At 36.4% G+C, this 144,179-nt stretch overlaps 1 protein-coding gene across 1 annotated transcript; it reads right to left on the reverse strand.

Annotated features, from left to right (window-relative positions):
* Positions 1-9,360: 9,360 nt before the first annotated feature.
* Positions 9,361-62,513, reverse strand: Stmn2 (stathmin 2). Its single transcript, XM_046468234.2, has 5 exons — positions 62,285-62,513; positions 35,225-35,320; positions 30,443-30,615; positions 17,797-17,988; positions 9,361-10,729 (listed from the first exon to the last, which is right to left on the reverse strand). Exons 1-5 carry the CDS (start codon positions 62,301-62,303, stop codon positions 10,670-10,672), a joined length of 540 nt encoding a protein of 179 aa, XP_046324190.1. The 5' UTR covers positions 62,304-62,513; the 3' UTR covers positions 9,361-10,669.
* Between the last annotated feature and the right edge of the window lie 81,666 nt (positions 62,514-144,179).

A 144,179-nucleotide genomic window follows, 5' to 3' on the forward strand; every position in this document is an offset into this window, starting at 1 on the left:
GATACTTAGCACCGCTTCTTGAGAAACCTGCCGAGAAAGCAGTGTCCTCAAGGAGACAGAGCTCTCCATTGGGAAAGATTTTATTTACAGAGGGAATTTAACCTTTAAAGGAGACAATACACAGGGTGCTTGCACAAAAGCACCAGGAATTTAATTGTTATCAAACTCTATGAACAGTACTGATGTACACTTTACCATTTCTCTCTTTTTTTTAAAAAAAATTAGTTCTAATCAGTTATATATGGCAGTAGAAAGCTCTTCGATTTATTGTACACAAGTGGAGCAGAATTTTTAACTTCTCTGGTTGTACATGAAGTTGGGTCACACCATTTGTGCAATCATATATGTACCTAGGGTAATGATGTCCATCTACTTTCACAGTCTTTCCTACACCCTTGCCCCCTCCCCTCTCCCCTTTGCCTCATCCAAAGTTCCTCCACACATTCCATGCCCCCACATTATGGATTAGCATCCATTTATCAGAGAAAACGTTTGGCCCTCCAAAACATTGTTTTTTGGGGATTGGCTTATTTCGCTTAGCCTGATATTCTCCAACTCCATCCATTTACCTGCAAATACCATAATTTTATTCTCTTTTAATGCTGAATAATATTCCATTGTGTATATGTACTATGGTTTCTTTCTCTGTTCATCTATTGAAGGGCATCTAGATTGGTTCCACAGTTCAGTTATTGTGAATGGTGCTGCTATAAACATTGAAGTGGCTGTGTCACTGTAGTATGCTGTTTTTAAGTCTTGTGGGTATAGACTAAGGAGTGGGATAGGTGGGTCAAATGGTGGTTCCATTCCAAGTTTTCTAAGGAATCTCCATACTGCTTTTAGATTGTTGCACCAATTTGCAGCCCTACCATCAATGTATGAGTGTGCCTTTTCCCCCACATCTTTGTCAACACTTATTGTGTTGTCTATATTCTTGATAGCTGCCATTCTGACTGGAGTGAGATGAAATTTGATTTACATTTCTCTAATAATTATAGATATTGAACATTTTTTCATATATTTGTTGATCAATTGTATATCTTCTTCAGAGAAGTATCTGTTCAGCTCCTTAGCCCATTTATTGATAGTTTTTTTTGTTGTTTTGTTTTTGTTGTTAAGTTTTTTGAGTTCTTTATGTATCCTGGAGGTTAGTGCTCTATCTGACTGTGTGTGGCCAAGATTTGCTCCCAAAATGTAGGCTCTCTGTTCACTTCATTGATTTTTTCTTTTGCTGGGCTCAAAGCCCTAGAAAAAAAAAGAACAAACCAACACCAAAAGTAGTAGAAGATAGGAAATAGTTAAAATCAAGGCTGAAATCAATAAAATTGAAACAAAAGAAACAATTCAAAAAATTACAAAACAAAAAGCTGATTCTTTGAAAAAATACTTTGCCATTTCTGAAGACAGTTTTGTCCAACTAGATTTCATGTCATCAGGACAGAAAGGGAGCTTCAGGCTTTGAAGATCTGGCGTCCTTGTTGCTTTAAGTGACTTGCAGCTAGAACTGGCAACCTCACGTGATGCCGTCTGGGGTCAGAATTGGTTTGATGATTTGACATCTCATTCTTAGTCAAAGTAGTTGCTCCAAGAGATTTGAATCTACTTTTGTCTATTATTAGGTGTTAGAAAGATTTCCTTTTTCATGGAAAAGACCTATTTTTCTGATCATCTAAACCTAGTCCTTTGTATGACATGAAGCTGAATTTCAAGCTCAAATAATGTAAAGGCAAGCAGACACTATCAGACTATGGAGGAAGGATAGGAGAATTAGTAATTAACTGTCTACATGGGCGAAGCATTGCTCTAAGTGTTTTTTTCTCATTTGGATTCATTAATTTGGTTTGTTTATTTAGTCACCTCCTCCATACTGTGAACTGAACACTTGCTAAGTACTAGGGATTCAACAACCAATTAGAGACTGTACTTCAGAGGAGCTTGTGGCTATATGAGAAAAACAGCTAAGCAAACGGAAACCATAATACAGTGTAGTGCATATTAATAATTAAAAATTGTTAAATACTTATTATGTACTAGGTGCTGTGCTAAGCCCTTTTACCTTAGTTCATTTAATCTTCTCAGCAATCTTTATAGGTCTTATATGAGTCATTTCATAATAATGCTGTAACAAACCGTTCCAAACCCCTGAGGCTTGTGAAAACAAATATTTGCTTTCCCGCATATTATATTTTCAGCCTGCTGGTCAGCTGGGCTTGGTTCCAGGCTTTTGGTGGGGTTCTAGTCTGCTCCACAGGTCTCCACAGTCTCTTTGTTCCAGCAGCTTCCCTAGGATATGTTCTCATGGTAGACCATAGGAGTGTAAGCTGCCAAACCTCTGTATATTTAAAGCCTCTACTCACTTCAAATCCATTATTATTCCATTGGCTAGAGTATGATGTATGAGCAAACCCAACATCAATGAGCTGGACACATACTCTGCTTCCTGCAGTGCAAGGATACAAGGACAAGTGAAGAATCAAGAACAATTTTATTTCATCAATCAGAGGCATTTGGTATGATATCATTCTTAACTTACAGGTAAAGAAATTTAAAAAAGATATGCAACTTGTCCAGGGTCAGAGAACTAGGAATGGTAGAGCCAAAACTTAAACCTGAATGCCCATGCACTGGACCACTAAATTATTTTGCACAGGATGCTTTGGGAGCACTTAGGTGAGGTGGCTTGCCAGCCTAGTGGGGTGTGAAGAGTTAAAGAGAGCTCTGGAAGGGCTGATCCTGAGTAGTATTTAGCTAGACTAAGAGTTTCTATTGGGTATAAAAACAAAGAGGTCATTAGCACTGGTGAGAGCAGTTTCCTTGGGGAGGTGAGAACAGAAGGCAGATGGTGGTAGATTAAAGGGTGAGTGGGAGGTGAAGGAAGAGCTTCCAGAAGCATTGCTGTTACGGGCAGGAAACATATGGCAATAGGATTGGAATAGGAGAGAGGATACCATTTTTTTTTCTTTAATAACCTGAGTGCTTAGTATAAATCTAAAAGTTAGTACAGAGATCCTGATGGATCTGGATTTGGCCTCTATAATGTCCTTCACATCCTTGTCCCCTGGTACAAGCTGGACTCCAGTAGATAGCTGGGGGAGAGTGAGAAGGAGGGATTTTGAAAATGCGTCAAAAAGAGGGAGAGGGGAATAATGTCAATGGCTGTGTTGAATATCTGTCACGGAGATTACAGAGTTGGGTTGATCTATTTATTTAATGATATTTAGGGTAACATATTTAACAAGCAAGCTTGAAAAGACTTTCTTGGAGTATCCATTGATTCAGATGGACTTGTCCACAGTATTCCACACTATTGATGTTAGGGAACAGACAGATGTGAGAGGCGGGAACAGGAGTTTAAGGGAATAATTCTATAAGATGAGCTCACTGTGCTGACCCCCATATGCTTGTTTTCTAAGAAGCAATTTACCTCCAGCCCTGCCTGACTTAAGTGGATAGGATATGTCACATTCTTCAACAAACTACGGATTACCTGCAGGAGAAATGCAGGCCCAATAAGAGGAACCCAAGTTACCCTGAAGGGGGGAAACTTTTGTGACCCCTTACACAGTCCCAGATCTGAAAATCAGGAAGATAAGGGTAATTATTCCTAATTACCATAAAATCTGTAAGAATTTATGGTTAAGAATCCAATTACTGGGCTGGGGATGTGGCTCAAGCGGTAGTGCGCTCGCCTGGCATGCGTGCGGCCCGGGTTCGATCCTCAGCACCACATACAAAGATGTTGTGTCCGCCGAAAACTAAAAAATAAATATTAAAATTCTCTCTCTCTCTCTCTTTAAAAAAAAAAAAAAAGAATCCAATTAGAATCAGTCAGCATGGGCCAGAGTGACCTAGAGTTGTCATGGCAATAGGGACTTAAAATTCTGATGTCATCTTGCTGTCAGTCACAAGTTAAGAGGTGAACCTGGGTAGAACTATCTGGAAACTTCTCTGCTATACCCAATAAAACTGGAGTGCAGGAAAGCCATGCTGTTCCTCTCCTCTCTGACAGGACCCACTCTCTCCCTTGAGAGTATCCCCTTTCCCTTTTCCTATCCCTTGAGTGAACTCAAGCTGGTTATTCTGAATGGTGTATTGAAATTTTTCTGACTTGATCACAAGAATTGGGGTTTAAAGGGGAATCTTTGTTCTGCCTCAGTTTCTCTGAAGGCCCTAACGCTGTAACAGTGGTAGGTTAGCAAATTGCATTTCACCATTTAACATACAATAGAATCCACTGAAGTGTCAGTCATTGGAATTGGATGTTAGGAAATTGACTGTCAGAGGTGGTGGACATGATTTTACATGTGAAGCTTATTGCATACTAGAATTCATATACAGTTTTCTTTTCCACTTTTTTCCCCTCTCTTGACCTTTAAAACAATGTAGGTGATTATTGCCAAAATAAACCAATGAAAAAAAATTCAACCTGCCTTTCAGACTCTGAGATTAATAGCTCAGTTGGCAGATCAGGCCTCCCTACAAATATCACAATTTTAATTAGCTTCTTGGCATTTAGGGCTCAAGTGAACAGAAGATATGTAAGCCACCGGAAAGCTGCTGAAAAACAGAGAAACAAGTGCACTCCCTTGAACCCTCAACCTGAGCTTTTGGATTGGAGATGGCGTGGCTGGCTACCAGGTGTGCAGGATGGTGAAAAGAGTTTCAGTCCAGTATTTATTAAGCAGTAACAACTCAAAAGTCCAGGAGCATGGAGCTTATTTCTCAGACATGCTCTGTGTCTCTTGTAGAGGACTCTGCTCCACTTCATCTTTTCATCTTTATTCCAGGTCATGCTTACAGAGGGAAAGAGGGCACAGGGAACCCTGAATTGGCTCTTAAACCTTCCTCCTGAAAGTGGCGCACGTTATTTCCTCTCACATTTCATGGGCCCAAACAAGTCACAAGCCATCCCCCACCCAAAATGTAGAGGAAGTGCAATCTCAGAAGGAGAGAAGCCAGGAATATTAGTCAGTGGCACTGATGACAACCAGGTGGGAGAGTATTATAGTTGTCATTAGTGCTGTTCACTGAGTCCACCATCTGGACTGCAGGAAATGTACTCTGCCTCTCCAGGTTCCCTTTGCCTTTCCTCATCCTGCTCAGCCTCATACAGCATTAACTGGACTTCCTTATCCTCTGATTTTTTGGGTTGGATTTGGCCAATGTGAGGTATTGGCTAGAGATGAAAGGGTGAAGGAAGAAAGATGTTTAGTTATGTGTTCCCCAGGTCCTTCCTCTCTAGACTGCCTTTGTTAGAGACTGAATTCCTCTCTGAAGGCCATGGCTGCAGGTCAGGCAGTGTGCTGTAGCTACTACTATCCCCTGGGTCATCAGGCCATGGCTGGAAATGGTCTCTCCATGTTTGCATTTCCTAGATGCTTCACTGTCCTCTGTTGGTTTTTCCTAAACTACTCACTCGCTCCCTTTTAAAGAATGGTCATTAGATTTTCTTCATTTCCTCCTTTGTGGTGTACCCTTGTTTCCTGCCAGGATCTAGACCAATATGACAATCAATGGAAAGGTAAAAATCCATGGGCCCCCAAGCTTGGTGTGCAGCAAGCAGGTTTTCAGCAAGAGGGGGGCATATTCCCCAACGCCCCTGTAAATGTGGCCAAGGAGAATAAAGAACTGAGAAGATCTGAAGAGAGGACAAAACTTTGAAGAAAAAAGGCCTGGGGAGCTTCTCCCTGGAGCAGAAAAGAGGCAGAGTCAAGGAGCACTCTCTATCCCAAGGGTAGAGGTCCTCACAAAATAAACCAATGTGGCAAGGGGACACCAGAATTTCTGTGATCATTGAATCCTGTGCATTTTCCATTCTTTCCCTCTAGAATGAGCATGATAATGGTGATTATTCTGTGGAGATTCACCATTAAATACATGGAGAAAGATGACCCGAATACATGGGGAGAGAGAAAGAGAACATGTAACACCCAGAGATCCTGGACACTGAGCTTGATGCCAGGACCAGATGGGACTTGGAGGTTTTGTATCTTGAGAACTGTGTGAATGTACTTGACATGCAGGGAGGAGAGTGAGCTGCAGATTTGGTGACCAACAGGGTGGTAGACCTTGGTATAGTGCACCAAGTATTTCTGACTTTCCTCCTCCTGGGTTTATGATTAGATTGTACCTTTCTGTCTATTTGGAGTCAAATGAGATCATATCACTTGCTTTGCTCAAATAAAATCTGATGTGTGCTACCTGGAAGCTTTAAGAGAGCCAGTGCATGACTTGCCGTGCTTGTTCTTTCCCTCTTCCACAGTGACCAGCGATGCCCCAGAGAGGCAGTTTATTGGTCTTTGCCCTTGGAGTTCACAGTGACACACATTGGACAAGTAGCAGGTGTATGAAACAAAACTTTGCAATTTTAATTCACTAATATATACCACAACCCAACCTAGCAGCCTCTCCTGACTTAAATTGTAGTGAAAATGCCTCTGTACAGAGATTATAGCACGTGCATGAAAGGCATGAAACGTCACATCATTGGCATGTCAGAGTGAATAATTTGTGTGCAAAGGGAGTAACATTCAGGAGAAAAGAGAGAGAGATGGTGAGACACCATCAGTGAGTGGATTATCCAGTGGGTAGCCTTTCAGAGGAGTGTGGATCTTATTCTTCAGGTAAGGGAGAAGTGCAGTGTAAAGTAGTGGACAGTCTGTTGGGAGGCCTGCAGGCTGGAGCAAAGGCATGTGAAGAGGCTGGAGTAAGAGTCTAATACGAGCCAAAGTAGGCAGTAGTTGTGGAACTAGAAACAACAATGAATGAGGGATACTGTGGAGGTCAAATTGATGCTACTTAATGGTCAGGTGGGGATGATTGATAAGGGACAATTAGAAATCCAAGATAACTGTGAGGTAATTGGGGAGCTCTTGCTCTGTGTTTGCTTTAGCAATTTTCAGCAAACGGCCTGCTTAGAAGTTAAGAATGATTGTGTTGTCCATGGCTGGGAACATGACAGGTGGTTGCTAAAGCCAAGGACACCATGTTTCCACCTTCTTGTTCTCTCTCTCAGTAGGAGCCCATGGATGGTGTGGATATGCCCTATCAGTAGATTTCTTACTTTGCTTTCTCTTCTTAAGTGATGTGGAGGCTGGTGAAGAACCAAGGCAGGTGCTATAATTTAGATCTGGAATGTCCCCCAAGGTTCACCAGCCTGTGGTGCTATCAGGAGGTGGTGGAATCTTTAAGAGGTGGGGCCTAGAGAGAGGTCTGTAGGTTATTGGGGGTGTACCCTTGAAGGGGATTGTGGGAGCTATTCCCTTCTTCTCTCTCTTTTGCTTTCTGGACATGAGTTGAGCAATGCTGCTTTATCTTGTGGTTTCTGCCATGGTGTGCTGTTTCTCCATAGGTCCTGAAATGTAAAGGGGCCAACTGACCCAGCTGACCATGGAAACTCGAAAACTGTGATCTGAAATAGACCTTTTTAAATAAATTGATGATCTCAGATATTTGTTATAGTAACAGCAGACTAACACAGCAGGGCTCTCACCATTTGTCAATATTCAATTGTTCCATACATTTTGGGAGGGTTGCAGAGATATGAGAGACAGATGAATAATCAATGTGATTTTGTGAATTTTCACAGAATATTTTAAAGACATTTAAAGAAGCTAAACATAGCACTGAGGAAACCAAGACTTAAAAACATCTTTAAGTGGGGTGGGCTACACACCGGATAACTCACTGACTGACATCACCCCTGCAAGATGCTTAGGTCATTGCTTAAAGGGTTGGGAGTATCTTAGGACTTTTTAAGCCCTGCTAACATAATGTGTTGTGTGAGAGGCACCAGACGGTTGTTCCCTGACCTCACATGCTTCTTAGCACTGCCCAGTCCCTAGCTGCATTATTTCTTTGTTTCAGTATCCTGCAAAGTTTAGTTCTTCATTTTCTTTCTTTTTAAGACTTCTTCTACTTCCACTTTTTGAGTAAGTTTGAATGAGTTTCTGTTTATGCACCATCTGGCATGGAACATGGTCTGACTGAACAAGGTGCCCTTGTTAAGATAGCCACTGCAAGTCACATGCTGGGTCAGTTTCTGTGTCCATAGCAGGTGAGTGTACTAGTATCATATTTTCAGGCTTTGGCACAGACCTCAGGAATTAGAAATCTAGAGTTAGAGGTTAGTAATCTGCTTTTAATAAGCCCTCCAGATGACCTTGAGACATGCTCAAGTTTGAGGAGGGCTGGTCTAGGGGAGCTTCATAGACATAATTCGTCCTTACCAGAGATGTGAGTCTTGGGAGTGGTCTGCTGATGAACTATTAGTGTGGAAAAAAATCATGAGAAGTGGTTGTTGCCTGGAACAAACTATTTAGCTCTCCATGTCTTTGTTTCTTCACTTAGAATTAGCTGGTGTAAAGTGGTGGGAAGACTGGAGATGAAGCAGTTTGGAGTGGTCAGTGATTGCAGTTCAGGGGCAGTCACAGTAGTACGAGAGGTCTGTCAATTATTTTTAATATTTTAGAAAGCTTCATGGCAGTGATCTGCTTTCCCTCATACGCTGCATGGACTGACCAATATGGCCCTGTTTTCTATTTTAGAGCCAAAATAAGCTACTAGACCATGAGCTGATGACCATTCATGTTCATGTTCCCAGGGATTTACACAGGGTCTAGCCCAAGGAAAATCATGTTTTGAGGACTGATTTGTATAAATTATTGTGAAAATAGATATTTCATGCTAAACTGAATATTCTAAAGCATTTGTCTCATTTGTTGCAGTGTTAGATTCTGACAAATATTAAAGGATATTTGACATAGAGACCAGGTGGCCTCAGTGCTACACTTGTTGTTAGTGGTCCTGGGGATAATAACCCAATTTGCTTATTCATAAATCTGAGTGGTTTCTATCCTTTACAACTTTCTGTTAAAACTGGATGTTGTTCCTTTGGTCCTGCAAGATCCATCTGGGCCAGTGACAGGACCCTGCTGTGTCCGTGTGTGCAATGTGCTTATTGGCAGTACAAAATTCAGCAGTATGGCAGAGAAATCAACAGATGGCCCAGGCAGGGGGAGGTGTCCTGTGGGTGACAGAAGAGGATTTGGGAAGGTGCCTGGAAACTTCCAGTACCCTGAGAGGGGCTTTCTTCCTTGGCCTTATCAATCTGAGCTTTTAGTTTATCCTTCAGCCTATATGTAGTTAAGGGAAAGAGGTTGAAGACCTGTGGGCCTGTCCCTGGGAGGGGCAAAGAGGAGTGGCCCATTGCTGCAGAAGGGAAGGGGTCAGCAGTGTCCTGGCTTCTCTCCAGCTTAGTACTGTCTCTTTGCTTCTGAGAGCATCCAATCCAATGGCCATCCTTTTAAAATTGGAACTCCAGGCTTAGAATGTGTTAGGGGCAAGTGAACAGACCAAACCTTTATTAGTTCACAGAACTCCAATTCTTTATTAATCACAGCTTGCTCACAATGACATACAGGAAAATAGCACTAATGAAGAGTATATATGCAGGCAGCAACCTTCAGGAGTTGGGAGGTGGGAGTTGGGGGAGAAACGACTTCAAAACTGCGATAGGTACTTATGGTGGGTATCTGGTGATTCTCTTAGTTGGCACAAATGCCCTGCCTAGCCCCCTATGACTGTATCAGCTTCACAGATGGAGTGATTTTTTTTTTTAATTTTTATTAATAGGCAGGATTGCCTCACACTGGGGAAGAAAGACCAGCTTGAGTGGAAGTCCGCAGTGTTTTTGATTTAGTTTATGTTTGAATGCAACAACCAGCTCACAGTTTCCAAGAGGAAAAATATTCAGTAGCATCATGTACTTGTACTATAGGTAAAAGCTTAAAATGAACATCATCAATCATGGCATCCACAAATAAGCCACCTGACACATTAATTAATTCATTCCATCAAAAGAACTTAAACTAGAGAAGTCAGCCCACTTTATGAAGAGCGATTTTGCGGCTGCTCGAACCAATTGGATGTGGATTTGTGTTCAGCACTTTTAAAAGTTTCAACTTTTTTGCTTCTACCCGGATTGATCTCAGATCTGTCTTCTCATCCATCCCTTTCTAAAGCCAAAGCACATTTGTAGCACATAATCCAGGAGAAGCAGAAGTAAATGCTATGACTGATGGTTTTTCTTAGCCTGGTTTATAGTTTATAGGCAGTAAGTAGATTATGAGCAAACAAATGTGGAGGTTCATGTGGAGTCAATACCTGTGGTCTAGGTATGGTCTTGGTCAAGCTCAGAGACTACAAAGCCACCTAGGTCATTAGGCAATGGTGGGTTTCTAGCACCATAGACTGTCTACTGACCTCATTTTTCTGTTAGAATGAAAAGGGCAGGGAATGGAGTTAAGACATGGGGAGCTTCAAAAAGAACAGACCTAGCAAATCCATTTGAGTGGAAAGACACAACATCAAAAGCCTGTTACAGGACATGTAAGATTATGAAATAACTTGCATAATGCAATACTTGTATTTTTTAACAAAAATGTAAGTATTTACAAAATAAGATCCAAGGTATTTTTTAAACATCAAGCAAAACATTCTGCAAAGAGACCGCATTGACTTTTTTTTATTTTTGATTCTGTTTTTTTGTTTTTTATAATGAGTTCTTTTTAAACCATGTCATACATTTCCCATACTGATATCGCATGATCCATTATAATATAGGCAGGGGGATTTACTATCGGTGGGGCGTGCCATACCCTCCATGTCTTCAGCCAGACAGTTCCACCTGGAGTTCCTTGTTCCTGCGCACCTCCGCGGCATGCCTCTCCTAGAAAACACAGAAGGGACAGAACGTCACAGAGCCGTGCCGTGTGGTCCACACAGAGCAGGATGGCCTGCTCCATCCTCTGCATAATGAGCACGTGGCTGGAAGTGACCGGGTTTGAGGTCTACCTGTGTAAATTTTCATTTCACAAGAAGGGAAAATGTGGGCACTGAGAAATGTTACATTAGAGGATTTTACAAGACTTACAGCACCTTTGAAACTGTTTCTTTTTTTCTTTTGGTTTAAACCATGACTTAAGAGAAATTTGAATATAATGAATTCTGTGTAAGTCAAGAGAATAGCAATAAAATATCAAATTGTTGGTTGTCTTAGAATTTTTTTGGGGAAATACCAGGGATTAAACTCAGGGGCGTTCAATCACTGAGTCATATCCCCAGCTCTATTTTGTATTTTAGAGAAAGGGTCTCAGAGTTACTTCGCGCCTCCCTATTGCTGAGACTGGCTTTGAACTCATGATCCTCCTGCCTCAGCCTCCTGAGCTCCTGGGATTATAGGCATGCGCCACCATGCCCGGCTTGCCTTATCTATCGTGTTTAATGGTGCATTTCCTTTTCCCTAATATTTAGGTCTTTGTCATTGCTTCTGGACACTTTGGAAAGATTTGATCCAGGAAGAAGAACTTTCACATTGTTTTCTAAACTCTTGACCTGTTCCCTTTATAACTTGTCTAATGACTTTTCCAGTCTTAGCTCCATTTTTTCCCCCCTACACCTACACGATGTTTCTGTTTAATGAAATTGTATTTTCATGCTTGAGATTCTTAGTCTTCCAGGGCCACTGGCCAGGATTGTGACCTTACTCTTTAAGCCCTGTGGCAGCTGTCCCTTTCACCATGAAGATTTTCATGACACCATAGGTTAAAGTAATCTTACCTTCTATGTGAACACCTGCATAAAGAAGTATTTCTTCTTTTCTGTGGCTTAAGTAAACTTGAGAGCATTCCTGTCCTTGTCTCATCTGTTATAGTTGACTACAGGTTCACTGAGGGTCTGTCCTTTGTTTTTCATTTCTGTTCCACTAGCAAGCCTGCTTTGCACATAACACAGGACTGGTGGATGTTTATTTTCACAAGGAATGGAGGCATTAGCCTTGAACTGAACTTCTGAGAAAACTGATGGAGGAAAAGTGGATCCAGTATTTTTTTAATACATGGTTCTATATTGGATGATTATAAGCATATTGTTTTCCATATAACACATGTCAAGTATGTATTAAACTGAACTTATAAAAATGTTAGTTATTAGTAGTGTTATTTATTATTTTATTTAGAATATTGTTTATACTGCTTTCCCACCTCCTCAAAGTTCCAGAAATTTCTTGAGGTTCTGCAGTTTCCTTTAGTTCAGGGACAATGACATTGAACAGATATAAAGGAAATCTTATCATTAAACTCTATTCACTTCAAGGATTATATGTTTATAATATTCTTTAAAATACTGAGCTTTTATTAGGCTCTTAATATGTACCAGGCCTATATCAACACAGACTTTACTTTTATCAATTTCCTTAATCCTCATGGCAATCCTATCATATAGACTCTATTATCATCCCCATTTTACAGGTGAAGAAACTACATTAGTTGTTACACTACTTGCCGAAGTTCACCTAACTAACAAGTAGTAAGCTGAGATCCAAACCCAGAGACTCCAGTTCTACAGTGCACTCTCTCTAACCACTGCTGTACAATCTCAGGGTTAGTGTGAAGAGACAGTTGCATAGGAGTGAAGGAAAATGAGTCTTTTCCACTGTAGATTCTAGAAGAAAAGTTCATAGACTCTACCCTTCCTTCAATGATACATAATTGGAGGAATGAGGACTTTGATGCTAGAGGGACAGTTTCAGAGCAGTTTTATCTAATTGGCTTAAATGAGCTTCAAAAACCATGAAGAAAAGGAAGAGGCATGTATAGAGAAATTAAGTCCTGTTTGGAAATGACTCTGGGGAAATTAGCATGGATGCAGCTGATTCTTGTTTTTGTTCTGCTATTATAAGGAAAAGATGCAGCAAAATTTTTTTCTCATGGAAAAAGAGACTAATTATTGAGTGCCGAGTTCTTAGGAAAATTGAGAAAAAGCCTAGACCATTACTATGCTAGAAAAACACAAAGCCTCAAGCTTAAAGATTCATATTAATGCAACTTCATAAAAGGAAGCATTATAATTAGTATTACTAATCTCCTCTAAGATGCATTTTTTATTACACTCAAAATTTGTTGCAAAGAAATGAATTTTGCCATAGGGAAAAACAAATATAATCTGTGAGCTTTAGATAACATGAGAAAAAGGAAATTTAGATACATCCTTCCAAGTTGCTAATCAGTCTATTACTTGAAAACTTTACATTCCAATTATTAAATATGTATTCATGAAATGTTAATTCGACTTTACATCAACATGTGGGATAACCAAAAGCAGAGATATGGGGGACATGCAATTGTTAGCATCATCTGCTTTTCTTATCAGTAAACTGTTATTATTAGAAAACCTGTAGTCCAGAGTTTCCTAAGGCAGTTGGGGGACTCTAAGAAGCTCATTCAGAATACTGTTCTTTGATAATACTCATTTAATTATTGGGCTCCTAAAATTGGCCAGGCACTGTCAGAACCTCTCAGCTAGGCAGACCCAAACATCTAAATTTACAAGGTTTCTTAATTAACCTTTTTTCTCCCTTTAGTAAGAGGGAAGTGTCACATATAGTATTTTTGCATTGTATGTAACTATTTTTTTGATATGAAAAAATGTCTTAAAGTCAGTTTAGGAAAAATTCTGGTCCTCCAGAAATGAAATTTAGTAGATTTCTCCACTGGAAGGTAAGAACTATGAGATCTCTTTTTTTTCTTTGTCTCTTAATGTCCATTTAATTTCATTAAGTATCAAATATAATCAAGGGGCTTGAACGAGATGACCAAGGGTTTTAGTCCTACCTGTGAAATTTGTTACTGAGTCTATTTAAGTGCAAAATGATGTTGATGTCATCAATAATCTTTCTTTAATATGAAAGAAAGAGAGGTCAAGGATGAGTCATGAGAGCCCAGAAAGCTCCCATTTCAAACATCAAGATGATGGTGGCCGTGGGGTCATGGGTAGCCACGGAGTGCAACTTCCAGTCCTTATACCGGGACTGCTTATGATGTAGTGTTTGATGTCTCAGTAAATAGTAGTAGCTTTAGCTTAGTATAAAAGTTTGGAGTCAAAGATACACAGTCTGGTCTAGACTCTGCAATCTACTCAGCTTTGTCACCTCAGCCAAACGGCTTAACCTTTATAAGGCTCCTTAGATGTGGAATGGCGATACTAACAGTATTTTCTTTCAGCATTGTTTGGCTTAAATGTGTCAGTAAATGCAAAAATGCCTGGCCTACAGTGAGCAATGGATAAAGGTTAATTTTAATTCTCCTTTCCCCTTTCATTATTCATTCATCACATGTTCAATGGCTATACCACCATTCACACGTGCACTTGTGAATCAGAATGACAAAAAAAAAAAAAAAATACCAGCCAGATGAGAAGAACGTAAGGTTACAACAGATACAAATTGAGAATGGTTGGAATCTATGCCTAGAGATTTCAATGTTATCAAAATCAGTCATAGGAAAAGAACCACAGCATTTAATTCCCTGAGAACAAGAATTTTTTTTTATCATTTTAAGCTATATTATATTATGTGATACTGTTTTCATCAGAACAATGGCTAGAAGGCTTTTGCTTGGCACTTGGTAGATTATTAGAAGTGAAATTACCAATTACCCTGAGACCACGTCTTTTATTTTCTAGGTACCATCCTTTGTGGTTGGATAGGGTGAGTTAGATGCCAAGCTTGTCTAGGTGATTTACCTTTCTTGCTCTGGAACACCCCAAAAGCTCTGTTGGTATTTATTATGACATTATAAGTTGGGTAGGCAGGTGGGACAGGAGAGAATTTCTGGCAGTATACAGTGAAGTGTTTCAAGGGAGGAAGGGTCATGTTAGGGAAAGAAGAAAGTATCTCTCTAATCATTCCTGCTGATAGAACAGCTGTTTTCCCTGGTATGGCAGCCTTGATGTGGATTCGCTTACACTGATATTCTTCAGCACCTAGGTCTTTACTGACTGGATTGGACCATATTACACGTTGTCATCTTCTTTAATTGTGGGTGCTATCTATGCTATTTAGTGATATATTTTATGTTATCTGCATCAGGAAAGAAATGGTAAATATCTTGATGTTACACTGCCTTTCAGGTTCCTAAACATATAGTAGGGATTTCATAAATACTCATTGGAGAATTAACTCATTAATAGGTGTCATTTCTGAAGTAATCATCATTTAATGTGGCAGATTTCAGAAGAGCTTATGCTATATGGTCAGTTTTACACATTTTCCAGCATTATTACTGATCTTTTAAATTTCTAATTTCATAAGATGATTTTGTTTAAACAAAAGGATAGATAGTGATCATAACAAAAAACTTAATAGTTTTTGTATATACAAAAAACTACTTAGTAGTTCTAATCTATACAGATACAATATGCAACAATTTTGCACCAAATCTACAATCTATTTAAAATATATCAAATGGAACTTATTTTCTTACTTTCTAAGAAATATCTCTACTTTATTGAAGAGATAAAGATGTTGGCTGATAGTGGTCAAAGATCCTATTATATTTAAAAAGTGTCTCTTTAGCTATGGAATACCAGAAAAAAAAAGAGGTTCTAGAAATGATGTTGGCTGCATTATTTGACCATGGGATAGAATATTGATAGCTGAGTTTTAAAATCAGAAAAGGCTACAAACCACAAATTCTCAAGCCTGGCTGCATACTGGAATCATTGTGGAGAGTTAAAAAAGAAATGTGTATATAAGTAAATTTATATATAAAATATATTTTATATAAAAATATGTTTACACATATTATATATGATATACACATATAATGTATACATATATATACATTTATATATTATATTACACATATTACACATATGTATTATGTGTAATTATATTACACATATGTAATATAATATTACACATATAATATATAAATGTGCATATATATATAAATTTCTTTTTAACTCTCCACAATGATTCCAGATAGCGAACACTTAAAAAATGGAGGAAAAAATTGTCTATTTAAATATAGTACTTCTGGAAATACTGGTTAAAATGTCAAATTTTATGAGCAATTTTATAGTTTACATCAGGAAGGGTATGCTTTAAGTTTGCAAATGTGTAATTAAAAAAAATAATGCTCCTGGACTGTGGGTGAAAATTTTACATTGGATACTAGAGGTGTAATTGAGAATGCTGGAATAAAATCAGCATATGCCATACCAAGCAACTACACTTGATTTTTATTTGGGCCTAGAATATGAAATGAAAGTGAGTCACTGGTATAGCACACAGAGCACACAGTGACTCTCTGCTGTCCATGGTACCAACATTGGCCAAGCAAGAATTTCCTCAGTTCTTTAGTAAAGTGTGAATTAAGGATAACTGGGGCAAGACTGACTGGTTCAAGGTCAGAGGAATATGTTTTAGCAAATAAACTTTTCTCATCTGTACATAGCATTTGTTTGACACTATACAGTAACCTACTGAGAGCCAAATTCTGTTGTTTCCTTCAAATCCTGACCTGACTCATTTGGGGAAAACATGATGATGTAGTTCTGAGAGTTTGGAAACACTGGCATATAAATAAAGATTTCCATCTCAAGTTTCAGGTTGTGGCTGAGTCATCTAGTGGCTATTCTGGCTCCTGCTCATGTCCCAATAGCCTCAATGTCTCGCCCTTTCCCTGGCAAAACTTACAAAAATTTCTTAAAAGCACAGATGCTCATGAAAACCTTGAAATTACAGTTTTTAAAGAGTTTTATGCCTAATGTCCTTTCTCTTAGTCAGAATTTGTAGTCAGAGAACAGGAGTGAAAGACTGCAGTACTTCCAAATAAGGCTGCCTGGACATTTAATGAGATGGGCCAACTCTGATAGAAGACATGAAGCTTCCTAAGAAATATTAAAAAAAAAACAGGAAGTGGATCTGTCTAAACTCTCAGCATGTGATGAGAGCACCGTCCTTTTTTTTTTTTTTCTGTATCATCAGAACTTCACATCTATTGTTATTCATATCTACTCAGAAAAGGATTGAGGCATATTTCTCAAAGTTCCTGTGTTTTGAGCTTAACCCAATGTTTGGAACTGGAGAAAGCTAAATTGCTCATAGTTGAGTTGTACATTTTTCAAAGGAAAGGTTTTTTGGAAAGTTAGGTGGGGGACAGATAGCATAGAGCCTATGAAATAGAAAGAGAAAACATTTCTCAGAGGGTTTCCAGCACCGCTCATGCTGATTAATTGGTATGAGTGTATGTGCAGACGGCTGAGGAGAAAGGCAGCAGGATGGCAGAACTTGATGAACCAAACATCCACTATTACCTCCCCTTTGCTGTGGTTCCATCCAATGTTATTACACGTCAGTTTTCTGTGTAGATTTCCCAAAATGTAGAGAATGGGCTTACCAGTGTACATAAATATCCTGGCCTTTCCTGACTTAATATTTCTATTAAATACATATTAACTAAATGAAATATACATCAGCATTATATATTAATATAACATTACTATATTAAATGTGTAATATTTCCAATGTAATATTTTCCCACTAGTTTATTTCTAATTTATTTATTTATTTTTTTATGTGGTTCTGAAGATGGAACTCAGTGCCTCACACATGCTAGGCAAGCGCTCTACCACTGAACTATAACCCCAGCGCTCAATAGTTTATTTCTTAAGGTTTGACAGACACACATTTGAAAAGCATGAATTTGCCTCACAGAACCCATTCATCACTGGACAATTTTTAAAAATTTCAGTGTTAATGTGGGTGTCCCACTTTCTCTACTATGTTTTAGTCCTTAGCTGAGCCAACACTACTCTGAGACCCTCCTCATGGGGTCAAGTTGTCCTAGTACATGCAGCAAATTTGGACTAAGTCTTTGTGCTCACACTTGTGGGGTTCATTCAATTGCATGGCACATGAAAGCACCTGTCTGCTCAGGCCTGTGTTGTGATTACCTTTTCCTGCAGACGTTCAATAATAGCAGCTAGATTAGCCTCACGGTTTTCCTTGATTTGTTCCATTTTCAGGATCAGCTTTTCCTCCGCCATCTTGCTGAAGTTGTTGTTCTCCTCCAAAGCCTTCTGAAGGACTTCCCGCTCATGCTCCCTCTTCTCTGCCAATTGTTTCAGCACCTGGGCCTCCTGAGACTGTGGAAGAAAAACACATCCATCTTATAATTACCTGAACACCAATGTGGCAGAGTAATAATGGCCCATGGATTCCAGGAAGTGCTCTTTTCAAATGAATAGCACTTCTAGCATTTTCTATAGAATGTGGTTATTCGGGAAATGTGCTTAGTTCAATTTTCCACTGTGGATATTTTGGACAGACCGTCTTAGAAGAAACAGTATTTAACCCTCATTGAGGAGTGTTTTTTTTTTTTTTTTAAATACGTTTCCGTTAAGCATTTGTGCAACAGGAAATGCCATAATTAATCACTGGATGGCAATGTTCCTTCAGTGCCTGAGAAAAATGGGTGAGGACTGGGGCTATTTTTTTTTTTCCTTTTTCCTGCCCTATTTTTTTTTTTTTTTTGATCAACTGTAGGCTGGGACCTACAATAAGATTTTTTCACCTTTCCTCAATGAAATCAACAAATTACTTTCTATTTTTATTATATGCCTGCCCACTCCCGTCTTTTTACCCATAAGCCAAGTTCCCTTTGGAGACCTGAAAACAGTACAAATTTAATGCTCACTTGGCCAAGAGACAGCAGAAGCTCCTTGTTATGACCCTTTCTTGAACATTCTGAGTATTCATTAAAATCCTGGGCTTGCTCAGTGATTTGAGCAGAAATGTCAGAGTCACATGTGCCTCTGACATCCCCCTTGTTACTTTGTACACTGTAATTCTCCTCCAGCTTCAGGGGTACTTGATAAAAATGCAGGTGCCTGGGCTCCCTCCAGAAATCCTGATTTCAAGGTTCTTTGGTGAGGTCCCAGATATCTACATTTTTGATAAGCAGATCTACTGCAAGGCAGGCCACAGTCTACTTTTTTGAAAAAACACAGTCATGGGCTTTAGAGTCAGGTCTGTGTTTAAGCCTTAGTTCTGTTGGCGACTCTAGATGTGTTATTTTCTCCTTTACACTATGTAACTGAGAGAAGTCTTACCCAATACTGAACTATCCAAGTTTAAGACCAAATTATCGTACACTCATGGTTCCTTGACAGTTACTTAGAACTGATGCTCTGAGGTGAGCCTTCACTGGAGTAACGATAAATGTGAGTATCTAAACAAATGTGGATTAAAAAATTTAAAAAATGGCCTGTTGAATACTGATTACAATCAAAAGTGTTACTAGGAAAAATCCTTAGTTGATGGTAGCGGTTGTGGGGATTTACTGGAGAGATCTTGATGCACAGGCAATATAGTGCCTGGAAAAGAAAAAAAATTCTCTTCAAGTAAAATGTTACAGCAATGGTAAAACCAGACAGCCATACAAGTCTTGGCTCCCATGTTTATTTGGAGGTTCATCAGGAATAGATCTGTGGTCACTGACGGTTAGACAAAATCCTGAGAACTAGTCTTACTTCTTGCTTTAACTTCATAAGGGTCTTACTAGACATTTACTGGACTCCTCACATTCTTTCTTTGATTTAGCTTTCAGAAAAGCTATTATAAAAAAATAATGAGAAAATGATAATACCAAATTACACATTTTCTAGATGATTTATCTTCTTGCCTCTAGAGGGTGGTGTTGTTAAAGCAGCCTATATAGATTATGCTCACTTTAAAAAATTTTTTTTTTGTTGTAGATGGACACAATACCATTTATTTATTTATTTATTTATTTATTTATTTATTTATTTATTTATATGCAGTGCTGAGAATAGAACCCAGTGCCTCACACATGCTAGGCAAGTGTTCTGCCACTGAGCTTCAACTCCAGCATTGCTCATTTACTCTTTTTTACTAGGACTATTGAACTGTGAATTGTTGGGTGTAAGGTGGTAGGGAGGAAGAGGGAGCTAGGGAGCTAGGGAGCGAGGGCAGGAGATAGAGATGGGGGGGGCGGCGAAGGAGAGGGTGAGAGATGTATTGTTATAGGATATCGGGGGGATGTGCTTTTAAAGTGTCTCTCTCTCTGAGAAAAGTCTTAATGAAATTAATTTTTTGGTATATGGATAAGGATAGTATCCATTTCCTAGGGTTATTCATCAGGATCAAATATAATGTTTTCCTTGCATCGCCTGTAGGTCAGTGTTTCTAATACTGCCCTGAGAGGATCCAGCTAGATTTTTCACGGAAAATTGGTTGAAGTGCTGCACAAACGGCAGTCATTACTATTGAAAATAAAACTCAAGTCACATATGATCAGGAGATGAGGGCATAGAAGCTATGAGTATAACTCAGAGCAGTTGTAAACTTTTGGTCATCTCATGTGAGCATGTTGTTCAGACGCCTCAGATTTTTGGATATTTAGTGGATTCAGGGGTCATGGTTAAGGACAGTTCAAGTTCTTCCCTAAAACTCCTTCCTCTCCACCATACTCACGGTCCATGGAATGAGACTGTATTGATAGGAAATCTCACAGTGAAGCGAGCACCACAAAGAGAATAAGAGGAAGCAACTTGGATCTTCCATTTCAGAAAGTTCAATCTAGGTAAACTCCAGGCCAGATAAGAAGGTTGGGTTACCACCAAACAAGGGTGAGCTGTGTCCAAGAACTAGGGACTAGGTCAGAGCTGTAGATTTCTCTTATAATGCACGGGGATGGGGGAGAACCCATGAAAGTTTCCTGGGAAACAAAACCAAACCAAATGAATCAAAATGAAACTCAATGGTCAAAACCCTCCAATGTGGTGCTCTTAAAATTGTTTTTCATCTGAACACACAGTTAGGGAATGTTCTGAGCAACACAATTGCTAAGGCAGGAAGATGGCCAGTTTTCTGCCTAGCAGTTCCCTCCCTGTCCCTCCTCCTCCTCTGGCAGGATCCAGCTGGATTTTTCATGGACATTTGTTCCTTTCTACAGGGGCTCCTGTAGCACACTAAAATTGGGTTCCAACCTGGTGTTCAGAAAACCTGTGCTTGTGTGCTGCTTTGTTGAGTGCGGGGCCCAACTCAGTGCTGTGGACATGGAGTCCCTGACAAGGCAAGGGACATGCACCTGCTGCTCCTCAGGCAGGGTCAGCTCATAGAGAAAGGCACCGCGGATGGACAGTTAGCAGGAGGCCACTGCAACGGCTAAATGTCTCATTTTCAGATGTTCAAATTAAATTGGCACTTAGCTCAGTTGTGTTTTAACTCAGCGTGTATGTTTACATTCTTAATTTCTTTGCAAAAGAGCCGGAATCAGGAGGAGGCAGCAGGGGAGGAAGATTGAGATGACTTTAAAGAGTAATATAGCAACACATACCTTTTTAAGTTTCTGGCCTTGGTGGGACATATTTAGTCTGCATGCACGCATCCTCCCACAGATTTCACTGTGAGTAATGGAGAATTCCCACCCTGGGTATTGTCTATTGCATTTACTGGAGTGCAACACTTGGCTCCCTTGGAAATGCCTGTTCATAGGGTCAGTACTTTTGCAGCTGTTGGGGCTAAACAAGATACACAGCATAAGTGTCAGGGGGCATTTTTCTAAGCACAATTAATAGGGTGAAACAGAAACAGAAAGCAATACAGAGTGTCATCACCTGAGTCTGAGGCTAGTTGACAAACATCTAGGACACAGGGCTGAAAACTTTTGGGGTGCCTTTCTTTATACATTCAAAGCGAATATACCATCTACCAAGGTCTCAACTAATGCCTTTGGAGGATCTATTTAAAATTCAATTCTGTGAAAAAATACAGGATGTGGAGTCCAATATGGTGGAAAGCATTGTTCATTGAGAAAGTACTTCTGGCTTCTTATTTTAGTCCCTACTCACAAGAACTCAATTCTTAGACAAATTCTTCTGTGGAGCTAGTAGCCATGGGGTCCTTTACCTCCGTTCCTAAGATCTCTGTTACTCCACTGATGCAGACAGTCACAACTGTTGCTCTTTCTTACAGCCTAGTTTCCAGCTATTTCTGCCTATAACTTCTCAGCTTTATTCCTGGGAAGAAATTGATTCCCACATGAATAAAGTTTAATGTTCCAATTATACCCTCAGGGAAGAAAATTGGTTCTGATTCCGGTATTGGTATCAATGAGTGAGTAAGAAGTTAGTTGAGAAAAACTGCCTTGAAATATGACATGAAATAAGTGTAAGGCTGGAGAATAAAAATGTGACATACAAAAGTGGTAGCATATCTTTTCATTTTCAGTAGAAGTCAAGTTTACATTACATGTTCAGATAGGTCTTCCTTCTTATTTTATACTTTGGATGGGCAGATTAGCAGAAAGGAATCCTGATCAGGTAGGCTGAGAGATTGGAGACGTGGCATTTGCTAAAAGTGATTAAAAATAAATGGTTCGTGCCAAAAGGCCTTTGTCCTTGGAGGAACATCTCTGAAGACCGTGTACCTAATTGTGAAAGGTTGCTGATATACTGAAATGGAAAATTAGGGCAAGTGGATGATCAGCTGATACAAAGCAAATGTCAAGGCAAAGTACAGAGCTGAGATGTTTGAGGTGGCATCCTGGGAGACTAGGAAAGCTTCTCCATGGGACTATTGTAGAAACGAATGCACATTATTGGTGAACACCTTTTCTAGGCATAAACCTCCTCACGTGGAACTCAGATCTCTGAATAATGACAGGAGAGGCTCATGAAGGGAAAGTAATGAGACAGCTAAGAAGAGTTATTGTACATTCAGGAACACTTTAACGTTTTTCCAAAGAGGTTAATTACCATTTCTTTTATTACCCAGTATAAGAGTTTAATTACTGCACAAATGAAATGGAAGATAAATTTGAGTTAACTGGTATATAAAACTCATTTTACTTTATGTACACATAAGAGATTTAAGGCTACAGTTTAGTTAGCTCTAGTTTTCCATTATTTCTAGAATAAACACATTTCTATCCTTTGTTTTATGGCATCTTTTCATTTGGAAGACTCATTACTTGCTATCCAGGACAATTGATCAGACACTAAACTCCTAGTAGCAAAGTGCCTCTATGCTGGTAGGTTAGATGATGCGTCTGTAGTTACTGGCATTATGGCTAACCAGGAAGAAACATTATTAACCCATTTTAAATCACAAACAATGTCTTGTTTAAATGACAATTGAGTATAATTATGTTCAACAAAAGGGGGCAATGTTCAGAGCTAGAAGCATATTAAGAAATTTGAAATGATTAAACCCCAAAGACCTTTGGAATGAGTCTTTTCCATTCTAACACCCGTGATGGTTTTCACTCCTAAGAAAAGAAATTTGGGGTGCTGTTCGCTGAGAGGACAGGCCCAGCAGGATTCTGCAGCTTGTGTGTCCAACTGGCTTCCTGAATGCTAAACAATGAATAATCCAGCCCTGGATTTCATAATCCAGTGCTGTAAAAACCACCCATCTTGGCAGGGCACAGGGATGCATGTCTGTAATCCCAGTGGCTTGGGAGGCTGAGGCAGGAGGATTGAGAGTTCAAAGCCAGCCTCAGCAAAAGCAAGGCTCAGCAAAAGCAAAAGCAACTCAGTGAGATCCTGTCTCTAGGTAAAATACAAAATAGGGCTGAGGATGTGGATCAGTGGTCTAGTGCCCCTGAGTTTAATCCCTGGTACTCCCTCCAAACAAAACAAACCACCCATCTTTCCCTGAATCCCATCTGAATTGCCATTTACCAAGAGAGATGCCAACAAATGGAAAGGGTGAGTCTACCAGGTTTGGTGAATAATGACCTCACTTTTATGCCATCTCATTAAGAGTAAGCAACACATGTTCTATTTAGGGCTTCAATGACTTTGGGGTTCATCATGCCAGTAATGTCAGTATGTCGATTAAAATCTCACTGCACTGGTTTCAGTAGGGCACATTTTAATTTAATCTGTTTCAGTGTGCAATTTTATCAACATCACTGAGATCCTGTTCATCATTTTTTCATATTAATTTTTTCAAGCCACATTAATTGGACTATTATCTATCAAGCTGCCTATACTTGTATGTGATTTGGTAAGAAATATTTTTTTATATTAAAAATATCTATAAAGTGGATCATATGGTAACGTTTCACTGTGTTAATTAAAACACTTTCCTTTATAAAATCATGAGTTTGTTAGACTGTTACCTCTGTGAGATCTGAAACTAGAAGCATCTTTACAAAATAATAGCTAACCCCTTCACAGTGCTTGTTAACATGTCTTCATGTACAGTAACCTTCTGATTCTCAGAATCACTTCATGAAATGGGACCTACTACAAGTCTCATTTCATACATGGGTAAGAGAAGACTGAGAGATTAGGTGACAAAGCTAATAAGTGGCAGGATAGAATATAACCACACCCATTTCCTTAATCATATATACTTAGCTACCATGGTTTTATTTAGTTAGGTACCGGGGATTGAACCCAGAGGTATTTTACCCAGCCCTTTAATTTTTTTTTTTTTTTAATTTTGAGATAGGGTTTCACTAAGTTGCTTAGGGCCTTGCTAAGTTGCAGAGGCTGGCCTTGAACTTGCAATCCTCCTGCCTCAGCCTCTTGAGTTGCTGGGGTTACAGGTGTATGCTACCATGCCCAGCAGCTACCATGGTTTTAAAAATGCTTTAAACATTGCACTTTGCTGCATCTCAATGATTGCCCAAATTAGAACACCGAAGAAAGGAAAGAGGAATCATAATAATGGTATTGAAAAGGTAGAAAGTTTTCCTAGGTCATTTGGTAGCCTAGCCCTGCTACGTCTTGTTAGATAAGTGTTTGTTGAATGCATAAATAAGTGAATGGGTAAATGGTTCAACATAATCGGTTGCAGTATAGAGACTTTGTTTTCAAGAAGTAGGCTTCAAGATGATTGCATGATATTAACACAGTCTCAGTGGGGGTGAATACTGACTCCCAAAGATAATTACAAAAGGGAGAAAAGCAGGAAAAAGATGTATTATTTTTATAATAAGCTTCTATTAGCCAATCAGTGGAACATTAATTCTGGTTCAAGGGAATCTGAGGGAGTATTGTCCACCTAGTAACCAGATGGTCCCTGCTGCAATAGTGTCCACAGATGGAATGAGGAGTTGGAGAAGCTGCCAAAACATTTAACACAAAGTAGACTTGATCCCACATGGAGACACCACTGTGGCAAGCCTTCTGGCTATGAATCCAGGAAGCCTCTGCCACACAGCTCAGGTCTCCAGTTCCCAGATAGGCTCCCTGAACTCCCAGAATCAGGCTTTATAGATATCAATGGGGATGGTGGTGTGTGTGGATCTCACAAGTGGCTTTGTGTTTAAAAAGTCCTAATGGAAATTATATTTCACATCTATATCCAAGTCTATCTTTTTATAATTACTTTGAGTTAGAACTACATCAATGTAGTGAGAAAATGCTTACTATCTTTGGATAATCAGAAATACGAATTGGCAGGTATAGGTGTCTTTGATTATAACCATGGCAAGAAAATTTACTAAGACTTATTTAAATGTTGTATGAGTTCTAGGAAGACTCTTTAAAAATTTCTAACTCATGGGAAACTTAATGAGTCCAGGGCAACGGGGCTATTGCTGACTACTGGATCCAGGTATGTGCATGTGTAGTTTGGAAAGCCTTTACTGACTCCTCGTGTCTTGTGTAATGCAGCTGAACCCTAACCTCGCATTCAAGGCCCTCCCCAGTCTCACCTCCCAGCTTTCTACTCCCTCCTCAAAGCAACTCATCCAAACTGGGTCACCTAGTGCCCTGAAAACACACTTTCTGCATTGTAAAACCTGCCCTTGATTCTCTTAGTCTAGAACATCTTTCTTTTTTCTCTGTATTTATTGAACACTATTTACTTTTCTAGTCACCGTCCTCTTAGGAACAGATACTTCTTTGAAACGATGCTGCGATTCACATCAAGTAGTGACATGATTTTATTTTCTCCCATGACCTTTATTCCATTTGAAGTCAAAGACCTTCAAATACTAGCTTCTGACCTCAGTTCCTGCTAGGTCTCCCCTTTCACTCGCTGCTTCAGCCTCACTGGTCTTTGTGTTGCTTCTTAAACCCACCCACTATACTCTCACCTCAGGGCCTTTGCACTTGCTACTCTCAAGTGTCCTGCCCCCAGAGAAGATCTGCATGTTTTACCTCCCTCACTGGCTTCATGTTTCTTTTCAAATAGTCTCTTACTAAAGAGACCTTTACTATCTGCACTATATAAATAGCTCCTTTCATTCCTACACTCTGGATTCCCTTTGCCTTGCTTTGTTTTGTACCATCTGACATATTTTATATTAATTTATTAGCTACTTCTCTCTAATCGGAATGTAAGGTTGGTGGGGGTCTTCCTAGCACCTAGAAAATTGTCTGCCAAACAGCAGGTGCTTGATGGATATGGCGATAGAGTGCCTTTCCCCAGATGAGGAATTTCTGGTATGTTTTAGAGTTCACTTAGTGCAATTTCAGATGTCATTTTTATTGACTGTAATTTTGTTTCAGGATGGGAGGATAGAATAGAAAAAAAAATCAAAATAAGTTACATGTTGCCATTTTAACATTTGGCCTAAGGGTTATAATTTATTTATTCACTAAAAGTATTTGTAGCACTGAGTGCCTGTCCTTTCTGCTACTCAGGAGACTGAGGCAGTAGAATTGCAAGTTCAAGGCCAGCTAGGCAACTTAGCAAGGTCCTAAAATTAAAAAGGGCTGGGGATGTAAGCACTTGTCTAGAATGCATGAGGCCCTGGATTCAATCCCTTCACCACAAAGTATTTGCAGTACTAACTATTGTTAGGCACTATTAAACAAAAGATATATATTTCTACCTTTAGGGAGTTTATATTCTAATAGGAGATAAGGGTTTAAATAAAAAATATGCAGATAAACATATTCTTACCAATTATGCTAAGTGCTACTAAGGAAAACCTGGGTAAAATGAAACAGAATAGAAGATGATGAGCCTGGGCTCAGAGAAGTCCCCTCTCCAGTCTAGAATCAACATGCACACAGAAACCATAGGGCCAAGGAAGAAAGTGTGAGATTCAGAGGGTCCTCAACTTCATAACTCAAATATTGAAACCAGAGTACAAAAATTTCCTTTTAACTTTCTGAATTTCTACATCAATGTAATTTTTAGAGAATCAATATTTTTAAAAAGTTAAATCTGAATAAGATTTGGGTAACAATTTGAAAGACTTAGGCTGAAGTTCCCCTATTGTTCACTAGAGGTTTTCTCGGCTAGTCACTGGCAACTGTGCTATCCAGTTCCATGGCTACTGGCCATGGATGGTTTGAAAGATCTTGAAATATGGTCAGTTTGAATTTAACTCCATTGTAAGTGTAAACTACACACTGGATTTCAGAGATTTACTATGAACAAAATAATGTGAAATAATCTCATTAATAATTCTGTATTGATAACATGTTGAAATAATGTTTTGGATATGTTGGGCTCAAATATATTATTAAGAGTAATTTCACACATTTCTTTTTATTCTTTTAAATGTAGCTGCTAGAAAATTTTTGATACATCTATGGCTCACATTATATTTTGAAAGGAATATGTGGTTCTTCATAGCCACATTGATTGATTTTTTTCCATTCCGTTTATATAAAAATAAGCACAATAGGGACTGTGGGGGGGGAATAGAATTACAAATTGTATAGTGTATTAGTGTCTAAGCTAAACAGTTATTCTAATTGTTTTAGTAACACTAAATATTTGCAGATTAAAAATGGAGCACATCAGTAATTTTGCATGCCTAAAATCCATTTTCTATTCTGATGAGAACACCTATTTTTTTTTTGGAGAACCACCCCTTTACCCCAGGGATCTTACCTAAGCTTCCCTGCAGGTCAGCGGTGGGCATGTGATCCAGGTTTGCTAATTAAACTACTGCAATGACTCCTTTAGGGTTGGGCATGCAATCCAAGTAAGGTCATTGAGAGTCAGTTCCAGGACTTTTGTTAGCACTTATTGGGGAAGAAAAACTTTCTTTCTGCTGGAGTTGCTGTTGTAAGAAAAGTAATTTGGCATTGGTATTGACTGAAACTAATTTTTTTTTCCAGTAATGCAACCAATTTGATGCAAGGAGAAATGACAGATATCAAACTGCTTGATTACCTGGATACAGCTGTTTCTGATGCTGTAGCCATTCCTTGACTTTTTAGTAATATATTCACTTTTTGTTTCAGCTAGTTGAATTGGATTTGGGTTATTTGCATATCCTCACTAAGATATTTGCAGAGATATATCTACTTACTGAAGACTCTTTAAAGAGAATTAACAGTACTTCAAATGAGTGCTAATTAAGTCAGTACAATCCAATAGAAGAAAATCAATTGATGAATCGTTAAGCTGGTTCTTTCTGTTAATTAGTTACACTTTCTTCTAATTAAAAGTCTGCCATTAGGACATAATCCACATAATGATTTTGGGATTGAAAGATTTTAACAAATAATATGAAAAATGTGATAGAATACTGCTTTTTAAAAGTGTTCCAAAGAACATATATATTTCTGGCATCATAATGCTGAATGGTTACATTTGTAAATGTTGTTAAGCTATGTGGTCACTTTCCAGTTGAGTTTAAATGTGCATTTAATTGTTTAAATGTGCAATTGTTGATAATTTATTGCTGTCAGGTAGCAGGAGTTTTACCAGAATCATTAATTAGTTACCAGAGGGAGTTTTATGTGACTTATAAATTAACACCCACTTAATTTTGATCATCTCTGTGTTTTTCTTTTTCCACCAATAATTTTCTCCACACCTTGCAGTACCATTGATGTTCTCAACCATGGTGCTGAATTCTGGTTTCTAATTTTAATTTCTGGTCAGTCAATAACTTTGTATTGTGATCTCTGCACATCAACTTATGGCCTGAACATACACCTATGCCCATCTCTATACCTACCACCTGCAGGATGCCAATGTTTGGGTGGGTACTTAAGCTGTCTGAGTGTTCCAGTTGGTTATATCTGTTGGTAGCAAAGTTTTAGTGAACTGTAATTGAATAATTTAGTAGCTTTACTATGAGAAAAAAGCTATGAAAAAAACAACAACAAAAAGATAATGATTTTTTAAAAATGGCAATCTCTGTAGATATCCTTGGGTTAATAGTTCAGTTTCTTCCTATTTAAATCTGTATTCGTATCAGCAGTAATTGATACAATTGCGTGCGTGTGTGTGGAATATTCTTCAGATATTTGGAGAACCTCACTCTTAAGTGAAAATTAGATTATTATGTTATGTATCATGGGAAGACTTTTTTAAGCACAAAGGTTAACATTTTCTCATTCAGAAAATTTACCCTGAGAGCTTCTAATCTTTGGGCCTTTTATTTGATGTCAAACATTTATGTATATATGTGTATATATACATACATATGTATGCACATATACTATACACACCTGTAAGCACACATACACACACATATGTTTGCTCTGTGTTCCTTGTTGGAGAATTTAGTCTAAAGACTAAAAGGATGCTATTTGTTCTCTTAGTAATTATTCAACACAGAAGTGTATAATGTGTTGGCTGACTTTTTGTAGAGAGTGTCTTCATAAAATAAGAAAAGTATTAAAAATGCAGTTTCCACTTTATGTGGAGCATATGTTTAGTGACTACATGAGCCTAAAAATATATTGTGAAAAAGTAACTGGGAAATACAATGTAGGAATGAATTACCTAAGATAATTCAATTTTTGTGTGATCAAGTGTACCTTGATGGGTGAACTACCAAAACCACCTGGCTGGAACAGAGGTATTCAGGCAACTTCTCTAGGCATAGAGCCTCCAGGATGTCTTGGTATCCTCCAATCTTAATATCCTTGATATCTTAATATCTTGGCATCTGAGTACAGAAAATTAAAGATTTGGCAAGAGAAAAGCTCTTTAATATTGTCAGGGACCAATGACAAAATGAGAAAGAAAATAATCCCATCAAGGCTTAGAGATGGGTAGAGGAAGATACCAGAGATCTCAGAGAAGATGTTGGAAGGACTGACTTCAAGGGCAGACAGGGAGACTCTGAGGAGGAAAGGGTCAAGCTCTGGCCCTTAGCCAGAGGTGGCAAACCACATCTGGGCTGGAAAGATCTCAGGGAGAAGAACTGGTAATTAATGGTTTCAAGGAAACCATGCAGGACACTGGGGGTGTGATACAGACCCTGATAGGGAACAATCACCACCTCTGGGCTCCACCCCTGGAGTCACCTAAGGCTGTGCTTTCTCTAGTGCGTTTGCGCTGCTGACTAGAGGAGGGAGGTTGCATAAGAGACATAAGAAAGGCAGCAGGACATTGAAGCTCTTTTAGCCTGCTCGAGATCTCCAGTTTTGGCTAGCCTCAACTCAGTGTTTGTTTAACTGAGGAAGTTATTACCCCAGAAAGCCCGACCCAGTGTCTACTGAAGACCTACACATGTGGAATGACAGGTTCAGGTGTCACTGTCCCCTGAAAACTTTACTTGAAGTGTATGTGTGTGTGTGTGTGTGTGTGTGTGTGTGAGAGAGAGAGAGAGAGAGAGAGAGAGAACTGGAGGAGGAGAAGGAGGGAGGAGAGGGAAGGAGAGAGAGAAGAACTTCAAAACCTATGGAAAATTACCTTTCTTCTTTCCTCTGCAGCCTCCAGTTTTTTCTGGATCTCCTCCAGGGACAGGTCTTTCTTCTTTGGAGAAGCTAAAGTTCGTGGAGCTTCTGAGATAGGAGATGGTGGCTTTAGGATCAGCTCAAAAGCCTGGCCAGAGGCACGTTTGTTGATTTGCTTCACTTCCATATCTAAGAAATGAAAATCAGAGAATATTAAGCAAGTGGAACTTGAAGCCGAGGCTTATTTTAATAATTTGGATTTCAACAATTAAAAGTAGTATATTTTTTTCTAGGAAAAAATAGAAATAAATTGCTGCAAATGATAATTTGCTCTACATTAGTTTGAACGTATAAGACCTCTCTTTAGTAGAACTGTGGGTATATTTTAACAGAATAAATATTTAGCTTTCAAGAACTCAACAATGTCTGCAAGAAGTTGAATAATGTTAGGCATACTTGCAAAAAATAGCCTGGATTTATTTTAGACTGAGGTCTATTTTCCTTTTGGATAAATATGAACTTTGCATGAAAATCAAGTAGCACAGATTGATTGATTGATTGATTTGGAATTACCATGACTGCAGGCACATTTTGGTTAGATGGAGGAGGAAAAGAACACAGTTATTAGATTCTCAGATATAATTATGTGTGTGTCTGTAGGACCCTGCCTGTGTGTGTGTGTGTGTGTGTGTGTGTGTGTGTGTGTGTGTGAGTGTATAAATTACATATTATTGCAGTATTATCATTCCTGTAGCAGGGATTCACAGGAACTTTGTTAGAACCAATATAGGCCCCTAAGCAGTTGGAGTATTTGACAAAGTCAATGCTAATGTGAAAAACATCCTGCTGGTTTCTGACTTGTCCATCTGTATGTTTGCTGCTCCCAGTGATTAAATGTGGGCATCCTTGTCTTCAAGATGATCATAATCTAATGGGGACAATGGACATGAGCCCACTGTAATATCTTCATTCCTATTTTGTTGCTATTTGGAATATCCTCCTTCAGCACAGCTCAGATGCAGTCAGGAGCCAGGGAGAGTCATTGTAGTTGTGGGGGTGAGGGGACAGCATCTCCTTACTAATATGTATACATACATGTGGAATAGCATTCAGACTTTAAAAAGAAGGAAATTCTGCCATTTGCACCAACATGGATGAACCCGGAGGACATTATACCAAGTGAAAAAAGCTTGGCACAGAAAGACAAATACCACACGATCTCACTTGTATGGAATCTGAAAAAAGTGGAACTCATAGAAATAGAGTAGAAATGGTGGTTACCAGAGCCTGAGGGGAGGGGGTGTGGAGATGGGGAGATGTTGGTTGAAGAGTAAGAGATTTCAGTTAGACAAGAAAAATACATTCATGAGGTCTATTGTACAAAATGGTGAAATGAATTGTGTTCTCAAAAATTGCTGAGACAGTAGATTCTAAGTGTTCTCACCAAAAATGATATATGATAAGTAAATGGTATAATAATGTTATTTAGTTTGATTTAGCCATTCTGCAATATATGTATATTTCAAAACATGTTGTACTTCACACTCATATATAATATTTTATTTGTCAATTATAAAAACCCCTGAAGAATGGCTAGCTAATTTTTTTTTTCACCAGTGGCTTATGTGGTAAAGACAAACAGATTATTAGGACTTCAGGTTTTACCCCCAAATAATGTGATTTATAATATAAAATAATATAATTTACAACAAAAAAGAGCAATAGCATGTGCCAGGACACTTACAACTACACAACTCATAACAGTGAAATATAAAGATCTTTTTTCTTTCTTTTAGAAAAACTTCAATGGTCTGTTCTCATTTTTAGCTGTCTTTGTGTTCAGTCCCAGCTGACATCCCTCTGATGTCAGCTTGTCTTTGTTTGCAGCCTGAACCTTTCCCAGATTAGGTGGTTCTCTGTTGTGCATCACCAATCTTCAGGTATAGTTGTCCCTTGGGACTTTTGGGTGATTATTCCAAGATCCCTTGAGGATACCCAAATCTGAGGATGCTCAAGCCCCAGTGTAGTGTTTGCACGTAACCCACTCACATCCTCCTGAACACTAACTGGTTGCAGATTACTTATACTATCAAATCCAAAATAAATGCTCTGCAAATAGTTATCATACTGTATTGCTCAGGGAATAATGGCAAGAAAAAAAGCTCATATGTGTTTAGTACAAACACAGTTTTTTTCTCAAGTATTTTTGATCTTGAGGTTGGTTGAATCTGCTGATTCAAAACCCTGGATATGGAAGGCCTTCAGGAAATTTAAAAATATTTGAGAATAGTTACAATGTCCACTTTCAAGTCTTTTCCCCAGGCTAAACACCCTCTGTGCCCTAGAGTAAAATTGCTCCCTAAACCTCTAATTTAATGATATCCCTTTTAAGTTGTAGCAAAGAGTTGGCCAGGTCTCCAGGCCAGCTCTCACTAGAGCAGAGCAGAGCAGAGAAGCAGCTTCACTTCTAATGTGAAGATGATGCTTCCACTGATATTCTTCTGGGCAGACACAGCGCACAGTGAGGCTGCAGTCAGGTAAACCCCAGGCTGACAGATCCCTAAATGCTAACACATAATCTAGTCATAGCTAGTTCGGCAAGTATATTGGAAATCATGTTTCTTTTTTTGGAATCAGGGATGGAACCCAGGGGCGCTTAACCACTGAGATATATTCCCAACCCTTTCTATTTTTATTTTGAGACAGGGTCTCACTAGATTGCTTATAGCTTTGCTAAATTGCTGAGGTTGGCCTCAAACCTCTGATCCTCCTGCTTCAGCCTCCTGAGGATTACAGGCATGAGCCACCACACCCAGCCACATTTTTTTTTAAAGGTAAAAGTATTTTTAAATTTCCTGAAAGCATTCATGATTATACTTATATTTTAAATGACTCAATAAAAACTATGTAAGCCTACGGAAAAGGGTTACAAGGGAGCATGGGAAAATAGCTTATTTAGTAAGCCGATGGAATTTTAAATAGTTTAGGTTAGACTTTGGAGTCAGAACTTCCTGTATTTGCATTAGTATAGTAAGTGTCTCTTGTAGCTATATGACATGGGAACATTAAGTCCTTTGAGTTTTCATTTCCTTATTAAAAGACAGAGAACAAAAGAGCACTTTTCTCATAAAATTGTTGTAAAGATCAAAAAATAAAAGACACTTAATATAAATCACAGGCCATGGCACTGCCTGTTTATAAAGGTAAACGGTAATAATAATTATTATTGTTAATTCCTGTTAGATTGTCAGATTATCATCAAGATAGAAATACAAGGAGGGTGAGTTAAAAACTTCAGAAATTTGAAATTCCCCACCTACTTTCTTTGCAAAGCAGTGCATGGGTGCTAATGGACTTGGGTCCTTAGTGCTAACTCAACATCTAAGAGCTGGTGATAGGGAAGTTTTGCTTTCTTCTACCCGTCTCCTCCGTCCCTAAGCTGGAAGAAACCACCATGGCCTCCTCTCTCCTATCCACTGTGTTCCACTTCCTGATCATTTGTATACTGGAAGACTCTTCTACTAAGCCCTGAGTCTCTTGAAGGTGGGGACCACTCCATATTAGTCTTCGGACCCTCAGTGACAATATGGAGTTATTAGATTCCCATAGGAAACACTGCTGGATTCCCAGCTGCAGCTACATCTGGCAGATAATAACGATCTGTGTAGTTTATTTGTTGACTGAATGAACGTGTTACAAAGTAGGCATTGGTTCTGCATTCCAGTGAAAATTATGGTTGGAACGCAAGAGCCCTTAATTAGCACTTGCAATGATGGCACCACAACAGAACAACTTGGAGGGAAAATATTTGCCTCTGAATCCTCAAATAGGCTTTAAGGGCATACAAGGGGTTACCGGCTACAAGGTCATTTTGTCTTGTCTTGAATGTCTTTCTTTACACGTGTGGAAAGGAAAAATAATTGTGAGCCTATCAGGTAGCAAACTATGCCTCAGCTATACCTGACATCAAACGTTTTGATGACTGAATTGGATGAAGATAATATTGTTGATAATAACAGTTACCATTGTCAAGTGCTTGAGGGGCCAGGCTTGGTACTGATGTTTGACTTGCATTCAGTCATTTAAACTTCATGGCATCCCTGGGAGGAGATGCTAGTGTTAAATGAAGCCCAGAGAATCTAAGTGTTGGCTTGCCCGAGGCCACGTGGAGAGTGGCAGAGTCAGAAAGGAAACCAAACTAAGCACAATCAATCAAGATAGATCAGACCTAGAAGGTTGTGCTTCAGTGAAGTTGTTATGCCAGCTCTTTGGATGTGGGGGGTTGTCCTTTTAATTCCTCTTTGCCTGGGGCCTCAGTCATAAGTCAGTTTTGTTTTTTTAATTTGCTTACTGTTAATGAACTTGTTGGTATACATATGCAAAATACAGGAACTTCATAAAGAAAAATAGTGATGGTTCTTAATTTTCTCTTGAGCATTCTAAGTATAAAGCATTTTGTTGCAAATTCTGATCTATTCTAATTGCAGCTTAATATATATTACATTATTTGCTAAGAGAAGCCTTAGACATATTGTGCATGTTGATCTACTGGATGTGGTTGCTAATAACAACCCAGTCATGCTTCCTAAGAGACATTAATGTGCTGTTGTTAGCACCAAATTCAAACTGTTTTGAGCAATAGGCAATCAATAAGACCTAATAGCCAGACACAGCAAGTCAATAGCGAGATCTACAAAAATATTGATTTAATTATACCAAGAGCTATGAGAAGGAAGCAAATATAAGCAAGCTTTTGCAAATGATCTTGCTGGCAGGGCATCTCCATTTAGGCACTCACCATCATAAGTGTAGATGTTGATGTTGCGAGGTTCCGGGTAGAAGCAAGAGCAGATCAGTGACAGCATGGACAGCTCCTTCATTTTTTCCTTGTAGGCTGAAAAGAAAGACTCAAGTTAGGATCTTTTGTTTTCTGAATTGCTTCTGAATGCTTGTCTAAACTTGGAGAATAATCGTAAGCCTCCTGCAGAATGAATACCGCCAGGTACACTGCTTTGCTTTCTTTCACAATGAATAAAAATGTCGACAAAGCTCTGAGAAACATATTCCTTATTACAGAGGACATGAATTGCATAGTATTGCAAGTTAGTTAAAAAAGTTAGATAGGATAGGAGGGAGAAATAGGAAAGATATAGAGGAAACAGGCACAATTAGCAGAGACATGCCTGTTCTAGAAAATGTAAGAGCAGGTCTATTGTATCCAAGGAAGATTCAGGAGGGTTCAGCCTGAACCACCACATACTCATTTGGGCACAGTCAGAGAACTCAGTTACTAAGTAGGTACATCCTCGAGGGACTTATTCTTGCTGCTTTCTTTTTATCCTCAAGTACATTTTCTTATCTTTCCCTCTTCTCACAACCACTGGGATTTGTCAAGCAGCTGCAGGACTTCAGGCTCTGCTGTTCCTCCTCCCCCTCTCTATTTCATTTTCTCCTTTCCTGTTGAAGAGGCCTCTTCCTGCCGAGGTAAACTTGGTGAGCATCTCATTACTATTGGTTTTAAACAGAAAGGGATAAGAAAGCAGGACCCTCACCTTTATTGATTATATAATTAATAAAATCAGTAAGTGAAGGAAAAGGAAGAAAAGAGGCATAAGAAAATAAGGCATACACAGAGGCTATGACCGAGCACATGGAACCTAACAGGTAACATTTGCATCTTGACAGGGTCATTTAATCATCACTGTAACCCAAGGGAAAGTGAAGACCTTAGAAAGGAAAGAAATCCTAGAAGATGAGTTTGGACGTTATTGACAGGTGCATCTTTTTTTGTCCACTAAGAAACGGATTCAATAATTAGATGCTTAGGAGCCACAAAATGTTAGAATGAGAAGTTTCTAAGAGAAAATAGGAAACTAAGCCCCAAAGAGGCCAAAGTCCATACATGGACAGTGATGAAGATGGGATCTCTGGATAAAATGCAGTAAATCAATCTATCTCAAGATTGCTGAGAGTTTTCTAGCTTACCTATAAGAGGAGACCCAATAGGCCACAGTTAGGGCTGAGAATGCTGGCATATTGTTGGACCACATACGGAGATCAAATATTTTCAGTTGTGTATAATAATTCAACCTGACACGTTGATAGGACCTACTAAAAGAATCTCTGCTGCTTATTACCTTAAAATAAACGACACAATTTACCATGTGCCATAGAAGTCCTGGCCATTTGCATTCCGAGAAACTTTATTAAATGCCTTTGCAATTTGAGAAGGCTGAGCCATACTTCTTTGTTTTATTTCTTTTTCTTTTTAAATATTTTTTTTTAGTTGTACATAGTACCTTTATTTTATTTATTTATATTTAATGTGGTGCTGAGGATCCAACCCAGTGCCTCGCACGTGCTAGGCAAGTGCTCTACCATTGAGCTCCAGCCCTAGCCCCTGTCTTATGTCTTTATTTGGTTAATATTTGGTTAATGAAATTCCATCCTTTATAAAGACCTAAGCAGATCTTTACTTGAATGTTCAGTGTGAATCACAATTTCTATCAGAAGTTAGCACATTTGGTAGTTTAATACATTTAATTCCATGAGCTGACTGAAAACAATAACATCCAGGCTTTTTTTGGATGGTGGTAACTGTTTTGTAGAAAAATGCAATATGGCATCCAAAAAATTTTTGCAAAATTAAATATACAGTTAGCCATCCGTATCAGTGGGTTTCACATTCATGGATTAAACCAAACATTGTTGGAAAATATTCAAAATAAAAACTGCTTTGGTGCAGGACACATAGACTTTTTTCAGTAATCTGGAGATGATTTAAAATATGTGACAGGACATGTGTAGATTATATGCCAATACGACGCCATTTTAAATAAGGCACATGAGCAACTGCAGATTTTGGTCCTGGAACCAATCTCCATGCATATTGAAGAATGAATATATATTATAGGCATCAACTTCATTAAGAAATAATTTATACATAAAAAGAGAAGATTTTCCAACTCATAAAGTAGTAATGGATTAAATTTGTAGAATTTCTGCTGAATTTAATGAATTTCTACTGAAGAGAATGTTCCTCAACATCTGTCCTTAGTTTCTTGGAAATTAAATTCGTAATGTTCAGTAAGACCATGACTCTAATTATGCTTGAGAAGCTAGGGAAGAAAGGGGAGTGTAAAGACTGTCAGGGACCAACACACACAGAGCCCCAGGCATGATGAATAATCTTGACTGTTTTGGACTGAATGTTTGTATCAATTCCCCCCCTCCATTCACATGTTGAAATTTAATCCCCAACATGATGGCATTTAGAAGCGAGGTCTTACAAAGTAATTAGGTCATCCAGGCAAAGCCCTCTGAAATGGCTCCCTTAAAAAAGGCCAGAGAGCTAGCTCAATCTCTTTCTGCCACGTGAGGATACAAGAAATGGGCACCTGCCTATAATGCCGTTCACTACTCAAAGTGTCCTGGCTCAGCCATTCTGATCATTTTAGCAATAGGAAGTGTCTGAACATGTTGAAAGGAGGAGAGCCCTCACAGGATCCTCTTTTTGGAAAGATTTTTTTCTGACCTTTTTATGCAGGATACACCAGGAGGCACATCAAGAAACAAATGAATATGAGTGGGCAGGGAATACAGTGTGGCTTAGGATGCAAAGGGGAAAGAAGGAAGATGCAGGAGACCTCATAAGAGAAGAGCAGGTAGGAAAGAATGACTGAATTTGGGGATAAGTTTCTGAAAGAGTGAGGAGGGAAGAGTGTGAAAGATCCCTGGAAGTTTTCCAGAGAAAGTGTCCCTAACCTGAGGCTAATTAGATGGTTTGATCTGAGGAAAACAGGATGAGGGCTCCGCAGTGAGATATAAATAATTTGGATATTTTAAAAAACTAGCTACAAAAGAATCTCTGGCAAATGCAAAGGACTATGAGAAATACGCTAATAAGGTTTCACCACTGATATTTCCATGCTTTGAACAATCATTTCTTTACGGGTATATAGAAAACAACACATATTGATCTTCTCACTACATTCCAATACCAAGCAATGTTGAATGTGTTTGCAAGAATGTGGGACGTGATGGGTAATTCCAAACACTTTTTTTAAATGGTTGGTTGCATTTGCTATTAACTATTAATGTTTGAGAGTTAAGTGCATTTCTCTGGTGAATTCGTTTAAAATTCATCCCACATGAAGTATAATGGTTCTGTAGCAATAGTCACTTAACCTAATGATGTGTAAACACTAATTGTACTATTCCGTTCTTCCAAATGGCTACAATGAACCATGAGTTATATAGTAACAGAGACTCTTTATTGAGCACAAACAATATACGAGGGCATTTGCATGCATCTCATTTAATCATCTCCACAATGCTATGAGAAAGGTACTATAATTAGTGTAAATTGACAGATGGGAAAAAAAAAAGACTCAAGAGAGTTTGTTCTATGTGTCTAAAGTCTGATGGATTTCCAAGTGTGATGTTTATTTTGAATGTAGGTCTGTCTGACTCTGACTTGTTTTAATACTCTTCACTTCCCCAATAATTTGCTCAGATGTTTTGCCATTGTCTTCACTGTCTACAATATTTCTAACAAGAATAACATTTTTTATTAATTTTTAAAGTGTCATATTGATTGTTAAGGTAAAGTGTCTTAAGGCTTTTTTCTCTTTCCAGTTTTATTTGGCATTTGCTCCTTAGTTAATTCCCACATATGAGTGGGGATTGACTACATGGCTATTGTACTTTAGTTCCTTGGTATCATGGCAGATTGGTTCTGGGACCACCCTCTCAATGCCAAAATCTGAGGATGCTGAAGTCCTTTATATACAATGGTGAATTAGTAAATGAAATTGATCAAATTATGTTATATGTATGTGCAAATATTCCACAATGAAACCAGCTATTCTGTGTAACTACAATGAACCAGTCTGAATTAAATAATAAAAAATAAAATGATATTGTATTTGACAATAACCTACACACATTTTCCTGAATGCTTTAAATGATCTCTAGATTGCGTATAATACCTAAGCAATACAAATGCAATAAAAATATTTGTTATACTGTATTTTTTAGGAATAATGATAAGGAAAAAGTCTTCAAGTTCAAATTCAGTACAGATGAATGTTTAAAAAATATTTTCAATTCACAGTTGAATCTATGATGCAAGACCCATGGATACAGAGGGCTGGATGTTACATGCTCTATAAAGTTTTTGATATAGGTCATACTGGGTAATATATATTGGTTACAGAGATGGTTAGAAACCTCAGAAATAGTTTTTCAAAATAATATACAGTTTCAATAATCAGCTTTGATTTTGGGACAGTAAAGAGATTTGCTTACTTGGTAAAATAAAAAATAGAAACACACACATGCATTTCCCTAATTCTTTTAAACATGTAAACTCTGAGCTGTTTGCTCACTTTCAAATACATCTCAATTTTATATAGATCTTGTTTTAAGAAGAAAATAATATATATATTAGTCATGACATTATGCTCCATTATTTTTAAAGGCCCAAACAATTAGAAGGAAGTGGCTTAAATTTTTTCAATTTTCCACTTCATTTGGCTGATGTGGGAAGAACCATTCATTTGAGTTCTCATACATATTGTTTTGTTGTTATTTAATTTGTAATTGGTGTACAATCAACATTTTTTCTTGTTATTCATTCTGTGCCACTGTTTGATTCCTTAGTTTTGCCTTATGTTGAGTGGGAAAAATGAGTTAACTGTTTTAGACTTCTTGCTGATAATACTTTGGAAATGTCATTGATACACTAGTTTTGGAGGAAATATCTGAACAGGGTTCTTTGTCCTGACACTTTGGCATTCTGGGAGACCATACGGATGCATTGGAAGACTGCATGGCTGCCCCATGACTTGTGTTTTAGGTGGATGCCACTGAAGAGTCCCTGGGGTCTGTCAGCACATCGCCTTTCCCTTTTCTTTTTACTTTTATTTTGTTCCTTGAGATCACATTAATTAGTCTAAGAGGGAGGTTTTCTTGGCAAGTCTCAAAGAGTCACTTTGGATTCAACTTAAATTTCTTTTGAAACGTCTCTGGGGAGATAGTAAAGGATACAGTCAAATGCTATAAAATGTAGGACGAAGATCTCTTGTGCTTGGTTTTACAGCAATTAGATTTGCACGGCTTCTTATAAAAGGACAAAAGCCCTTTGCTTGAAACTTACTAATTTATGTAAACAATCACAAACCATTTTTTTTTCAAGGAAGAATATTGTCACCCAGGCACTCTGGGGTGATAACTGTGGACCCTACTTCCCTGGCCATCCCCAGCTGGTGCCAAGGATTTCAAAGGTCAACAAACAACGGGAGAAACAACACTCTCTAATAATTGATTCTAAAAGAGCTAGCGCTCTATCCGCTACACTGCTTCTCTTCTTTTTCTGTCCTTTTTCTCTTTTCCCCACTACTTGATTCTTTAACATAGAGAGCAATTAGCTACCTATAGCTCTTTTAGGTATTTTTTTTTCTTTTTTCATTTCTTAAATTTAAGCTTCTGTCTGGTGCTTGTTTTAACTAGATTGTGACCACGCTGTGTCTGTGTTTGGTAGTTTGCCTGCTTTGGAGTCCTAGAACTGAAGGTCAGATGATGATGATGATGATGATGACGACGACGACTCAGGTATGTCATCTTATTTAGAAATATTTTTGGGACTTCCATCACTGTGATATTTTTCTTTAAAGATGAACGTGAATAACATAATTTTATTGAAAATACTACTTACATACTATAGTGGCTCAAATTGGAGCATAAAAATATTTTGGTTGATGAATATGTAACTGAAGATGTAACGTTTAGAAAGAAAAATAAATCACTCAGATTTTTAAAGGCTTATTTTAACATCCCAGAAAAAATCACTGATATGAGGTAATGCTCTAGATATTTCTGCTGTGGTGATGTAATGCTAATTGGTTTAACATAAAATTAGATTCAATCTGCATTCATTCAACACATCTCTCACTACAAGAATTATGGTCTCTTCAGATATCGAAGTTTTGAAAGATTCATATTTTGACCAACCAAAGCATCCCAGTTTTTCTGTAGACTATAGCTATCCAATCAAATAAAAGGACACTGAGCAAGGTTAAAACAGAACAACCCATCACTTGGGTGTTACAGAAACATATGAGGCTCTTAAATTTCAATTCAAAGGATTTTTGGCCTTAGTAAAATGGTGACAAGGCAAAGAAACTGGATGACATGAATCAGTTCCTGTGATCAACACTATAATAAAAGCAGTAAATTGTCCCAACCTGGATCTCACCTTACTCTTGATTCCTTAAAGCTCCTGCTGTGTTTAATGAGAGCTGCAATACATCATGCAGGGTCTTGTCTTTTTTTTTTTTCCTTCCCCTGATGAAAGAAATTCTTATAGTCCTTGATGGAGACTAAACTGTAGTCAGAACTATACTGTAATTTAAAGGAACATTAGTACTTAATCTGCTTCTGTGTCAAGATTTTATCGCCAAGCCTAATTCTGCGTACTGAGGGATTTCTCCCATTCCCAATCCCCTAAATCCTTCTACGTAGCAGTAACAAACCTTGAAGTAATAGCTAGGATGGTTGTGACTTATAATGAGGCAAAGCCAAGATATTAAAACCTGTCTGTTCATCTGGCTACAGAGAAATCGCTCTAAGGGTGACTTTGCTCTTCCTTCTGCAGTTTCCTGAGCCGGAAGGCTCTTGCTGAAGGCTGCTATTGCATTTTCTGGGTTGATCCTCCAAAATGGCTGAACATGGCTCACATTCATAATACAGCAAAACTTGACATTTCTTATGCAGAACAATTGTTGCATCTGTGGAGTCAATATCCAGAGTGGCAAATGTTTTGGTCACCAATAATAAGGACGTTAGTCTCTTGCTCACTTTGTTGTAATAGCTTTTCTCCAGAAAGTAAACCCTAGATTCTACTTCACATGAATTTTAGAATTTGGTGTGACTTCAAGGAAGGCTATATATATAGTAGATACCTATTATGTTCTCAGTGAAAGCAGGAACTTTCAGAGATGGAAAGTGCAAGACTTTTATTACAGTGAAAAAAAAAATCGTAAAATCCAGATGACTTTATCTCAGTTCATGGGCCAGGTGACTTTTTCATTTGAATTAACCAGTGGTTTGAATACTGAAGATACACTTAATGAGTTCAAAGGAACCCTATTTATCATCACAGGATGGGGTTGACTATCTTCAGATAATGGAATATGCTAATTTATAAAGAACACGGGGAAGAAACAGACTGAAATTGAATAGGGACCCTGCAGCAATTTCTGCGACAGGCCCTATCAGTTATATTTTGATTTAATTCCTCTATCAATCTGGAAATTGCTGAAAGTTCAAAGCACATTTGTTGAAGCATGTTTCTTGCATGTAAACTTTTCCTTGCATGTAAATTTCTATTTACTTAAACTGGCACAAGGGTTCACTGTATTAGAAGAGGTCCACATCACTGTTTTAGTTCTGAGTGTGTGGTAGAAAACCCATGCTATGTAGGATGGTTATTAATATAATCATGAATAAAATAAGTATTTTAACATAGTGTTATCACCAAACAGTATGTATCAGGTTTCCACAAAATAGAATTGTTATCTGGTACAAATTGTACTTATGGTAGTCTTCCTAAATGTTTTCCTAGGAAACGAATGGTATGTAAATAATTAATAGAAGATAAGTATTTCAGATAAAGGTCACGAAATTCTTGTGTAGGAGCTGGCATTTTCTTGTTTACCCAAACCTAAGGAGAATTCCAGGGTTTCCTTCAATGAAACTTCGTAAAATGCAAAATATGTAGCATTTACTCAATAGTGTCCTAAAAGATGGGTTTTCAAAATCACATTGATGGTAGTATTATCTATTCATTGAAAAATTGCTGGTGTACCTGGTGCAAAAGTGAATAGTTGGCTAAGATTTTCCACTGAATGATAAAAAGTCTTGTGAGTTTGCTAGTCCATAGCTAAGTCACATGTTCTGTGGAAAATTTTGTGTTTAATAAAATGAATACACATACACACAAACATATACACATGCTTTTTAAAAGTGGGAAATATAAATACTGTCAAGGTTTATAACTATCTATGTCAAAAAAGCAGAAGCAGTGATTTTGTTTTGAGCAACTCTGGCAGTATGCGAGAGTGACAGAGCCTGAGGTGAGCATCTTACTGTCGCTTCCACTATGCAATTATGTTCAGCATCCATTTTAGAGACAGCTGAATAGGGAGAAGGGCATTCTTCAGGTTAACCCAGATATGACACTGAACATAGCTTTTGCATTTTGGAATTCCAATGTGACTTCAGGATTTGTCATGTGAGGACTCATTCTCTGAAATAGTTCCCATCAAATAATACTCTAGAATTTTAGTATAATTTTCTGCCAGGAATATAAAGCAACATACAGAGCAAGTAAGCAATGCATCTGAGGACTTTGCATTACAGTTGGTTTGTGTCATCCCTTTTGTGTGACAAACAGGATGAAAATATAAAAGGCAACTTAGTCTAGGATAAACTTTCCAAATTTTATTGTTTTCCCCTGGATTATTATTATTATTATTATTATTATTTTATTTTTTTTTTTTTGTGGTACTAGGGATTGAACCTAGGTCCTTAAGCATAGTAGGCAAGCGCTATAGCTGAGATATACTTCCTGTGTCTTTTTATTTTGAGACAGGATCTCATTCAGTTTCCCAGGCTGGCCTCAAACTTGGTGATTCTCCTGCCTCAGCTTCCCGAGTAGCTGAGATTACAGGCATATGCCAAGGAACCTAGTTTGTCTGGATATTTGGAGATAAAAGCTTTAAGAAGTGACCATTTTCACATATTGTCAAAGGAAGACATACAAAAATCCAAAAGGTAAATGAGCAAAAATGTTCAACTGTCACTAAGCATCAGGGAAATGCGAATTAAAACCACATGAGATACCACCTCTCACCCATTAGTCTGGCTATTATAAAAAAAGACAAAAGATAACATGTGTTGGTAAGGATGTGGGAGAAAAGGCTCGCTTTTCTGTTGTACTAATTGCATTACACCAACAGTGTAACGCAATTAGTACAGCTATTACAGAAAACAGTACAGAGTTTCCTAAATTAAAAATAGTAGGATCCGGGAATCCTACTTCTGGTTATGTATTCAAAGAAAATAAAATCAGTATGTCGAGACATCTGCACTCCTAAGTTCATTGCAGCACTATTAACAAAAGTCAAGATATGGAATCAAATGTCCATAAAGTGATGAATGGATTAAAAAATATGTACACACACACTGGAACACTATTCAATCTTTAAAAAAAGGAAAATTCTGTCACCTCAGACAAATGGATGACATTTGGAAGATATATATTTATTAAAATAAACCAGGCACAGAAAGATGAAAACTGTATGATTTCACTAAAAAGGTTGAACACATAGAAGCAGACAGTAGAATGGTGGTTACCAGATCCTGGTATAGGGGTGGAGGAATAAGGGGATGTTTGTCCCAGGGTATAAAGTCTCAGATGGCATGAACACATTCTAGAGATTGAGTATACAACATGGTGACCAGTTAGTAATAATGCATTATTTAGGGAGTAGGTCTTAAAGTAAAAATTTAATGAAAAAAAAAAGGTTTGATAGCACAAGTTTTGCATGCTTGTGCCATGATAAATGTAGTTTTGTTATTATTCTATGTTCAGATATTATTCAGCTTTTAGCAAATGGCCACACAGTAGATAAAGCCATTGAAAACTGGATTTGATTTACTTGAAATAAGCAATTACATAGCACAGAAAAGTTGGAAAGGCTTAAAAAGAAACCATATTCTTTTGCAGGTGAATTTTAAAACACACTTAAAATAAGGTCTGTTAAAATAAGCTAAAAATGAGAATTTCAGTGAGATCAGGGACATTTGCTCACACCCTGAAGAAATATATTGTGAAGAGGAACTGGTTTATTTGGATTGGTAAAAATTATCTTTCCAAAAAGTTACTTTCAGTTTATTAATATAGATAAGTTTAGACTATTAATAAGTTTGCATTTTAGCTTGTGCTATTAGAATCACCAGCCATAGGATCTCATACCTGGAAAGAGCAGTAGAAATCTTCTAATGATATTTTCAATTTATAGACAAAGCTATCAGACCTAAAACCCTTTTCTATAACCCTGCTCCTCCTCCCTTTGGTGGTTGTTGTTGGTTAAGTGGTGGCAGAAGCAGGGACAGAATGGCAAACAAAGTGGGAAAGAGATGGGACTGGATTTTCCTTTAAAGGAAAATCAGTATTTTTATTTGATATTAGACTTTTTTATTCTGTTTCTAAACATACTTGTACATTTTTGGTACTGGGTAATTAAAACAAACAAACAAACAACTCTTGCTTTGTGGGAGACTCCTGTAGTCTATACTCTCTTCCAGAGCACTTGAAGCAGACTTTAAAGGGGTCCTACTTTTCAGTCCCTCTTGGGAAGGCCAGTCCTCAGTCTGTGAAGACCACGTTTCAAGTTTGGGTATTAATTTGTGGTCCTTTCTGTTGCTTCTTCTAATCATTGCCATACATGTGTATTTTTAATACTTTCAGATTCTCTTTAGTTACAAAATTTTTCGTGAAAAACTGCACTTCTCTTTGGTTTTACAAAAAGCTATGAAATGTGTTGCTTCTACCTTAGATAGAAGCACAAGTGTGGATTAATCTCCTGCTATGGATAGGAAAATAAGCATCAGATGGTGATTGGCTTAAATAACCTTTAAGGACTCTGAGGACTTCAGATGCTTTTATTCTGTGACCTTGATCATGTCACTTACCATTTCTGGACTCCTTTTTCTCATTTTTAATTAGTCTCTCAATGCTTTGGGATTCTATGATTCTACAAATTTAGCAAATTTTGCTTTTTAAGTGATTTTCCCATTACATACATATTCATCTTTTTGTGCTTTCTGCGGTAAGAGCTTTCTTTACCTTATTTTAGACAAATCATTTTATTATGCCTCATATTAAAGAAAAGGGAAACTTAATCTTAATATTTCTGCTTTGTAAATTATTTTTTTTCTGAATCTTGGTATTTCATAACCATTTACATGATAGACATAAAATATTATATCTAATGTGACAAACGATTCATGAGCAAAGCTTGTCTTGAATTTCAAATTATTAAACTATCAGGGCAAATTCTACTTTCCCCCATATTACATGAAAGGTCTATTTTTGGCTTCAAATATTCTTTTTCTCACAGTGAGGCAGAGTAAGTGATGCATAAAATATAAGCTTTTTTGGATGCCATCTGGAACTCTCTTTGAATTTATAAGAGTCATTCTTAAGAGACGGATTACATGTTGGTATAACTGTTTGAGTGAGACTGGAAGAATTTTATGTAGTTTATTTTATTTGTGGCAGCAAATACCATGTTTATCAGTCATAAACATTTCCAATAAAAGTGAAGAAAAAATTTAAATCAAATCTTTGACCTGCAGAGAAATATGTGAATTAGAATTTGGCATAAAAAAGTCACAACTTGGAAATCCAAACTACTTAAAGGCACAATATTGGTTCTCCTTTATGTTCTATTTTTCTCTGGACTTAATTCAGCCTAAATGTTATTCATAAAAAATAACTTGTGGTTTGGAACATTGCTCATATCTTCAAAAATTTAACAGAGTTGTAATAGGTAGAGCAGGACAGAGGTCATATGGACTCAGATTCAGAGATGACTCCTAAATGCCTCCAATCATTTGAGACTGCAGTTCAAGAGGCTGGGTTTGTATATCCCCAGAAACAGAATCAATCTTAATGGTTTCCATTGCAAAAGCCTTGTGGTGACATGTCTTCCAGGACAGTCCTCTTCCTGGATCGATGCACCTAGGTTAGCCCTCATTCCTCAATTGCTTTGTTTGCTGCTGGTCGTTACTTCCTAACTCTTAAGTTTTTTGAGAGTGAGGAAGGTGTCTAAGAGCTTTACTGTTTCTGTATTTCCCCTGTATGTGAGTTTGTGCAGCAGTTAGCTTATCCAATGTTGCTGAAGAGGGAGGGGGGATCCTTCAGAGGCAAAGGATAGCTGTTGATTCTGTTAGTGATCCAGTTGACGTCCTCATAGAGACTAAGTTTAGGGTAGGGTTTAATAATCCCAGATGGGAGCCAAATAGAGGTCAGCTCTTTGCTCCATGAAATTCACTAGCTTTATATTATGCCACAGGCTGGTGTTTTTGTACTTTCAAATAGCCTTTTCTTCCTTGGCCCTTGGCCCCTACCGGTAGGTTGTTGATAGGTTTTTAAGACACCAGTTAGTGGTATGACTAGAATTACTTGGTTTACATGCATACATTAAGAAAGTTCTCCTACTTCCATCGTTCTATGCAGCTTTGCATCAACAACCAATTCTTTGTGCTGGGGGGACAAAAGAGGCAGGTGAATTAATGCTGCTCTTAATAATGACTAGAGGTGAGTAAATACTACCCAAAGCTAAGGGAGAGAATATAGGTGGGAACTGAAGATTTGTGCTCCAGTTTGGGATCTATCCAGCTTTATATGCCTTATTAAACCTTTCCAATAAGAGTTCATGCACAAAAGGAGGGTAAGGCATTATTTTAAGGAATGAGCCAGGTAATGGGTGGAAAAATTTAAGTGCTGAACTGATGTAAGATAAACTTAATAAAGGTTAATCTTCTCCAAATGGATCATGATTTTTTGAGAGTGACCTTTTGAAGTTTTAAAGGGCTTGGCTAAAGAAAAGTGTGTGGATTTTTATTTCTTAAAATCCTGTTTCTTTCCCTTACTTATTTCACCCTTATCATAAAATCACTTGACAGAACCAGAGCTCTTACTGTTTGTCCAAGGAGACCATATGTAGTGGTTAACTAAATGGGCTCTGGGGTCATACTGATTTATTTCAAATTCTGGCCCTTTCATTAGTGGCCTGCATGTGACTATACCGTCCTCCTTTTCTCATCTGTAAAAATATGGATGATACTCTTTGTAAGGTTCTTGGCACAGAATATACTTCACATAGTCAGTATCTAACACATAACAGCTAATACTGTCATCACTGAGAGCCCCATATGTGCCCTGGGGAAAACAAAGTAAGTGCCAACTATATCTGGGCTTAAAGGAGCCCTCCATATAGTTGGATATAAGATAAAGAAATGTCTTTATTGAAACAAAAAATAAAATTAGCTTAAGACAAGGAAGCTGGAGTACAGTGCAGAGTGATAGATTGGAAACCTGGCTTCTGAATTTGTGATCCAGAGCAAATCACATAACTTCCCTTGCTTTATTCTTGCTCTTCTTGTCAAATAGAGATAACGAAACTGGTTTCAGAGCTACCATGAAAATTGAATGGAAAAAAGTGCATAGAGACCTGCAACTTGTAACTGGCTCATGCACAGTAAGAGAAGAATAAACTACAGGGAGATAAGAGCAAAAACTTTTAACAAAATATGACATAGCTAAATGCCAAACTTGTTGTTAGATAATAAACTCCTAAGAATTCACAGCAAGGAAAGATCAAGGAAAGCTGGACTCGAGGTCACTTGATGCTGTTCTGTCTTGGAGAGTGTGCCATGACTCAGAAGCAACTCTGAGAAATTCTTTTGATGTTGTAGCCGATTATCCTCATACTATGTTGCCACAGTTCAGTTATGTCATAAATATAAATGAAAGAACTCTCATCCTATGTATTCATAGTTTACATTTAAACTTCATTAAAACTTCATTAAAAATGATAGAATGAATATATATATATATATATATTTTTTTTACCAAAGCCCAGCCCAAAGACCTCCCTCCCTTGCCTGGATTTGGCGTAAGTAATAGACAAATGATAGAAAAAGGAAAAATGAATTTCATGCAGTTTGATCAAACAGAGGAGAAGCAGATGGCCAGCCAGGATCCAGGGAGGCTTCCTGGCTTAGTTGCCAGTTTTTTGGGTAGAATAACTTTATGACTATTTGCTATTTGTCAGAAGCAGTATTTTATCTCTGCAATTTGTTTAAGTGTGCAGGTTTTTATTCTTCTCAGTTATGCAAACTGAACACAAAGTCCAATGTTCTTTCCTAAGTGATACATATGTATATGCATAATTTATATTATATATTTTATATTATATAATATTATTATATAATATAAAATCATATTATGTATAATGATATAATTATATATAATTACATTATTATATATAGTATAATATTATATGATTATATTATATAATATATAAATATGTAGTTTATACAGATTTATATATAATTTATGTATTATATATTTTATATTATATAATATTTTACACATTTTATATATTATATAAAACATAATATATTTTGCATTTCTTACCTTAGATGAGTTATAATACAACTTGCCACAATTCATGAACAATACATATTGCGACTGTGCAGTTATTAATATTTCATTTTAAGAAAAACTTCAACAAATGCAATCCAGTTTTTTGAAGCTGCTTAATTCAGTATTTCTTGAATTTGCTCTCAACCTGGAAAGTACTAATTTCATCTTATTTGTTGAATTACTAGATTTTTAAAAAATCAAGTGTCATTGATAGAAGAAATGGAATTCCTTTTTGTCTTTGGTTTATTAAATTTTTTTTAAAGTGAGGAGAATGGCTACATTTTCTTCAGAGCTGACCTACTCTTCTCTTCTGCAATATCTTATGACCTTGTGAAGACTTGAATCATAGTGAGCTTTTCATATAAAGTTCTTACTCTGTCATTTTCCCATGTCTATATATTTACAAGAAAGTAGGTGTATATCTTACCATCGTATTTTATAGCTTATAAATGTGAAAAAAATATTGGGCATTTTATATGCAGGTATATCATCAACAATATCTAATTTGAAAGAGGAAAATATTACACTTGTCAATATAAGCACATATTTCTCTAATTAAGTATGCAGTTATGTCATAAGTATAATTCTTAGTTTATGTACCATACATTTATAAATTGCTGTTTTAAAGAAAAAACAAAATGCTTAATATACCTCTTTATATTGATAGTCAGTTATCCTCCCTTAAGCCTTTGCAAAGTCAGATGCCAGATGAATACAAATTTGATTTTTCAAGATACCTTTGTTCTAATTATATTCTGCTAACTCCTTACAGATTTTAAAAAACAATAATAGATTATTGATTGGTATGTGAAACACTAATGTTTGAAAAGGTATTACTTTCATGCACAACTGGGAGAATAATATCAAATCCTTTTCTCTGGCAGTCATTTCAGGAATATTCTGTTGGTATTGTATGGCTCTTGGGTCTTTATTATGCTCATCCAGTGTTGGGTGAACAGGAAGGCAAAGTAGACTCAGAAAAGAAGGTACCTGGAATTAGCCCAGAAAGAAGATACCTCGCTGAAAGAGGAATGTTGAAAATGCAAGTAGGAGATAGGATGCCAGGCAGGGAGGAGATGGACAGGTGGGAATGAAAAATTGTGCATCAGTCAGGTGAGCTGAGATGAAAGAGTTGGAAGAAATTTATGGGTTGGGAATATTTTCAGAATGAGAGTTTGTGTGTGTGTGGTGTAATTCCCCTTTATCCTACTCTTCAAAGTGCTCTGAGTGTATACTTTTGTATTTTAATGCCTCTGAAATAAATTTTTACTTATTTCTACTGAATATGACGTCTCATATTTGTAGGTAGCTACATTGGCAGCTGTATTCAACCCTCTCTCACCAAGCATTGAAGGTTAGTGATTATTTCCTTAATTCCAAGGTTTCTAATAACTTTGTCATTATATGAAGAAATTAACATAAAGCTGAGATGTTTAACTTTTTATTGTACTTACTTAGTATTTTCATTATTCATTTAGGGAGTTAGGGAAGGGAATCAATATTTTTATTATCAGTTTCTTAATATTTAATTGCTTTCCTAATCCTCCTAACAACCATGTGACTTGGGTATTATTTTCCCCATTTAAAAATGGTGAAAATTGTACTATAGAAATGGTGAGTTATTTGCTCAAAGATTTCCAGGTGAGCAGTAAAGCAGGTCATCTAACCCCCACACCCACTACTACTCTGCTACAGTTCTTAAGCAGGAACAGGAACAGTTTCTACCTAAGCATTTTTGGGAGAACTTATAGAACTGCTTTTTAATTTTCATAGTGTTTTGAATTCTTTGGACAAGTTGCTGTAAACCAAGCTTTTGGCATACTTGAACATTTGGGCCTGGGTCACTTGGTCTAAGTAGGGCTTGTACAGTCTCAGGGAGGCTGACTCAAGAGGGTAGAGTGCCAAGGTGGTGCCACCGAAGGGCAAACATGGGACCAGAAGCAAAGTGGGTAGGAGAGCTGCCTCTGGCTGGTTAACCCTCTCATATTTCCTGTACCTTGGGTACCCCTGCTTTGCACAGAGATTCTCTAAGAGTGACAGCTGCCATCCCAGGTCACTACTTACCACCCTTTCCTTAAAGAATCTTGGACTTGGGAAGAATTGGATAAGGATGGAAATAAAACTTTGGGTGAGTTAGTTGCTTCTTCTGATTTGAACTCTAGGAAGAAGAAATCTAAGAAACAAGCTTAAATATCTATCTACATAGGGCTTGAGGGGTTCTAATCAGAAGTCCTTCAAAATGTCAAATGCTATTGTCTAAAATATTCAATCAACATTTTAGTTCACTTTTCAGCATTTAGAAAGTACTTTTCAAAGCCAAATGACTTACTTTCTGACTATGCTTCTTGTTCCCACTTTACTCATTTTAAAGGCATGCACAGTATTTCCACCAAAAAATTCCAGTTATTATATCTAATGATAAAGAACTCAAGCCCTTGTATTTATAAAGCACTTGAATGATAATAATCACTTTCAAATTCACTTCCTTAGTTCTGACTATGACCCTCTGATATGGACAGACTATTTTACTGGTGTTGAATTAGAGATACAGGGAAAGAAAATCTTGGCCCAAGTTAGTGAGAGTGAAGATGAAAACTCAGGGCTTCAGATCCTGCTCTGGGGCTCCTCCTTCAGCATAGCACTGACACTGGTGGAGATGGGCAGAGCTGTTGGGCTCTGTCCTTTTGTAGAGTAAGTCAGAGATCATAATTCTTCCCCTGGAGGGCCACATTCTCCTGTGCTCCCCATTGGTCCCCGTTGTACAGCTTCCTCCAAGTGATTCTGGACCAGCCAGGCCAACACCACCTGGGAGTTAGTAAGAAATGCAAATTCCTCACTTCAGACCCATGGACTCAGAACTTCTGGGAGCATGGCCCTAGTTCCATAAGTGCTGCTGATGCTCAGAAAATTCGAGAAGTGTAACTAAACAATCCTCAGGGTGGATTGGATCTTAGTACTTCCTAATCAAAGTTATTACAAAATTATTAAAATGGTAAAACCCTATAGTTAAGAGCTTCCATTACTGCTGCTCAAGTTTTTGATATGTACAGGATCTCATTTTCTTAAGACTAAATTCCCCAAGTGTGAAGACCATGTTTATTTATATTCTTATAATACCTTGCAGCTCTGGAACAGAAGGAATTAACTCACCCAAAATTTTATTTCCATCCTTATCCAATTTTTCCCAAATCCAAGATTCTTTAAGGAAAGGGTGATAAGTAGTGGCCTGGGATGGCAGCTGTCAATCTTAGAAAATCTCTGTGTAAAGCAGAGCCGGCATTCAAATCTATTTTTATTTTACTGACATTAACTATTAATGATTTGGGACTAGAGACAAATATGCCTAGCGTATAGCTTTCCTCACTGTTTCTGCCTGAAAATAGGACAGAGGATTGAGTGCTAAATTTCATTAGTTTTATATCTATGTCTTACCTATATTAAAACCTACCTGATCTATTTTTATTAGAACTTTCTTCTAGTACTGGCTCTGAAGCTTACCATATGTGAACTTGATTAAGTAAATCCTTCAAACTGAAATTTACTCATCCTTAAATAGTATAACATGTATACTATGCCTGTCTCACAAGGATTATATGGAGATTTAAAAAGATGGGACAAGTAAAATGTTTTCTAGAAACAACAAGATCCCATATAGTTAGATGGTGCTGTTCTATTTTCCTTTTTTAATTTTATTTATTTAATTTCCAATCTTCTATGCTTATGTGCTCTTAAAAAAAACTCTAAAAGAAAAAAGTTTTTCAGAAGTAGAATGAAAAGATGACTTTTAAAATAACAGGAATGATCTGTTATAAAAAGATTTGAACTGGCTTTGGTAATTTCTCATGTATAAAATTACCAAGAGGAAGATGTTAATGGGTATCTTACTCTAAACTCACATAATGATAGATGTTTGTGTTGGAAATTAATGAAAATGTTGCAGTAGTAAGACAATGGTATCCTGAAATCATGATTCCCAGGGAGGCTGCAATGAGTCAGTAACAGTCAACACAGGATAAATTGGAGTTTTTCAGGTGAGTTTCATTCCTACTAAACCAGGACACCAGAACTAGAAGACTGTTGTTAGGTTTACTGTGAGCAGTAATTTCCCCAATGGAAATTAAACTTTAAGTATGCAGTTCATAGGAAAAAATATTCTAAAAGAAGTAGTTTGATCTCTTTTAAAAATATCTGTGGGACTAGATTTAAATTTGATTTAATTCTCTTTGCCCTGATATAAAAACATGCAACTAAAAGATTGACAGATTAATATCATGGATGATCTATTGTTATAATAAGTGCTTGGACTCATGGAGAATGTACAAACTCTAGTTTATAGTATCTGAAATGCAATTATTCCAACTGCTAAATGGGTACTCTTATATACACTGCTTTATGCTTTTGTAAAAAGAATTCAGTCTTGGACAATATTCTTATTCTATAAAAAATTATTTTAATATGTCATTTGAGAACTATAATAGTCTATTTCTTGTCACAAAATCAAATTTGGAAGCATTTTTTTTCAGTGTTAAATATTTTAGTTTTGAAGTTAACAACATTACAAGTGAGGAAAAAACCTAAAATATTTATGTTATGGTTTTATATTATCATCATCATCATCATCATCATGCTTGGGATCAAACCCAGGACTTTGAACTTGCTAGGCAAGTGGTCTACCACTGTGTTATGTTCCCAGCCCCGCTGTGGTTTTAGAGTATAATGTGTGGCTTCTCTTAAGTACAAATCCTAGGAAAGCTATATTTCCAGATGACTAGCAAAATGAGCACTGAAATGCATTAATTAACCTTTACATTCACATAAAAGTGTTTTGTGAGAACAAATGTACACAAAATGTTATCTTTAATCATGATTAATAAAAATGGGTTATTATAAACACAGGTTTTACTACTGCAAATGTCTCCTTGACAAATGACAGGGCCTGATTCTTTTATTAAACATAATTAAAAATGTTTCACAAGGGATTCTGAGCCTTCCCACAGATCTCGCCTGACTGACTGCTTCTGAGGTAATAAGAGAATCCTCAACTAATGCGGATGCTTGTGCTATATATCTCTTTTAATTCTAAATTTATTTTATTAGACCAATTATTAAAATCAAATGTCTGGGGTTGTGGGAGGAGTTAGGATCCATTCTGAAATGCGCTAGCAAGCCTGAGCTGGATGAGATCAAGCCAGCTTCTTTCTCCACAATTCATCATCCCAGTTTGTTCACATCCGAGTGGCCGCCCTGCTTACCCTGAGTATCGTGTTCCATACATTACAAACCCCTCACGGCTATCTTTACCCCAAAGACTAATCCACGGCCATTAGTTTAATAAGCTCCAGGTTAGCTATTAAAACCAGTCATGTTGGAAAGCATTTCATCTTGAAAGTGAGTTTGAGCTTGGAAAGGACGAGATCCTCTCAGGCCTGTTAACAAGATAGCAGGGTCGGGTCTGACGCCTATGGTGGGAGCACTTCTGACAAGCAATAGATGTGAAACTAGCAGGTATAGGTTAAAGATACAGAATCAAAAACACAGGGCCTGGGCAAGTCATGTCATCTTTCCATGTCTGTTTCCTCAACTGTAACAGGACCTCCTACTTAGAATTGTTAGATGATTAACATAGTTGATAATTGCAAACTGCTCAGAACAGTCCCTTCCCATGTTAGAGGTTAAATTATAGGTTAAATAGATAGAGGTTAAATTCAATAAATAAAAAAATCACTTCTTTAGCTGGGTGTGGTGGTGCATGCATGTAACCTCAACAACTAGGAGGATTAGAAGTTCAAGGCCAGCCTGGGCAACTTAGGGAGATCCTGTCTCAAAATGAATACAAAAAGCTGGGGATGGATGTTATCTTAGTGGTAAAGCACCCCTGGGTTTAATCCGAAGTACTGAAAAACAAAACAAAAACAACAACAAAACAAAACAATAAATCACTACTTGCAGAGATTCTGGTATTTATTACACCAGGAAAATGATTCGAAGCAACATTGCAAGACAATTGTTGATTAAACATCTAGTTAGGGAGACTTTTTGGTTCAAAGGTCTTCAAGTTTAGATTTTTGACATCTCCAAATGAAATTTACATATAGCTGTGACAGAGTGTCAGGATTAAATGTTTAAAACACATGTTACTTTTGTAATGCTGTATTAGCATGTATTTCTTTAAATGTAATTAGAAATTGCAACCATTGAAAGTTTCTCAGTTTCTGAGACCCTGAAATGAACTGTTAACAACAACAAACAAGAAGAAAGGAATGGATAACCTTGAGACTTTATCCAGCTTCATGTTGAGTAACAGCATATTCTACCACCTCTGTGCCCAGTTTTATTTGGGATTATGTTTTTAATGCATTATTTGTGAAATGCTGTATTTCTAATTTGAGACATTTTATATATAGCATGATTTTTGCCGGTTAACATTTCCAGAAATGTGGTAATGTTTGCATAGTCAGCCAACAATTGTGTGGGATAAGTGAGATATGATATTTTTGACGATATTCATTGAAGACCCACGTTTTCCCCTTCTAGGTTGACTTCCTTAGAAGGGTAGTATTGAATAATGGGGGTCCTCTGTTGGATTAAGTAAGCAGAAGGAAAAAATAATCTGTTTTTGAATATACTTCCATAATCAATAAATTCTTAATAATTTTCTCACGTGGTACCCAGGAAGAAACACTCTGTTAGGATAATTTGATAAGTAATGAGATAAAACTATAGATAAAGTTAGTGTGGCTCACTCCTCTTTTAAGTTCTTCATTATGTGGAGTATTTGTGGTGAAAAGTTTCAATCGAGGTTACAAATTTTTGCACATTTTCCCATATCCAAAAAGTGTGGGGTTGAACTTTTATTCTGCGTATCATTTGTGAATAACAGTAAGCTAACATTACTATTTATCATTCTTTTTCAACTATGCCACAAGCTGCATTCATTTTTTAGGCAGGCAGGCAAGCAGACAGACAGACAGACAGATACACATACACACACACACACACACACACACAGAGCCAGTTCCTTATTTTCCCCACATTCCTCTTGAAGGTCTTCTGTTGAATCCTGCAATATAAATATATTTTAAAAATCTACCTGAAAGAGTGAGGACACAGAACACATAATCCTCAGAGGAATAAAATCCCTAAGTATGCATGAGTTTGGAAGTGAAATATTTTGTAAAGATTGCCATAAACTTAAACTTGTTAAGACATAATAGAAGGTAGTTATGAGGGGTACATGCATATCATAATTCTTAAATTGATGGTTTGATGGTCAGTATCAGAATCATCTGGGAGCTTGTTAAACATGCAGAATGTCTGGCCTCATCCCAGGCACAACAAATTAAAATTTGTACTTTAATGAAAATCAGATAATTCATATATGCATTAAAGTATGAGGAATATAACAATATGACATTATTAAATATTTTACAGGTAGATTATGGTTACATAAAATATAAGAGAAGAATAGTTTTCCTTCTAATGCAAACATGAGAAAAATTCACAAGTGATGATACTAGAAATTGTGCTTATCCTTTTCTTCTTTAAGATGAACATCCATTTTCTACTAAACTAATGGAAACTATTACAAGAAAATACTTGATAGTTGTTAAAAAAACCGGATTGAAATCACATTATATTTGGTTTGAAAAGCCATCTTTTAAGTGGAAAAGAGAAATAGAAGATGGGAAATAGGAACAGTTTTCAGGATCCCTCTCACACTATAGCTACTTGCTTTATCAAGATAGCCTGAATAACTAAAATGAAGTGAAAAATGAATTAATTACATATTGAAGTGAAGATTTTTTTCCCTGAGGGTGGAGACTCAAATATTAGGTGTGTCCCCAACATGAGGCACATTTAAATAAAGAAATAGGTAAACAACAATTTTAATTTATTTCTTTATTTAAATATGAAAACATTCTGTTCCTTATTAATTTTGCTAACAATACTGACACTGTCTACTACTTATTCACTACCAAACTTCAGAAGTAACATAAACTATATTATAATAACAACGTAATGAAACTAGAAAGTAAAATCATAATGCAATAATTAACCAAGGCCTATGCTTACTTGCAAATTATGATCATTCATTTCATTTTATCTCAGTGTAAAACAGACAGACCATTTTCATTCACTAGAGCAAAGCACAATACTAATTTATTGAACCAACATTTGAAAGTTCCCAATAAAAGAAAAGACTTTAAACAGTTAATATTTGAAGCTAGGTTTAAATCATCTACTTCTTTAGAGAACTTGACTGCCCTCTAGTGGAGTGAAAGTTAATGCGGATGCCAAGGTTTTCCAACTGAGACAATCAAGAAGAGCTGTTTAGGTTCTAGAAACAACTGGGTCACTAACTAATACAGTATTTTCCTTTGCTCTGGCATATTTCTTGAATTTTTATTATAGGGGCACAGATCTTGTGAAAATAAATAATGTATGTTTTTTCCACAACCAAAAGTAAATTGGTGTTAGCTGGGTTTAGCTACCAGTACTGTGGGGTTGGCCACACCCAGGTCCAGTGTGTGCCTTGGCTTCCACTTGCTCTGAGGCCAGCTTCATCCAGGCTTGCAGGAGCAAGGAGCTACTGACCTGGAGGAGTATATAGTCCATCTTATTCAGTTGAAATAAAAATCAACAGTAATTGACAAATCAGTAATTTTCCTAAACATGGCCTGGATTTATCAATGACAAAACCTTCGCTTCAATATGTAATTAATTAATCTTTCATTTCATTTATTTAGATTTTACTTAAAAATTCTGCTTGATAGCTACTATTTATATATTCACAGAATTAAGTGACTATTTCGATCCTAAATTATAAAGAGGAAAACTATTATTGTATGAATCAGCTTTATGGCTCTCTGAGAGGGCATTTCTTGAATCTCAATATATGTAGTTTGCAGCATTTTTATCCTGATAATGAATGATCTGATGATATTGTGTCAAATAATCACATGCTTATCTTGAAATCTAGCCATTAACAAATAAAAATCAAAAACCAAAAGTAATTAAACTTTTTAATGAAACAAGTAATATCTTGCTAAAATTTTAATGACTAAGAGCAGAAGCATTGTTTTGTTAGTAAAAATACCTTTCTCTCCTTTAGACTAGAATAATATATTAGAAATCTAAGTCATATTGAAAAATCATTGTGAATTTTGATTAAACAAAGTTCTAGATTTTAATATCTCAAATCATCCAGTCAATTATTATTCAAAAATATACTTTCAGGGAATTTGAACATGCATAGACATCAGATCCATTATACTAGCAAGTGGCAATGTACTACACTGGGTCACAGAGTGTTTACTGCAGGCTCAGCTTACTCATCTGGTATGAACTAGATATATGTGATTAACTGATGTTACTTTTCTCTTTCAGTTTTATCCTTTGAGATTTCTATCTCAATCAAAATCTTCAGAGTTACTTATATATTCACGTAGAAGGGTAATATTGTATTTACTTAGTTCAATCATGCTGAATACAATAATTGTTTAATGAATAAAGAAAAAAGAACCCACTCTGGTGATGCTTTTTAATTGGAATGATTGCAAAAATCTATTAACATTGTAGAGGTAGTGTTTCTTTTCATGATTTGCAAATGCAGCTTGATTATGGCAGAAATAATCTTTGCATTTGCCATATTTGGGGAGAGATTTTTATTAGATTGTGGCTACCATTTTACGATTCTCATTTCAGCATAGAAATGAGACCATTATCAAGAACAGCAGTTGGAAGAATAGTTTTGGGGAAAAACAGTTAAAATGCTGTGCATAGCCTATATTTATATGTTTACAGCTATAACCTCATGCATATCATAGTTATATAATATTCACCCATTGCAGCCACAAACAATCTCTGGAGAATTTTCCAGCGATCGCTAGCACACAGACCCTGCCCTTTCCAAGTACCTGAATATATATTTATATATCCCAGTCACATGAACATACATAATCCCAACAGGAAGTCAAAATATATTTGCTTTATAACCTAAAGGAGCAACTAGAGACAAAATCTTTTTTTTTCCCCCCCCCTGGGAGAGAGGGAAGGAAAAGAAGGGCGAGAGAAAAATGGACGAAAATTGAGTGCAAGGGTTAAACCGTCACCAAAAGCAATCAGTCTCTTATAAACAAATGAGAACAAAAAAGGCTACAGAGTCACGGAATAATAATGATGATTTGAAATAATAAAACCGATGATGATTAGTTTGTAGACACCTTGTGCAGCAGAAACCTCTCGGTAGGGGTGAAGAGCATTGAGCAAGATCGCTCCTACCCTCCTTTCTCAGAAAGGTTCCATGCGGGAGAAGTGCGAATTTTGGCAAACGGGAGTAGCTCAGGGCACTGCGCAGAAACCAGTCTCTGGGGATGCTCCCGCGGGGGCGAATGCCCAGTTCTGGAGAAGGGGGGGGGGGCGGGTGCGCAGGGCGCGGCAGGAGGCTCTGCAGGGTTGGCAGCGCTCCACGCGCCCAGTCGCCAAGTGCGCCCCCACCCGGCCAACTGCCGGTGGCTTCAGGCCCCAGCTGGGAGGGGTGGGGCTGAGCCGCGCCCCACTGGAGGACAGAGGGTCTCCAGTTGAGACCCTCTACTGGGTCTCCATCCTGGGAAATCGGAGAAAACTGAGGGTGGATTGTGGTTTTGAGTTAGGGGGAAAATGTCCCTGAACTCTAGGTGGGCTGTGGTTGGGCGAGAACAGAAACCTGAGAACAGAAACCTTTCCGCACCCTAGGGAAGGGGTCACCTCTGTGGTCTAAAGGCCTGGAGGGGTGGGGCTGCGCCTTTGTGTATCCGGGTGGGGCTCAAATCAGCTTTTCTGCAGAGCCACCCAACTGGCTGGGAGGGGCTCCGCGCCAGGACTGAGAGCCACGCCAGGTGTCTGCACATCCCCAAAGGAGTTGGGATGATGTGGACAGCGGGGCTGGAAAAAGGGTCCCGGGACCCTCAGCCTGTCAAGGGCCCCTCCCAGATTCCCTTTCCCCTCCAGTCCTGAGCTTGAGGTCTTCCCAGCTAGGCGAGAAGGGTGGGGCAGGGCGTAGCCGTCCACATCCAGCCTTTTCCTTAGCTTTTACCCTCTCCGCAGCCAGGTCCTGGGGGAGGGGTGCTTCCAGCCACCTCCAGATTTCAGGGGTCTCCCAGCCTGTCTACCCCAGATCACTGAGCTCCTGAACCATGGGACACTGGAAGCGCAAGACCTATTGGGAAATTAAGGCCTTGGATCCGGAATCTTGTTGGGTCTCTCTGATATAGGTTAAACCTATGAAATTGCCGGCAGTTCGCCCTGTCAAACCCACAAAATAGAAATTTCAGACACCCAATTTAAGACTTTGACCTCTTTGCTTTATATCACGTTTACATATCTTTATCCGTATATTTGCACACATTTCTAGGTTCCAGAAGCTTTTCTTCAAAACGATCAAAGGAGTTCAAAGAAGCCTTTTTCTGTGATTTGAAACAGCCTATTCAATGTGTTTCTGGAAAGAAAAAATGTTAATCCATTCTCCTCTTCCCTCCCCAAAACAGACAATGAGGCTACGGTGGGGCGGGTGGGGTCAGTGGTCAAGTCTCTTTCGGAAGCTAGGGCCAAGAGCCAGGAGTGCGGAGTGCGGGCGGGGCGTGGCGCCGCTGTCCCCGCAGGGTTGGGCTCCTGGGTGTCGCGCTGCGCTCCGCACTCGGCCCCCATCCACCGAAGAAGCAGAACCGGCGGGGGGTTGGGGGTGGGGGCCCTTACGGTTCCGCACAGGGTGGGGCTGTCCGCATTGTGCGCCCAGCGCTGCAGGTGCCTCCCCCCCCCCCCACCCCGGGGACTGTTGGTCGGCACACAAAGAAACCCCACCCCGGCGCCTTCTGAGCCCGGTCCCTCTACCCCTCCCCGCAGCGCGCTTCCCCGCCCCTGCAGCTGCCCACCCGCGCCCTCCACGCCCTTCCCGACTTCCTCTCTCTTTCCCGTCCTTTTCCCTAAAACAAAGGAAAGGTCCTACTCCCACCCTTCCCCCTGCTCCCTTAACCTCCCTGCACCGCTCCCCGGGACTAGCGGTTTTTCCAACGAGACAATACCATAAAATGTGCCCGCTGTCCTCCTCCCCCACCTCGTCTCCACCCATCTTTCAAACAGCCTAGATGGGACCGCTTTGACTTTGCATTTTTCTTTTTCCTTTCTCTCAACCTTCCCTCTATCCCTTTCCCATTTTCTTTTTTAACTACAGAAGAAATATAGGATGTTACAAAGCACTTTCCCAAATATCCCTTAACCCATTTAAGGCAAACAGTTAAGGGAGCCCGCTCCCCTCGCAATTGCTTTAATTTTAAATATGAAAAAGTAAATTCCTTATCTGTGAGAGGGCAACTTACCTGCTTCTATCTTCTTAAAGAAATCCTTCGCTTTAGATTTCCAAGGATTCCCTTTTTTTTGCCCTCCCACCTCCCCCAAAGCTACCTCCGACCTTCCTGGCTCCTGTTACCATTAACGTATTTTTCTTTATAAAATATCTCCGAATGCCTTCAAAGCTCTAAGCAAGAAGGTGAGAGGCGAGCTCCCGGTTGAACCTAGGGAGAACGAGGCGCGATGCCTTACCCATTGCTGTTTTAGCCATTGTAGGGGATGTGCAGATGCTGAGCGGTGGCGAAGGCGAAGGGTCCAGCTACAGCAGCGGAGAGAGCGAGAGAGGAGACTGAATAAGGCACTGAGTCTGCAGAGTGGGACCGTGCTAGAGAAAGAGCAAGAGGCAGGAGCCCATGAATAATTATCACTCAGAAGCTCAAGCAGATTGGCTCCCAAGGTCCCCTGACATGACTCCCGCAGAGTCAGAATCTCCAAGCATTGAATATTGATCGGCCAATGGTGCTGGAGTACAAAGTACCAGAATGCAGTTTGAAATGGAAATCAGTCCTTCCCTGGCAGCTCCCCCCATTTTGGGGGCCTGATAGTACAGTCCAAGTAGAGTGCGCCTTAGCCTAGAATCCTCCTAGGAGCTAAGGACTGGGCTGTGCCTACCTGTGCACCAGGAGGCTTGACTTTGTTCACACGTTTCATTGCACAAATAGACATAAAAAAGAGAAAGGGATTCACAGGCCTGAGGAGTCCTCACAAATATTCTGACTGATGGAAAAATCCATTTTCTTACTTTTTCATGTTTTCTTTTTCACCTTTGCCCAGTCCTTGGATTCTGGTCTTTCAGGGGTAGCCTATGTCTGGCTGCAGTGGCAGCTTGGAGCAGACTTGCATTATTGACCTTTTTTCCTCCCTATATCTGGACTCAAGTGTCTTTGAACTCAGGGAGGCCTGGTGTTTTCTTCCTTTGGCACAGAGTAAGGGGCTGTTGGCTGCTTGGGAATAGGGACCTGGTGGAAGAGAGTGATATAGTTCTTATGTCTGTATTCTGTCCATCTGGTAACAGGGCATTGGGGGAGCCATCAGTGGATGCCATGCTTCCCTGGGGAGTGGGTAGGATTGCACAGATTGAAATTTTAGTGACTTCCCTAAGGCAATGTAAAAAACAAAACAAACAAACAAAAAAAAAACTCATTTCATTGAAAGTTTAGTAAAGACAAAAGACAGGGTCTGGGGCATGATATTTTTCTGCCATCCAGAGACTCCACTGATCTAGGCCAAGGAAAGATGTGTTTAAGTTTCAGATTGAGCAGTGTGGCATGTAAGGATCTTTGAGACCAGCTGTAACAAATGACTTTTTTTGTTACAAATAGGATATTAATTTATTTCTGTACATTTAATGAATGTCAGTCACTAATTCACTCGTTCTCACTTAAATATTTATTGAACATTTGTCATGTGCACAGTATTGAGGGTATAACAGTGGGGGATATTTTAGGACTTATTCTCATGGAAATTTTAATCCCTGTTAATTTAACTTTTCTGTAACTGCACTGAATCAGTCTAAGCCCATGAAGAAATTGTGGCTTTGTTGTTGAAAAAAAAAAAATAGGCGAAGAATCACTAATTCCAATGTATTTGAAAGCTGAAAAAACTTGTAGTCATGAACATATATAAAACCCTGACAAATTTTTCTCATTAAAAAAATTAGTTTGGAGCAATCAAGCCACATTTCAAAATTTCTTTTTAGTGTCATGAACAATATGCAATTTCTAAATAGCAGAGCACTCTCCTTGGTGCTGAAATGAACTTCCTCATCTTCTATTAACTTGTACAGAGACATCTTAACACCTTGGACTTCTTGCTGAATGACAGGAAGATACTGGAACTTGGAGCAGTTTTGATCTGCTGAATCATGGGGAAACAAAAAAATAAAGTGGAGATCAATAGAATTATTTTTTGAACAGGAAGATTAAAAATTATTGTTCCTGTTATTGTATAGGTCTGTGACTATGACACAGCAAGAGAGCAATATTGAAATTGGCAGGATCTGGAAATAAATAACCATTTTGTCTCTATAGTCATTTCCCAGTATAAATGTGAGAGTTATTTCCCTCTCAGTGGAGTAGTTACCAGTCATGAGATGAGGGATCTTCAGTATGTCTGCGTGACTAATATCTTTAAAGTATTTCCCTTCTCCCCACCACACTCTTTCCCCTCAGCTGTCTCCTCTATACTTCCTTCAGCTTCCACGGGGAAAAGGGCCCTAAGTCATGGCATTAATGCCTTTAACAACTACAATTGGCAGTTCAGTGAGATTTATTGCACTTTTGATCACTATAAGGAAAACAAAATACTAATTCTACTGTCTTAATTTCTCATTCTCTGGTGAACATTACTTACTGATAGATAAGAATGTGAGAAGGAGGAAACCCTATGCAGGGGTAAATATCAGGGGCATGACTCTTCTCTGTTTTGACTTTCTGGTTACTAGTCCCCTAACTTTGGTTTTATTGGATTTTCAAATAATGTCAATTGGGGAGGGAATAGGTTAATCTGATTTACAATAGAATATAAAGATAGCAGGTTATTGTCAACTGGCTAAGAAAAACTAAACAAATTCAAAGATCTGGGTGATTTTCAATTATTGTTTTAATTTTCTTTTGTTCTATTATGCATCTTGGCCTTGGGGGGAGTAAGGGCAAAGTATGAACAGATGAATTATTTCATTTTCAGTAGTTTGTTCATTTATCCATTCCTTTCTTCAGTCAATTCATTCATTCAACAAATGTTTATTTAATGAAGTTTCAGGCTTTTATATTATGAAGTCAGCCAAACCTCTCCTTAATGTCTAAGAATATAAAATGAAGGAAAAAAATGCCACCCCACCTAAGAAAATGTCATTAATTTTGGAGGAAGACTGTTTTTCTGTGTATACTTTTAGTTGTAAATAATATAAACAAAAACAACAACCTAAACTGGCTCTGACAATGCAAAGGGATTTGTTGGCACATCTAGCTATAAATATGGAATGGGCTTCAGTCTTTCTTCCTTGAAGCAATTGGTTTTGATGGGTATTGCTGAACACCCAAATTAAAACATAGGGGCTACATAAGTCCAGTGTAAGATAAGGACAACAGTATTTTCAGAGATTTCAGTTGATTGAAGTGTTATCATATGTAAACTACTTATATCACCTTTGATACTTAATAAATTGTAAGTTCTATGACTATGTTTATGGCTTCCAATACATATAAACTTTTTTTAGTTTCTTATTTTGGGGGGAAGAAATGGGGGAAGCAGGTAGGTTTGAGGGCCTGAATCTAGTACAAGCCTAGTCGACCTCACATTTAAAGTTTTTAACAGTAAGAACTGAGGAATACATATTTTTATACCTTTCCTAGGTCTTGACTTCATGATTCATACGGTAGATTGTCAATAAGTGCTGATGAAATAATAATAAATGATAATACACTTCAAAATGATTAAAAATTATTGAACCCAGTGAAGTCATATTCATGTTTCTAAACCTTCTTCCTTCCCTCCCCTCCCCACCCCTCCCCTCCTCCTTCTTTTCTTCCTTCCTTCCTTTTTTTCTCAGTACTAGGGACTGAAACCAGAGGTGTTCTACCCTTAATTATATCCCCAGCCCTTTTTATCTTTTGTTTTGACATAGAGTCTCACTAAATTGCTCCAGTGTGGCCTCAGACTTTGCAATCCTCTTTTTTAAATAGGGAATGCTTTCAGTTTTTTCTCTGTTTAGAATGATATTGGCCTTGAGATGAATAGAAAAAGAAAATGGGATATATATATATGCAATGAATTATTACTCAGCCATTAAAAAGAATGACTTTATGACATTTGTCAGTGCATCAGGAGACTATCATGCTAAGTGAATAAGCCAGTCTCCAAAAGCCAAAGATTGAATGTTTTCACTGATATGGAAGCTAACCCACAATAAGTGGGTATGTGTGAGGGGAATAACAGAAATTCAGTAGATTAGACAAAAGGGAATAAAAGGAAAGGAGGGGAGGACAGGAAAAGGGAAGGCAGCGGAATGACTCTGACATAATTTTCCGATAAACACTTATGAATACACCACAGTGAATCCCATCATTGTGTACATCCACAAGAATTGGGTCCTAATTAGAATAAGAGATATTCCATGTGTGTATAATTATATCAAAATTGACTCCATTGTCATGTGTAACTAAAAATAACAAATTAACAACAACAACAACAACAACACAACTAAACTTGCTGTCCTCTTGCTTCAGCCTCCATAGTCACTGGGATTATAGGTGTGAGCTACCACACTTGGTCCAAATACCCTTCTTTGTTTAGCTCATGCAGGGAGTAGGTATTAGACTATTTACTGTTGTTTATTTATATCCTGCTTCATTCCCCAAAGGGTAGAAGTAGTTAGAATTCATGTCACTAGAAGGCCTTTGTTAATTTTTGTTATCTTTAACCATTGAAGTTGTGGAAATCAAAGACATGCTAATAGAGGTTGTAATCACAGCAAGTTATAGGCTATTGTGTATTATCTTTGCAAGGAGGCCTGTGTTGATTTTCTTCCAAGCTAGAGAGGAACAGTTTGCTTTGGAGGATTAGCTGATGTCATCTAATATAGTCATATGATTTTTTTTGTTATTAATAATCATGCCTGGGAAAGAATCCTACAGTAATTATTAAAAGTAAGATATAAAAACATGTTAGAATTGAATTAGTCCTTTTGATCTAATCTCAGTTGATTACAAAAAAAAGTTCGAAAAATAAAAGCCACAGAAATTTTTAGGTGGTTAGAAATTTAGAATTTAATGTAGTTACAGCTGAAAATATCTAGGGAAGCATCTAAAATAACAGCACAGGAAAAAATAGTTAATTGACTAGCATTTTGATTATTTTGCCATGCTTAAATAAAAACAAAGAGAATCAGAGGCCTTTAATAGAATTGTCCAATATGGTTTATTCAAAAAGTCATTCCAAGGAGGGAGAGCTGTATTTGTTTATTGACAACACAATCTATTTGGTTCAGGAATTTGCCAATATGTTAGATTTATTTTTGAAATGCAAGATGGACATTATTTCATCATTTTTTTCCTTCGTTATTTACAATGAAAAATGCTTAATTATTATCTCCTTTTCTGTACCTAGGGTTTTCTTGATGTCTAAATGGAATTTGTACATATTAGTAATTAGTATAGTCCATCCCTGGAAGCAAAATGACTTATTAAACGTAGTAAATCCTATTGATGGTTTTATAATTGAACTTCTCTGAAAATGAACTTGCTCTAATCACAAAAGGGGTTTGATATAAATTTAATAAGCTTAATCTTTATATTAAATTGGTAATGTTGAAAAATTCTTTTCTGACTTTACGGCAATGAATATCTCCTTCTCTTCATGAGTTGACTTACAACTTGAGTTCAGGGAGAATATTAGTTGGACATCACAGAAGCTGGGAGGTTGGTTCCCCTTGGGATGCTACTCAGCATCCTAGCTCACAGCCCTTGAGTGGGAACACATGGTGACAGTGCTGAAATGACTGGAAAAGAAACCTAAAAGTATGACTCACTTAATTTCTCTCACAGGCATTATTTTATTTTATTTATTTATTTATTAAGACAGAAGCCCTACTATATACAAAGCAGTATACATGCAACTAACATCAGTTAACTAAGAACATAGTTCTTCTAAATCACAGGTAGAAAGGGGAGGAGGAGGCTTTAGGGAAGAAAAGAGCAAAAGGATTTTATTATATTGCATTTCAGAGAGATTTTCCCATGAGTCATTTATTAACTTCTTCTTTGACCCTCTTAACCTCCCCATCCTGCCATATTATCAAATAGAATTGAAATAATACATGTAGGTAGTATTTTTTAAAAAGCTATTTCATAAAAAATTCAATTTGACATAACATAGCCTCAAACTCAACTATAGAAAACAGAATTTCATTCCATTTCTTCTTATCTCTTCAGGCCTTGAATTACCCCCCCCCCCCCAAGTTGCTCTCTGAATAATACGCTAAGAAAGCAACCCAACTCTTTAAGGAATTCGGTTCAGTAAAAATAGAGCAAAGTGCAGTTAGGTGGAAAATGCTTTTTATTGTAACAGAAAACAAATTGCCCATAGATTAGCAGTTGTGTTATTTGGTTTATTTGGAATGTATAGGAAACATCCTCTTTTGGAAAGAAGAAACAACCACAAACTTGTGAATATATAAGTCTTTTATCTCAAATATTAACATCAAAATATAAAAATACTATACTTGAATTTTTGTCATGACCTATTTCGAATGAACAAAAAAGAAGAAAGATCAATAATGAACTTGAACCAATCAAGTAAAAATTATCAAGATTTCATTGTCTTTGTATCTTTTCTCTTTTTAATTTTTGCTCTATTTTCTAAATGGAAATCTCAGACATCATTTAAATTCATTCTTTCATATTTTAGTAAGGTATCTCTAAAAAATAGGGAACTTTTCTGACACAAATACCATTCTATTAATACATTTCCAACTTAACATGAATTCATTGTATCATTTAATACCTAGTCCATAATTACATTTTTGGGATTGTCTCAAGAATGCTATTTTATATTTGTTTCATTTGAAATAGGATCCAAATGTGGCCTACATGCTATATTTGGTTTTATGTTTCTCAAATCTCTTTTAATCTAGAGCAGTTTTCCCTTAATTTCTCAAATTCCCACCATCAATTTATTGCAGAATTGGGCTCAGTTTGTCTTAAGAACTCTCTTACATTTTGGATGTTACTTCTGCTTTCGATGTGATCACAACTTATTTCCATGTTTCCAGTAAGTTGAAGTCAACTTCAGAGGGTTGATTAGATTCAGGATCATCTTATCAAAGAATTACTCAGATGTATTCAGTTTAATTAGAAGCAAAGTGGATATTTATTCCCATGTGCTAAAACTCAGCTGTGGAATCAAGGCAAGGAAGGGCTTATATAAGCAAAACCCACAGCAGTCTAGGGAACAGTGAAATATTATTTCTTTTGTTCATGGAAAAGCTGATTAGCTAAAACTTAGCAGTGGAAGCATTTCCCCCACAGTAGCCTGGCATTTATTGGGGAGTTTTCTGAGAAATCTTATTGACTGTAAATGACAGAAAGCATTATTTTATTTCTACATGTGCCTACTGCTGACCACTCCTCTGGACTTCTGTTGAACTCTCCACCTGACTTAAGTTAAAGAGTGCATCATTTCTCTTTGATAACTTTGTTTCTTGTTTGGTCAATGTCTGCTAAGTGAGTCATGATGGTTTTAGTCTTTCTGATGCAGCATTGCAATGGAGTGAATGTTTATGTCCCCCTTAAAATTCACATGTTGAAATCCCAAGATAATGTATCAGGAGTTAATGGTATTAGGAAACGACTAGGTCATGAGGGTGGATTCCTTGTGAATGGCATTAGTGCCTCATAACAGAGACCTAAGATAGCTCCCTTGCCCCTTCCATGTGTCAGGACACCCCTAGAAGGTACGATCTGTGAAACGGAAAGTGAACACTTCCCAGACATCAAGTCTGCTAGTGCCTTGGTCTTGGACTTTTCAGTCTCCAGAAATGTGAGGAATACATTTCTGTTCTTTACAAGTCACCCAGTTTATGGTATTTTTGTTACAGCAGCTCAGATTGAATAAGACATAGCTAGCTGAGTGTCAGCCTAGCATCACAGCAGTGTAGTAATTTTTAAGCACCTGCATATCATTTAGTAGAAAATATAAAAGGTACAAAGACAAATATTTGGAATACCAGTTTGTATATAGTTTTTTTATTGCATCTTTTTAGTCTTACATGACAGTAGAATCTATTTTGACATAATTATAAAGGCATAGAATATATCGTTTTCCTGGAACCAACCAGGAAAATCCATCCCATGGATAGTCTGGACACCTTAAATAACTATATGTTTTTTTCCCCCATTTTAAATTAATGAGTCCACTTTTCCTGAAGTGTTTACCCAGGAGTTAGTTATTGTATTGACTCAATAGATGGTTGCTCTGTAAATAGACAGGGACAATTTTATTAGCTAGGACTATTGTAACCAACAAATTTATGTTGATTAGGTGAGCTTCTAAAACTTGGGCTGTTTTATTTGTATTCCTTTGCCATCAGTTATAAACAGGGAATCACATATTTCAGCATAAATAAGTCCTAGTAATACCTGGTATCTTGGGTCTTTTCTTGTAAATTACTATGTCAGGCTTCCCCCAAAATACAAGAAACAGAAACATATTCTTTCAGTCCTTGGAAAGGCAGGATGATCTTGACAAAGTGTAGGTCACATCTTGATGACAGTAGCCTGGGAGGCCTATCTAATTACAGGAAAAATGGTCCCTTGGGTGCATGTTGAAGTAACATAAAGATAATTGGTATCAGTTGCTGCCTGAGTGTATTTTGTCTAATTACAAAGAACAAAACATTCTAGGTAGAGTTAAATAAATCATGTGACAGTTCTGAATTAATTTATGACAAAATAGTGGGATCATAACTTGCATTATTAGTTACCTCTTCCTTCTGTCCCTCACATCCCAAGTGTGATTTTGGGGGTCTGTATATGTAAGTAACAGCAGTGATTTTGGGGGTGGGGTTAGAATTCAGTTGAGGCATGTGGATTTTATGTGTTTGGGCTATTTTAAAGGGTCTGACTCAAACAAGAAATTATATTACTGACAATGTTGAAAGCTGTGGCAACTGTCTGTTTAATTTTATGTTTATTTCTGTTAATTTCCTGCTTCTGGATATCTTTTAGTAATCTCAGACTTAGATTGTTAGTGGGTATGGATATTCACAAGGAAAGATCCTTAATATGTTTACACATTGAGAATTATAGATCTACTGGCTATAGGTCCTGGAGTTTAAGAGTAGCATTAGTAGTTAAAACACATGAAATGATCTTTTTCAATATAGTTGTAAGACTGACTCTCACTTTCCTTATAAAAGCAGTTTACTGGTTGTGTATCATGCGGGGTGTGATCATTGGTTCCTCTTTAGAAATGCAGTTTACATCTGTTTGGTATGACTTTGTAAATAATGTTAGATTTTGAAAACATCCAATGAGATCAGAATATAGCAAGGTGTTTTGGTCATCAAAGGAGTGAGAGTTTATGGGGATTTTGTGTATACATCTCACCATCATTAAGGCTAAGGTTAAAATTTAGTATAAGGGAGTTTAATTCTTTTGTAAATAAGAACTTTTTTGATTTCAAATATGATTAAATTATAATTTTCAAATATATTTATTTGATTATATATCTTTATAGACAAAAACCTGCAAATAATCTTTAATACTTCATAAAATTTTCTTGTTTGTATAATATGGGGTGGAAATTATGAAGTAATTTTGCATGGATAGTAAGATTAAGAAAGTGACTAAATATGATCTCATTGTTGAGAGCAGGGTTCTCACTATGGGTTAAGGGAGATATAAATATGGAATTGGGGAAGGTATGGAAGAATCTTATGGTAGATTAGAGTTAGAAATTCATAAATCCATAGTATCTTATACACACACATTTCTTAACTCATGATTAAAATATGCCATATTTATAATCAAAGTCAGTATTTATTTATTAGGAATATACATTTGATGGGCTTAGAAGCAATTATACCAATGGGCATGGTGAGCATCCAAATTCTGTTTTTGAAATACCACAATGTCACTCTCCACTAAAAAAACCAGAACAGAAAGAATATTTGACCTCGTCAAAGTGTAGGTCACATTTTCATGTGGATTGGCACAGGAAGAATATTCAGATACATAGGAAAGATATACACTTGTTAAGAGTGTATATTGAGGGGACATATGCTTATTGATAAAACTTTGGAGAACAAATTTGAGTAGATTTAAAAAAATAATAAGTTTCTGATTAGTTTAGAGACATGACTAATTCTATGGCAGGGATACAGGAAGTTCAAATGAGTCTGAAGCATTTTATTGTTTCAAAAAGTAAGGAAGTTCTAAAAAGTAATGGAGATCATAAAAAGGACACAGGAGCTAGTTTGAAGGGACCCTGATGGCCAAAATCGGGGACAATCTAACCATAAAAATAAATTTAATAGTAACGGATGAGAACTCATTAAATAAGAACCATGGATTTCTACTAAAGAAATAAATTGCAGAAAATTCTTTTTATTATCATAGTATGTTATATAACAAATGTAGAGGAAAAGATAGAGTTGGAAAAAATCACTATTATGTAAGTGTAATAGTAATAATTGACTCAGGCAACAATCATTAATAAATGCTAAAACTACCTGGCAAAAGTTTGATGGGGAACAGATAATAACACCATTTCAGAGTATTTTCCCACAAATAACTTACCAGTTACAAAGAGAATGTTGTTGATTTTACCTGAAAAAACCTAGTGGCAGCCATCTGAATTAAGTTATTGAAGAGAACATCACCGGCAATGTAATAAACTGACACTAGGTGCCTTTTGGAACTAATATGCGTTAAGGAGACAATATCAATGATGTGGTATTCCTGCCCAATGTTCAGAACAAATGGTGACAAAACATATATAAAGTTTATATTAAAAAAAACTAACCTTCACTCTTCAAAAATATCAGTGTTGTAAAAAGTAAAGAAAGGTGAGAAACTGATCCAAGTTAAAGGAGGTTAAAGATACATAATAAGTAATTGCAGTGGTGATCAGGGACCAAATTCTGGATCAAGAAAAACAAATGACATAATGATTGTTTTGGGACAACTAGTGAACTGGAATAAAAACTGTGTATTATAATGTTATAGCAATATTAGATTTTCTGAATTTAGTGACTGTCCTGTTGGTTATAAAAGTGAATGTTCCTATTCTTAGAGGTGCTAAACACAAAAACATTTAGGAGGAAAAAAGAGACATAATATGTGAAACCAACTTTCTAGCATTAGTAATAATGAATATATGGAAAAATATATATGAGAAAGAAGGAGAAAGATATAAAGAAAATATGCAAAATGTTAGTGAGTATAGGTAAGGGTGAGTAGAGATAAGGGGTATGTAGGAGTTTATCCATGCAACTTCCTGTAAATTTGGATTTAAAAAATAAAGATATGAAAGAAGACATCATTAAATTACTTAACTTTTGCAAAACTCAGCAACTTCTCCTTGCAAAGTTGAAGTGTTATATACATTACTGGTGATACATTACTGGTGGGACTGCAAATTCGTGCAACCATTCTGGAAAGCAGTATGAAGATTGCTCAAAAAAGAAGGAATGGAACCACCACTTGATCCAATTATCTCACTTCTCAGTTTATACCCAAAGGACTTAAAATCAGCATACTACAGTGATGCAGCAATATAAATGTTTATAACAGCTCAATTCACAATAGTTAAACTATGGAACCAATGTAGTACCCTTCAACAGATGAATAGGTAAAGAAAATGTGGTATATATACACAATGTAAAATTATTCAGCCATAAAGAAGAATGAAATTATGGCATTTGTTGGTAAATGGATGGAACTGGAGAATATCATACAAAGTGAAATAAGCCAATCCCAAAAAACCAAAGGCTGAAGGTTCTCTCTCTCTGATATGTGGATGTTAACTCACAATAAGTTGGGTGGGGGGGGTGGAGTAGGGAAGAATAGAAGTACTTTGGATTAGACAAAAGGGAATGAAGGGAAGGGAGGGGGAGTGGGAATGGAAAATATAGGAGAATGAATCAAATATTGCTTTCCTATATGCATATATGAATACACGACCAATGTAATTCCACATCATGTATAACCAGAAGAATGGGAAGTTATACTCCATATATGTATATATCCAAATGCATTCTACTGTGATGTATAACTAATAAGAAAAAAAGAAGTTTGAGTATTCGACTTTCTGCAAGGAAAAGTTTCAATATACCCAGAAAATTTAAAAATTGTTACTAAATCTTACTAAAGTTTTGTGATTTGTACAATTAAATGAATCCATTTATACATATTGAAAGTATCCTTGAAATAGGGTTGTGAGTTCTGCACTACCTTTATAATTTTTCTTGAGTTATGATAAATATAGAAAATTTGGTCACCTGTTAAGCCTCCCAGAGGAAATTTCCTCACCAATATTTTTTTTTTAGACATTTGGACCAATAAGCCTTTGCTATAGTGAGTATTTGTGAAGTGTATGCACTCAAGTGCTGAAAATTTATTTGGGTGTCACTGAATAAATGTCTTAGGAATATCTATCTAAATCTATCAGAGTACATGAGACAGTACTGAAATATCTTTTCTCTATAAGGACAGATTGTTATATTTGTGTAACTTCTGGATTTATGAAATAAGACATTTTCTTTTAATACAAAGAATAACAAAATAAATAAGGGATTATATTAGACAGGATCTTCTAGTTAAATAGAACCAGGAGAGAGAGAGAGAGAGAGAGAGAGAGAGAGAGAGAGAGAGAGAATAATAAGAATTATTTGTTTATATATTTATTTAATTTTTGTCAGAAATTGGCTCACATGATTATGGAGACTAAGAAGTCCCAAGATCTGCAGCCCAGAGACCCAAGAACCAAGAAAGCTTGATGTTTTTAAGTTTCAGTACAAGTCCAAAGGCAGAACATCAATGTTTTAATTAGAAGAGCATCACGAAAAAATCTTTTGTTTTATTCAAGCAATTAGATGATGCCCAGCCACATTGGAGAGGGCAACATGCTTTACTCAGTCTACGGATTCAAATGTCAAGTTGACACATACAACTAACCACAAGAAAGGTGCTTTGTAAAAATAGTTTATGGATGGAATGACCCCTTTACTTCAGAAGTGTGACCTTTATTCACAGCCAAGATTTCCTTTGCATGTTGAACTGCCTCTGATAAGTCATTTCTTTTTTCTTCATGTTCGATGGTGGTGTCTCAGATATTTAGAAAACCTCTTTTATACATGCCTGTAGGAGAAACTAAGCTATGATATCTTTGTTCTTCTTCTGGACTGAAGAACCAAGTCCCTTAGCTGCCAGCCCTTTTGAAAATTGTTTTCTCCAGTTGTTTGGTCCAAGGTCATCATCCTATTTGCAGTGATTGAGGAAAGTGCTAGACTTTCTCCCTGAAATGGAAACAATTCTGAAAGGTCACCTCTGCTTTGGAGCTCCATAGCATTGCTTGAAATCTTGGATAAGACTGCATAATTAGTCCAGTCTGATCCTCTGCCATATTTCCCTTCCATCTTATCCTTTCCCCTTCCTTTTAAATCTCTTACACATTTGTCTGGTTCTCCTTCTGGGAACCCAACCTGAATCACAACTGCACTCATGAACTTCTAAGGCATGTTAAGTAGAACACTTAAATAAGATAGTCTGTGATAGAGTGCCCAGCACAAAATATACATGGATTATTTTAAAGACCTAAGTTATCAACAAATAATATATTAGAGTTTCTAGGAAAACATTAATTCAAGGCAGGACATTATAGACAATGGTTAAATAGTCATGAAATTCCCCAGGAAGGGAAAGTAAGGTAGATGGATTTAGATCAGAGCAGCATTTAGCTCTTGGTTGATTAAAATTTTATAAATGGAAATAACTTGACTATGAAGTGTTGGGTGGGGAGGGGGATGTGTCTCAAGCCGTAGCGCGCTCGCCTGGCATGCGTGCGGCCTGGGTTCGATCCTCAGCACCACATACAAACAAAGATGTTGTGTCCGCCGAAAACTGAAAAATAAATATTAAAAAATTCTCTCTCTCTCTCTCTCTCTCTCTCTCTCTCTCTCTGTTTAAAAAAAATAAAAAAAAAGAAGTGTTGGGTGCTATTTTGTAGCAATGGAGCTTGTACTCTCGTGAAGTCAGGACACTGTCTACTGAGGTTTGCAAATGTTTTCTCCCATTCCATAGGTAATTCTAATATTTTCCTCATGTCTTGTCACTCTCTTGGTTGTTTCCTTTGCTGTATAGGTTTTTAGTTTGATATAATCCTACTTGTCTATTTTTGCTATTGTTGTCTGTGTTTTGGAGGTCATGATAAAAACAATTCCCCAGACCAATGTGAAATAACTTTTCTCCCTATGTTTTCTTTCTCTTTTATTGTTTCACTTAGTTTAATTAGAAGAGTAAAACATATTAAGAGTATATTGGTGTATAATTTTCCAGTCAACTTTTAAAAATGGATGCCGCCCTGTTTTCTTCTAGTAGTTTTATAGCTTTGTGCCTTATGTTTAAGTCTTTGATACAAATTTTGTGTTGATTTTTATGAATGGTGTGAGATAGATGTCCAATTTCATTCTTCTGTTCATAAATATTCAATTTTCCCAACAATATTTGTCAAAGAGACTATCCTTTCCTTGTGTGTATCTTTTCCACACAGCTTTATTATGTGGTGCCTTTATTGAAGAGAACTGACAAATGAGTAGTTTTTTTCTGAGCAGTCTACTCTGTTCTGTCGGTCTCTAGGTCTGTTTTTACCATGTTGCTTTGATTGCTATGGATATGATGGTTAATGTGAGGTGAAAACTTGACTGCATTAAGTAATACATAGCTGGTTAAATGTTATTTCTGTGAAGGTGTTTCTGGAATAGATTCTCATAGATGTTTCAGTGAGAAACATTTGCCTTCAGTGTGAGTGAGTACCATACAATAGGTGGGGTTCCAGAAAGAACAAAAAGATGGGGAAAGACAAATTCATCCTTTTTGTTTCCTGGCACTGGGACCTCTTTTTTCCTGCTCTTGGAGCTCAGAACTTCAGGTTCTCCAAACTTTGGACTCTGGCACCAGTGGCCTGCTCAGTTCTCAGATCTTCAGTCTTGGACTGAGAGTTATTCCATCCATTTCCCTGCTTCCGTAGTATTTGAACTTGACCTGAACCATGCTCTTGGCCTCCTTGAATATTCAGCTTTAAGATGGCCTATTGTGGGCCTTCTCAGTCAGGCTCCATAGTCCCATGAATTAACTCCTTTAGTACATCATGTACATAATCAATCAATCAATCAATCAATCAATCATCTATCTAGTCTCTTCTTGGTTCTGTCTCCACGGCAAACCATAACTAATACAACAGCATCATAGTACAATTTCTCCTTGGTATTTCTGGAGGTTCTATTCTGGGACTCTCCACAGATCCCAAAGTCTGTGGTTGCTTAAGTCCTCTATGTAAAATGGTGTAGTATTTGCAAATAACCTACACACATCATTGAATATACTTTAAGTCATCTCTAGATTTCTAATAATACCTAATACCTAATACCACGTAAATGCTGTGTAATGCTGCATTGTTTTGGGAATTACAACAAGAACAAAAAAGCTGAACATGTTCAGATGTAGACAAATTTTTTCCTCAAATATTTTCAATCTGTAGTTGAATTGACAGATTAAGAACCCATGGATACAGAGGACTAATTGTATTTTGAAATTAAGTAATGAGATGACTCTAGGTTTGTTAATTGTGCTCAAAATTGCTTTGGCTATTCAGGTTTTTGTTTTGTATTGTTAGTTCCACACAAATTTTAGAGTTGCTTTTTTGCTTCTGTGAAAAATATTGTTGAAATTTTGATTAGGATTGCACTGAATCTGTAGAACACTCTGGGTTCAATATTAAGTTTTTCTATCCATAAACCTGGGATGTAATTCTATTTTATTTGTGTCTTCTTCAAAAATTTCATCAATATTTTTAGAGTTTTCACTGTACAAATTTTTCACATCCATAGTTAAGTTTTTTTTCCTAAGCATTTTACCTTATTTTTGATGCTATTGTAAATGGAATTGCTTTTTTGAGTTCTTTTTGCACAGTTACTTGTTAGTACATAGAATACTACTGATATTTATTTGCATCCTGTAACTTCACTGAATCCATCTGGTAGTTCTAACAACCAAATGAATCCATTACTGAAGCCATTTGATACCATTACTGAGTCTACAGGGTTTTATAAAAATAAAGTCATGACTTCTGAAAATAGTGACAATTCACTTCTTCTGTTTCTATTTGGTGTCTTTTATTACTTTTTCTTGCTAAATTGCTCTGGTTAGGACTTCTTGTACTATGTTGAATAAAAGTGGTGAGAGTGGGAATCCTTGTTTTATTTCTAATCTCAGATGAAAAGCTTCATTAAGTATGGTGCTAGCTGTGGGCTTGCCATATATGACCTTTGTTGTGTTGAAGTACATTCCTTCTGTATGAGTAATTTCTTGAAAGTTTTAATTATGAGAGGAAATTGAATTTTATCAAATGCATTTCCTGCATCTTTTGAGATGATTATGATTTTTTTGTCCTTTATTTTGTTAACGTGGCTTACCACATTTTTTGATTTGTGTTTGTTGAATGATACCTGCATCTAAAGTTTAAATATCACTGGTTCAAAGTGTAATTCTTTTATGCACCATTGAATTTAGTTTACAAATATTTCATTAAGGATACTTGCATCTATACTCATTAAGAATATTGGTCTGTAATTTTCTTTTGTCATAGTCATTATCTGGCTTTTATATAGGTTAATGTTAACCTTACAAAAATGATTAATTCAACTTTTTTGATTTTATACTTATATTGCTTTTCTTTTATATCTCTATTATATAATATTAAAAATTGTTTAACATTAAATTATTTAGTAAAACATAATTAAATAATCTAAGATTAAAATTTAATGACATTTAATTTAAATTTTACTACTTCATATTAAACTTTGACATATTTGCATTATTCTTACATATATGTGTAATTTCAGGAGCATTAACAGTGTCATTGCTAACAATTAGACTGCTAGGATTTCTTTTGAACTCTATTTTTCTACATTAGATTCTACTAAATATAGAAAGTTAAAATACTATGTGAAGAAATAATTTTTTTTGCATTTATGTCTCTAATTTGATGTACAATTAGGTTTTTCTTTACTTTGTTTTCATATTTTGGGGCTTTTGCTTCGATTCTTATTTCTTTTCTCACCTTTCTGCTCTCTTTCTATAGCTATTACTTTTATAACCAGTTGCTCGATAGTACAAAAAGTTCTTTTCAAAATATGATTTACTAAATAAATACATGATATTTTTCATATATAGAAGATTACATACCAGATACACCATTTTGCACTGTTTTTTTTTTACTTTGTAATATATCCTGGAAATCATTTCATTGCAGTCTTCTCATTCCTGTCTATGCTATGTAATACTTAATTTATCATAATTTATTTAACCTGTCAGTACCTATTGATGGACATTTTAATTATTTCCAGTTGCTAGTATTAAAAATAATTCTGCAATGAATAACCTTGTATATAAAACATTTCAGAGTTTTGTCACTTTTGGACAGATTCCTAGATTTGGGATTGCTGAGTCAAAAGGAAAATTCATAAGCAGTTTTTATAGATACTGCCAACTATCTGTGTGGTTGCTCTGTTACAACAAATTATATTGTTAGCTTGAATTTTTGTCAGTTTTTAGGTGAAAAGTGAGATCTTCAATTTTAATTTATGAGTTAGGTTAGCCATCTTCTCATACACTTATTTCTTCTTCTGTGTTTTGTTTGCTCACATTTTTGTCCACATTTCTATTTTTTTCCCTTCACTTTTTAGGATGTCTTTGTATTATAAAATATTATCCCTTTGTCTATAAAGTAAATTATAACCTCTAAGTTTGTCCTTTTTGTTTATTTTTTCTATACATAGTTTATATTTTTTATTTGAGTGTAGTCAGATTTTATTTCATTTATTGTTTCTGAATTTTGAATTTGAGATATTTTTCTAACTCTCAGAATATAAGAAAATTCATCTTCATTTTATTTTTTCATTGGATAATTTCTTTAACTTATTTTAGTTTTATATTTTAGATTTTTGTTCTGTCAGTGTGAAATGAATATCCAGTTTTATATTTTCTTTGGTTTGACACCATATTAAAACACCCACCTTTTTTTTTTTTTTTACTGTCTTGCAATGCTACCTTTGTCATATAAAATTATGTATTTAAGGTTCAGAAGTTCATACAAAAATATCTGGTATCATTGCTAGATGTTGTTTTTAAATATTTGACAAAACAAATTACTTTCATTTTAAATAATGTCAACCCAAACTCATCCTTGAATTTAACTGTACATATTTTGTGAGAGGTCTTATTAGAATGCAAATACTACAGATTAAAAACAGAAGTAAAAATTTCAGTATACTGGTATACACAATACTACAAAGATGTTTAAGACTCTAATTAGGATCTTATGATTTGATGAAAGAGACAGATATACTAAGAGATTATTTAAATATATTTCTTAATTTGAGGATTATTATTAATCTATGCCCAGCACCTGCAAATATGTGTGTGTGTGTGTGTGTGTATGTATATATGTATATATATATATATATTCTTAAAATCAAGATGTAAAGAAAGTAAGAAAAACAATTACATTTATTTTATTTCTACTCCTTGATTATTAGTAGTGTTGTTTGTTCTAATTCTTATTTTCAAGGTAGACCTAAAAGACTACTAATCAAGATGAGTATATTAAGAACAATATATAAATATGGAGAGAGAAAATCACATATATGGAAGACAGAGACGAAAGTGAATGGATTTTTTTGGATTCTGGGGCGAAAAGAACTCTGAATTTCATATCTAAGGCCAGAGTCCATTGTGAAATAATAGCAACTTTGAATCTATTTCATGTTCAATCTTTTTCATGTTCACCCACTTAGGCAGAGTTCTCCTCCCCCTGGTAAACTGTCATCCCAAGGTGAACAATACCAGAAGATAGGGATCACCTTTTAACCACGTGGTCAGATGCACTTGCCTCCTGCCTGAAGGTTTCCCTTTAATCCACTGCCCTTGCCCCACTCATCAGAGTTCAGAAGGGCTTTACTGTGGAGAAAAGAGGAGCGTTGGTTTTCCACAGAAGGTTAATTAAAGTCCAAGTTTTCTTTCTTCTTGCTTGATGTTTGAGCGATTAGAAGTACTTTTCCTCATCTGTCAGATGCTGAGGAAACTGACTGGAAAATGGGATCCTGGGACAAAGACATATGAGCCTGTTTCTTCACATAGAAGCATTTCAGGAAGAGCTGTGGGTAAACGGATTTTTCCTTCAGAATAAATCTCCATCCCATGTTAGCGTTGTATATTGAAATGCTACCCTGGGGAGCAAAGTGATAGAAAGCAATGTTAGAGAGGTGTCTTAGCTAACAATCTTTGTGAGAAATAGCCTGTCATTTCTCAATCAATGTCATTTCCTAGTCCTGCAAGGAAATTATTTGTGGGGAGTGGTTATCTGACAATTAATATATCATTTTGATCCACCTCTGCCCCCTCGTTTAGGTCAGATGGATTTAGAGATTTAATTAAAGACAGATATCACTTTTAGCTTTTTTTTTTTTTTTGAGTTTGATTGGAGTGTTCATATGATCTTTCAGGCCTAGGTTGTATTTATATTCCTGAAATTACTTTATTAACTTCATTAAAGTCAGGTTAAAATGAATATTTGAACACATATCATAAAGCATGATAAAATAATGATTATCAGAAATAGAAAAATAAAATTGACCACCAAATCAGCAAGACTTGTCTACTTTTACCTCTCACTGTGTTCTTGTCTGAGGGGACAGGAGACCTATTTTTTTCCTCAACAGTGTACAAATCAATTAATTGTTTTTGATATTTGTCTAATAAAATAGATAAAGTGTAACTATTTCACATTAATAAGTAAGTTTTTGAATATTTATCTTGTTCTTGTGGCTTAATATATTCCTTATGTAACTTGATTTAATCATCATGTCAACTGTATGAAGCAGGCCCTACTCTAAGATGTGGACTCTTAGGGCTAGGAGAGCTTAATAACTTCTATAAAGCATCAAAACCACTAAGATTTGAACCCAGTTTATCTGATTTCAAAGCACATGGCCTTTGTAACTAGGCTTAATTTATATGAAAATCCCAGAAAATGTAGATTGGAACTTTATTTGGGGTTTAAAATATATGTTAGAAATTTGATGTAGTGTCCTGGAAAATACTGAGAGAAGGTCATAACCAGTGATTTGAGTTCTGAACATCTGGTATAATGTGTGGATACTAAGGACACGGGTTTAGCTATGTTTATAAATGAATGAATGTTTTGACAGAGAAATTTGTCAAATGCACAGATATACATGTCTAGGTGTTCCTGAGCTGATTAATTGACTGTTGCATGTTGTAGGTTGGTTATCAGGAATTCAGTTTATGATTTCCTATAGAATCATTGTCGCATGATATGCTTATGTATTAAGATCAACTCATAACAACCGGTGATTTTAAACTGATAGAAAAGATACTATATTTGACCTTAGCCAAAAGGTCTAGAAGTGATGGGAAAAAATCCATCATTTTATGTGTTTCCTTATGATCATCAGATTCATGAGTGATACCTGAAACAGAAAATAAAGAATATGTTGTGGAATAAATAAACAAATAAACGAGCGAAACTGAAGAAGATCTAATTGTTATATTGTTGCTTCCATTGGAAAGTACATGCAGAATTCTAAGTTGGAATGTTAGTAACTTATATCACTTCCATCCTTTCCTGAATACACAAAAGGCTGAATGAAGACCCCTCCTGAGACCATTTTTGAAATGAATTTTCCACAGTTTAGGATCTATAGAGTAAGCTTGGAATCACTGGGCTGGAATGAGTGGCTGAGAAGGGGATCATCTAGGTTGGGACTTTGGTGAAGTGGAAGGGTGTGGTACAGAGAATGTGGAACAGGTGTGAGTGGGAAGTGAAAGGAGGGAAAGAGAGAAATATTAATGGTGAGGTAGAAAGAACTTCTGTATCTGGCTGGGGAGGCTCTCAGCACATCAAAATTGTGTGTAAATTAGGATGATGTGTATGTATGTAAGCAAAAAAGACTGATTTTTATTGTAGATCATAAAAATCCATCTCAACATTTTATAGCTATAGTACAAGCATGTACATTCAAATTTCTCATCCCAAACCATCCATTAGAAATAATTCTCAGGAGAGACAGGAGGCTCATCTACACTAGACTAATAGGATTGTTGAATTAGGCAACTTTTTTTTTTTAACATAAAACTAAAGAAAATATCCTCCTAATCCACTTTTGATTTATGCATATTTTTTGATAAGAGTTTCACATAAGAAAATGATGACTTGTGAGGAAAATAAAGCCCAATGAAACAGAATACCTCCATGGGAGTACTTAGAGGTAGGCTCACATTTGTAGTATTGGTACTGACACCATAAAATATTCGAATCTGTGGAAGAAGGGGAAGCTATTTTATTTATTTCTTTGTTCTCGTATGTTTCCCAGAAGACCTGAGTTCTCTTAAAATTTGTTTTATACTCCTTTGTGCACCAATAACATCCAGGTTTTGCCGTCTTTCTTAGAATCCTCTCTTTTGACTAATAGCCAAGTCATTTCTTAGTATAGAGCTTGTTAATAAAGGAAGCTTTTTAATCTTTTCAGTCCACGAAGATACAATTTTCTTTTCTTTTTCTTTTTTTTTTTTTGTGTGTGTGCATTACAGTAGCACTTCTTACAGAAAAATGTTGCAGACAGCCTTTCAGGAAGGGCACATATCTAAGTCCCAAACTACTGAAGTGCACTCAGTGGCTCTCAAGGTGGAATTATTCTTATCTGGAGTATTCCAAGTACAGGTTCGATTTAAAGTTTCCCTTGTGGGTTCTTCTGAAGTAAATGAATTAAAACAAGGGTCTTTGAGTTTCTCGTATTTTCTTCATATTCCCTTTCTTTTGGAATATATTTCTGCTTTAGTCAGCAATCATTCGACTGTTACCAAAATAAAACGCTAAATAATTTTAAGCAAAACTAGAAGCATGTTGAAAGGATACAGTGACCCAATAAGAGAAGTGAAGTCAGACTTCACCAAGAGGAGGAGTCAGAAATGGAGTCATTTGGATCTGCTTCAGTCTTGCTCTCAGCATTCTTCTCTCTGGGCCCACATGTGTCTCTGCACTCTCCTCCCCTCTGCTCTCTCTCCTTTTCTGTCCATCAGCATTTTGACTCATGCATATCTTGGAAAAATAGCCTTCCCAGACTCCTTATTGTCCACTCTATTTCATGCTGACAATGTGGAACTGCCAAATAAATTTCTGGACGAGAAAATCTGGTTGGATTGATTCAAGTCAGTTTTCTACTCCTGGTTCAACCATCTGTGGCCAGAGAGAAGGCAGAGGCATGGCTGCAAGAGTCCATTACTGATGGCTGCTGGGAGGCAAATTTCAGAGAATAAAAGCAGCTAGCATTTCTATAACATTTGCTGTAAGCCACACACTGTGTTAAGTGTTTTTCATATGTCAGCTCATATACTAGGAAAGGCATTGGCTGGACTAGGTCTTGGATGGTGTCCACAGCGTTTTAGCTCTTCTTGGGGTCTGGACAGCCATCTTAGAGATTATTCCCTTATGAGTGTTCAGATAATACCCTAATGTAACTTGTTTGTGACCTGTATTTAAAGAAAAGAAATTCTTGAATGAATTAGTATATATTGGGTAGCCTGTGATTTTTTATGTTTAGTCTCTCCAATTCCAGGTTTGTCTTGGTATTCTTAATCATTTTGTATGTCTCTTCTAGTCATAAAAAAATTCCTAGAGATGGTGGGCTCCTTTTGCTGGGTCTCATGTACTGATGGCACAGAGTGTTCCATGTCAAGAATAAGTTCTTGGAAATCAGAAGAAGGTATAAATCCAAGCAGTTGTTTCTAGCGTTGGAACCTTGGTCTAATCTTTTTAACTTCTTTTACTCTAGGTTTCCACAATTTAAGATTTATAAATGGTATGTTAAATGTGGGATTCAAAATAATGTTTATAAAGGACCAAGTTCATAGTATGTCTTTGATAAATCATACAAAATGATATTTCTCACTATATACAGATATTCTTTGACTCATGGTGGGGTTTGGGAACAAAACCAATTGAAAATGCCATATAATGAAAATTCATTTAACACACTTAACCTACTGAAGATTACAGTTCAGCAATGCTGTTTTAAATCTTTTTCTTTTCTTTCTTTTTATGTAGGGGGCAGGGTGCTGGGGATTGAACTCAGGGGCACTCAACCACTGAGCCACATCCTCAGCCCTATTTTGTATATTTTATTTAGAGACAGGGTCTCACTGAGTTGTTTAGTGCCATGTTTTTTGCTGAGGCTGGCTTTGAACTTGTGATCCTCCTGCCTCAGCCTCCTGAGCTTCTGGGATTACAGGTTAAAATCTTACCCTTTGGAAAAACATTGCATCATTCTGGTTTGTTTGATCAAAGTCATGCAATTTGTGCTTTTCACCATATTTGATCATGACCTATAGGCATACGTATCAGTGAAGGAAAATTATTCCCTGATTATGTCCAGAAAAACTGACAGTAAGTCAATTTCTGTAGTATCAAAATAGATTAATCATAGACTTAGAAGGAAATGAATTTGGATCTTTGAAGAAGATCCTGATAAAAATTTTCATCCCTGATAAAAATACAAAGCAGAAAATAGAGTGGTCACAGAGGCTTCCTATAACCCAAGGCAATATACAGCGTTGTGTGCACCTTTGTCAGGATTGCTTTACTTTTCAAAACAAGAGTAAAATTTGGGAGTCCAGCTTCCATAAAGTAGCAATTGCCCACAAGTGGAATTACCACCTGGGAAAACTTGAGATAACAGTTGAATTTACATTTCCAAAAACATTTGCTTTCTGTAGGAATAGGGGAATGCCCTATGTGAATCTATTATTTTGACAACTTCTGGTTTGGGACCTGAATTGACAGCATGATCTTTCAACATAGCTGCATAGATGTACTGAGTCATTTTGAAGAGAAGAGACTGAGCATGTAGGATGGCTGATCTGACTCACTCTTTCTGCATCTGGTTCCCACAGCCCTAGACTAGAGAATGCCAGCCCCCTGCACTATGGGTTTCTGTTTCTAGATGGCTGTGGGTGGGGGGCTTTAAGGGAACCTAGGTCTGAAGACCCTACTCACCTTTACCCTCTCAATGGTCAGGACCTTGTTTATATCCAGTTACCAATCTCTTCCTTACTTCTTGTGGGCCCATTACTGCTTTATTTTAATAGCTGAGTTTATGTGATATTATCCCCTGGATTTCTGTTAATTCTGTAGCCCTGCCTTGCCCCATCTCAACCTCCCAGGGACTGGAGTGCAGGACCCAAATCACAGTGACCGTGACCACATACTTGCTTTCTACCCATCTGCTAACTGACTGCAAGATTTTCTAGGTACCAGGCCCCAGCACCTCTGAAGTGACAGAAATTGTTCCCATGTTGTTCAATATTGTGTCTCCAGGATTCTGCACGAAGCCTGGCACACACTAGGTATTCAGTGCTTTTATTTTCCATGCTGTTAATAACTGCTCTAGTCATCTGTGTTGCTCTGACTAATCCATCTTATCGGTTTCTGGTTATCAAATGTCTAACCCTCCCTCTGTTGATTGATTCCCAATACCGACATACATAATTTAGTTGGAGTACCACGCTAATGCTAATTATTATTCATAGAAATACTTAGCACTTTTCATCATCGAAATGTCTTCCAATTTTAGTTAATTAATCAACCACAGATTTGTGTGGAGGTGACTATAAAATCTGATGTGTGATGATAAATCATTGCAGAATAGCAAGATAGCTTTTAATAAGAAAGAGATGAAAGTGAGGATAATTTCAGATTAACTATTATAGGAAAGTCAACCTGAGCAGTGTGTGGTGTCCCCTATAGTTTTTCAGATTGATTGGCTTTGCATGATGGGTGAGGGACACTTGGGTTTATTCTTTAACCCACCAATACAAATGTCTTGGGCAATTTTATTAACCTAAGACATTTTGATTTCCTTTTTTTGGGACAACAATTGTAACTATATCAGAAAGCTCTGAAGATTAAGTTAAATAACATGTAAAACACCAAATACTGTGTTTGGCATATAATAAGGGCTCAGTGGATACTCAATCACTATATAGCTTCATAAACTGCAGCTCAAATAAAAAATATAAAACATCCTGGAATTTTCAGCATGGCAATTTACTTTTTAGTGCACACAAACAGTGGAAAGGCTTTGGAGCTAGAGGATGTGGGTAGGAGCCATGTCCACATGTGAGCTCCAAATATGAATGTGAGCACATCTCTGCATGGTCAGGTTGCCCAGCTTCCCCAGACATGAACCACATGGAATACAATGGAAATAGAGCACCCTTGAGTTTGACCTCATTTCCTGGCATCTCAATTTCCTTAAGATAAAATATGCATATTAATAATTACTTTCATGACCATAAGGATTAATGAGAACAATGTTTTCAAAGCTCAATGCCTCTCATGGGATAGGTACTTGATATGTACTTACCATTATTATTTTGGGAGAATAAAGATATGTAATATTTAATTCCATGTATAGACTTAGATCTAAAGTCACTTTTAGCTGATGAATATTAAAATATATTATTACTAATTTGGTTTTGGAAAAAAACCCATAGTATTTAGAGCTAGGAAGTCCTGAAAAAATTTCTACTTTATAAAAAGTTCAGGTGAATCTTTAAGATAAATATTTTTTTTTCAGTTCACATTTTTTTTTTCTTTAAGTCTTTGGAAATCTGGTTCACATGAATCTTTCACTCTATTGATGTATAGATTAACTTTCTTCATTCTATTTTGGATCTTTTCAATCCAAAGCTTTCTGTGGTAAAATTCCATTTTCTTTTAACTTAAATTCTTCTATTTATATCTGTATGTGTCCCTGATAACATCACTACCATCTTCCATACTTTAACTTTCGTTTTTTGTGTGTGTTCACCGTCTGCATCTCCATTGCATTCTCTCTAAGCAAATTCATGAGTTCTGTTTGTGCCAGGTCATCCCCAGCTCAGGGTGGACTGATGCTGTCACACGTTTTGTGTGGAAGGAGCTGCGTCAAAGCTCCAGAGGGATCTGTGGCCAGGCAGCTGGGGCAGATTACACACAACACCATATAGTGCCCCTGTCCACACAGCCCCATACAACACCTGCTGCCCCTGTCCACTGCATGCCTGTTCACTGGACAAGGGTGCTGGCTAAAGAGGTAGTGGGGGATAAAACCCATTCTGCATGCCACTTTCAGAGTCATGTTTGATTTTGAGATGGGAGGCGAGGTCACCTTTATCTGATTCATACAAAGATGTCACCTAGTACATTGGATGGAAGGTTTATATCCCAGCACCTTCAATTCACATGTTAAAATCTTAACCCTAAGTGACAGTATTAAGAGCTGGGGAATTTGAAAGATGATTTGGTGGTCATGAAGGTACAGCCCTAAAGAATAAGATTAGTGTCCTAAAATAGACCCCAAATAGCTCTCTTGCCCTGTAAACATGTGAGGACATACTGAAAAGATAGCCATCTCTGAGCCAAGAAACATACCTCACCAGACCCTGAATTTGTGTGCATCTTGATCTTAGACTTTTTGGTTTCCAGAACTCTGAGAAATAAATTTCTGTTGTTTCTACAATTTACAGTATTTTGTTAGATGTAGACACTTGTATTAGCTGAAACTGCTTCTTCTTTTTCTTTCTTTTTTTTTTTTTTTTGGAATTTGCACAAAGAGAAAAATTTAATGTTATTTCACTCCACTGTATGGGCTTATCAGTATTCAGAATGTGTTGTGCACCTTCCTCTGCTCTGTTGCTCAAATTCTTTCTTTCCTTTATCTACTGTCATCTCTGCTGTCTAATCTACCCCAAACTGAAAAGCTTATCTTCTTTATAAAATTTTTTATGAATTTTATGTCCCATTGAGTCATGCCCTTGCATAATTTGCTTCCCTTCATTGTAGGCAGAACTTGTGATTTGCTTGCAATCAATAAAATATGGCACAGGTGATGGGAGAATTGTTCCTTTGGTTACATTGTTCTAGCAGACTGGGAAGGAAGACACTTCTTTCTGGGAGAAGTGAACAGCCACAGAATGAGACAGCCTGTGAGAAGGGTATGTGCCATGAACTGAGATGGGAGGAGAGGTCCTAGAAGCTGAACGCAGCCCACAATGATAGCCAGCAAGAAAACAAAGACCAACAGCTGAAAAAAACCGAATTCTTCCAATATTTGCATGAGCTTGAAAGACCACTTGGAGCTCTAGATGAGAACACAGTTCAGGAGATATCTGGATTTTGTCATAAGACCCTGAGTGGAGGTCCCAGTTGAGCCTGGATACATGCCCCCAGAAACTGTCAGAGAATAAATGGGATTGTTTTAAGCAGCTAAATTTGTGATAATTTGCTGCACAGCAATAGAAAACTAATATGAATCTCTTTCATTGGACATATCAAGCAAATATGATGGTAGATAGGAATCTACCATATCACACTATGATGGTAGATGGGAATTCTACCATTATATGTGTGTTAACAGTGTTCTATTTTTCTAACACTCTTCTTACACACTATATTGTTGTTGGGTGTTGATTTGTCTCTCTATTGTGCCTGGTTTAATAATTCTAGATTATTTACAGACATTTAGGCAAAGAATGGAGGCAAGTAAATCAATGCATAATTGCAGAACATCACAGAAGCTAAGAAAACTACTTGGCCAGATAACACCTCAAAGTCTCACTTTTTGTCCAATTCAGAGTAGCTGAATTTTTTTTTAATTTTCTTAAGTGCATATCATAAGACTATATGCTATTGTGTCCACAGTAGAAAATGAGAGGTTAAAAAGGCATAGTTTAGTAGTCTGTAAGAGAGAGAAAAACTTCACAGATTAGCAATTTTTTTTATTTATATGAAAAATGTTCAGCATTGCCATGAAGTTCTTTTAGAAGGATGACATATAATTTTTGACTTTGTATATGAGAAAATATGAAAGAATTGTCAGATTTTCCCCAAATCAACATCTTGCTTTCATCATAACCAAGCACACTGTATTCACCTTCACACAGTATTTTTGATAAATTGAAATGAATAAGTTATTACTTCTGCTGTTTAGTATTTTAAATATTCAAACTTTTCCCTTTAGTGCATGAGCCCATCATTTTTCAAGTTTTCATTTTGATCATTATGAACCTATTTCATTGCCATCAAAAGAAAAAAGAACTTTCTAGACTACAAAATCAAAAAAATTATGAATAATTATTCATATAAGCTAAGTCTGCAAGAGCAATTCGCTTTGATTTTTACTGTGTCTGCAAAATTCCTCCTGTGATTCTGCTATAATAGGTCTATGCTTCCAAATATAAAACATAGAAATAATCTGATTTTCAAATGGAAAAAGATAGAGAAGAACTGCTCACAGAAGTCATAATGTCTTATCAAGTGCATTGTTCCAAGTTATATCTTATTTTGCTCTTTATCTCTGTATCTTGCCCATAATTTAAGAATAAGATGAACCTACAGGGGATTCTAAGCCCTTTTGATTTGGGGCCATTTGTTTAGGTTTTCCAGGGTTACACTGGCATGCTTGCATCTGGCATCCTTTGTGATCATCTTATTTGGGTCTTTTAACTTCTAATGTCCTCATTCTGTTTGTGGACATCCACTATTGGACTTGCATTCCTGGTTTTCTCTTCTTTTATAAATGATTGCACAATGAGGTTTCTTATTTCCCAATACCAGTTGTCTGTGTCTGCTATTGTTTCCTCAGCTTTTTATTAGGAATATGGCTAGCAAGTAATTTCATTTATTCCAAGAAGTTAATGGTTCTTTTTTCTAGGATGAGCAGCGTTTATGCATTTTAAGATAGCATTTTAAAGTTTGCAGAATACTGTTCAGGTAACCTGGTAAGCAGATATATCTTTCTATTTTGCAAAGAAAAAAACAGACGTTAAGTGACTTTACCAAAATTAAGTAAGTTAGTAGGAGAAAAATCCTTGCTTTTGAATCAAGGACTTTTACATATGTGATCACTGTCTTGGCTAAGATTATGCATTTTTAGCCAAAGAAGAGAATAATGTAATTTCAGCTAAGCTATTAGCTCAGTGGGGGGGTTTTATTATTAGACAATCCTCTTGCTACCCTTTGATTTGATTCATGTCACTGTGTCAATGCCCTACTTTGCTTTTACTGGTTATTCTTATTTAGCACTATGCATGGCTATTACCTTGTGATGTTAAAACAAAAAAAGCAGATGCTGGCATCCTGTTTTGGACTGAATGAATCAATACTTCCAGTAGATAGGGGAAAAAAAATTGGTAGTCTAAAAAAGTTGTGATTCTGGTGCCTATCCCTGGTTAAAAATCATTTACATAGATCATGACAAATAATTAACTTGGGTCTCATTTTGTGGCAGAGGGCCAAGTGACAATCTGGTCCTAACTTCAGTCTAACTCATGGTAAGGCTGTCTCCCCTAGCAGGCTTTCTCATACAAGATATAACATAAGTCACAGTGGTATAGTTGTCTTCTGATCAATTTAAGCATGCAATAAGGTATGAATGCCACACAGAAGTTGAATCCTGGTATTTACTATTAACCAAAGTGGATTACTGGACAGTAGGATAGCTTGAATAAAACAATTTGGAAGTAATTTATTTTCACAATTTTAGAATTCTCCTATAATTTAGAAGGCTCAGAACTTATTAGATAGAGTCAATGGTGGTATAAATTGTGATTGGATGAATCTAAGAATTAACTCAATATTTTTATTTCCTTTTAATCTGATCAACCAGTAATTTCCTTTTCTTCCCCTCCTCTTTAAATGGATGAATGCTACTTATTTAAGAGAAGAATAATTTGTTACTGCTGTGCAACAAATCCTAAAAAAGTGTATTGACAAAACAACTCTCTCTCTCTCTCTCTCTCTCTCTCTCTATATATATATATATATATATATATGTGTGTGTGTGTGTGTGTGTGTGTATGTGTGTGTGTATATACTTTGCTAATGATTCTGTGAGTCAGCAATTTAGGCTATACTCAGCTGGGAAGTTCTTTCCTAGGTCATTCACTTGATTCACTTGGTTGCCTTCACTGGTGGCTTAACTGGGATTGGATTGTCTAAAATGACTTCAGTGAGGTGATTAGCAACTGGAAAGCTGGGGTGCTCTGCTTTATTCCAAATGGTCTACCTAGTAGATTTTTTTAGGTTTATGCACATTTGGTACACATTGCATTTGGAAACAGAGAGCAAGTTCCAATGTATAAAAGTTACTTAAAAATCTTAGCTCATTTCATGCTTGCTAGTATTATCTTGGCCAGAGCCAGTGAAATAGTCAAACTCACATTCAAAGAATGGAGAAAAAACCTTCACCTCTTGTAGAAGGAGAGCAAAGTGTGTGCGCGTGCAGGAATGGGTGAGATTATTGCAGTAATTTCAGCAAATAACAACATACCATGGAAAGTAAAAATTGATATGTAATTATATATGCAGATATTAAAATGAAAAATATTCTGAGAATAAAAACAGACCAGAGGAACAGGGCAGGAGGTTCTAAAATTAATTGAAGCATTTATTCTAAGAATTGAGCATATTTGAGTTTAAGTTAATTTAATACTGTACATTGCTGTACTCAAATCTTGCTTTTCTCCAAAATAGTTTTATACATTAAGAAAGATTATATTAAACATCATCTAAATACTTGAGCTCTGAGGCATATCAGGCCATGAATTGTGTTAATTTGTACAAAATGAAAGTTTGCACAAATGGCCAAACATAATTTCCAACCTAGACAATTTTGTCACAATTATGAAATGTTATATTAAAATATGAGTGGTTTGCTTGAGCAAACTAGAAATATGTCACCAGTTCAGTGCTCCGACTGAGAAATGAGCAGTATTTACTCTTGAAAACTTCACTCAAGTAATGAGGCACATTAATTCAGTGCAGGATTTCAGTTACTGCTCTGAATTTAATCTGATCTTTTAATTCTCCTCTGCCTATAAAATATTCATGGACTCGGGTTTCATGCATCCCATGTTTCTGGTAAGCACACACCTTGCTTCTAATTTGAGGTATATTTAAGAACAAAACAGGCAAGGAAAATGCTTGATCTTGCTCTAAAGTACAAGGCACCTGACCAAAGAGCTCATTATAGCCAGAAAATGCCTTATGTGAATTTTTATCGGAATATTTTACAATAGTCTACTTACTTTCAAATTAAAATGCTGTAAAACTACTTATTTTTTTCTGTTATAATTCCTGTTCTGGCTTGGATATGACTTAAGTGTGTCCCCTAAAATTTCATGTGCTGTGGAGTAGGTCCCAATGTGATGTCGGTGGATCTTTCAGAGTTGGGTCCTAGTGGGAGGTGATTAGGTCATAGGGGCACTACTTGTCCCAGAATTGGGTTAGTTCTTGAGAAAATAGGTTAGTATAAAGCAAGGCCATCCTATGTGGTTGGCCTTTTCTGCATGTGGTTCTTTTTCTTTTCATTTCTGTCATTTTAATGTGGCAAGGATGTCTTTGCCAGATGCTGGTGACATGTTGTTTGGACTTTCTGCTCACTGGGATTTTGATCACAATAAACCTCTTGTATTTATACATTTCTCAGCATTATACATTTCTCAGCATTATACATTTCTCAGCATTATACATTTCTCAGTTTGCTCTAGCAACCCCAAATAGACCAAGACACTTACCAAGCTCTGACATCTTCCATTTCTGTTACTATGGTTTGTCCTCTTCTCTCTTGCTTCCCATACTTCTCAGAACTCATTCCAGTTTATCCTATCCTTTAATTCCACTCATAGGCTACCCATATCTGCCCTTTAACTAACCTCTTCCTTTTTAATGTAATCTTTAGTTCACTGCTAGAAACTTTCTTGCATCTTCAGACTCTTAACTTCCTCAATGGAAATACAACTTCTCCAAATAACACTATCTAAATCTAATATGTATGTGTGCATAGATTATATGTGTATGCATGTATGTATGTATATGTATATGTATATCTATATAATTTTTGTGATTCTTGTGAACCTAAAAAGGCTCAACATCTCAATATCTTTTGCACTTCAGTTATTTACTGCCATTGCTTTACTTGGATATTGTGTCCATTGTACTGCTCACATTATGCTCTCCATGTTTCTTCATTTCTCCCACTAAATCATGAGCATCTTAAGTGTTCATGTTAAGCATGAGATAGGTGCTGAATCAAAATTCCTCACTCAACATCCTGCCAGTGACCTTAGCTTCCACTCCTAGATACTGTCCATCATCACCTTCATATCCTGAATTTTGTCATTAACCATTTAGCCCCAGCTCACAGATGGCTAAGTTTTTATTTAACACTCATTTGAGATTTCTTTACAGCTGCTAAGTTTTATTCTTACTTTATTCATGAATAGGTGTCTTCTCCCTTCTCCTCCGCCTACTTTGGCTAAGAGCATCAAGAGCAAGAACCGAAATGTCTGAAGCTCAGTTTTCCATACCACATTATAGCTGAATGACCTTTACTAGCTTCTTTGGGCCTCAATTTCCTTTTTTTTTGTACAATGGAAGAAAATTAATTTATTTCAAAAAGAAAAGTAAATTCCCAAAGGATGGAGTGAAAGTCTTGGTGAGGATTATTGAATAAAATTTCTTTCAAGTATTTTTTTTTAATCTGTCAGTGAACCTTTTATTTTTTATTATATATGGTGCTGAGAATCGAACCCATTGCCTCACACATGCTAGGCAAGCGGTCTACCACTGAGCCACAACTCCAGACCATATTGCATACAGTTTTATAGTAGTTATAATTTGCTGCTATGAGAACAAAATAAACATTTTTTAGCAAAGTACCAAAATGCATAGTCATCATGCATGCACAGCCACACTGACAATGCAAAATATTGATCAGTATGTGGTCATAAGGAAAGTTCTTGGGAGCCTCAACATTTCAGGTTTAATTAGAATCTACTACACAAACTTTGCTGATTAGTAAATGAGTTAGTATTTGGAAAACACCTAGGCACAATGAGTTAGTATTTGGAAAATACCTAGGTTTCTTTACCTTGTTTCCTGTGGTACCATTTTGAAGTGCAGGATTTTCTACAGTACCCTTGCTTTGCTTTTGTTTCTGGATGGCATGGTGTTGTGGAGGAAAGCCATTGAGTGGTGAAATGATTTATTTCACTAAACATTAATTAATAATACTTAATTTCAACTGGGCTTGCCTCACGATCGGGGAATATCTTCTTTCTTCTCATTTGTATCATAGACCATTCTTCCTGGTCTGTCTTCTTTCTCCTCAGACGTCTCATCCTCTCTATTTATTCAAGTCCATTGATCTAATGAAGTCAATCTGTGTGTTTTTATTGAACTTACCAGCTTTTTCCAAAGATAGCTACCCTTCCATCTGGGATCGCTGTTTTTTCTTTTAATTTTTTTTTTTAGTTGTTGATGGACATTTATTTTATCTTATTTATTTATTTGTATGCAGTGCTGAAAATTGAACCCAGTGTCTTATACATGCTAGGCAAGCGCTCTACCTCTGAGCCACAACCCCAGCCCCTGGATCGCTGTTTTTAATTAAGGGCACTGTCTGTTTCCAGGTAAGTTATAGAGGCAATTAAAGTTTTCTGGGATTTTATTTTTAACTGTGGTAAAGTATGCATAAATTTTACCATCTTAACCATTTTGAAGTTAAATAGTTCAGTGTTATAAAGTACATTTACATTGTTATGCAACCATCACCACCATTCATCTCCAGAACCCTTTATCTTGTAAAACTGAAGCTTATTCCCCATATTCCCTTCCCTCCAGCTCCTGAGAATCTCTATTCTACCTTCAATCTCTATGAATGCTCCAGGTACATAAGGCAAGTGAAATCATATGGCATTTGTCTTGTTGCAACTGGCTTATTCTACTTAGAATAATGTCATCAAGGTTTATCTATGTTATAGCATGGACCAAAATTTTCCTTTCTTTTAAGTCTGAATAACCTTACATTATGAATGTGTGTGTGTGTGTGTTTATCACACTTTCTTCACCCATTGACCTTTTTGGGTACATATATTTTTCAAATCCTTCTTTTAATTATCTTGGAAATATGCCTAAAATTGAAATTGCTCAATTATATCATAATTCTATTTTTGTTTTTTTAAATGAGGAACTTTCATACTTTTTTCTATAGCAGTTATAGCATTTTATATTTCCATTAATTTTTAAAAATAATTTTTTTTATTTTTTAGTAGTAGCCATCTCAATTGGTATATGGTTGTATATCGATGTGTTTTGGAGTTGTATTTCTCTATTGATTAGTGATTCTGAAAATATTTTCATGTGTTTTTGGATATTTGTGTATCCTTTTTTAAAAGTAAAATTCATTCTATGTCCCATTGCTTATCAAATCCTATTCTCTCTCATTAGAGACATTTTTTTGTGTGCTCTCCCTTCAGGTCCAGTCTTGATAACCTCATCTGCACTAGTCTTTAGTGAATTCCAGCTTATACCTATTTAGCCTGTCCTGTATTTATCTCTCATCCTAGGATTCCTCCCCACCTGCTCCAGATCCAAGTCTCTTGGCAACACAACCTGCCTGGAGTCTAAATATTAAAGGTACTGCTCATGCCCCATTATTTCATGAACTATGGAGAAATTACTGAAGTTTTCATAAGACACAGATGTATTGTGCAAATTTTCTGGAGAAACAGCCACTGGCTTTGAGTAAAGAAGAGGGCCAGGCATACTTCCCAAGGAATAAGAAGCAAAGAAAAATCTAGTTTCCACATTTATGTGGGCTCTGGAAGTGTTTCCTTTGTATTTCATAAGATGGCCTGAGGAAGTAGGTATTAAAATACAAAACCCACCTTTCTTATTCTGAATACTTAAGTGTGAGATGGTTTAAAGGAAGCTTTTGATTTTATCTGTTAGGTCTTCATGAAACAGTTGTCTTTGAAGTTTCCAATACCAAAAAATGTTGAATACCTTGGTTTTTAAGATGATCCACTTTCTGAGGGTTGTTTCTATTAGTAACACATATTGTGATTAGAAAAAGGAATATTTATTTATTATTTATTATTTATTAATTCATTTAAAATGCTTTTTTGCTTGTCTACTGTATACATGGAAAAAAACCATTAGGTGAAAAACCAAAATTTTTAACAAGTCTTCTAATGCCCAAACCCCTGTCTTCTATACCACAATATGGGTAAATCATAAGCACAGGCCCAGGGTAAAATATATTTTGCTCTATTTTTTTTTTCAGAGTAACAAAATTATTTCTGAGCCATACTAATTATAACTTTAAGTAAAACTAATTAGACCTGAAAAGCCTTCATACTTAAAAAGAGCAGCCAATACTCCTGATTCTCTGGCAATTGTGGGCCAGAACAGAAGATAGTAGGTCATTTATCTCTATCATTAGCTGAGATTGTTCCAGAGCTGTTTCCAATCCTCTACATGTAGCAAAGGGATTGTTTCTAAACATAGACTGTAGATAAGTTCTGAGACTAGGTTCAGACAAATGAAGTTTTGTTCTATGAATGTACAATATTGTTTTGAGTGCTTTTGAGGACACACACAAACAGGCACAAATATAAAGTCTCATCTTTTATTCGAGGGGGTTACAATTTGGGTACAAAGGAGATAATACAAGCAAAAACATTAGTAAATAATTATTCTAATTTTTGTAATTAAAATAGTGTGGTAATGATGCAGGAGAAGATAAATCAGTAGAGCCAAGTAGTTTACAGAAGGACCAAAAAGTACATCAGAGGATGTAATATAGCAGGGAGGCGAGATTTCCATCAGTAGGAAAAAAATGAAATTGTCAAATTATGTTGGGATAACAACTATTTGGAAAATAACTGTTGGTTCTCTAGCTTACTAGATACAAATAAATCCTAGGTGATCTAAGATATAAAATTGTAGCAAAGAAATGATAAAAATATTAAAAGAAAATATGGAAGTAAAAACAACTGATTTTGGGGTACCTAAAAGCTCTCCTATATGTGTATGTGAGGCAGGGACTCTTGTCTTTTAACTTAAAAAAATAACTTCAAATATTTCTAATCTCTAGCATTCTCCCTACTCTTTTTCTTTGAAGTGCTCATTATTTCTTGTATGTACTCTGTTACCTCATACCCCTATGCCTGGGCTCTTGATACTTGCTCCAGCTTGAATGTCCTTTTCACATTCCTTTCCAACCAAGTTCTTTTCATTTCTAAGACTTGGCTGAAGCAACATCACCAACATCCTCCAGATCTTCCCTGAGGGCCAAATGTTCCTCTTCAAAGCTTTTATAGAGTTTTTACTTAACTATTTGATGTTAAATTGTCACTTTAAGTATATCATACTGGACTACAGACTTTTCAAGGGTAAAGGCAGAAACTTAGTATTGCAACCACAGAGGTGGTAGATGTTTAATAAATATTTGATGATTTGAGTCATTACAAATTGGTATTGATGCAAGTCAGTACCTAGGTTTTATGGACTCCTATCATTTCCTGGGATAAGTTGAAATTCACAGTAAGCTGGGTGGAAACACTTTTCTCATTCCTCTTCTAGAATTCTGGATATTTCCTTTGTTAATTTTTTTTTCATTATACTAAGTTACCTAGGTTAAAGCTGAACTCTAAACAAATGTGTAGTTGAATTCTTTAGTATGTGATTAAGAATCATCAGTTATCAACTTTGCTTTGTTATGATGTCTGTGATTGCTTCCTATTGATGTAATTTTTTTAAAAGTAATTTGCAGTTTATATTATAGAGATCTGTTTTTTTATTGAACTTAAGGTGAAGTTAAAAATGTTAAAGCAAAGAAAGTATAATTTAACTGCTGCATTTATTGTTTTTATTTTTATAACATATGTTATGAGACATGAAAGTTTAAATATTTCTTTTATGGAAAGACTTATATAATGGAAGTATAAAGACTTTGGAACCAATGAGCCAATTATATTGGTTAATCAAAAACTGATGAAAAATGTGTTTTGAAGAAGGCTCAATTTGAAGTCTGGGATTTTACTGACTTGGGTTTCCCTTAATCTGTAGCTTTCCTGGTATATTCTACAAAATTGTTTCAAAGCTAAGTAAAAGAAGATTTATATAATGAGTGACTCTAGTGAATCCATTTGCCCTAGAAATGGCGTAGCTTGGAGCAGAGTGACAATAGAATTGGTTTCTGCTAAATGATGTCACATATTCCAGAATTGCTGACTTTTATTCCTTTAATTTGAAGTGGGTAATGAAAGAATTGGAAGCTATTCCAGTTTCCTTCAGCATGCAGTTTGAAGGAAGCTACAAATGGAAGTGAAACTACAGATGTATAAATAACTTCATTTTTGGATTTTCACATATTATGCATTGCTCATATCAGAAAAGAATTTGCATTTCATGTGCTTCTTTTGGAAATTGTGGAGTCGAAGTTGTCAAAACAGTTAAAAGTTACTTTGCTAAGAACAAATTGAACTGGAAAGAAATATCATCTACTCTGCCTATGGAGAGAACACTTGGAGTGGCTTGGAAATATATCTGGTTTTGTTGACTTGATGAAGAATGGTATATGTTATTTCTACCAGTGTACATCACATCAAAGATTCTGAGAAGAATCCCAAAGAAATCTTTTGTCTATGTGCTGTGAAAGTCATCCACTTTAGAAAACTAAGCATTTTGAGTCAACACATCTTCAACTAGTTTGCTTGGAAATGGTAGAATAGAAATGTACTTTTAAAAATGAACCATGTAGTTTTGATTTGCATTTCTCTAATTGCTAGAGATGTTGAACACTTTTTCATATATTTGTTGATAAATGGTGTTTCTTCTTCCGTGAAGTGTCAGTTCAGTTCCTTAGCCTATTAATTGATTGGGTTAGAATGGCAATCATCAAGATTACAGGCAACAATAAATGTTGGTGAGGATGTAGTGAAAAAGGTACACTCATACATTGCTGGTGGGACTGCAAATTGGTACAACCACTATGGAAAGCAGTATGGAGATTCCTCAGGAAATTGGGAATGGAACCACCATTTGATCCAGCTATCCCACTCCTTGGTTTATACCCAAAGACTTAAAATCAGCATAATATAGTGATGCAGCCACATCAGTGTTTATAGCAGCTCAATTCACAGTAGCTAGACTAAGGAACCAAACTAAATGTCCCTCAATAGACAAATTGATAAAGAAAATGTGGTATATATATTCAATGTAATATTACTCAGCTTTAAAGGAAGAGTAAAATTATGGAATTTTCCAGTAAGTGGTTGGAGTTGGAGAATATCATGCTAAGTGAAATAAGACAATCCCACAAAACCAAAGGCTGAATGTTTTCTCTAATATGTGGATGCTAATTTATAATAAGGCAGGGGGCACTAGGGAGGAATAGCATTACCTTAGATTAGGTAGAGAGAAGTGATGGGAGGGGAAAGGAGGGGATGTGGGGATAGGAAATATAACAGAATGAAACAGACATTATTACTGTATGTATATATGTGACTGCATGACCAATATGATTCTGCAACATGTATACTCAGAAAAATGAGAAATTATATCCCATCTATGTATAGTATATCAAAGTGCATAAATGTTTACTGTCATGTATCACTAATTAGATAAAAAATTTTAAAAATGAACCTGTAATATATATTTATATATCATATAATATATGGCATTGTGCAAGGCTGTCACTCTTTGTGCCCAGCATTTTCCTTCCCTGATTGGTTGAGGCTCTGTTGGTCACTTCCTGTGATCTGGCCACATCAAAGTGGCCCTAGACGGGGGCCCCATCTTGGAAGTCGTAAAATGTCGCAAAATGTGTCTTCATGTGTAGGCATGCCTTCCTACAGCCCCAGGGATCAAATTACCTTACCTGCCCCTGTAAACCTGCCCCTCTTGACCTTTTTTGGATGGAAATTTCTAAAGAATGAGAGTACCCCCAATAAAAGTCCACTCCTGAATGTGCCGACTCTCTCTCGCCAGCCCCTCGTGACATTCCTCACTCTCCCATTTGAGGGGCTTGAGGCTGAGGGCAGAGGAGCCGTCCCAGGGCTTGAATTAAAGGTAAATTGTGTCTGTGTTTTATTTGAAACCTTAGGCAATTCACTTGAGTGACCCTTAGTTTGGCTGCTGGTGCTGGCTGGGGGCAGCATGGCATAAATAAATAGGCTTTTATTACATATACTTTTGAAACATATCAATAACATAAATTATTAATTCTTTATTACTGGGTCAATTTTTTATATATTGATTAAATATATATTCTTGGGTTAATTGCCTGTTTTAATAAGGGAGCATTTATCTTTTTCTTAATGATATCGAGGTACTCTTTATATATTATGGATAGTAAGCCTTTCTCCATCATATGCTTTGTAAGTTGGCTTTTCATCAGTTTCTCGTCTTTTAGCTATATGATCATTTCTTGAACCTCTCCTTAAAAATGTGTGAGTCATTTGATTTGATAGGCTAGTGGAAACATCATAGTTATATTTTGACTGATATATTAGACTAATCTTAAGAAAGGAGATTTTATAGAACTTGGTTTTGACACAGAATTTTGGAGACTCTTTCATGCCTTTTAATGTCTCTTGTAACAATCAGCCATTCTTTTTGGTTCCTTTGGAAAGTAGTCTGAGGTATCAGTGCCCATTTATAGATGGTGAAATAAAAGTACAAGCCTTTAGATCTTTAAAGATATAGTTTTCCTTTTAGAGGAGTGTTTTAAATGAAGGACAACATTAGCATTTACTTTAGTCAACTTTATTCACCTGCTTTAGCAAGCAGAAAATGACAGATTCCATCCAGTTGTCTAGAGAACATCATGACATATTTTTTTTAAATTTTTATTTTTTTATTGGTTGTTCAAAACATTACAAAGCTCATGACATATCATCTTTCATGCATTTGATTCAAGTGGGTTATGAACTCCCATTTTTACCCCAAATACAAGTTGCAGAATCACATCGGTTACACATCCATATTTTTACATAATGTCATATTAGTGACTGTTGTATTCTGCTACCTTTCCTATCCCCTACTATCCCCCTCCCCTTCCCTCTCATCTTCCCTCTCTACCCCATCTGCTGTTTTTCAATTCTCTCCCTTGTTTTTTTTCCCCCTTTCCCCTTACAAACTCTTATATGTAATTTTGTGTAACAATGAGGATCTCCTTCCATTTCCATACAGTTTCCCTTCTCTCTCCCTTTCTGTCCCCCACTCGTCTCTGTTTAATGTTGATCTTATCCTCCTGCTCTTCCTCCCTGTTCTGTTCTTAGTTGCTCTCTTTATATCAAAGAAGACATTTGGCATTTGTTTTTTAAGGATTGGCTATCTTCACTTAGCATAATCTGCTCTAATGCCATCCATTTCCCTGCAAATTCCATGATTTTGTCGTTTTTTTAGTGCTGCGTAATACTCCATTGTGTATAAATGCCACATTTTTTTTATCCATTCATCTATTGAAGGGCATCTAGGTTGATTCCAGAGTCTAGCTATTGTGAATTGTGCTGCCATGATCATTGATGTGGCAGTATCCCTATAGTATGCTCTTTTAAGGTCCTCAGGGAATAGACCGAGAAGGGCGATAGCTGGATCAAATGGTGGTTCCATTTCCAGCTTATATTTTTAAAGAAACTCAAATTATCAAACGCTCAGTACTACATTGGTGAGTCACTCATTTCAAGATAAATACATACATGGAAAAAATATAACTCGGAAGCTAATTTTTATTTTTTGCAGGTTGATCATTTTTACTACATGCATTATTTCTATGGCATGGTGATGGAGTAGAAAAGGAAGATTATTCTAGGCTTGCAAAATAAAGGAAAGACTGGAACCCAACTACAAGTTTGATTAAGTACAGAGCAGGGGCTTTCAGTAGGGCACACATTCTTCAAATGAGTGAGGGGTCCATGATCTTGACATAGCAAGCAAAAGTAGACATTCTCCTTAAGATAGCTCCACGTGCATTAAGAAAAGACCGGAAACGACTGAATACAATATTTGCATCCTTCCGCTTTCCTTCAAGCCAGGGAATATTCTCTTGGGAGTCTCTGAGAGGAGGCTGTCACTGTTTAAGGGAAAAGGTCAGATCTGTGAGAAAACAAACAAAACAAAATTCCTTTTAAAAGTGACAGCAGAGGGGCACAGATAAGAACTGGCAGGGACCTGGACAGTTAAAGATAGATTTATAGCAAATTTGTGTCAAATTCAGACCTATGTAGAGATGTTGGGATCTTTTGCACAGGATTCCTGGTCCCTGGCACAGCACCTACATTAATTCCCCTGACAAAGCAATAACCGTGTTGATCTGCACAGAGAAGAAGATTCTCTAATGCTATCATGTTCAGGCAGCTGGAAAAATGAAGAGGAAAATTTCTTTGTTTTTCTACCTTTTTTTTTTCCCCCTCAAAAGATAGGCAGGAGTTTTTTTATTTCCTTATAATTACAGGGCATGAAGATGGAACTAGCAGTTTACATATTACAAATGAATCTTATGTAGCACTTTTATCATCAGGTTAATATCTCAAGCCAAGATTTTATTATACTGTATCACATTCCAGTGATTTTGTAAATTGAGATTTGGTAAAGATGCTATCATAAAATTTACCATATAAATTAAACGGGAAGACCCAAGATACACCTTATTAACATTCTGTTTTAATAAAGAAACTATGGTTGAATAAGAATAACTGTAATAAGATGATAGCTAGTATATGTAGACTAGTATATAAAATTTTTGTCTTGTTAATAAATCCAAAGGGTAGAAAGTATATATATATTAATAAGCTTATAAGAATATTTTCAAAAAATTTTCATTCAGATACCTAATAGTGGACTAGCTCATTCATATGGAAGGAACAAGTGTTACTTTTGAAGAAATTGTCAACCTGTTTTCCAAAGAGACGTGACAATTTACATTCCCACCAGCAGCCTGTCAGTGTTCTAGCTGCCCCATGTTCTCTCAGCATATGCCATGTTCAGTCTTGGATTTTGGTCATTCTAATAATTGCTTCTATATCCTAATAACTGACTAGTGGAATTCATTTTGGTTGAATCTACATTTCCTGCGCGACTTATAATGTTGAACATTTAAAAAAAAATCTCCCTTTTTGTTATCGATGCATCTTCTTTGGTGAAGTGCCTATTCAAACCATATATGGGTATAATTCTTAGTGTTGACTCTGGAGAATTCTCTATATATTCTGAGTACAGGTCTACTGTCAGTACCTTTTGTAAAGCAAAGATTTTCCATTTAGATAAAGTTATTCACTTTTTCTTTCATTGACTGTATTTCTGATGTTGTATCAGAGAACTCTTGGTCTAACTCAAGGTCATAAAGGTTGGCCCCAGTGTTTTCTTCCAGATGTCTTATAAATTATATATTACATTTAGTTATATGAGCCATTTGGGGTCAGTTTTTTATGGGGTAAAAGCATTGGTCAGTTTTTCCGCACTATTTGTTAAAAAGATGGTTCTTTTTTTCATTGAATTGTCTTTTTACCTTTGTCAAAAATCAATGAACTCTTCGAACAAATGGAACACCCACATTAAAAAGTGAATCTAGACACAGACCTTATGCCTTTCACAAAAATAAGCTCAAAGTGGATCACAGAACTAAATGTAGAGGCAAAACTACAAAACTCCTAAATCATAACAAGAAAACCTAGATGACCTTGGGTTTGGCAGTGTCTTTTAGGATAAAACGCCAAAAGCACAATCCACTGTCAACAGAATGAAAAGACAAGCCACACAGAATGACAGAAAAGCATGTCTCTGATAAAGGACTTGCCAGCAAAATATATGAAGACCTTTCAAAACTCACCAGTAAGGAAACAAACTATTGAAAAATGGGCAAATGATGTGAACAGACACCTTATCAAAGAAGATATTTAGACGGTAAATAAGAATTTGGAAGGATAGTCAGCATCATTTGTCACGAAAGACTTGCAAAAAAAGACAAAAAGAAGACACCAGTACACAATTACTGGAATGCGTAAAATACAAAGCACTTAAAACACAGAGTGTGGTGAGAATGCTCATTCACTGTTGGTGGGAATGCAAACTAGCACAGCCACTTTGGAAGATAGTGTGGCAATTTCTTACAAAAATAAACATACTTTTATCATATGACACAGCAATCTCATTCTCTGGTAATGTTCCCAAGTGAGTTGAAAATTTAAGCTCACACAAGAAACTAAACATGAGTGTTTATAGCAGCTTTATTCATAATCTATAGAACTTGGAAGCAGTTGGTAAGTGAATGCATAAACAGACTGTAGTATATTCAGATAATAGATTATCATTCAGCTATTAAAAGAAATGAGATATCAAGCCATGCAAAGACAGCCCATAACAAACTTAGATTTTTTAAAAAAATTGTGGCAAAATATGTATAGCATTTATCATTTTGACTGTTTTTAAGTTTACAGTTCAGTGACATTAAGTACATTCACAATGCTGTGTAATATCTGTACTCATTAAGTCATAAATCCCCATTTCTTCTCCTCTTAGCCTCTGATAATCTCTACTGTCTGTCTTGGCAAACTTGTCTATTATATAAGTGATATCATATAGTATTTGGCTTTTGTATCTGGATTATTTTACTTAGCGAATTATTTTGAAGTTTAATCCTCTCCAGAAATTCATTTCTTTTTACAGCTGAATAATATTCCATTTTAGGTATATATTGCATTTTGTTTATTTATTTATCTGTTGATGGACACCAGAGTTATTTCTTCCTTTTGGCTTTGGATTTTGTGAATAATGCTGCTACATCATACACTTATACAGTGGTATATAAGAATCTATCTGACCTGGGTACAGGGGTGCAAGCCTGTAATCCCAGTGACTAAGGGTGGGAGAGCAGAGTCAAGAGGACCACAAGTTCAAACCCAGCCTCAGCAAGTTAGCAAGGCCCTAAGCAACTCAGCAAGACCCTGACTCTAATGAAATATATAATAATAATAATAATAAAAAAGGCTGGGGATATGGCTTAGTAGTTAAGTATCCTGGGTTTAATCTCTGGTACCAAGAAAAAAAATAAAAAATCTATTTGAATCTGCTTGGAATATTTTTGATTGTATAACCAGAAGTGGAATTACTGGGTCATAAGGTAATACTATGTTTAACTTCTTGAAAATTCTGTATTTTACCTTTTTGTGTTTTCATAGTTAGAGGGGGAGGTGCTCCTGTAAGTGGCATACAGTTGGGACTTGCTTTTTAAAAAATCGAATCTAGCATCTCTGCTTTACAACTGGGGCATTGCATGAGTTTTCTAGGGCTGCCATATGACATACCGCCAACTGTGTAAAAATTGTTCTTTTGGAGTCTGGAGACCGAAGTCCCAAACTCCAGGTGTTAATAGGACCATCCTTCTTCTGAAGCCTGAAGGAGTGGATCCTTCTTTGCCTCTTCCAACATCTGGAAGCCCTAATGTTCTTCATCTTGTGAAAACACAACTCTATTGTCTGCCTCCGTCTTTCCACGGCATTCTGCTTGCAGTTGCCTGTATTTCCATCATGTTCCCTCTTTTTATAACTACACAGTTAGGGGCACACTCCTGTCTAGTCTGATGCATCTTAACCACTTACATTGGTAATGATCCAGTTCTTGGTAAGTTTATATTCTGAGCTACTGGGGGTTAGAAATTCAGTCTATATTTTAGGAGATGTATTTTTTCCATGTATATTTAATATTACTCTTATTACTTTGGGGTTTAAATCTAACATTTTAACCTTACTTTTCTACTTAACCTATTTTCTTTCATTCCCTTTCCTTTCTATTTACCTTTTCTTTGGTTCTGTTTTTCATTTTTGGAACATTTTCTACAACTTCTCCTTTTAAAAATGCTGGTGCTTTATACCTTCTTTTATTTATCATGATTTGCCTTCAAGTAATATCATATCATTTCAAGTGTAATATACATGGTAATACATTTACATTAAAAAATTATATACATTACATGATAATACATTTAAATTTAAAAAAGTCTCCTGGCTTCTGGTTTATTCTTTGTGCCACATATCTCAGAATACATTTCAGAATACTAGTAAGTTTTCCTTTGAACAATTATCTTTTAAAGATATTCAAATATCACAAAAGATGAAAGTCTTAAATATTTTCTCATATATCCTATTTCTAGTGCTCTTCATTATTTTGTGAAGATGCAGATTTTTTTTACCTGATATTATTTTCTTTCTATTAGAAGGTTTCCTTTGCCTTTTCTTATAGTGCAGTTATGTTGTTTTTGAATTCTTTCAGTTATGGTAACTTGTCATATTTAAAAATAATTTCAAAATAACTATAGATTGCAAACTTGTAAAATGTATAGTACAGAGAGGTTCCTTATAACATTTGCCCCAGTAATATCTTGTACCTTTCTAGTGTAATGTTAGAATAAGGAATTGGATCCTGATGCAATTCACATATCTCATTCATATTTTCACCAAGTATTTCACACACCTGATCATGGTTAGATGAAGTTTTAGCCTACATATTTTACTATAAGCACAAATATCCCTTATGCTATTCATTTATAGCTACACTCATACCTCTTAGTCACTTAGTCCCTAGCCCCTGGGGATTGCTAATCTATTCACCATCTCTATGACTGTTACTTTCTTTGAAAGATATTTTAAGAATTTAGTACTTAAAAAAAACTTATTCCACTGTCTGCTGACTTGGTAATTTCAATGAGAAGTCTGTCATTCATTGTTACCTTGTATGCACTGATGTCTCCCCCTCCATTTGACTGTTATTAAGATTTTTCTCCTTATCATGATTTTGAGAAAACTGATTGTGTGTCCCTTTGTGTAGTTTTCTTCGTACTTTAAATTCTTCAATCTGTGGGTTTACATTTTTTCCCTCAAATTACAAAAATTGTGAGCCATTATTTCTTAAATTCTTTTTGCTTTCCTCTCTCCTCTCACATTTTATGTTATTTAAGTTATTTGTAGTCATCTACTAAAGTTTGATTTGTTTTTTGCTGTCAGTCTCTTATTCTCTCCTCAATTTTTTTGCTATACCTTCAAGTTCATTAACTAAGTTAATTAAAAATTCACCTAGGATACTATACTTTTCCTCTTTAGGAGTTTGATGTGGATCATTACTAGATTGTATTTTTATAGTTAACATGCTCAATCATTCCTCTAGCTTTTTGATTGTATACAGTTATTAGAACTATTTAAAGTCCTTGCATATTAATTCTATCATATGTGTTATTTCTGGGCTCACTGTAATTGATGGGTCATATTATTCTGCTTCTTTGCCTACATTGTAACTTTTTTATTGAATAAAAGAATGCCAATTATGAGTATAAATTTTACCTAGTTGCATGTGAAATACTTCTGTAGTCTATAAATATTCTCAAGCTCTGTTATGGGGCAAAATTAAGTTCCATGGAAACAGTTCAACTATCTTAAGGCTTGCTTTAACTTTCTGAAGTTAAGACCATGTAGCTTTCTTTTACTACATGTCTAACTTTTTATCTGTATGGAGACAATGGCTGCTGGCTCTTCTGCCTAATATATCATGTACTTCGAGGTTTTCTACCCCGCCTGGTGAGATCATACAGCCTTCCCAGCATTGGATAAGCCACAGGAGTTCTTCCTTCTATTTCTCTCTCTTCTTTCTTGAACCTTGGGTTCAATTCACAGGCCTTATTTGGATATGCTCATTTCCATTACCTGAAGACTGGGAGGCACCATCTGTAGATCTCTGAAGCTTTCTCCCTTCAGGTCTCTGTGGTACTATGTCCTTGAACTCTAATTGCTTTAGTGTGTCTGTATTCCCAGATCGGATTCCTCAACTCAAAGAGATGCTAGAATCCTTTCCAGCTCCTGGGCAGTAAGCTGAGGTAATCATGGGGCCCACATAATTCATTTCCCTTTTCTCAAAAATCACTGTCCTTTATTGCTTGGTGTTTGATGTTGGAACACCATGGTTTCTTATATTTTCTTCTCTCTCTCTCTCTCTCTTTCTCTTTTTTAAGCTTTATGTGTTTTCTGCATTGAAAGATAATCTGACCCATCTGGACTAGAAACAGAAGTCCAAATGTATATTTTAAATAAATGAATGTCAGTGTATTTATTCATTATCTATCACTTAATCCTGATTATTTCTTTGAAAGTCTTTTGCCACAATTTAAAGTGGTGCATTTATTTATTTATTTGCTTATTGTCTCTGTAACTATACCGTAAGTTCAAACTGCTCCTTAAGTTCACAGACCACTTTACTATTCACCAATGTATATCCAACACAGCATCTGATTCACAGCCTGCGTTTATAATATAGAATCAACAAATGAATCAAAGACTTAAAGTTTCCTAAGAATAAGTAAAATATAGCCCTATAATTGAAGATATAGAATTATTAATTAACGCTGTGTTAGCCAACTTTTCACTGCTGTGCCCAAAATACTGGACAAGAACTCAGAAGAAAAAAAGTTTATTGTGGGCTCATGGTTTCAGAAGTTCAGTCCTTGGTTGCTGGTTCCATTTTTCTGGGTCTGAAGTGAGGTAGAACATCGTGGAGGAAGGATGTGGTGAAGGAAACTGGGCAACTCATGGTAGCTGAGATGGAGAGGGAGAAAGAGAGAGAGAGAGAGGTGAGTCAGGGACAGCTATAGCCCAGGGCATGTCCCCAGTTACCTATGTCCTCCAGCCATACCCCACCTGCCTACAGTTACTATCAAGCAGTCCATTCCAATTATTAATCAATCAAATGGATTAATCCACTAATGAGGTTACAGTTCTCATAATCTAATTATTTCACCTCTGAACATTTCTGCATTGCCTAACATATGAACTTTTCAGGGGACTATTAAAGATTCAAACTATAATAAAAGAATAATATATCATTTTTAATAGAAATTTTCAATAAATCACAGGAAAATCAGTAAAATTTTGAATAGGAAATTATTGTATAAAAGAAAAAGATACAGTAAACAAAAAATTGTTGATTCTTTTATTAAATAAGTTTATGTCACTGCAAATTTAGCTGTACTTCTTTATTGCCACTGTGTGTCATCTAAATTCCCATCCATGCCCATAAAACAGCACTTTATCTATATTAAGGTAAATTTATGATTTTGTCAGGAGTAGGGAATCACCATATAAAATTTCTTTACTGGTATTGTTTAAGAACCTTTACACGAATTAGTGAGTTAGACCAGAATTAATTGGATGACTTAATTATTCTGGAAAACAATCTTATTTTAAAAAAATCATTGATCACATTTAGAGAATTCTAATGAACCATCTGATGAATGTGAAAAATGATAAAGGGAATGGAGCATTTGTCCTGCCTTTCTTATGCAAACTGGGTATATAAACAGTTAAGAAATGCTTGTCTTTAGAGGAGCAATCCAATTAACAAATGAAAAAAAAGAAAGATTTTAAATATGATTATTTTGTCAACACTGAATAATTAATAAACTTGCACTAATTCCCAGGGACTACCATTACTAACAACATCACTAAAAGAGAGCAACCTGGCTTGATGGGTATCCTGGTAGAAGTGCACAATCTTACCTGTAAAGTAATACTGTCTAGAAAGTTAAATGTGAATGGGATCTAGCCTCTGTATCCAACTACTAATTTTCAGAAAAGTAGAAGGTAGAGGGAAATGTTAGCCAATAACAACGGTCTATAATCAGCAGATTTAGATGACACACAGTGGCAATAAAGAAGTACAGCTAATACAGTCTATAATACAGACTATGGGAAATTCTGCAAAACAAATGTACTCATTGCTTCAGTATACAAATTGCATGATATAAAAAGATATGGGTGTATTTATAGATTAAAGGAGACTAAATAAATGTATCAAGGAATTTCAGTATATTAGATTCATTTAGGACTTGATTCAAACAAACTGTGATGTTAAAATAACTTAGGAGGTAATTTCAGAGCAAATCTGAATGTGAAATAGCAAAATAGGAGACCTAAAAGCCCTTGAATTATTATTATTATTTTTTGATTTAATACATCTTTTCATGATTTGCCATTTCGATGAAAGTTTAGTGTTATATCATGGAATTTCTAATTATAAACTGCCTGCTAACTAATAATTTGAGTACATGTATTTGGCCAACATTCAGATACTCTCATTTGTAAGATATTGCTTTTGTATTTGTTTATTTAATTCCTTAAATTATTCTGTATTGTATTTTAAGATTTATTTGGTGTTGCTTATAATACTCCATATGATGCATTTCTGTTACAAAAATCATGCCTGTGTTTTGCCTGACATCCTCTTCAAATTTCCTATTTTCCATTTAGTTTTTTGGTGAGGGATTTGTATTCTGGATGATTGACAAGTTGCTTGTTTCAGTTACTGGGTGAAATAACTAAAAACTAACTTTATGTGTCATCACTTGAAGTGATGTCAACATGTGCATTGCCCAGGACACAAGACAATCCTCCACAGGAAACATGTCTTGCATCCATATGGTGAGCTGTCATTTACGATAATAGCAACATCATTATAGTCATTATCAGCACAAATTATTTATCTTAGTGACAGAGACATGAGAAGTTCATGAAGCAACAAGGTCCTAAATGGTACATAGCCCAGGACTTATGGGAACTTTCGTCTTACTTGGATGCTTTTTCTTTCAGCTTGATTGGAGGTTTAGTTCTTGTCATTGGAAATTATATGTGTTCAACTCAGTTGAGCACAGACCATGGGCAACATACACAAACTTCTCTTTGAGAAACTCAAGAATGAGTTGATTTCTTTCTTTCCTATCCTCATCAACATAATCATGATAACAGAGAAATGCTCTCCACTGTGGCACTGTGGACGTGGTTCTTTACCAAATGCTTCACATATTATGCTATTCAACCATCCTAACTATAAATTAGATGAATCTGTTTGTGGACCCCATGTTACAGAATTATCTTCTGATTTTGCCACTAAAGAGTTTCTCTTCAAATCATGAGGCATCACTGCATCTCAGTGTCTTGATCTTGAAAGTGTTGGCGATAACATGCTAACCTTATTATGAGCATTACATGAGATGCTTAGAGCTGGAAGTAGCTTGTGGTAGTGCTCCATAACATTGGCTGTTACAGGACAGCCAAATATAAATGCAATCTAAATATCAGATAGGTATTTTGGCTAAAATGAATGCGGTATAATGGCAATATTCCCTGTGTTATGAAGTTATGGAAGCCTTAGTACATGCTCTCCGGCCCTGCTCTTGTCATTGCTATGTTATCCTCTGCAGTCTAGTCTCTGTAGCCCTTGAAATTGTAGCGTTTGACCAAGGGAATTGAGGCAGATTCTCTCTGATGAGGTGACAAAAAGGTTTATAATCTCTGCTTCATGGAATTAAGACAGCATTTTATTTAAATCTACTTAATAATTTTCAATAGCACAGAGAGCCGCTTCATATTAGTCAGCAGCCAGATTGGTTTTGGGTAACAAATTAAGCTCCAAATTGCTGTGACTTGCTCAACAAACGTTTCTTCCTACTGATTATTGCTGGGCATCCAAACAGAGAAAAGCATATTAACTTTTTACTAGGTCAGACTTTTAGCTGTCCTCTGGAGAACAGAACTAGCACCTATATTATAAAAAGAGGATTTATTAGATGGGCTTATACAACCAGAAGCTGTATGGTTCACAGTGGCTGTCTGTAGGCTGAAGAGCTGGAGAAACCAGTGGCTGCTCAGTCCAAGAAGCTGGAGCCTCAGGACAAGAGGGACCAATGATGCCTCCCCAGTCCAGGACCGAAGGCCTGGAAACTCACTGGGGAGTCACTGGTCAGAGTCCTCTTTGGAAGAGTGAAGGACTGCCGCAGTCTGGCTGGGCACAAAATCATGAGCCACTCAAGCAGGAACAAAGTTTATTTTTTGAAACTGCCGCCAATGTCCGGTACCGCCCGGGCAGATTTTTTCCACCCACGCGGCCTCCTCCCGGACCCGCAGAGACAGCTCCTCCCCCCGGAACTCCCTCCTACTGTACTTCCCCAACTAATGGGAACTCTCCAGGAGTCCCGTAGCTGGCCTAGGTGAACAGCAGGAGTCCAATATCCATATGAATGCAAATCTTAACATAATCATATCATCTCAATGGCTAGCTGGCGTCACCTTTCGACCAAAAATGCCATGCATCATATACTTGGCTCTTAGCAAAGGACTTGGGGTCTGATATCCTCAGGCAATCACAGCAGCAATCTAGAACCTGCTCAGGAAGAATCAAGTTTGTGACTCCTGCTGCCTCTTCATTCTTCCAACTTTTATTCCATCTAATCCCCTAACCTATCAGACAGTGTTACCCACACTTAGGGTGGGTCTCTGCTTCAGTTGCTGTCTCACATGCCAATCATTCCTAGCAACATCATCACTGAGACATCCAGAAGCCTCTTAATATTAGGCATCTCTTAATCAAAGCAAGTGTGATGAGTGTCATTTTAATTCAAATTTAATTCTCCAGAAAGAGAACAAATATGAATTTTACTTAACTATAAAAGGGCCAGGAAATGAGGAGAAGAAAGTGGAATATTTAACTTTGCCACACACTGAAAATGGCTCCTGGATACTTTGGACTAGAGGTTAAAGCTTCTGTTATGAATGATCCTGTAATGGTTGGTAGGCAAGGAGAAAGTGGTGAAATTACTTATTGGTGGGACTTCATGCTGCACAGGAGGATGGATACTAGCTGTGGAACGGACTCATCACTTGTATCACAAGTGGGTATAAACTACAGATACCAATGAATAAAATACTGTGTAAAGAAAAGACAAGGTCTTGGTACTTTTTCGAAGACATTTCCCCATTACTCCTTTGGACCTGATGGAGAACTAAGGCACTTTTACCCTTGTTACAAAAGAAAATTAAAAAGTTTAACATAAAATTCAATCTCCTGGGATATCATAGTGAGCTCTTGACGGCAAGTGCTAAGCCTGTGAGCTTGTGTGTGTGTGTGTGTGTGTGTTTATCCAAGCATTTAAAAAACACTAGGCTCTATTGTTACATTTGTGTGATAGAAGGAATATTGAACTTCAGAAACATTAAGCAATTTGTTCAAAGTGCACAGCTGGGAAATGTCAAAACTGAAATTTGAGCCCAGGGCCGAGTCTCATGTGTGGTCTCTTCTCACTCACCCTATACCACCCCTCCCATGCTTGGTGCCTTTTGCTCCATACCTTTTTATTTTTTTTTTGTGGTTGTTGTTGCAATATCTCTTTTTCAGGAATGTTTTATTTCCCATTCCTCATTGCCTAATACAGAGCATAACACAGAAACTCACTAGATTTGGGTTAAAAAAATTTTTAAAAGAAAATTTTATCTAGAATTATGCCTTAAAGTTAGTTGCAGTTTTGTGTTATGACCCCCAGAAAGTTCCAGGGTACGATATTTTGGGATGCAGGAAGTTATATCTATGTTTTAGCTACTACACTGGACAAACAAGTATTATGAAAAACTCTCCTCTGAAATATTACTTGAGCATGAGGCCATCAGCTATTTATCAGGAGACCTTGTTCTCGGAACAGCTGATTTGACCAAGAGAGAGCCATAGGTATGAAAATAGCTGCCAACAGCCTTGCTAGAACCAGTAAGGTGTCTTGGTCAATAAAATAAAATTAGGAGAAGTTTGATATTTACACAGGAAGACAGTTGATGATTTTGTAGTAGCTTTGTAGTGGGGTTTGATGTCTGAAAACAATGTAATTAGTAAGAAAATAAGTCCAAGCAGAAACTCTGAAGGAGAGGAAGCCAATCAAAAGAGGGGACAGAAATGTACAGTAGTAGACACCAGAGGAGCAGAGGCAGAGGGCAGTTGTCTTGTTAGGGATTGAAAATGAGAAAGATCAATACTTTCTGTTTTTGGATAGGGAGTGGCCCTTTTGCTGAAGCTGTGTTTTTGAGGGACTGCTCACCCTCAATACTGGGTTCCAATTCTTCCTATGAATCTGATGGTCAGGCTTTTCTTTATCTTTCTTTTTTTTTTTTTTTGTTGGGGGTGGGGTTGTTACCAGGGATTGAACTCAAGGATGCTCAACCACTGAGACACATCCACAGCCCTATTCTGTATTTTATTAGGGACAGGGTCTCACTGAGTTGCTTAGCACCTCACTTTTGCTGAAGCTGGCTTTGAACTTGCTGTCCTCCTGCCTTAGCCTCCTGAGCTGTTGGGATTACAGGCTGCGCCACTGACCCTGCTGGTCAGGCTTTTGTTGACTGATCATGTGGCTGGTCATGTGGCTGGCACTTCTGCCTTATTCCCACGTGACTTTATTTCCCTGATGGTAACCACATGGTTCTTTATAAACTTTACTCTCTGTCACTGTGTTTGGAGTTGTGTGAGTGAAGGCACCAGATTTATGTCCAGGTTATTTCTGAAGAGAAATAAAAAGTTAAAAAAATCTTTAATTTATTGCAGCAGTTCAACAGAGTGTTTTAAAGTGAGTTATCAATATGTTTTGCTTTTGGCACATTTTTTCTTCATATCTGTGGACAAAGAAAATCTTTAGACATCTTTTTCTTGTTTTTTTTTTTTTTTTTCATTTGTATTTTTCCAATTCTATCTTCGATTTGCCAATTCAATCGCTCTCTTCATCTTTCTTACAGTGCATAAAGAATTGCTTTTTACTACTCCAGGGATCTTTCCTATAAATGAAATGCAGACTTAAAAGTACTAGGGTGTGAGTTTTTGTATCTGAATTGGTATGAAATGGAATGAGAGTTTAGCTTATCTTGTTCACATTAAACAACACATTGGCCTTAAAGAATAGGCCTTCCACTTTTTCGTTTTTCTTAGCCCTGGTGTGCAGAACAACACTTACGTGAAGTCATTTTAGTCACATTTTATAGAGCTCAATCATAGTACTGTGATAGGGGCCAAAGAATTGAATAGTTTTCAGGAAATACCTGATGGGAAGTGTGTGAGCTTCTGAATAAAAGAGTGAGCTTCAGCTGGATATCACTGTGTTGATTCTTGCTCACAATGCTCATAATTCTCTTATTTAACAGATTTTTAGAAAGTCTGACAGAGCCTTGAGCAGTATTTCAAAACTACTTATTTGTCTATTTAGGCAAAATAACACTCAAAAAAATTTTTTTTGAAGATTACTTGTAAGCCTCTATCCCAAGCTATGTACACTTTGGAAAATACTGGATTATGTCTTAGATATATCAATGCACATTCTCCTGATAAAATCTGTAAGTTCCAGATTAAAACACTATTCAGCAAATGGCTTAAAGAAACAAGTGTTCCAGGGACAAAGCTTCTACATGTATTCAACAAAAAAGCAATATATTTGTATGTAATTTGATCACACTTTGTATCTCAACATAATATAGTGATTTTAAAATTAAATTTGACTTCTGTGTGTCTAAATGTAAATTAATATTCTAATATTTTTCTTGATGTATTAATTCTGTCAAAATTTACATGTATGGGAAAATATTATGGAAATGATATTGTCTGGTAGAAAAAGGCAGTGAGATATCTGGCAGTAACTACAAAATGTTAAAAGCCCTTTTATTAACCACAGAGGAAACTAAATGTCTGCTGGGAAAAATCATGAAAATTTAGGAAAGAAAATCACAACAACTGCAAAAATACATAATGAAAAGGAGAACGAAGACAAAAATAAGTATTCAGCTTTGTACTGAATTTTGTGTTTGGAATTTTGTTTTCTTTTGCATAACTAGAGCCTCCCAAATTATGTTGGGTATTAAAAATCAAAACCTGGATCTGCCCCAGTTCTCTACTCTTTGGAGATGGAGACAGGTCGAGGGTGAACTGGAGCTACAGGGGAAAGGAGTTGGTGAGATACTTGATACATCTCTTGTGTCCAGACACTGAAAACCTTACTCCACCCTTCTTTTGTGATGATGGGAAGGAGCTCTGTGCTGGTGGCTTCGGGGTGTGGTCATGGTTATCATCTGTTTTATGTTGTCCTTCTAGACATCATTTTCTTTATAGTTCTCTAATTTTTTTTTTTTTTTTTTTGAGAGAGAGAGAGAGAGAGAGAGAGAGAGAGAGAATTTTTTAACATTTAGTTTTTAGTTTTCGGTGGACACAACATCTTTATTTTTTATTTTATGTGGTGCTGAGGATCAAAGCCAGCGCCCCATGCATGCCAGGCGAGTGCGTTACTGCTTGAGCCACATCCCCAGCCCTAGTTCTCTAAATATTTATTTTCAATTTCTTTTAGAGTTCATTATCTTACTATGTGCAGCAAGACAGGTTTTCCATTTGATTTCATAAGACACAAAATTGTTTCTTCCCTTACTTTTTTCCCAGTGCATTTTCCCTTTGTTAATGCTTCATCATATTTTAATATTCATTTATAATTTGCTTTTATTTTGCTTTAGGATCTTATTCTTGTCTGTATCTTATTGCAGTCTTCCTTAGAAGTTCCTTTTGTCCCTTCCATTAACTTTGGAACAGTGTGGACTGCCTGGGCTTCCTCCTTTGGATCCTTGAGTTCTCTTACTGATCTTTTCTCCCTCATGTATTTAGTTGCACTTGGTATTCTGTTTATGACAAGGTGGGATGAATGTGTGGATTAGCAGGTGAAAAGTAAGAATGGAATTTACTTTTCAGTTGGCCAGATACTCTTGGAAGGACAGAGAAGCTAGAACAACAGGACCCAAGCAGGGGTTAAGAGGTTGCTCTATTCTTGGGCTTCTGCATCTGATGGGGGGAAGGGACAATCAGACTGTCACCATCTCTTTCTATACCCATTGAATTAATCTAAGATGGCCATTGACCTTCAGCAGTGCAGTTGCAGCAGAATCAGCCATCCTGTCAGATCTGCATTGTAAAGAATTTCTCTCCATTGGCCTAAGGGGTCTCCAAGCTCCAGGCCTGAGACTGCAGCAGGGAGACATGTGCCTCTTGATATTGTGCTCAATAATATCTATCTCTGAATTTAAAAGAGTTTTCAGTTATTATTTATATTTAAATTTTAATTTATATTTCTGACTTCTCCAAGCTCTCCAAATTAAGCTTTGTTATTTTTTAAGTAGGGGGATACAAACTTGTAATTAGGCTGTCACTTTCTTGCCCCTCAATTCTCTGAAATTAAGAGAGATCTGAGGCTCAGAGAATATAAATGAATCACCCAATCACAATGCAAGTAGGTGGTATTAGGCATTTTAAAATATACTGAACTGGGGTATGCAAGGTGGAGGAGTACAGGAAAGAGGCACTCCCCACTTGCTCTGCTGTTTGGAAACCAAACGACAGGAATATGGCTTTGTAGGAGGTGAGTGTCTGAAGAACACCCTTAGAAATCATTATTTATCTGTCAGAGATTCAGAGAAGCCCAGAGATTCTGGAGTAGTGAATGAGGATAAAAGGAAATACACCTGAGCCTGGCAGTTGTAATGGTGTTGTGTCACCACAAAGGGACAAGCTCAATGAAAAAGAGAAACATAGGACATATTTGGCATAAAAAAGTGTTCTGCATTTCTCAACTTCTAGGTGAAGAACTGAGGTGGAGCTCCAGCTCCAAGAGTTTACTCTGACTCTTGTTATGGGAACCTGATAGTCCTTAGCAAACACTTCCACTCTGTCTCAGCCAGTACTTACTGCAGGACTTAAAGTGCACCTGGCAAATCACGATTGCAAAACAGTTACTGAGAATAGTGGACCCAGGGGAACTTGACACAGAGGTACAGAGGAGAGTACAATCTGCTTTCCCTTTGACCCTGATGACTCAAAAGGATCAGTGACCAGCAAGAAAGGATTGACCAGGTGGATATGATTATATTGGAAATAGGAGAATGCAACTTGATTTCCTTTTGAGCTCTGTGGTGTGAATGACCAGCTGAAAAGGATTGGGGAAAACTGATCAGGTGGGTGTAACCACATTGGGGATTGGAGACTTGGAAAGCCATGGGTGATTGGCAGGCTACAGGAAATGTGCCTTGAACTATCCATCCAGAGAGGTCAGTCACCTTGCCCTATGAGTAGAACTCTGGGGAGATTCTAGCCACCCAGATGTCTAGCAGAGATTGACATCTGCTCAGCCCTAGGGGTGCAAGGATCTTATCACTCTGGAGTATATACCCTAAACAAAGGTCCAAAGTTCTGTTTAGGGCCAGCAGTCAGAACTTCCAAAATAGATCTCTACACTTCCGATAAGGAAGAACAGTGATCTAAGACATTTGTACAAAATTCCAGTAGACGGTACTTCCAATTTCATCCTCCCTACTGGCAAGTCTAGAAGCTAAGAGCCATCTCAACCAACTATACTTTGAATCTATCCAGCAGGCAGAGAGGTAAAAATCACAAAAAAAGAGGTTGGGTTTAATATCACCTACCCAGAGCTTCATCTAAGAAATGCATAGCTCAAGAAGTAAGGGAATAGAAGGACTCTCTGAAACAGGAGGTAGATACTCAACTTCAGCTATCCCAATGGAAACCTTCAGGCATTTCTTATTAAAAATTTTTCTTTTAAATTTTTAATTTTTAATTGTAGTTCTGGCTATATTTGCTGATTGGTTCATTTATACACATGTTAATGTTTTTTATTTTTCTTTTCTTAGTTTATCATTTTTTATCCTTTTACCAACCTTTTATCATTTTGTTCTGTTTTTCTAAGAGGTAGTTGACATTTTTTGTTTCTTTATTTGTTTATTTGTTTTCGTTGTTTTAATTTTTTATCCTTTTAATTTTATTGTTGGATATTGGGTGTGGTTGGTGGTGTTCTGCTCTACTTGTGTGCTTGTTTTATTACTTGTATTCTTTTCACCTTTCCCTCTAATAGCAATATATTTTGTTTTGTGTCTTCTAATCCTTCACTTCACCCCACATTTTAGGGCCTTCATACACAACTTTACTTCCACTCTCTCTACTTTTATCTTTTAAATATTTCAACCTCTCTGTTACCTTCATACCTGAACTTCTTTACATTTAATGAACTGTATTTTTAACATCCCTTTAATCCGTATAGCTTATACCTTTGGGGAATGGAATTAGGTCTTCAGAGGAAACCAAACTATTTTAGAAACTCCCCAAGAATGAATCAAAACAGAAATTCAACACCAGCAAATTGAGTCTACAAAGTGCAGAAGAGCAATGAACTTCTGAAAGCAAAGAAGCAACTTTCACTTGAAACAGGGGATCTGTGCTCTGGGATGAGGATCCTAGCTGACGCTGGGGGCAGGGATGGGGAACTGAGACCATTGAGATTCAGAGTAAATCTTGTGATCCTACATCATCTCTTATAAGCCTAGAAGGGGCTGAAGGATAGGACGACACATTCCACTCATACTTGTAGCACATGATCTGAGAGTCCCAGAAAGAGGTGGGTATCAGAACTGTTCATCCAAGAAGGGAGTGAAAGCTTACAGTGAAACTTTGCATACATAATCCCCTAAATTGGACCACTTAGGATCAGAGCTGAGAATAAAAAAAAAAACTGCACAATAACTGACACCCTGGGAAGAAAACACTCTATTTCAAAAACCTGACCAAGAAAAATAAACAAATAGACCAACTCCCAGAAAATGGTGGAAGAAAAATTGTGTCTCAACTCCTCCACAGTCAAGAATCATAGCAGTGGGAGAACAGCTACCCAGAGAGCCAAATATAGTTTAAAAACAAAATTTACTTTACTTAGTATCTAATTTCTCAACTAATTCAAGAAAATCACTCCAATTAACCACTTAGATTAGTGGACTGTGGGAAAACATTATTACTGAAAAATTTTTAAAAAGACATAGGAGTATAAGGTATTTTTTCTGAAGTGACTGTAATTGCTGTGATTAGCATCTCCTCTTAAGGTGATATCAGACACTGAATATAGTGGCAAATTCAAACTGAGTGAAAACATTAATACCCAGACATTTGTTTAACCTAGAATACATAGGAAAGAAAAAGCAGCTCATTAAAAAGTAGAAGAGAGAGTTACCCAGAAGATGGGTAGATATATTGACAATTTGAAAAATCAAGGTAAACAGCCACTCCAAAGAGCTCCCAATACAACTGACTCCACTGACATCACAGTGGAGGAAATAATAGAAAAAATGTGGAGCAAATTGTAATTAAAATGTTCAATGAACAAAAAGAAAACCCAAGGAATGAGGTAAGTGAGAATCTACAGGATCTCAAAAAAGCATTTCAATGAAGAGTTAGAGATTCTGAAAAAGAACCAAACCCAAACCCTGAAAATAAGACTCAATTGATCAAATTAAAAAATTTAGTCAAAAGCATCAATAATAGATTAGACCACTTTGAAAACAGAATCCCAGGCCTCAAAGACAAAGGATGTAATATTGAAAATAAAATCTACAATGAAGAAAATATGTTAAAAGACCATGATCAGAATAATCAAGAAATGATTTAAGAGACAAAAATCTAAGAATCATTGGCATAGATGAAAGGTACCTAAATACAAACTAAAGGAACACACAATCTTTTCAATGAAATAGTATTAGAAAAGTATCCAAGCCTTAAAATCAGATGGGAATCCAAATACAAGTGTATTCAGAACCCCAAATTGGCAAGATAGAAAAGATACTCTTTAAATCACAATATAGCTAAAATTTCTAGATACATAATTAATATATAATTTTAAAAAATCACAAGAGAAAAATGTCAGGTTACATTTATAGGCAAGTCAATTAGAATTTATACTGATTTCTTAGCCCAGACCCTAAAAGCCCGGTGGGCTTGGAATACTATATACCAAGCCTTGAAAGAAAACAGGCACCAACAAAGCATCTGATGTCTGGCAAAACTATTCTTCAGAATTGAAGCTAAATGAAAGCCTTCTATGATGAGCAGAAACTGAAAGAATTCACAATCAATAAGCTTTCACTACAAAACACAGTAAATTAAATATTTAATGCAGAAGAATCATTATATGGATGAATCTCATTAGAAAAATAGTCAATTAAAGGGGAATCAAATCTGAATTGAGCATTAGAAACAAAAAAAAATGTCAGGAAGTAAGATTAATATCTTTATAATAACCTTGAATATAAATGGTCTAAATTCTCCAAGCAAAGAATATAGATTGACAGAATGGATTATAACATAAGATCCAATCTATGTTGTTTGTAAGAATTTCACTATACAGGCAAAGATATACATAGGCTGAGGGTGAAGGGATGGAAAAAGATATATCATGAAAATGGAAACTGAAAACAAGCATGGCTAGCTACTCTTTTAATAGACAAAGTATATTTCAAGCTAAAATTAATCAGAAGAGACAAAGAGCACCATTTATATTATGTAAGGGAATCGTCCAATAAGATAATAGCTATTGTAAATATTTATGCCCCTACCATTGACGTACCTTCATAAATTAAACAAACCAAACCATACTCAATGTAAAGAATCAAATAGGCCATAAGACAATGTTACTTGGTGATTTCAACAAACCTTTCTCATGAATAGATAGGTCACCCAAACATTAACTAAGTAAAGACTCTTTAAAATTAAAAAATACTATTAATCAAATATACCCAACAGACATCTATAGAAAAATTTTCAATCAATAACTGAATTTACTTTCTTCTCAGCAGCATAGGAAACTTGCTAAGAATTAGGTCATATTTTAGGACAAAAAGCAATTATTAGAAAATTAAAAATCAAGATAATTCCTTGCATACTATCAGATAATAGTGGAATGAAATTAGAAATTAACAGCAACAGAAACAATATTGACACCAGGTTAAATAATGCACTTTTGAATAAGAAATGGATCAGAGAGTAAACCAGGAGAGAAATAAAAAAAAAATCTTAGAAGAAAAGAGATACAATATATTAAAATCTCTGGGACAGTATGCAGACAATTCTAGGAAGAAGGGAAGTTTATAGCATTGAGTTTCATGTGGTTTGCAAGAGACTAATAGGCAAAGACATCTACAGACAAAAGTTGAAAGGATGAAAAAAAACCATACCATGCAAATGGTACTCATAAACAAGCAGGGGTGGCTTTTTTATTATATGAGACAAAGTGAATATCAAGCCAAAGTTAATCAGAAGAGACAAAGAAGGTCACTTCATACTGCTTAAGGGAATAACACAAGAATAAGTTATAATGATGATAAATATTTATGCCCCCAACAATGGTGTATCTATGTACATAAAACACACCCTTCTCAATATTAATAATCAAATAGACCACAATACAAATGGACCACCATATTGTAATACCAAATAACTCTTCACTACTAGATAGATCATTTAAATATAAAATAAGATTCTACAGAACTAAAAATTACAATTAATAATATGGACCTAAAATACATCTATAGAATACTTCATCCATCAATGACTGAAGCCACTTTATTCTCAGCAGTATATGAAAGAGAGAGAAAGGAATAAAAAGGGATTGGGAATACCATCAAAACAGAAAAAATTCAATAGATTAAATGAAGGGGGATGAATAGGAGGAAGCATGGATGGGAAAAGGCAAGAACAATGGTATGAATATGACCAAACTTTGGTAAGTACATATGTAAAGATAGCACAGCGAGTCCCAACATCAAGTATGTACACAAGACATTAATTTTTTTGAATATACTTTATTTTATTTCTATTTTTTAAAAGGTTTATTTATTTCTGCTATCAAAGAAAGAATTATGACAGTGTAATTTAACAATCCTAATTGGCTTAATTTTAAATTTTAAAATTAGGTAACACTTCATAAAACAGAATCAGTTTTCCTATAAGCCAAGCACTCATCAAAAATAATTTGATGAGTTAACATCAGATTATTTATTTTGCTTACACAAAATAAGGACAAGGGAACTTCATTATTTCACCAGTTGAGAATGGCTGTTCTCCCTCCAATCCAGATTTCTCTTGGAGGACCAGATGTGTCAGCTTGGTTTGACTGACTCCATGTTTTGTTTTGTTTTTCCCCTGGAATATTGTCTCTGTTGAAAAGCTGGCTTCACAAAGAAGGTGGCAGCAGGAAAATTTCAGTATCCAAAGCTTAAAAATAAGGACAGTGTGGGGTTATTTTCTGTCTCTGGGGGGGATCATCCGGTGTCCGAGGCCTGGGGACAGAGGCAAAGTCCCCAGCCGCCCATCTAGGAGATGTCACTCTCAGTAGCATCTGATGTCCTGACCTGTGCTCGCCCAGGATGACGGTAGGTAAGAAGCAGCAGGTCACACGGGCCCCCTGACCCTCTGGGAGACAGAGCTCTCCCTGGGCAGACCCCTGAGGGTCAGCAGCCAGGGGAGAATCAACGACTGTCCCCGCCTGTGGTCCCTGAGGTCCTGGGGCAGGGATGCAGGAGGCAGCCAGTGTCACAAGATGTCCCTGTCCCCAGCCAGGCTGGGCACCAGGCTAAGTGAGAAGAAAGATGGTGTCCCTCCTCAGGGCCTGGCCCCTGCGCCTGGTCTCACTTCCTCCCCAGCACTGCCTGGAAAGGGAGGAAGTAATACCCAGGGGAAGACTGGGAAGTGAGGCCACCGTCACATTCAAGTTCAGGGTGCGACAGCTCAGTCTGCCTCCCAACAGGCCCCATACTCAGCTTCCCTTCATGGACCACTTCCCTTCTGAGAGTCACGCCCTGCCCTTTATAGGCACAAGGACCCAGAAGTTCCAGGGACACATCCATGTTTAGGCCGTCGGATCTGGAAGTTCCTCAGGCATCCATGTTTAGGCCCCCAGATCTGGAAGTTCCTCAGGTGCACGTCCATGTTTAAGCCCCAGGATCTGGAAGTTCGATGGGTGCACATTCATATTTAGGCCCCCGGATCCGGAGTTCCTCGGGCACACATCCATGTTTAGGCTGTAGCATCTGGAAGTTCCTCAGGCGCATGTCCATGTTTAGGCTTTAGCATCCAAAAGTGTCTCAGGTGCACATTCATGTTTAGGTTCTAGGATCCGGAAGTTCCTCAGGTGTCCATATTTAGGCCCACGGATCCGGAGGTTCCTCAGGTGCATGTCCATGTTTAAGCCTGGTCCGGAAGTTCCTCAGGCATCCATGTTTAGGCTCTGGGATCCAGAAATGCCTCAGGCGTCCATGTTTAGGCCCCTGGATCCGGAAGTTCCTTAGGTGCACGTCCATCTTTGGGCTCTCGGATCCGGAAGTTTCTCAGTCCCCCAAATTTAGGCCCCCAGATCTGGAAGTTCCTCAGTTGCACGTCCATGTTTAGGCTCTAGGATCCGGGAGTTCCTTTGGTGCACATTCATGTTGAGACTCTAGGATTCGGAAGTTCCTCAGGGGTCCATGTTTAGGCCCCCAGATCGGGAAGTTCCTCAGGCATCCGTGTTTAGGCTGTAGCATCCGGAAATTCCTCATGTGCACATCCATGTTTAAGACCCTGGATCCGGAAGCGCTTCAGGAGTCCATGTTTAGGCCCCTGGATCTGGAAGTTCCTCAGGCTCATGTCCATGTTTAAGCCCCAGGATCTGGAAGTTCCTTTGGTGCACATCCATGTTGAGACTCTAGGATTCGGAAGTTCCTCAGGTGTCCATGTTTAGGCCCCCAGATTGGGAAGTTCCTCAGGTACACGTCCATCTTTGGGGCCTCAGATCCAGAATGCCTCAGGCATCCATGTTTAGGCCCCCCGGGTACGGAAGTTCCTCAGGTGCGCATCCATGTTTAGGCTCTAGGATCTGGAAGTTCCTCAGTCCTCCATGTTTAGGCTATAGCATCCCAAGACATTAATTTTTTTTTTAAAACAAAACTAAAGTATATAGCAGGAAGATCAGTGCAATAAAGGGAGGAGAGCAGGAGGTAGAGGGAAGTGTTAGGTACTGAATTAGAGCAAATTATACTCCATGTTTTTGTGATTCTGCCAAAATGTATCCTGATGTTTTATATAACTGAAAAGAATTTTTAAAAATGAATAAGAGCTCCAGAATAGTTAAAGCAATGCAGGAGGCATAACAATAACTTATATCAAATTATTCTACAGAGTTATATTAATAAAAACAGGGTTGGCATCAAAATAGACATGAAAATCAATGGAATAGAATAGAAGACGGAAACAAAACCATATACTCACTGCCATCTGACACTTCACAAAAGTGACAAAAATGTATGTTGTAGAAAAGATAGACTTTAAATAAATTTATTTTTTTTAGTTGTAGTTGGATACAATACCTTTATTTTATTTATTTTATGTGGTACTGAGGATCAAACCCAGGGCCTTGTACCTGCTAGGTGAGTGCTCTACCACTGAGCCACAACCTCAGCCCCAGAAAAGGTAGACTTTTGGGAAAACTGGATATCTATATGTAGAAGAATGAAACTAGATTCCTATTTTTTACCTTACACAAAAGTTAAGTAGAATTAGACCAGAAATTTTGCTTGAATTTCTACAGTTGCTAAAAGAAAATATAGGCTCAATACTCTAACATATTGACATAGACACTAACTTCTTTAATAAGATGCCTCAAGGTCATGAAATAAAATCAATAATAAGGATGCTGTCAAATTATAAACTCCTGCACAGCAAAGGAAAAGAGTGTGAAGAGAGAGCCCACAGAATGGGAGAAAATCTTTGTTGGTTCCTCTGAAAGATGATTAATATCCAGAATATATAATGAAATCATAAAACATAATACAAAAACCAAATAACCCAAACAATAAAAGAGCAAATGAACTACACAGACATTCCCCCAAAGAAGAAATACAAAAGGCCAACAGACACATGAAAAAAAATTAACATTCCTAGAAACCAGGGAAATGCTAATTAAAACTACATTGAGATTTCATTTTACTTTTGTCAGAATGGCAATCATCAGGAATACAATAATCAATGCTGTTGAAGATGTAGGGAAAAAGGCACACTAATACATTGCAAATTAAACAATTTTGAAAGCAGTATGGAGTTTCCTTGCAAGACTAGAAATGGAACTCCCTTAGGAACCAACTATCCCACTTCTCTATTTGTCTGATAGAACTAAAATCAACATACTATAGTGACACATGAATACCAATGTTTATAGCAACACAATTCATAATAGCCAAGTTATGGAACCAGCCAGGTTTCCATTAATAGATGAATGGATAAAGAAAATGTGGTGTATGTAATCAGTAGAGTTTTAGTCAGTCATAAAAAATAATGAAGTTGTGGCATTCACTGGTAAATGGATGGAACTGGAAAACATTATGCTAGATAAAATAAGTGAGGCTCAGAAAGTCAAGAATTGAATATTTTCTCTCATATGTGGAACCTAGAGCAAACTAAAGAAAACAAAGTAGGGGAGTCTAAATAGAAGAGAGATCCCACGGAAAAAGGAAGAACAGTGCAATAAAGTTGACCATATTATGTTTTGTGTAAATATGAATATACCACTGTGAATTTTACCTTCATGTACATCTGTAAAGCACCAATTAAGAAAAAAAGTATAAATAAAAAATATTGAACCAATGAAGAAATATATCAGACAGAAAAAGTTTACCACACACAAAAAAATGCTCTAAGATTCTTTGGAAAACTGGGATGGATTTAAGAATCATCTTCAGCTGCAGGAGAGTTTTGTTCAGGGTATACATTTGCAATACTTTTAAATGTTAAAAGGACTTCCCATGGTGTAATTCCTCTGGGCTCACATATAATGAAATCAACTTCATAAAACACATTTTCTTAATGAAGAGTGAGGGACAGCAAGTTGTCTTGAATCACTGTGTAGGTGAGTAGCTGTTATAGGCTTAAGCAATCAGCATTAAGCTTATTAGTGACAATTAGTATGCACAGCTTACTCATCATATTCAATTAGCACCTTAATGTATTTGGATATTAAGTGAGGGAATGATCTTTTAGTATAATTAGGAAATTAACTGGGAAAAAATCATCTGAGGCTCTCACCAGAAGGACCCTGTTAATTTGCCAAAATAAAACTTAAATAATTCTCATAAACTTCTAAATATTAGTCTGGTATATCTAGTAATCAAAGCCAGCATTTTCTAATAGAACTTTTGTTTGTAATGAGGCAAATATTCTAATGTCCAATATGGTAGTCACTAGGCATATGTAGTCAATGATCTCTTTAAATTAAGCTTGTTTTGAAAAACTGAAATTTTAACTTACTTTAAATTAATTTAGATAGGCACATGTGGACAGCATAGATCAAGCTCTTAAAATCTTTGAAGTGTCCCATTGCTTCTCAATTGTGGGAAGAAAAGGATTATTCTTAGAGAAGATTTTGTACTTGTATAATATTTAAAATTTATACATATTTCACAATGATGTGATTTAGAAATTATCTTTATTTTACAATTGATGACTATGAATAATAGACAAATAAATGCCTACAATTTATAAGAATATTTAAAATTTTGTTTTATTACAAATTTCTAGATTTTTGCATTTTTTTTATCAAAGAATGTTGCTGGTATTTTAATGTTTTGGAATTAATTATGGTTTTCACAGTGGCCCCAAACATGGTCATTTTTAATAATGATTCTATATAAAAATGAATTGTAGGTTTTATGTTCAGGAACACAGTTTGATCAAATTAATTATTTTTACTTTTCCTGTCATTTAGATCTATATTATTACTTGATTTTTCTCCTTTTAAAAATTTTTTGATTGACACAATATTTATACATATATATGGGGTACAATGTGATGTTTGTGTTTACATATGCATAATGAATAATCAGGGAGATTTGCACATCTGTCACCTTAAACATTTTTCATTTCTCTGTGGCAAGGACATTTAAAATCTCTTCCAGTTATTTTAAAGTACACAATGCAATATCATTAACTCTGTTCACCTGCCTGTGCAATAGAATACTAGACTTATTCCTCCTAATTATAACATTTTACTTAATGACCAACCTCATCTCCTGTTTCACCGACTCTTCTCAGACTCTGATAGCTTTTATTTCACTTTTAACTTTTACAAGGTTAAGTTTTAAAGATTTCACATGAATGAGATCATGCCATATTTGTCTTACTTGGTTTGTGTCACTTGACAGGTTGTTCACCAGTTCCATCTACACTGTCATAAATTATAGGATTTTGTCCTTTTTAAAAGGATGAATAGTACTGTATTGTGTTTTCATTCTATTTTCTTTGTTCATTCATCCATCAGTGGACATTTAATTGCATAGCTTGAATATTGTGAATAGTGCTGCAATAATCATGGGAATAAGGAGGTCTCTTTATTGTACTGATTTCATTTCTTTTGGATAAATAATATGTTTCAAATTTATCTTTCAATCTCAAGCACTTAGTGATACAGTATTTAATTCAAAACATTAATACTTTTTTCTTTGTTTCCATAATTGTTAATTATTTTAATAACAGTAGTGGAATTGCTGAATTATTATTTTCCCTTCTACATCAGTCATAGACTGAGAGGTGCATAAGATTCTCCTATTGATTTTTTTTTTTTGAGTATCACAGAAGGGATTAAACTCAGAGGCATTCAACCAGTGAGCCATATCCTCAGCTCTATTTTGTGTTTTATTGAGAGACAGGGTCTCAGTTGCTTAGCACCTTGCTTTTGCTGAGGCTGGCTTTGAACTCGTAATCCTCCTGCTTCAGCCTCCCAAGTTGCTGGGATTCCAGACTTGCGCCACTGAACTGGGCTCCTGTGGATTTTTTTGGGGGTAACTTCCTGTGGTATTGCTTTGTGACCATTGATGCTGTCTTTTGGCCTATTCAGTGTTTTATCTTTAATAAATTCTTACTATGAATATTGTTTTAGTCAGCTTTTCTGATGCTGTGACCAAAAGACCGGACAAGAACCATTTTAGAGGAGGGAAAGTTTATTTGGGACTTATAGTTCAGAGGTCTCAGTCTACAGATTGTTGATGTCATTGCTCAGGGCTGAGTGGGGTAAAACATATGGTGGAAGAGTGTGGTGAAGGAAGCAGTTCAGGACTTGAGAGTCATGAAACAAGAGAGCTTTTGCTCATCAAGGACAAAACATAAACCCAAAGGCATGCCCCCAGTGACCTTCCAGTCACATCCTACTTGCCTACAGTGACTCCCCAGTTAATCCATTCTCGTGGATTCAGTGGTTAGGTTAAGGCTCTCATAAGCCCAATCATTTCACTTCTGAACTTTCTTGCTTTGTCTCACTTATGAGCTTTTGGGGATCCCTCATATCTAATCAATTACAAATATTCACTTTTAAAACCAGATGATGATTTTCTCTGTGTAATTTAATGTTTTATAATATGAATCCAACCTGGTCTTATATGGAGGCTACAAACTCTTCTGCTTTCTCTTTCCTCATCCCTCTCCCCTCCTTCTATTTCTCTTCTTTCCTTTCTTTTTTTGCTGTCTCTTATCCCCACCTCCCCGTCCTTCCTCTCACAGTTTATTACTTCTTTCTTTTCCTTCACTTGCTTGCTACATGTCTCTTTCATACCTTCTTACATCCTTTTCTTTCAAAGGATGAACTTAATCCATTTAGATTTACTGTGATGATAAGTGTACATGAATCTAGTTCTTTGAAATTAATTATACTTTATGTTTTTACTGCTTTCAAAAGTTATCTATAGTTCATTCTTTGCTTTACTTTCACTTGTGGTGTTTAGAAGGTTTGTAATTTTGTTTTAGTGGCTAAATTTGTTCACTATTACATGATTTACTTTATTCTTTAATACTTTGGTCACTATCTTTTCTTCTATGAGCAATCACAAAATTAGCATATTTCTTTACTTTCCTCCATCACCCCAGTTTTAGTTAATTTTTTTATTGTTAATACTTTCCTGCATAACAATAAAGCAAGGAAGCTGTTGCTATTTTAACTGAAGGTTTTAATGACAATTTTAAAAAAATATAGCTGTTATAGAGGCAAAAATTAGCATATTTATCTAACTCTAACTTTCCTCCCCTCCTTCTGTTCTTGATTTATGTTATACTATTAGTAGAGTTAAGGTGTGTAACATATATTTCACGGAATTCAAGATGCTACCTATATAAATTACAACAAATTTTTAGATAAAATTCTCTATGGTTTGAAAAACTAATTAATGATTATGGAAATTAAGAAAAAGAGGATTGAGGTTTTCAATTAAAAAACTTTGTTCTCAAGTGCTTAAAACTGAAATATAAATTGGAAACAGTATTTTAAAACCAAGAGGCAAAATTGGCTTCTAATCAAATGGAGATAGACAAGCCAGAGTACATCATATATACTTGAAGATTAACAGAGCCACTGGAACAATGAAAACTTAATGAGACTTTTTAGTTCTTTTATTTTCAACATATTTGATTTTTTATGCCTCAGATGATTTTAGTACCTTAATTCATGATTTGTGTTCTGATTGTACATTTTTTGGAGTCTGAATGTTGAATAATGGGAAAGTGCATTAATTCTTCTTGGCAAACTATATAAAGAAAATTAAACAACTCACCAAGATACAGAGATTCAGAATACTTCCAGAAATTATCAATGGTGGATCAGAGCACCAATATTTTATTTTTTAATGTGGCTAGTGTGAGTTTTTGTAGGAGAAGAAGCCTCCTATCTTGATTGGAAATGGAAGCTAGGTAAATTTCTATAATTAGTGCAAGAAATACTAGCATTGCAACAAATTATAAAAATGCTTTATAGTTCTGTTATCATAACTTCAGGGATATATCTCTTCTCTTGATAGTTAGAGTCTGTAACTAGCAGAAACATTTATTCATTATTTTTGAATAAATAATAAAGATAGGTCAAAGGAATAAAAGCAATAAATTGTGAAAAAATCTAATAGATTATTATCATTTGCAATACATTTTAAGGTTTATTAGTATCATGACTTATTAGAATCATAATTCAATACTTGTAATTGAAAAAATACTTATCATAATGGTCCTCAATTGTTTGGACAGTGTGTTAGCTTTGCATCTCTGTGACTAAAATACTTCACAAGAACAACTTAGAGGTGGGAAAGCTCATTTTGGCTTATGGTTTCAGAGAGTTAGTTCATGGTATACTGATTTTCATTTCTCTGGGCCCAAGATGAGGCAGTAAATCATGGTGGAAGGGCATGGAAGAGGCAAGCTGTTCAGGACATGGTGATCAGGAAGCGGAAACAGAGAAAGTAGAAGTTGGGGGAAGCGGCTGTGGGGAAGATGAACTCTTTGAGGGCATGCCCACCTCTCCATACAAGCCATACCTACCTACGTTGGGGAAGGATAATAAGGTGATAGTATCTCTTGATCTTAGCTTATTACAGAGCTTTAGCTCAGTATTCTCAAGATAATATTTATCCCTGGGTTGTATTCCATGGGACAAAGACATGAGTCCTCAGAGAACTCATTTTTTTTAAAGATATTTATTGAAAGATGAAGATATGCTGGATTTTACTGGATGTTTTAAAATAATACATTCAAAAATAATCTGTTGTGTTAATTTTTTTGAGTTTTACGACTAAATTCATTTTTTTCTGAGTCTCCAATCAAGTTTGGCTTCTTTGTTTTCATTTCATAATGAACTACCTTTAAATATTTAGGGAGCTTTTTTTGATGGTACTGAGGGTCAAACTCAGGGCCTTTTACATACTAAGCAAGTCCTGTATCACTGTGTGACACCCCAGATTTCCTTCAGAGATTTTAAGAGAATATTTATACAGTTTTTGCTGGTGAGGGGAAGGAGGTATGTATGGAAGGTCAAGAAACCCACCCATTCTTCCATTAAAATGTTGCTCTAGAGTAAGTCCTTCACTAAGGACCAGTAACAGATATTTATAAAACCCTTGCAAAGAGCAGCAGATATGATGTTAAGAAACCAGAATTAGCACTCACTGCTGAAGGTGGCATCTGAATCTCCTTATTAATGACATGTTGTATATTCCTAAATTTTATCCTAGTTTTCATTTTAATATCTTAAGGTACTTGATTACTGTAAGGAAATGATTAAAAATTTTGGGCAACTATTTGGAGAAATAAAAATAAATAATATACATAAATCTTTCTAAGGTGTTTAGTTCAGAGAAAGATTTTTTTTCTTAAAAATTATGAATTGTTCATTTTATTAGCTTTTTATTTTTTATTTTTTTTTATTAGTGCATTGTTTTGGTCAGCTCTTCAATGCGGTGACCAAAAAACCTGCGAGTACGGCATAAAGGAGAAAAAGTTTATCTTGGCTTACAGTTTCAGAAGTTTAGTCCATGTCAGCTGACTCCATAGCCCTGGGCCAGAGGTGAGGCAGAACATTGTGGTGAAAGGGTATAGCAGGGGAAAGCAGCTCAGGACATTAACCACACTCTACCTGACTAAATTTATCATCCTGTTAACCCATATAAGTGGATTAATCCACTAGTAGGTCACAACTCTCATGACATAATCACTTCACCACTGAATATTCATGCATTGTCTCATACATAAGCTTTTAGAGGATATTTCTTATCTAGACTATAACATGCATTGTAGTCATATATGGTAGTGGGGTTCATTTTGACATATTCATAAAGGAATATAACATTATTTGCTTCATTTCAATCCTCATTACTTTCCTTTTTCTCACCCCTCTTTCTGATACCCTTCCTCTAGTCCATTGGCCTTCCTTCTGTTTTTATTGTTTTTTTTTAAACTAGTATGTTATAGTTTTATATAAAGTGGGAATTCATTGTGAATTCATACATTCACATAGCATAATTTGATCAATTTCATTCTGCAGTTGTTTTCCTTTCCAATTATTCCACCTTCTCCCTAATCCTGTTCCTCTACTCCAATGTTCTCCATTGTTTTATTGAGATTTGCTTTCCTTATTTCTTTTTAACTTCCTTATATGAGAGAAAACCTTCAACCTTTGGCTTTGTGAGTATGCTAATAACTGAATAAACAAATGGGCAAATGATATAAAAAGACATTTCTCTAAAGAAGAAATACAAACGGCCAAGAAAAAAAAAATTAAGAGAAAAAAAATGTTCAACATCCTTAGCAATCAGGGAAATGCAAACTAAAACTACATTTGAGATTTCATCTCACTGGAGTTAGAATTGCAATCATCAAGAATACAAATAGCATAATGAATCTTACTATTATGTGTAATTATAATGCACCAATTAAATCAGGATACAAATAACAATAATTGCTGGTGAGGATGTGGGGGAAAATATAGGCTCATGCTTTGTTTGTGGGACTGCAAATTAGTACAACCACTGTTTGGAAATTCCTCAAAAGACGAGGAATGGAACTACCATATGACCCTAAGTAGTGAGTCTTACTACTTGGTATTCATCTGAAAGAACTGAAATCAGCACACTATAGTGATACATGCATACCAATGTTTACAGCAGTGTAATCCACAGTAGCCAAATTGTGGAAATAGTCTAAGTAATTTCTAACAGATGAATGGTAAAGAAAATATGTATATATACAATTTTATATATAACACAGGGAGTTTTAGTCAGTCATGAAGAAGAATGAAATTATGTTATTTTCTGATAAATGGATGGAATTGAAGAACATCAGGCTGTTATGGTTTGGAATGAACTAATTGGGTGGTACCTGTACACAGGTGGAGCATGACTGGAGGAGGTGGGTCACTGGGGGCATATCCTGGAAGGGTTCATCTTCCCCTCAGCTCCATCCGTCTTCTTCCCTCTCTTTCTGCTTCTTGAGCAGCTTCCCTCTGCCTTGCCCTTTCACCATGCTGTGCTGCCTTACCTTGGCCCAAGAGCAATCGAGTCTGTTCACCATGGACTAAATCTCTGAAATTGCCTTTACATTTTTCATGTTAAGTATTTTGGTCACAGGAATGCAAAACCTGACTAACACATACACTAAGTAAAATAAGCCAGAGAAAACTTTTTTTTTTGAGATTAAAACAAGCAAACAAAAAATCCTTACATGCAGACATTTTAATAATCTAATCCAGAATCCTAATCTGGAAAGTCGATAAATTTGAAGCCTTCTCTTACTCCACTTACATCATGGAATCATACACTTATTTCCATCACTTTCCCTACTACAACCTCTAGTCATGTTTCTATAAGAACATTTTTAATCTTGGACTAATATTTTATTATAGGCTGAGGTTCTATATAATAGCTAATGCTCATTTAAACCATAATGGTCATATAGGTCACAAATACTTGCAACTTAAGTTTGATATTGTTCAAATGTTGAAATGAGCATGTAACATTTATTGAGAGCTGCCAAGTGCTAGTCCCTGACTATTTGGCACATGTATTAGTTATTAAATCCTCACAGCAACCTCAGGTGCTACATCCCTATTTTATTCATGGTGAACTTGAGGCCCAGGTAAATTAAATAAGGTGACCAAGGTCACTCAGTTAGTATGTATCAGGATGGAGTGGACCTAGTTCTATGGACTTCAGCAACTGTTTCTTCTCAGTAGTTCCTGTGATATTCACTAACTAGCAGGTAGAATTTCACCCCATTTGGTCTCTTCTTAATCCTTTTATAGACCCACATGACTTTACTGTGTCTTTCATTCATTTATTTAATTTTTAAACATTCAGCTTGTTTTTTTAATTGATACATGCAATTGTAAAAATTGTACAAGAACCTACTGAGGCCTGACTTTTCTATTTAACTAAATCTTCCAACACATTGACTGTGAAATAGTAGATCTGAAGGGAACCAGAGGAACTATTCACTTGCTGAGAGTTCTGAGAATTGGGGTCCTTTGGGGCAGGTACAGTTGAGAACTCAGACCTATTAGGTTATAACATATTACTTACCTAGAAGTGAAAGTGTGTCTGACAAAACTGATAGGATATTTAAAATTTGATGAGACAATTTCAAGTTTGAACCCATTTGCCTATTTTCACCTTTTGGTTTCAGACGTCCCTGAAAGTACAGTAGCTCACTCAGGCATTTTCAGGTTAGGCCTGTTGTCTTAAGTCAGGAAGGACATGGAATTTTCACCCAAGCACTTAACCTCCTGTTGGCTTTCACAGTATTTTACAACTTCACTGATTACAGACATCCGAATAGCATTCAGCCTATTGCAATTAAACACCAATTGAGGCAATTTGATAAAACTTTGGTGTTAAAAATTCATTTGCCTTTTCAAGTATTTTTTTTTAAATAAATCTATAACATGCTCCAGTGGCATCCAGAGAGTCACATGAATGCTAATATTTGTGAGAAATTCTGGATGGAAAGTGTTTTAGCCAGTGACTCCATTTTCACACTATTTCTTACCTTTATATGTATTTTCCAAACAAAGCTCCAAAACCCAGAGATTAGTCCCTTGAAATCTGTCGCTGAGAGACAGTAATGTAATTATTTTAAAAAGGAGCTTCTCTTGAATTTTCTATACTTCCTGATTCTTGACCTGTTTTTGCATTTTGTTTTTGTTTTTATATTCTCCAAGTGATAGTTTAGAAATGTGGAAGGTTATAATTTTAATTTTAGCATATTTTTTACTCAAAATGTGAGCCCCGCTTTACTGTTATTATAAAATCATCTTTAACGTGTATTTAGCACTTCTGGAGCCGAGGTGGACTGACTCATTTCTTTAGTGAGACCAAACAGATATATAATGTTCTTAACACTATATAAATCCTCTAGCTTAGTTTCCTGATAGAGCTCTGCTGAAGAATTTTATTTGGCTTAGAATCTGTAGAGAATGTCACAATGAGTCCTTTATGATTCTCAGTGTCATATAAAATGTTTGAATCAATATTTTATTGATCTCTCAAAGTTTTCCTCTTTTTTTTTTTAAAGCTGCCCATAGATCTCCGTTGTCTATGGCACCAAACTTTTTATAGTTCTTCCAGACGTTCCCAGCAGAAAATTCAGATAGTATTTTAATATAACCTTCTCCATTGCTAGAACTAGCTCTGGGTTTCTTATATATTGTTTCTTACTGAGAATTGAGTAACACCAGTTGAAATATGAGGGGCTCCTTACAAGAAGTTGAGGTCAGTTTATGTCCCTTGCACTTCTCTGAATGCTTCCATATGGGCACATTGTAGCAGGTAGTTTTCTCTCTTTTAAGGTATAACTGTTTTATCACCAGGAGAACTTTTCAATGTTCCCATTAGCACTTCTACTCTTTTCCTGTTGTAATTCAGTCATTCATCATTCTTCTTCTTCTCTGTTCACTGTTATTTCTCTTCTAAACTCCTCTTATCAATCTTTATTCTTTAATTTTTTTTGTAGGATTTGGTGCCAATACAGCATAACATTTACAGATATCTTTATTCATTTTGTGACAAGGACATCTTCACTGATCTTTTTGCCTGCTGGTAGTCTTGAATACTTTCCTTGGAAAAAAACCCTTTTTTTGTTTTCCCCCTCTGGATACTCTTCATGCACGAGGCTTCCCAAGGCTCTAGACACTGACAGGTACAAATATCTAAAGGCCAAGAAGGAAAATGCTAAATCCATCATGTGTTTTGTGTTTTTAAAAAATCTTTTTTTAGAAGGGAGAAAGTTCAGAATAAATACAAAGGAGCCAAGAAGAAAGAGTGGGGAGGAGTAGGAAAGACATAAATGCCCCAGACTTCTATTAATCCGTTTTGCTCTTTTTGATAATTATTAGATTTCTTTAATCAGATTTGGTTTCAGCTCAAACCATTTACCCTCAGGTGTGGTCTTGGGACCTGCATCAGTTTGGATCTTTGTTATGATATGGATTACTGGGCCCCAGGCTAGATGTGTTTAAGCATAATTCTTGGTCATGGGACCTGGGTACATAAGTTGTATCTTAAAAACCCTAAACTTGGCTGGGCACTGTGGCACACGCCTGTAATCCCAGTGGCTCTGGAGGCGGGACAGGAGGGTCATGAGTTCAAAGCCAGCTTCAGCAAAAATGAGGCACTAAGCACTCAGTGAGATCCTGTCTCTAAATAAAATACAAAATAGGGCTGGGAATGTGGCTCAGTGGTCAAGTGCCCCTGAGTTCAATCCCTAGTACCCCCCCCCAAAAAAAAAAAAAACCACAAGAAACCAAACAAACTGTCCCTCCCCCCGCCAGCTTGAAGTTATTACTGAATGTACTACAGTAATTTAAGAACCACTGTGTTTTAAGGCTCCTCAATAGGTCAATCCCAAACAAAATAACAAAGTAGGTATACTCAGTTTTCTTTTTTATTAAATATTTGTTTAATTTGATTTGTCCCATATTCTGTAGCTCTGGTCCCCCATCTCCTTTTTTCATCTCTTTTTCTAAAATGTACTTTCAAAAAACCTGTATTACTCAATAGTAGCAAGTTACTGAAATGTGAAACAATATAATGATTCTGAAAACATCCAGAAAAATCTTAACAAATCTGCAGTGGTGTGGGACTGTTGGACAAAATGTTTTTCATTCATTCTGAGTCCACCCAAATTTTGAATTAAAAGAAGAGGAATATGTGCTACGTACACATATTATCTGGTGAGTAAAAAAAACCACTTTCCTGAAACTTTTGTTCAGGTAAGATTTTGTTCATTAAACAGTTAACTCACTTAGTAAGCATGCCTGAGTTCTTCCATAAGTTTTTACTAGTTTATACAAAGGTGTATATATCTATATAAACAGCAACAATGTTTCAAGGAGTATGGCCTGTTATCAGTTATTGTATAAATCGGCATTGATTCTAAAGTTAACAAATTTTAAAAAGACAAAATTAATTGAAGATGCCCATGGTGCTTAAAAGTAAACCATTTTATTTGTTTTCTTTCTGTTGTCCATATATGAATATACATATATTTATTTAGTATAGTAGCATTTTCTTTTTGTATTGCTCTATTAGAATTTTAATATTGTATCACAGAAGTATCCTATTTTCCATGATGTTACCCAGTCTTTAAAATTATTATTTTTAATAACTGTGTAAGAGTAATTCATTTTTTAACCATTCCCTAATTGTTCATCATTTAGATTGTTGGCTATTGTTTTGCAAGTATAAAATAAAGCTATGAAATAAAAGCCTACATACTTAAAAATGTTTATGCTTTTAATATAATTTCTCAGGATAAACTCCAGCAGTGGGATCACTGAGTCATTGAAGATGAACATTTTTATTCCTCTCATGATAGGCATTGCCAAATGGCTCTCCAAGAGCCTATTACTAATTTGTATCACCCTCGGTGATGTATGACTTTACTCTTAATTGCATTACTTCTCTTCCTCTTTTTTTCTTCTTTAATTGTTTGAAGTAGATTTTTGACCATTTTTGTCTTTTAAAAGCTCAGATGTCTCATAGCTTTTGAAGAAAATACTAACAAATAAAGAGAAATGTAGCATGGGAGTCAAATCTCCCAAAACATTAAGCTACTTTTACCTAACAGATTTTATGTAATTTCCCTAGATGTTGAAAATCTATTTCATATCATCTCTTCTATAAAGAAGTTCATCATTGTAACTTAGTTTTCTTTCTCTTCCTCTCCTCTTGGGTATAGTGCTGTGCCCTTTCTTCTTCTTCTTATTATTATTATTTGTAATTGTTTGCCTAATACATCTAATACATATTTTATCATTTGACAAAGGTGAATAGAACTCGATGAACTTTTTCTTTCCTGAATTTTATTAAGAGCAATCATTTCTTATTTAAAGTTTAAGTACCACTAGCTTGTATAGTGAAAGTTTAACCCTCCATATATGAGATTCTTGAAAGCAATAAGATTAGCTTATAAGATACTCCAAGTAAAAATTGAATTATTGATTCCTGGAGACACAGAATTTCAGGTCCAAATCACTGAGAGTCGTAAAATTTCCAAGGGTAGGCTGTTCTACTAAAGGAATACATTTAGATGGAGAACCGTCCCTTCTAGCTGGGAAATTTGACTGAATTTTTTTAACTTGAAATTTCAGAAGGGCATGTGTGAGAGAAAAGGAGGTGCCTCTCTACTCATCCATATTATCCAGACAAAACTGGAAATCATTGGTATTATAGATGTCATAGCTGAATCACCCTGACACCTAATCTGCTGTGACTATTTATTTTTGTATAAAAAATTACCCTGAAACTTAGTGACAAATACCATCTAAAAAATATATAGGTCAGCCATTTTTTAAAATTGCTTTTATTTTTTTTAAATACATGACAGCAGAATGTATTACAATTCTTATTTCACATATAGAACACAATTTTTCATATCTCTGTTTGTATATAAGTATGTTCACACCAATTCGTGTCTTCATATATGTACTTTGGATAATGATGTCCATCACATTCCACCATCATTGCCAACCCCCTGCCCTCTCCCTCCCCCATTCCCACTCCTCTGCCCTATCTAGAGTTTGTCTATTCCTCCCATGCTCCCTTTCTCTACCCAACTATGAGTCAGTCACCTTATATCAGAGAAAATATTCACCATTTGTTTTATTGGGATCGGCTAACTTCACTTAGCATTATCTTCTTTAACTGTGTCCATTTACCTGCAAATGCCATATTTTTATTGTTTTTTATTGCTGAGTAATATTCCATTGTGTATATATGCCACATTTTTTTAATCCATTCATCTACTGAAAGGCATTTAGGTTGGTTCCACAGTTTAGCTATTGTGAATTGTGCTGCTATAAACATTGATGTGGCTGTGTCGCTGTAGTATGCTGTTTTTAAGTCCTTTGGGTATAGAGTGAGGAAAGGGATAGCTGGGTCAAATGGTCCATTCCCAGATTTCCAAGAAATCTCCATACTGCTTTCCATACTGGCTGCACCAATTTGCAGTCCCACTAACAGTGTATGAGTGTACCTTTCCCCCCACATTTCCAACACTTATTGATGTTTGTCTTCATAATAGCTGTCATTCTGACTGGAGTGAGATAGTTTCTTAGAATAGTTTTGATTTGCATTTCTCTAATTTCTAGAGATGATAAACATTTTTTTCATATACTTGTTGATTGACTGAATAACCTCTTCTGAGAAGTGTCTGTTCACATCCTTGGCCAAATTATTGATTGGGTTATTTGTTTTTTTGGTGTTTAGCTTTATATACCCTAGAGATTAGTGCTCTTTCTGGTGTGTGAGGGGTAAAAATTTTCTCCCAGGATGTAGGCTCTCTGTTCACCTCACAGATTGTTTCTTTTGCTGAGAAGAAACTTTTTAGTTTGATTCCATCTCAATGATTGATTCTTGGTTTTAATTCTTGTGCTATAGGAGTCTTATTAAGGAAATTGGGGCCTAATCCCACATGATGGAGATTAGGGCCTACTTTTTCTTCTATTAGACACAGAATCTCTGGTTTAATTCCTAGGTCCTTGATCCACATTGAGTTAAGTTTTGTGCATGGTGAGAGACAGGGATTTAATTTCGTTTTGTTGCATATAGATATCCAGTTTTCCCAGCACCATTTGTTGAAGAAGCTATCTTTTTTCCAATGCATGTTTTTGGCACCTTTGTCTAATATAAGATAATTGTAATTTTGTTGGTTAGTCTCTGTGTCCTCTATTTTGTACCATTGGTCTACCAGTTTGTTTTGGTGCCAATACCATGCTGTTTTTGTTACTATTGCTCTGAGGTATAGTTTAAGGTCTGCTATAGTGATGCCACCTGCTTCACTCTTCCTGCTATGGATTGCTTTAGCTATTCTGGCTCTCTTATTTTTCCAGATGAATTTCGTGACTGCTTTTTCTATTTCTATGAGGAATGCCATTGGAATTTTGATCGGTATTGCATTAAATCTGTATAGTCCTTTTGGTAGTATGGTCATTTTGATATTATTAATTCTGCCTATCCAAGAGCAAGGTAGATCTTTCCATCTTCTAATATCTTCTTTGATTTCTTTCTTTAAAATTCTGTAGTTTTCATTGTATAACTTTTTCACCTATTTCATTAAGTTGATTCCCAAGTATTTTATCTTATTTTTTTTTGAGGCTATTGAGAATGGGGTAGTTTTTCTCATTTCCCTCTCAGAGGGTTTGTCACTGATATACAGAAATGTCTTTGATTTATGGGTGTTGATTTTATAACCTGCTACTTTGCTGAATTCATTTACTAGTTCTAGAAGTTTTCTGGTGGAGTTTTTGGGTCTTCTAGGTATAGAATCATATTTTCAGCAAATAGTGCTAATTTAAGTTCTTCTTTTCCTATACATATCCCCTTAATGTCTTTCATCTGTATAATTGCTTTGGCCACTGTTTCAAAAACTATGTTAAATAGAAGTGGTGAAAGAGGGCATCCTTGTCCTGTTTCAGTTTTTAGAGGGAATGCCTTCAATTTTTCTCCATTTAGAATGATGTTGACCTGGGGCTTAGTGTAGATAGCCTTTATGATGTTGAGGTATATTCCTGTTATCCCTAGTTTTTCTAGTGTTTTGAACATGAAGGAATACTCTATTTTGTCAAATGCTTTTTCTGTGTCTATTGAGATGATCATATATTTCTTATCTTTGAGTCTATTGATGTGATAAATTACGTTTATTGAGTTCCTTATGCTGAACCAACCTGGCATCCCTGGGATGAATCCCACTTGATCATGGTGCACAATCTTTTTGATATGTCTTTATATTTAATTTGCCAGAATTTTATTGAGAATTTTTGCATCTATGTTCATTAGAGATATTGGTCTAAAGTTTTCTTTCTTTGCTATGTCTTTGCCTGGTTTTGGAATCAGGGTAATATTGGCCTCATAGAATGAGTTCAAAAGTGCTCCCTCTTTTTCTATTTCATGAAATAAATTGAAGAGTATTGGTATTAGTTCTTCTTTAAAGGTCTTGTAGAATTCAGCTGTGTAACTGTCCGGTCCTGGGCTTTTCTTGGTTGGTAGGCTTCTGATGGCATCTTCTATTTCATCACTTCATATTGGTCTGTTTAAATTGTGTATATCCTCCTGATTCAATTTGGGCAAGTTGTATGACTTAAAAAAATTTGTCGATGCCTTCAATGTTTTCTATTTTATTGGAATATAAGTTTTCAAAATAATTTCTAATTATCCTCTGCATTTCTGTAGTGTCTGTTGTGATATTACCTTTTTCATCATGTATGCTGGTAATTCTCTCTCTCCTTCTCTTTGTTAGCATAACTAAGAGTCTGTCAATTTTTAAAATTTTTTCAAAGGACCAACTTTTTGTTTTGTCATTTTTTCAATTGTTTCTTTTGTTTCAATTTCATTGATTTCAGCTCTGATTTTAATTATTTCTTGCCTTCTACTGCTCTTGCTGTTGATTTGTTCTTTTTCTAGGGTTTTGAGATGTAAAGTGAGGTCATTTATTTGTTGGCTTTTTCTTCTTTTAAGGAATTCATTCCATGCAATGAACTTTCCTCTTAGAATTGCTTTTATAGTGTCCCAGGGATTATGATATGTTGTGTCTATGTTCTCATTTACCTCTAAGAATTTTTAATCTCCTCTTTGATGTCTTCTGCAACCCATTGTTTATTCAGTAGCTTAGTGTTTAGTCTCCAGGTGTTGGGGAGTAATTTTTATATTTTACTTTGTCATTGATTTCCAATGTCATTCCATTATGATCTGATAAAAATACATGGTAGTATCTCTACTTTTTTGTATTTGCTAAGAGTTGCTTTGTGGCATAGTATATGGTCTGTTTTAGAGAAGGATCCATATGGTGCTGAGAAGAAAGTGTATGTGCTTGATGCAGGTTGAAATATTCTATATATGTTAGTTAACTCTACATTACTGATTTTATTATTGAGTTCTATAGTGTCTTTATTCAACTTTTGTTTCAAAGATGTATTCAGTGGCGAGAGAGGTGTGTTAAAGTCTCCCAAGATTATTGTGTTGTGATCAGTTTGACTCTTGAACTTGAGAAGAATTGGTTTGATGAACATAGCTGCACCATTGTTTGGGGCATATATGTTTATGATTGTTATGTCTTGTTGGTGTATGATTCCCTTGAGCAGTATGAAATGTCCATCTTTATCCCTTATGATTAACTTTGGCTTGAAGTCTACTTTATGTGATATGAGGATGGAAACCCCTGCTTGGTTCTGTAGTCCATGTGAGTGGTATGATTTATCCCAACTGTTCACGTTCAGTCTGTGTATGTCTTTTCCTATCAGATGAGTCTCTGGAGGCAGCATATTGTTGGGTCTTTTTCTTTTAATCCAATCTGCTACCCTATGTCTTTTGATTGGTGAGTTTAAGCCATTAACCTTCAGGGTTATTATTGAAACATGGTTTGTATTCCCAGCCATATTTCTTTATTTTTGTTATTTTACTTGACTTGATTTTCTTCTTTGATTAGTTTTTCCTTTAGGTTACTATCTCCCTTTGCTGATTTTATTTTATTTTTTATAATTTCTCATTTTTCTGTGTGTACAGGTTCCAGAATCACATTGGTCATGCAGTCATGTATATACCCACAGAAATAATAAAGTCTATTTTATTCTGCTGTCGTCCCTTTCCCCACTTCCCCTCCCTTCCCCTCCCCTCCCATCATTTCTCTCTACCCAATCTAATGTGACACACTTCTTTTTTTTCTTTTCTTTTTCCTCACTTCATCATACATGTCCTCTGCTGATTTTCATTGTTGTTTTTTGTTTCCTTTTAATGGAATATTTTTTCCAAGAATGTTTTGTAGTGTCGATTTTCTAGCTATAAATTCTTTTAACTTTTGTTTATCATGAAAGGTTTTTATTTCATCTTCAAATATAAAGCTTAATTTTGCTGGATACAAGATTCTTGGTTGGCACCCATTTTCT

Source organism: Marmota monax, unplaced genomic scaffold (genome assembly GCF_021218885.2).
Source record: "Marmota monax isolate L192 unplaced genomic scaffold, Marmota_monax_Labrador192_F-V1.1 WCK01_AAM20220418_F8-fsc00115, whole genome shotgun sequence".
NCBI lineage: Eukaryota > Metazoa > Chordata > Mammalia > Rodentia > Sciuridae > Marmota > Marmota monax.

Bases quoted from the DNA above. Each gene is read 5' to 3' on its own strand.
- Stmn2 (XM_046468234.2), bottom strand. The intron at 30,616-35,224 runs GTGAGTGCCTAA...TTCATTTCTTAG, and splicing joins CAACATCTACACTTATGATG to ATATGGAAGTGAAGCAAATC. The intron at 17,989-30,442 runs GTAATTTTCCAT...TTTCTTCCACAG, and splicing joins CTGCAGAGGAAAGAAGAAAG to TCTCAGGAGGCCCAGGTGCT.